The following is a 144,179-nucleotide window of genomic DNA, read 5'->3' as shown; positions in this document are numbered from 1 at the left end:
CAGTGCCGACAATCAGTGCCACCTATCAGTGCTGCCTATTAGTGCTGCCTTAGCAGGGATGGTGGAAACTCCTCTACAGATAAATGCAATACAAATTACCTTCTAGTGCAATAACTTTTTAGTTGGGGAATTCACATCATTATATCACTTTGGAATTTTTTTTTTTTAGATTGTTACACTTAATTGTATATGTTTTAGTAACGATTATAATGTGAGTTATTGCACTTGAAGTTAATTTTCCACCAACCTTGCTAAGTCCATGTCTTTATGGACCTTGCTTTGTGCACTGGTGTGCAGTCATGTTGGAACTAAGGGGCCAGGCCCAACCCCTGAAAAACAACCCCAAACCATAATCCCCCCTCCACCAAATGATTTGGACCAGTGCACAAAGCAAGTTCCATAAAGACATGGATGAGCAAGTTTAGGGTGGAGGAACTTGACTGGCCTGCACAGAGTCCTGACCCCAACCCGATAGAACACCTTTGGATGAATTAGAGCAGAGACTGCGAGACAGGCCTTCTCATCCAACATCAGTGCCTGGCCTCACAAATGCTCTTCTGGAAGAATGGTCAAACATTCCCATAGACACACTCCTAAACCTTGTGGACGGCTTTCCCAGAAAAGTTGAAGCTGTTATAGCTGCAAAGGGCGGGGCCAACTCAATATTGAACCCTACAGACTAAGACTGGGATGTCATTAAAGTTCATGTGTGTGTAATGACAGGTGTCCCAATATTTTTGACTATATATAGAGTGCTTGAGCTTTCAGGTGCACACCCTAATGCTATAGGCTGCGCACACCTATGACTACATCTATGTGGCCTCAGAATCTTCAAGGTACGTTTTGGCAAAGCTCGGCTGTGACTGCATGTGACCTTTCTTGAGGAGTGGCTTTTTTTCTTGCAACCCTTCCATAAGGCCCTGTACACACGACCTGTTCATCCGATGAGAATGGTCCGACGGACCGTTTTCATCGGTCCACCGCTGAAGTGGCCTGATGGTCTGATGTGTGTACACACCATCAGTTCAAAAACCGATCAGGTCAGAACGCGGTGACGTAAAACACACGACGTGCTGAAAAAAACGAAGTTCAATGCTTCCAAGCATGCGTCGACTTGATTCTGAGCATGCGCAGGTTTTGAACCGATGCTTTTGTGTACTAACCATCGGACAAAAGACCGATGGGCCGTACACACGGTCGGTTTGGACCGATGAAACTGAACCTCGGTCCATTCTCATCGGTTTTGACCAGTCGTGTGTAAGCGGCCTAAAAGCCACATTTATGGAAAATTTGTAATATTGTTGTCACATGCACACAATGACCGCTTTATGTCATAAATCTTGCAACTGTAGGTCTCTGTAGTTGCTGTAGGCCTCTTGGTAGCCTCTCTAACCAGTTTCCTCCTAGCTCTTTCATCTAGTTTGGCGCGACGTCCTGATCCAGGGAGGGTCTTTATTGTACCAAATACCTTTCACTTCTTAATATTAGACTTCACTTTGCTTCTAGGTAGGGTTGTCCCGATACCGATACTAGTATCGGTATCGGGACCGATATCGAGCATTTGCACAAGTACTCGTGCAAATGCTCCCGATGCTTCACCCGATACCTCGGGTTGAAAGAGAGAGGCGGCGTACAACAGGAAGTCAGCGGGCGGGGACAAATCCCTCACTGTACAGAGATGGCTGCGGTGTGTGCGGTGGAATGAGATCCCCCCGACAGATGCCTTCTAGTGCCGGCCCCGCCGTGACATCAATCAGCGGTTCAGGAGGCGAGATAGGAAAGCAGAAGAAAGTGCTGCTGGAGCTATAGGGGAACAGTGTGCATGTGAGTAATACCTTGCCAATCTGTTCTCACACACACACTGTCTGCATGTGCGAGGAGCCCAAGAGCAGCTCTGTCCCCCCCCCCCCCAACTCATCTCTCACACTTCCCTCCTTGCAGTCACGGTCACGCTTGTGAGACATGAACGATGTCTTATAGAGGACAGGGCCCGCTGATCTCTGGAAGTCTCTAAGGAGGGGGGGGGGGGGCTTTGAGCTAATGGAGGTCTCTAAGAGGGGGTACTGACTGCTGATATAATGTGTGGTAACCAACCATTAGATCAGCAGCACCCCCCTTGGCGACCCCCATTAGCTCACAGCCCACCTTATATCAATGCCCACCCTTATTAGTGCCACCTATCTCTGTCCATCATTGCCACCTATTTGTCACACATCAGTGCAGCCCTATAAGTGCCACTTCATCTGTGCCCATCATTACCACCTATCTGTGCCATCTTTCAGTGTGTGCCACCTATCAGTGCCATCCTTCAGTGTGTGCCAGCTATCCGTGCCACCTATCATCTTGCAGTGCCAGCCATCAGTGCATACCACCTATCAGTGTTCATCCGTGCTGCATAATCAGTGCTACCTATCAGTGCCCATCCATCAGTGCCACTGCCAGCCATCAGTCAGTGCCACCTTTTAGTTCCCATCAGCCAGTGCCATCTATCAGTGCGTCACATGACATTAAAAATAAGTATCGGTAATCGGTAACGGCGAGTACTTGAAAAAAGTATCGGTACTTGTACTCGGTCTTAAAAAAGTGGTATCGGGACAACCCTACTTCTAGGCATTGATAAAGCCTTTGAAATTTTTTTTTGTATCTATCACCTGACTTTCCACAACTTTATCCCAGAGATCTTTTGACAGGGCCTTACCACCCATAGTTGTTTGGTTGCTTCAGTTGCACTACCAGGGACTGAAAGAGAGAAACTATTTTCATGGTGAGCTAATCAAAATGACCACAGCTAATCACAGTTGAAAGTCAATTGACTTTGTGTGCCCTTCCCTGAAGAAGGTGATTAGCTACAACTGATTGTGTTTACAAGGAGGGGTGATACTTTTTCCAACTCAGTGATTCTGTTTTTGAATTTTTATTTTTTTTCTGACATGGTGTTATATCTTTCACTTGGATGTTATAAGTTGAACTAAATAAATACAGCGGGATAAAACAAAAACTGTGTCTGTCTTCATTTCAGGCTGCAAAGCAACACAATTATAATTATTTTAAAAGGGGGTGATTCTTTCCTATACCCACTGTATAAGGCCCCGTACACACCATAGAATCCATCCGCAGATAAATCCCAGCAAATGGGTTTCAGCGGATAGATCCTATGGTGTGTACACGCCAGCGGATCTGTTTCCGCGGATATATCTCCCCTGGGATGGATTCCAGCAGATCGAATATTTGCTGACATGCACAACATATCCATCTGCTGGAGTCCATCCCAACGGATGGATCCGCTGGTCTGTATAGACCCACCGGATCCATCCGTCCGAAGGGATCCCCCGCATGCGTCGTAATGATTCGACGCATGCGTGGAATTCCTTATATGACAGCGTCACGCACGTCCCCGCGTCATAATCGCGGCGACGGCGCGACACGTCATCGCCAGAGGATTTCGGCGCGGATTTCAATGCGATGGTGTGTACACTCCATCGCATGAAAATCTGCCGAAATCCTCGAGAGGATTTATCCGCGGAAACGGTCCGCTGGACCGTATTCGCGGATAAATTCTATCGTGTGTATGGGGCCTTAGGCTTGATCTTAGGTGACATACTTGGTTATCTGTGTCTGTTGTAAAATTGTATGTATATGATTAATACAAACTTATTGCTAAAGCAGTTTGGCTGTGTGGTGTGCTTATGCTATATATTAAAAACTGGAAAGGTGAACTTAGCCTTTAAAGTGCATGTCCAACAAAAAAACATTTAACTTTTGGATACACTAGGGATTGGTTAAAACTTCTCTTGGATTTTTACTACAAACAAGTAGCTGGATTCAGATAGCTTTACGCCGGCGTATCAGTAGATACGCCGACGTAACTCTGAATCTACGCCGTCTTAAATTTAAGCATATTCTGGAAACCAGATACGCTTAAATTAGGCTAAGATACGAGCGGCGTAAGTCTCCTACGCCGTCGTATCTTAGGGTGCAATATTTACTCTGGCCGCTAGGTGGCGCTTCCGTTGAGTTCAGCGTAGAATATGCAAATGACTAGATATGCCGATTCAGAAACGTACGTGCGCCCAGCGCATTTTTTTTTATGTTGTTTACGTAAGGCTTTTTCCGGCGTAAAGTTAGTCGAACAAATAGCTGGCCTAGTCAATGTTAAGTATGGCCGTCGTTCCCGCGTCAAAATTTGAAAATTTTACGTTGTTTGCGTAAGTCGTCCGTGAATGGGGCTGGATGTAATTTACGTTCACGTCGAAACCAATACGTCCTTGCGGCGTACTTTGGAGCAATGCACACTGGGATATGTACACGGACGGCGCATGCGCCGTTCGTAAAAAACATCAATCACGTCGGGTCACCAATCATTTACATAAAACATGCCCCCCTCATCCTCATTTGAATTAGGCGCGCTTACGCCAGCCCCATTTACGCTATGCCGCCGTAACTTAGGAGGCAAGTGCTTTGTGAATACAGCACTTGCCTCTCTGACTTACGGCGGCGTCAGGGCTGTCTTAATGAGAGGGCACACCTGGGCACTGCCCAGGGGCCCCAGCTGCATGGGGGGCCCCTGCACTTTCCCCAAAGCAGCTGGTCCTTGAGCCCATACTGCCCCATGATGGCACTGAGAGTGATAGATGCAAAGGGTCTTCCTTCTACCTACTTAATGTCTGTTTACCTTCACTGTCATCATTATAGGGGCCCCAGAGCATTACTTTGCCCAGGGGCCCATGATGCTATTAAGACAGCCCTGGGCGGTGTAGCGTAAATACGATATGCTACGCCGCCTCAAAGATACGCGCGGCTACCTGAATCTACCTAAAGGACTCTATTACAGGCATTTCCTCTCACTTCTGATCATTCTGACAACAGTTTACAAGACAGGAAATGAGGGGAACCCTCCAGTAGCAAAACAGACATAAATAAAAACACATTTTTAGCAGGGTAGTGAAAATATAGAACCCCTGTCTGATTTTATTGCTGTCTGTGTCTCAGTTGTAGATTTTTCTCCACTTCCTATTGTGAAACCAATGTCACTGAGATGGAAATGAAGAAACTATCCCAAACAAGGCCCCAGAGAGATGTTAAAACCAGACGAGGATTCGAATCATTACACACTCTATCCAAAACTTGAAGGAGGATTTGACTTGACATAGTACAGCACCGCAGAGAGTTTATTTTAACCACAATTTATTCACAAAAATATCTCGGTTTTTAAACCCTCACCATTAATTAAAAAAAAAACATGCAACAAGCTTTTTTATGATTAACAAATAGATGCTGTGTGTCCGTTGCTTTTGAATCACTGATGATTGTCAAATCATGAGTGAAGAATGACAAGGTACAAATAATGAGTGATGAATGATGGACACTTGACCAGCAACAGTTAATGTATGACTGACAATGAGCAGTGTGACACGTTCCAGTAGTTTTAATACATTTGACACTAGTCAGTGTTAAGAAAGTACTACAGTGTAAAATTCCTTTCTAGTAATACATATTTATAAATATTTTTTGTTCATCTTTAACTGCATAAGCTGTGGAGGGTAACTTATGATATATACTGTAATTCAAACCATTACGTATTGTGAGATGTATTTTTAAATATCAGTATCCCCCAATAACCCCCCCCCTCCCATTTACTTAACTGATCCCTCATTTGAACCAGCGCTGTGCCCATATTCAGCGCTTCTTTCCCCTCTCTTCCTAATTTCACAGGTTTTGCTGAGGAAGCAGAAGCCATTGGCTCCCACTGCTATCAATCAAAGTCAGTGATCATAAAGCAGGGGGGGGAGGGGGTCAGATCCTGATGCCTGTGTCTATAGAAGCAGACAGCAAGGCTCAGAAGTGAGCCCACATGCCCCCATAGAAAGTAGCTTTCTATGGGGGCACTCGCTATTTAGGAGCCAGAAGCACTGGAGGGGACCCAAGAAGAGGTAGTTTGAGGTAAGTATTAACCTGTTTGTTATTAAAAAGGGCATTTTCAATCACTTTAATAATTTTTTTATCCAAATTACATTTTTTTATAAAGGGTATACACAACAAATACTGTATTTATTAGCGTATGACACTCACTTTTTTACCCTGAAAATAGAGGGTAAACTGTGCCTGTGTGTTATACGCAGGGGGCTGTGTAAAGTATTTTTCCTGAAACTTCCCTCTTAAAGTTAGGGTGCGTGTTATATGCCTATACGTGTTATACACCAGTAAATATGGTAACTTGTTCTAAAGGCGGTCATACATGGATCAAAATTTGTCCAGTTCAGCAGGGACTGGCTGAATTTCAATCCATGTATGGGCAGGTTAGATGTCCACAAGTCAGTCTACCAATTGACTTGTGTACAACCAGCCTGTCAACTTTTTCTTGAATGCTCAGTGTCAGTCGCTATACCTGGGAGAACTCATCAGTGTGTTTTGACAATGGGGAAGGCTCTCAGCGTCAGGACACAATGGCACAGTGTTAGTGATTCTCAATGTGGATGGAGAAATCAGGTAATTTTTTTCATTTAACCTGCTGGTTGAAAAAAAAAAGATTAATGTATGGGCAGCTTAAGAATGCTATTTGATTAATTAAATGAACTAGCTTGAAATTTGACAGTTGCAGTTCATGAAAAGGTAAATGTATGCAGAAATTTTCTTATGAAATATATAAAGAACTAAACAATTGAATTAAATTCAAATGGGTTTCAGCCTGAGTTTTGAGGTTTGTTTTGCTAAGTTTGCTATTTATAAAACTGGTTTAAGTAACATATTGTTTCTTAGGTCTTTAGTCACCATATGACTTCAATACTTACATTTAACTTTGGTCATTTGCATTTGAGCACACAAAACAAAAGTATATCTTTGATTTCTTTGCCTATATATACTTTATTTGTGATAACTAGTACACAAGTATTGTCTGAATTGCAGAAGGAACTCAAATTACATTTTCTTTTATTCAGATTTTTTGGTGTATTTAACTGTTATACTGTATGTTAAGAAAAATCTAATACCAGTGAAATAAACCTCCAAAAAATATTTTGTTTACTGTTGCTTAATTTTCTTGAAGATTCTATTTTCATACCTCTTTCATGTCTATTGTCTAAAACTTCTACAGCAACAACAAACTACAACCCCAAAAAAGAAAAAGTCTTTCTATGCCAAGAGGTTCGTATAAGTCCATTTCTATAATACTGAAATACAATGAGTACCCGACTTGGCCCTCCATAAAAGCATAACACAAACAGTCAGAAAGAGAGAAAGACTGGTAGATAAACAGTTTAAATAGTCTTTCGAAGTGAACAGACAAACAAATGGTAAAATTGCATTTACATGCCTATTTATGCTTGCATTTGTGGCTTCACATATTTTCAAATATCAGGCCAAGCAGTCAGCCCACATTACATTTACAGCACTTAACATTGACAGTTTGGAGGAGTATGGCATTTCACAAATTCTGCAACTAGTGCAGGTAAATTGAAATTCTGGGAAGAAATTGGAGACAAATAATTAGTATGTTCCATGTGCCCTTTTCAGAAAATAAAAGTTTATTAAGAAAAGTAAAGGTGGAGAGTTTAAAATTCATGTTGACTTTATTATTATTATTTTTTTTTTACAGAAAATGTATTTAGCAATTTGGCCAAAAATAGTGTCCTTTTTTAAAGCCAGCACTTGGTAAAAAAAAAAAAAAAAAACTATAATAATTAAGAAGCCTAAAGAATTGCATACTGTTGCAAATGTAATTATATGTTATGAGGATTCTTGTTGCTTCCGACAAACAAGTTATTAGCTTGAGTTTGTAAATTGTAAATCCTGTTGGAAGAAGTACTCAACTGAGTGTTTGGAGCACTTTCATAAGTGATCCAGTGCTCATAGTGAAATCACATTTGACATCTGTCGTGTATGAATTTTTTTTGATGCCACCTCCTCCCCTTTATGCTATTTGAACCTCCTTGCTTAATAGCCCAGGACATGGACATTTTTAAGTTTGTGTTTGAAATTCAAACTTTTTTGAAGTTCTACAAACCCTGCTCGAACCAAACCCAGGCCTGTTTGGCTTTTCCCTATTCTATAGGATATATTATCTTTAGTAATTCTCATGAACTGAAACAAATTATACACACCAGAGTGCCCTCTTACATTGGAGGTAAGTGGTGAAGGTTCTTCATACATTGAGGATCATTGGTGAAGTACCCTATTATAAGAGCAACTAGTTGAGAAGTATCTTCAACAAATGCTAAGTAAACTGTTACAAGGTTAGGTTTAGTAGACACTAAAGCTCTTTCAGAATCACCTAGCTGCTGATAGTTCATAATACAAATGGGGCCGATATGAAGTACTAGTTTAACCACTTGCTTCCCGCCGGACGACTATAGATGTTCTGTCTTTGAAGAGGAATACCGTTGTTATGGTAGTAGCTAGCTAACCGGTATCCTCTTCAAGAGCCAGTGGTTCTCTTTCAGATAAAAGTGGTCTCTGCGGCAGATTCGCCGCAAGATCACTATTATCACAGGTAAGCGGCAGAGGGCCCTCCTCCCGCCGTGCTCTGGTGCCCTCTGCCGCTTACCGTGGCTGTCGGTAGCGGCGGAGGCGATCTGGATCTGTCCCTAGCCTGACATGGAGATGAGTGAGGGGAAGAGTGCCCCCACTCATCTCCAAGCCAATGCAGAATGGAAGTGCCGTCAAAATGTCACTTCCACTTATAGCTCTTAACCACTTAAGGACCCCTTTGCGCCGATATACATCGGCAGAATGGCCGTGCACACGACCCGGTCCGAAGCTACGTGACCGCGGACGCGGGACTCACGGACCCGATCGCCGCTGGAGTCCCGCGATCGGTCCCCGGAGCTGAAGAACGGGGGGAGGGCTGAGTGTAAACACAGCTTCCCCGTTCTTCATTGTGGCGCCGTGATTGATGGTGTGTTCCCTTTTATAGGGAAACACAATCAATGATGTCACACCTACAGCCACACCCCCTACAGTTAGAAACACAAATGAGGTCACACTTAACCCCTTCAGCACCCCCTTGTGGTTAACTCCCAAACTGCAATTGTTATTTTCACAGTAAACAATGCATTTTTTTGCTGTGAAAATGACAATGGTCCCAAAAATGTGTCAAAATTGTCCGAAGTGTCCGCCATAATGTCGCAGTCACGGAACAATTTGTTGATCACTGCCATTAGTAGTAAAAAATTATTTTTTTATAAAAATGCAATAAAACTATCCCCTTTTTTGTAAACGCTATAAATTGTGCGCAAACCAATCGACAAACGCTTATTGTGATTTTTTTACCAAAAATAGGTAGAAGAATATGTATCGGCCTAAACTGAGGAAAAATAAATGTTTTATATATTTTTGGGGGATATTTATTATCGAAAAAAGTAAAACATATTGCATTTTTTTCAAAATTGTCGCTCTATTTTTGTTTATAGCACAAAAAATAAAAACCGCAGAGGTGATAAAATACCACCAAAAGAAAGCTCTATTTGTGGGAAAAAAAGGACGCCAATTTTGTTTGGAAGCCACGTCGCACGACGCAATTGTCAGTTAAAACGACGCAGTGCCGAATCGCAAAAAATTGGCCGGGTCCGTTAGCTGCCTAAAGGTCCGGGTCTTAAGTGGTTAAATGGCCATTGTATTATTTTATTTTTTTCAAATGACAATTTTTTTTATTATTATTGCATTTTAGTGTAAATATGAGATCTGAGGTCTTTTTGACCACAGATCTTGTATTTAAGAGGACCTGTCATGCTTTTTTCATTACAAGGATGCTTACATTCCTTATAAGAGCAATAAAAGTGACCCATTTTTTTTTAAAAGAACAGTGAAACAGTGAAAAAAACTAAAGTTTTTTAAGAATTTTTTTTTTTTCTTATTTAAACGCGCCCCTTTCTGTCGAGCTTGTGTGTAGAAGCGAAAGCATATTTGAGTAGCGCCCGCATGTGAAAGCGGTGTTCAAACTACACATGTGAGGTATCGCCACATACTGTAGAGCAAGAGCAATAATTCTAGCCCTAGACCTCTTCTGTCACTCAAAACATGCAACCTGTAGAATTAAACATTGCCTATGGAGATTTTGAAGGGTAAAAATTTGTCGCCATTCCACGAGTGGGTGCAATTTTGAAGGGTGACATGTTGGGAATCAATTTACTCGGCTTAACATTATCTTTCAGAATATAAAAAAAATTGGGCTAACTTTACTGTTTTATTTTTTAATAAAAAAAAAGTGTATTTCTTCCAAAAAAAGTGCGCTTGTAAGACCGCTGCGCAAATACGGTGTGACAAAAAGTATTGCAACGACCGCTATTTTATTCTATAGGCTTTTAAATATATATATACTGTATATATATATATATATATATATATATATATATATATATTAGTGCTGTCAAGCGATTAAAATTTTTAATCGCGATTAATCGCATTAATGTCATAGTTAATTCACGATTAATCGTGCCAAAAATTTTTTTTTTGTTTTCTTATTTATTTTTAATTTTTTTATAATATTAAATTGTGTTTTTTTAATTTTTTTACATTTTGATCACTTTTATTGCTGTCACAAGGAATGTAAACATCCCTTGTGACAGTAATAGGTGGTGACAGGTACTCTTTATGGAGGGATCGGGGGTCTAAAAGACCCCCGATCCCTCCCTTGCACTTCAAAGTATTCAGATCGCCGAAAACGGCGATTCTGAATACTGTGTACTTTTTTGAATCCGGCGCCATTGGCAGCCGAGAAACCCGGAAGTGACGTCATGACGTCGCTTCCGTGGTTTCAATGCGGAGACTGAATCAAAGCCACTTACGGCTTAGTGTCAGTCTCCGCCTGGACACAGAAGGCGCCGGATGGAGGATCGGGTCTCCCGGTGGGACGGGAGGCCCGGTCAGAGCGGCGAAAGGCGGCGGGAGGGGGGGGATGTCCCCTCCCGCTCCTCCGGCATAACAACCGAGCGGCTTTTAGCCGCATTGGTTGTTATGTTTGGATAGCCGATCGCCCGCTCTAAACAACGGTACCGGGATGATGCCTGCGGCTGCAGGCATCATCCCGGTATAACCCCCGAACGCCGCCTCATTAATCGCGCGATAAAAAAATTGACGGCGTTAACGTGGGTTTGCGTTAACGCCGTTAATAGCGCGTTTAATTGACAGCACTAATATATATATAATTTTTTGGTGATCTTTCTTTCAGGACTAGCTTATTATATGCTAATTTTAGGGTTTAGCACACCCCATGCTCTCTTTGAATAGTCAATCAGTTTGAAGGTATGTAAGGTATTTGTATTTGTTCTGCTGGGTTTTGTAAAACACCTATTTATTGTGTGGCAGGACATGTTTGAGAGATTACTTTATTATTATTTTTTAATTATATGATCTTATCAGCATATCTGTACATATCAATATTTGTTGCATGTATTAAACTAAAATAATAACAAAACAATCTGCCAAGATGGAACTACAAGGAAACAGCTAAATATACGTTTTAGACACATCAATTTCTTACTACTTGCCTGCCAAGGGATTTATCATGCTGGTAATGTGTTCTTGTGACATACACACACAAAAACACAAAAATCTTCTAATCAATAAGATCACTATTTTCTACTAGTTTAACATTGCTGCTTCCTGGGTTCATTTTATTGCTTCTTTTGTCTGTTCCCTGATCATTGTACAGAGGTGATGATGCTAATTCATTATCCCTTGAGCATGCTGGAGCTGATAAGGTAACTTAGAACACTGGATTGCTCAACCAGGAAGGTACAATTTTAAATCAGAAAATGAATGTGTCACCTATCCGTCTTAGAGGTATACCACAGGTAAAACTATAAACATATACTGTATACTTGGAAACAGTGTATCTATCTGTTTTCCCAGCGTTCTGCTCCAAGTAAAAAGGAATAAAAACATATGTTATAGATATTTGTGGAACAATAAGATCATTAAGAAGTCGCAAGACGTTTTTCTTTTAATTATAAAAAAAAAAAAATTGGGGGCGTGCCCGGCCAGTGCTGAGGCTCTGCAATTCCCTAACTACAAAAGCGTCACCACACCGGCAATCATGACGCTTTACAGCCCTAATGCTAAGGCTTTCTCCCCGACACGTTCCCGCGATCATGACTCACCGAAGGAAAAATTACAGGCGACCACAGAAACTCACATACTTCTTCCCAGCCCGAGGCTCAGGATCCGGCTAAAATGACAAGTGACACGTGACATGGAACACGCCTCTTTCACCACAGCAGCAAGGCAAACAATCATGGGACCATAGACTGGCATTCCCTCTCTACGAAGGCTACCTTAGTGAGTCATCTCCTCCCTGTTGGTGAGTCCTCTCCTTCCTTTTGCCCCACATCCCGCAACCCAATAAAAAAACAGGTCCTGGATGGATGTAAGACAAAACCAGAGAAAATTCCCAATTCAACTCACCAACCAGTCTGCTTACCAATCAAATTAACCTGTCCAACACTATGCATTAAAAACAGGGGTTTAGATAGCACACATTTGCACAAGCATCCTTAAGCTGCAAGGCCTCTTCATGGCACCATGTATCACTTGCAGTCCTAACCCTTCTAAATTTATGAGAGTCTCCACATTGGGAGCACATGCATTCTAATGGATAGATAAGGGGCAGATGGGCCTGGGGGTAGCCCGATCCTCCTTAAAGGAACAGGGGCAAATTGGATACAATGGCAGCAAAGGGGTTGTCACATACCAGGTTAAAGGCTGAGGTGATGAGAGGACTCCCCTTGCGGCTGAGTGCAGGGTACGCCTGGAGTTGGAGATAGAGGGTGCTATGCCCAGAGATGCACGGGTTGCCTGCTGGTGAAGATGTCTGATGGTTCTAGATGCCGTTTTTTTCAATGACTTTTATTTGTATTGCGGGACCCGACAATTAATTATAGCCGCAAGCAGTTTTAAATGACTTTTTTCCTTGAGAAATGCCATTTTATTGCAGGGACTGTTCTAAACACAGGAAAAATTTGCCACTTTACAGTCATACTATAGATACCCCCCAGGTACAAAAGTTAAAACATATTTCACTTTTATTGTTTCACTTTAAGCATTATTAAAATCACTGCTCCCGAAAAAAACTTCAGTTTTTAAAAAAATAATTTGCATCGATACATGTCCCCTGGGGCAGAACCCAGGTCCCCAAACATTTTTTATGACAATACCATGCATGTAAGCCTAAATTAGCACTTTTGATTTCTCCCATGGGTGCTCTGCTGCTTTTGAATTTGCTGCGAAGGCGACAAAAATTGTTTGCTATTCGGCATATGTTCGACTCATATTGGGCTCATCCCTATTCAGCAACTAATGAAGCATCTTGTCCCAGCACTTACAAATCTTGAAATGGCCATAGACCTTGCCCATAGAATACCCAAATCTGTCTTCTTGCCTATTTCAGTCCCCAGGGATGTTTTAGCACACATTCATTTTTACAAGGCCTAAGAAAAGCTTATGTATGCAGCTAGAAACAATTCTGCACTCCCCACACCCTACACTGGAATCAAAATGTATGTGGACCTATCCAAAGCAACACTCCTTAACAGGAAAAAACTGACCACCATCACTAAAGCTCTCCGCAATAACAACATTGGATATCAATGGGGCATCCCTACCAAACTCACGATCAAAAGACAAGGAAACTCTCACACGATCAGAAAACCTGGAGGCAGGCCTAGCCCTTCTTAAAGAATAGGGAATCATACCTGAGGAAGACCATCCTCCCCCAACTCTTCAGTTTCAACAATGCTTTTCCATGTCAATCTGTTGTTGATATGGATAATTTTCTCCCCTGTGTTGTTAGTAGCAATGTTTGCTACCCATCACACTTGCTTTTTTTGCAAGTCTTTTTTAAATCTATCCCTTCCTCATTCCCATTCCTATGCATCACACCAGTTTTTGTTGATCCTATACGTTCGATTATTTCTCTGGAACACTAACCATTAGACCTACTTCTCATGAGCCCACCAAACAATCCGGAGACCACATTGCCTTTAATTTTACAATACTTAATTGTCCTGTGGCTGAAACTGAGGTGTCACCAACAACATGTAGAATATGCACCAGATCCAAGAATATCCACACACCAACCTGGTCCTCACAAATTCCTGCAACATTCAATTTATCTCTCCGAATGTGCAGTGATTTAGTGATGCCTAAAGTGAAACAATAAAATTAAAAATTAATTAAAATATAGTGCCTTGGGGGTCGCCTTAGTTTGCCTGTATGTTGCACATCTGTACCTTGTATAGAACCTGCTGCAGCAAAAATGAAATTTAAAAAGAAAGAAAATTAAATTTTCCCTGCAAGTTATTTTATTTTGTAAATAATGGCTTGGGGTGCCGGTATGTATGATGAGGCCACTATTTAGTACACTCGAAACACAATTCGAGATTTTTTGGATTCATTGTGGTGTCTGTTTTGCATACTTTGGATAGTGTGAAAAAAATGGACTGCAAACCATAATCCTATAGAGCAGTGGTCATCAACCCTACTCTCAGGGCCCACTAACAGGCCAGGTTTGCTAGATAACTGAAATACATCACAGGTGATATAATTTGCTGCTCAGTGATTTGAGTATTCTAGTCTGCATCTCACCAAGGTAATACATAAAATCTGGCCTGTTAGTGGGCCCTGAGGGCATGGTTGATAACCACTGTTACAGAGGTTCTGTTGCTAAAAGCAAGAATTGGCCTTGCTGTAAAAAAATAATAATGATATGTCCGGTCAAAAGGCGGCGTAAAATTGGGCTTTGGATGTTGGTTGGCCCTTCACACCATAACCCTATAGAGGTACTCTTGATGAAAGCAAGAATTGGCTTTGCTGTAAAAAAATATAAATTATATGCACCTGTCAAACAGGTGTTGAAAATGTGTCCCTGGGTGTCCCTTTTTTGTGCCCAAAAAATGTCTTCCCGTTAAAATAACACCCACAAAGCTAGGTAGCCTAATCAGTCTTAAACAGATTTCACATCCCAAAAACACTTAGGCCCGGATTCACAAAGGAGTTACAACGGCGTATCTCCAGATACGCCGTCGTAACTCCGAATACGGGCTGTCGCAACTTGGTGCCTGATTCATAGAATCAGATACACCACACAGTTGCCTAGATACGAGAGGCGTAAGTCTCCTACACCGTCGTATCTTAGGGTGCATATTTACGCTGGCCGATAGGTGGCGCTTCCGTAGATTTCCACATAGAATATGCAAATTAGCTAGATACGCCGATTCACAAATGTACGTGCGTCCGGCGTATCAAGATACGTCGTTTACGTAAGACATACACCAGCGTAAAGTTACCCCTCATAAAGCAGGGGTAAGTCATGTTAGGTATGGACGTCGGAAATGTATGAACAGCGTCGTATTTTACGTCGTTTGCGTAAGTCGTCATCTAAGCATTGAGCAAGCGCAATTTACTTTGAAAATTCAACGTGATACTGAGCATGTGCGCGCATGCGCTGTTCGTAAAAAGCATCATTTATGCGGGGTCGTGATTAGTTTACATAAAACACGCCCACCTCTTCCTCATTTGATTTAGCCGCGCTTACGCTGGCACATTTACGCTACGCCGCCGTAACTTAGGACGCAAGTGCTTTGTGAATACTGCACTTGCCTCTCTAAGTTGCCGCGGCGTAGCGTAAATACGATACGCTACGCCCGCTTAAAGTTACGCAGCCCTACGTGAATCTGGGCCACTATCTGCAACATCAGCTAATCCAGAAATTATTCAATTTAATAAATGTCAGCCAGTCATCGAAGTCTGTGGACAGACGTGCACTTTTATCTGTCAGAAAAACCTATGACAGCACTGAATTGCTCGTTGAGAAAGCATGCTGGATGCAGGGCAGTTCAACATCTTAAAGCGGAGGTCCACCTGAAAAAAAAAATATTAAAAGCCAGCAGCTACAAATACTGCAACTGCTGACTTTTAATAAATGGACACTTATCTGTCCAGGGTGCCCACAATGTCAGCAGCCGAAGCTGAGCAATCACTCATGTCTCGGCTGCCCCGCCGCCATCCTCAGTGAGGGAATCAGGAAGTGAAGCGTTGTGGCTTCACTGCCCGGTTCCCTACTGCGCATTCGCGGCACATCCTCACTGGTCCCCGCTGTCTCCTGGGACCAGTGTGTTTCCCAGAAGTCAGCGGGGGGACGAGAAGGGGCGTGAATCATGCAGGAGTGGGTGCAAATACCTGTATTATACAGGTATCTGCACCCCCCTCCCCCCTGAAAGGTGCCAAATGTGACACTGAAGGGGGAGGGTTCTGAAAAGCGGAGGTTCACTTTTTGTGTGGACCTTCACTGTAATTGCATACCCATAACCACAGTAACCCAGTGGATCATTGATCTAAAAGCTCTTCATGTCGGTTTTCACCCCTAGAAAATCTTCCACGTGATGCAGATGTTGCCAATGAGATGGGGAAGCTGACAGCCCTGGGCACCAAGGACTAAACCACTAAAACCTTTTTAAAGGCTTCACTGAGGTGGCCCAGTGGAAAGGCATTACATACTGAACTGTAAATTCCTCTTTAATGTGTCTTGTGGCATTGCAAGAATGGTGTCTGCATAAAGCGGGCTTTGAGAGGAAAGGAAGTCCTTCTCTTCCTCCCGCTGCTCTGCCTTGAGTGCCTTGTCACACAGAATCTGCTCCAGCAGAAACACAACACGGATTGTGTCACTGATTCATGCATTGTCACGGCTCACCATCCTTGTCGCCTCCTCAAATGATGACAGTACATCAGCATGTGGTTAAAAGCTGAGAGCCTGTCGTTGTGCCAAACTCATACAGGTACTCATGGTGGCCCTCTGCTGCATGTGCAGCTGATTCAGCATTGCCAAACGTGGGTTTCAACTGGTAAGCATGTCACGAATCAGGCAGTTTATGGGCAGGTGGAATTCCCCATGATGGCTTGAAATGGCACGTCTGTCAACTTTCATTGTCGAGGGGTGGACAGAAGGTTAGTGCCATTATCGCACACCACCATTACTGGCTCAAGCTGGCAAAACAAGCTCCAGGACTGAGCCCTGTTCTTCATCTTTCCTAGTTGCAAGCAGAGATTAGGGATGAGCCGAACATACCTGCGTTCGGTTCGCACCAGAACGTTAGAACAGACCGATCGTTCGCGCGTACATTTAGAACCCCATTGAAGTCTATGGGACTCGAGCCTTTCGAATTCAAAAGTGCTAATTTTAAAGCCCAATATTCAAGTTATTGTTGGAAAACGTCTTTGAGAACCCGGGTCTTGTCCCAGGGAACATGTATCAATGGAAAAAAAAGTTTTAAAAACTGTAGTTTTTTCTTGAGCAGCGATTTTAATGATGCTTAAAGTGAAAAAAAAAATTCCTTTAAATATGATACCTGCTGGGTGTCTATAGTAGTGGCACATGTTTAGAAATGTCCCTGCACAACATGAGATTACTCTCAGAAAAAAGTAATTTAATACTGCTTGCGGCTTTAATTTAATGTTTGGTCCCTGCAATATGGATAAAAATCATTGAAAAAAATAGCATGAGTTTCCCCGCCACCACTCCCCCCAGGTCATTACAAGACCCAGTGCCGATCCTGACCTCCCTGGGGCCCTAAGCAAAATGACATGGCACATTAAAAATGAGAATCGGGGGGGCGCTGACGACAGTGACATGTCACATTAAAGAAAGTTGAGAAGCGGGGTGAGGGGGTGTTCTGCTGTCTGAAATGACTCAGCCAGCAAGTTTAGAAGCGGGGTGAGGGGGCGAAAATGGCTTCTCACCAGGCGGGGCCTCTAGTAATTTGGGGGGCCCTTTGCAGCTTTGCGGGGCCCTAAGCAGCTTGCATAGTGAGCCTATAGCGAGGATCGGCCCTGACAAGACCGTTTGGCCCTATATACTTTGAACAGCAGTATACAGGCGGTGCAAACAAGATAAGGACTGTAGGTTTCTTAAGTAGAATCAGAACCATGTCATACTTTGCTCCTGCATATTGCAAAATTTCCTAAAGAGACCCTCAACAAACTACATGACACTTGTGCCTGATGAGGCCACTGATGTTCCAGTGGTGGTGGCCCGTGACACTGTCCATACAGGCTTGGCCCCCCAAAATGCACGTGCTGTGTGGCAATAATATGTCGATTATTTTAGGGGTGGGGGGGGCCATTACAATGCCAGATCTTGGCTCAATAAATTATTTTTTAGGGACAGAAAAATTCTAGAAAAAAGGGGGGTTGCCATCCGGGGCCCCCTTTGAACAAATTCTGTGAAGAACTGTTCTCTGAAGGCCTCCATTATTTCTGCAAGTCAAAATGTATAAAAAAAACTAATGTCAGTCAAGCCTTAGCTTTCTCCCCATATCAAACCCACAAACTCATCCACTGATCATAAAGTCCAAAAATCAAGTTTGTTGATGTACAGCATGTTTTTATATTGTGGGAGGAAACCCACACAGGCACAGGGAGAACATGCAAACTCCATGCAGATGCTGTCACGGGTGGGATTCGAACCAATGACTCTTTTGCTGCTAGGTCAAAGTGCTATACACTACACCACTGTGCTGAACGAACATGATTGCAGCTGAAAGCATGAGATCTTTTTTTTTTCCAATACCATGCTTTCCAGCCTTATTGACCCCGCCTCTCTCCATAAAGAGGACCTGTCACACACTAGTCCTATTACAAGGGATGTTTAAATTCCTTGTAATAGGAAGAAAAGTGATCCGAAATCAAATAAAGTGACAAAAAAGTGAAAGAAGAAAAATATGAGCTAAAAAACACAAAAAAATAAACGGCCCTGTCCCTAGAAGCTCGCACTCAGAAGCGAATATGCATGTAAGTCCCCACATATGTAAACACCATTCGAACCTATTGACGCATGCGTTAGAGCGAGAGCAATAATTCTAGCCCTAGACCTCCTCTGTAACTCTGAACTGGTCACCTGTAAAAAAAAAATAACAAGCATCGCCTATGGATATTTTTATGTCCCGAAGTTTGGCACCATTCCATGATTGTGTGACAAGTCTGTATCTATTTACTCGGTGTAACATCATCTTTCACATTATCCATAAAAATTGGGCTAACTTTACTGTTTGGTTATTTTTAAATTCATAGACCGTGGTTTTTTTTGGGCAAAAAAAAAAAGGCGTTAGAATAATTATTGCAAAGAAGAAAAAATTGCGCTAACCAAACAATAAATTAAGTGAATAAATGGGAAGGCTGCAATAGCGTGACCTAACACAGAATAAATAGAAAAAAAGGAAAAAATTGCGCCAACCAAAATAAAAATCAGTCCTTTGTGTTTTGGATCATCAAAAACAGAAAAATATGTATATAAGTCCTTATTAAATATCCATATGCAGTATTAAAGTCCAAAGAACGGTGAAATCCAGGACAAACAACACCCAGTGTAGAGATGATAATGCAAATGTGAGCCGCCACCACATGGAATGAGGCTTACCAAAAGGAAAATAAATAACAGCGTTATTTAAATCACAGCGGGATACTCCAGAGTATGGGGTTCACAGCTTTAGATGAAACCAGGATTACACCAGACCACAGCTCATAGGAAATCCTCGGCGGGATACAATGGGATCTAGTGTATAGTACTCCTCCTCGTAACGTCTCATGCAGCCCAGTTGAAATCAGACATGCAGGAAAGGAGACCGCACATAGGGTAGTAGGTACAAACAATTTATTTAAAAGAACAAAAAACTACTTACAAATAAGTAGAATAAACGAGCATTTAAACAGGTGCCGGCCGGCATGTAACAGAAGCCCTTCCTGAACGCGGTGACGTCAAGAATAATTATTGCGCAAATGCCGTTGGAAATCAAATAAAAAATGTCCGCCACTTTATTCCCTAGGGTGTCTGCTAAAAAATTATATATAATGTTTGGGGGTCCTGAGTAATTTCCCAGGAACAAAATATAATTTTTACATGAAGGAGAGAAGTGCCAGAATAGGCGCGGTATGGAAGTGGTTAAAGTGAAATAATAAAAGTGAAATATTCCTTTAAATTTCATACAGGGGGGAGGGGGTTTACACGCATGTTTCCCGTGCTTAGAACTGTCCCTGTACAAGATGTCATTTCTGAAGTGAAAAAAAAGTAAGTTTAAAGTACTCATGGCTATAAAGAATACAGTCATTGCTCATTAAAACTAAAAAAAAAAAAAAAAATGTATGGGGGTCCCCCCAAATTAAATTACCAGGCCCTTCAAGTCTGGAATGGATATTAAGGGGAACCCCGCCGTAAAAACCAAAAAAAAAATGGCGTGGGGTCCCCCCAAATATCCATACCAGGCCCTTCAGGTCTGGTGTGGATTTTAAGGGGAACTCCACCCCAAATAAAAAAAAAATGGCGTGGAGTCCCCCTAAAAATCCACACCAGACCCTTATCCGAGCACGTTAACCTGGCCGGCCGCAGAAAAGAGGGGGGGACAGAGTGCGGCCCCCCCCCTCTCCTGAACCATACCAGGCCACATGCCCTCAACATGGGGAGGGTGTCCCCATGTTGATGGGGACAAGGGCCTCATCCCCACAACCCTTGCCCGGTGGTTGTGGGGGTCTGCGGGCGGGGGGCTTATCAGACTCTGGAAGACCCCTTTAACAAAGGGGACCCCCAGATCCTGCCCCCCCCCTGTGTGAAATGGTAATGGGGTACATTGTACCCCTACCATTTTACAAAAAAAAAAGTGACAAAAGTGTGAAAAATTACAGTAGCTGGTTTTTGACAATTCCTTTAATAAAATCTTCTTTCCGCGGTTCCTTCTTCTTCTTTCATTCGGGTTTCTTCCTCTGCTTCTTTCTTGGGTCTTCTCGTCCACATCTTGCCGTCTTGCCGTCTTCTCCCATCTTCTTCTCTGTCCGTCGACCTTCTCGTCCCGCATCTTCTGGGCGCTGCGCTTGAAATTGTAGATCCCGCCGTGTTCCCGCTCCTGGGACCCGCCCCCCTCTGACGCCACAGGTTAACTCATCTGAAAGTCCGCGTGTGGCATATGTGCGTCAGAGGGGGGCGGGATCTCATGAGTGCGGGAACTTCAATTGGCTTTACATATTACTTTCAATGCGCCGGCTGCTACGCTAGTTCATGCGCCTAATTAAGGCTTCATCCGGAGTACTAATTAACGCATGAACCAGCGCAGCGCACAGAGCATAGTAAATCAGCCCCTATGTGTCCTTGCTGCTGACTGCCTTGCCCCATGATGTCACAACATTGCCTTCCACGTAATGCTACAGAGCTGAAATGGCCTTGCGTGCAAAGAAATAATAACTGGGAACCTGCCATTGTGGCACAGCATATGCTGCAAATTCACAATAGGGGGCAGAATCCACCAGATGGAAAGGCAAGAGTTGTAAAGTCAGCAATTTGGACAAGCTGGAATTTAGATGCTGGGCATATGAGTGGAAATGGAAGTATTTTTATTTCTGAGGCAACAGCTGGGGCAGAGAAATATGCCTGGTTTGGCTTGCCCCTAGACCTGTCCTCTGCCTTGACCCCAGCTTGTTCATTTTAAAGGCTAATATGCAAGTTATTGTCGTAAAACAGGTTTGAGAACCCGGTCTTGTCCCAGGGAACATGTATCAATGGAAAAAAAAGTTTTAAAAATGGTTGTTTTTTCTGGAGCAGTGATTTTAATGATGCTTAAAGTGAAAAACATTGAAAAATTCCTTTAAATATCGTACCTGCTGGGTGTCTTTAGTATGCCTGTAAAGTACCACGTGTTTCCCGTGTTTAGAACTGTCCCTGCACAAAATGATATCACTATAAGAAAACAGTCATTTAAAACTGCTTGCGGCTTTAATGTAATGTCTAGTCCCTGCAATATGGATGAAAATCATTGAGAAAAATAGCATGGGCCCCCCCTCCCCCCAGGTCATTACCAGCCCCTTTGGCCCTATATACTTTGAACAGCAGTATACAGGTGGTGCAAACAAGACAGGGACTGTAGGTTTGTTGTTAAGTAGAATCTGTTTGTAACTTTGTACTGGTACTTTTTGGAAAACATAGAAAAGGGTTATCACCCCTGTAACGTTTGTTTTGATGCCTGTGCGCATCTGTTCAGAAGATTGCACCTCACTTTCTGTCCCAATGATAAATCATTTTTTTTTTTTTTTTTTTTAGTAGTGAAACATGGATTGGTGATAAAGCATCAGTGGACAGGAGACATCTCTTACAGAAGAGAATTTCCCTTCCTAGGGGTAGATTTCATCTCACTTCTAGTTGTCTCGTTCCGTTTGTAAGTTGGATGTTTGAAAGTAGGGGCCTGCCGTATATACTCTGCAGAAATTTGGGCCCTAGGTGTTGGTGTTGCCACAACACTGTAAGCCCTCACAGTTACTATTGGTGGGCGCAGAAATGGGCGTAGTGAAAATACTTGCTGATCAGCCACTGCCTGTGATATTAATATGACAACAACAGCAATTGTATTCACGTGGCTTTAGGTGCACACTGTGCAGAGGACACAGCACACCACATGAAAATACTTGCAGAATGATCCCCTGCCTGCGGTATTAATTTGAGAAGATCGCTGCCTGTAGGTATGAGCTTTGTGTTCCAGTCGAATTCACGTTCGACTCGAACATCGTACAACGTTACGGGCCGTTCGCGCCAAATTCGAGTGGTGTGTCAAGGCCCATAATTCACTGCGGCATCAAAGTGCATTGCTGGCTGATGATTGGCCAAGCATGCACTATGACCCGCATGCTTGGCCAATCACAGCCTTTTAAAAAACGGAGAGCCATAATTGGCCAAAGCCAGGTTGGCTTTGGCCAATTATGGCTATGGGGGTTTAGTAAACGCCCCACACTATAAAAGGCCGCCTGCAGGTCCGCCTTGTGTAGTGTGTTGCGGTGGTTAAAAGAGAACAGAGAGAGACAGAGAGAGAGTGTCATTTTTTGCAGGTAGATAGAGCAGGCAGGCAGGCTAGTCAGTTAGAATTACAGTGTGTAGAGGATATATATGCATCCCAGGTGTTGTATATATATATTTATACACTGTATAGTTTAGCTATATCCGCTCTTCCTAATTTACTGACAGGCAGGTGATTGTGCTAGCTGCAGTTTTCTCACGTGGTGTGCTGTCTGTGTCCTCTGCAGTGTGCGCCTAAAGCTACGTGGTGTGTGTACTGTCCGTGTCCTCTGCACATTGTGCACCTAACGTAAAGCTGGTGTTTCTCATATTTACTCCTAGAAGCAGAGATCTTCTCATATTAATACTACAGGCAGGGTATATTGCTGCAAGTACTTTCACACGGTGTACTATCTGTGTCCTCTGCAGTGTGCACCTAAAGCTACGTGGTGTGTGTACTGTCTGTGTCCTTTGCAGTGTGCACCTAAAGCTATGTGGTGTGTGTACTGTCTGTGTCCTCTGCAGTGTGCACCTAAAGCTATGTGGTGTGTGTAATGTCCGTGTCCTCTGCACATTGTGAACCTAACGTAAAGCTGGTGTTTCTCATATTTTCTCCTAGAAGTAGGGATCTGCTCATATTATTACTATAGGCAGGGTATATTGCTGCAAGTACTTTCACGTGGTGTACTGTCTGTGTCCTCTGCACATTGTGCACCTAACGTAAAGCTGGTGTTTCTCATATTTACTCCTAGAAGCAGAGATCTTCTCATATTAATACTACAGGCAGGGTATATTTCTGCAAGTACTTTCACGTGGTGTACTATCTATGTCCTCTGCAGTGTGCACCTAAAGCTACATGGTGTGTGTACTGTCTGTGTCCTCTGCAGTGTGCACCTAAAGCTATGTGGTGTGTGTACTGTCTGTTTCTGTTGGGACAGAAAGTGAGGTGCAATCTTCTGAACAGATGCACACAGACAGAAAAACAAATGTTACAGGGGTGATAACCCTTCTCTATGTTTTCAGAAATGCTTAAAAATAGATTTTATGGCTGGAGCTACACTTTAAAGAAGTACCAGTTCAAAATTACAAACAGATTCTACTTAACAACAAACCTACAGTCCCTGTCTTGTTTGAACCGCCTGTATACTGCTGTTCAAAGTATATAGGACCAAAGGGGCTGGTAATGACCTGGGGGGAGGGGGCGGGGAAACCCATGCTATTTTTCTCAATGATTTTCATCCATATTGCAGGAACCAGACATTACATTAAAGCCGCAAGCAGTTTTAAATTACTTTTTTCTTATAGTAATCTCATTTTGTGCAGGGACAGTTATAAACATGTGCTACTTCACAGGCATACTATAGACACCCAGCAGGTATGATATTTGAAGGAAATTTCAATTATTTTTTCACTTTAAGCATCATTAAAATCATTGCTCCAGAAAAAACTACCGTTTTTAAAACTTTTTTTTACATTGATACATGTTCCCTGGGGCAAGACCCGGAATCTCAAACCCGTTTTACGACAATAACTTGCATATTAGGCTTTAAAATTAGCACTTTTGAATTCGAAAGTTCGAGTCCCCTTAGACTTCAATGGGGTTCTTAATGTTCGCGCAAACGTTCGGTCCGTTCGAAGGTTCTGGTGCGAACCGAACGGGGGGGTGTTTGGCTCATCCCTAGCTGCCTGTAGGAATTAATATGACAAACACCAGCAAATCTATTGACGTAGCTTTAGGTGCACACTGTGCAGAGGACACACCATGTGAAAATACTGCAGGTAGCACAATCACCTGCCTGCCTGTCAGTATATTAGGAAGAGCGGATCTAGCTAAACTCAATACAGTGTATAAATATATATAAAACAACTGGGATGCATATATATCCTCAACATACTGTAACTCTAACTGACTAGCCTGCCTGCCTGCCTGCCTGCTCTATCTAACTCCAAAAAATTACACTCTCTCTCTCTCTGTCTCTCTCTGTAAACCACCAACACACTACACAAGGCCAACATTCAGGCGGCCTTATATAGTGTGGGGCGTGTACTAAACCCCCTGAGCCATAATTGGCCAAAGCCACCCTGGCTTTGGCCAATTATGGCTCTCCGTTTTTTGCACGCTGTGATTGGCCAAGCATGCGGGTCATAGTGCATGCTTGGCCAATCATCAGCCAGCAATTCACTGCGATGACGCAGTGAATTATGGGCCGTGACACGCCACCAAATTTGGCGCGAGTGGCCCAAAACGTTCTTAATTCGATGAACGATCGAACATACGATGTTTGAGTCGAGCATAAGTTCGACTCAAACACAAAGCTCATCCCTACTCCTGACTATGCTTACTTATGTCTACATCTGTTACCTGATCTTGGCTTTGAACTGGCTACTCTTCTGACTTGTTCTGCTTAAGACCTGCTACTTACCGTGGTTGTCACCTGTCAGCAGTCACTGCCTCTGTACCTCAGCCGAATACCTGGACATCTCAGTTGACAGCCCTCAAGTCAAAAAATCCCTGCAAACAGTTCTAGCAGGTGACCCATGCTTTTTTGAGCCTGGCACCTCCTGTTATCACCTTTAGGGGTGCCTGGACCCTAGCCACAAGGGAAGCCTTCTCGCCTTCAGCCTCCAACACCAGATACATGATAGTATCAACCAGTTATCATGTCAGAAGGCGAGAGGTGCTTCTCTGTTGGAGGCTCTTTGTCAATAGATCATAGCTCTCACCCAAGCTGTGAAATATCTGCAGGATGGCTATTTCCAGCTGAAAGGTCATCTTCACACACTAACCACTTCTGTGACCTCAGCAGACCAGAATCCTTCAGCTGACCCTTCTACCTTAGCTGCAACCACCAGTGCACCTCTAGCTGCTGCATCAATCTCATTGTATGAATCTGAACTACGGCCTGCTACAGCCACGGCAGGGTCCGATGGCTCTGCTTTATCTGGTAGCCTTTTGTTCCTGGAAATTAAACCAAGCTCAGAGGCACTATGATGTGGGAACTATGATGTGGACCACTAAAAACATTACTAAATGAACCATCACCACCAAAATTGCTGCTTGCAGTAGTTTTCTATCAGATATTCATAAATATTGTTTTAATTGGTTATTTGCATATCATATTTAGTGGGTTAACAGTAACAATGGCAGATTGCTGTAGCAAAGGCATACAGATGAGTATTTAACTTTCTCTTACCTAGCCCCCCTTCATCTATAGTTCCCCTTTAAAGCTTGGCTTGAGGTGCTCTTTAAAACAGAAGCTAAGATAAACATTGTTGTTGAATTAAATAGCTGCCCTTGTTCACACTGTTGGTAAGGACAAATATGATGTGAATAGGAAAATATTGCACTTCTGAGTTTCTGAAACACAAAAAGTAATCAACCCCTTTATTTATTTTAACAGAATTGCATTTGTGCTATTAGAGATGTGTATTTACTGTGCTTTGTGCAAATTAATTTTACCTAAATATCTTATCATGTTTGCATTTATTCCTCTATTTGATTTAGCAAATACGTTTTTTCTCTATAAGACTAAACCAAAGGAACAAAGTGAACATGAAAGATTTACGGTAACTGGTTATTCCAAGTTATACATTTTATAGTGAAATGCCAAAAAAATGCACCATTTCAAGCTCTTAAAATAACCTCTTGGGAACTCAAATGAGCACATCTAGCTCAATACATATAACAAGATCGAAGAACAATGCTGCATTTCATGGAAATCGCACTGGTACATTTTATGTGTATAGGTGGTTGTAGACACTGCCCTTAAGCCATGCACCTCTGACATGTTTTGCCCCTCCTAGAGCTTAATCATTGAGGTCATGTGATGATTAAGCCTAAGGCCCCGTACACACGACCGAACATGTCCGCTAAAACTGGTCCGACGGACCAGTTTCAGCAGACATGTTCAGTCGTGTGTACGGCCGACCGGACAATTGTCCGGCGGACCGCACAGTTTCCAGCGGACAAATGTTTCTTAGCATGCTAAGAAACATGTCCGCTGGAAGCCTGTCCGTCGGACATGTTCGGTCGTCTGTACAGACTCACCGGACATGTCCGATCGCCCGAAAGCCCTCGCATGCGTCAAAGTGATTCGACGCATAAGTGGAAGCATTGACCTTCCAGGGCCGCGCACGTCGCCACGTCATTGTCGATGCGACGGCGTCGCCGCGTATCGTGTCCTCGTGGATTTCTGTCTGATGGTGTGTACAACCATCAGACAGAAATCCAGCAGCGGACGCAGCGGACATGTCCGCTGAAAACGGTCCGGCAGATCGTTTTCAGCGGACAGATCCGCTGGTGTGTACAAGGCCTTAGGAAGGGTGAAACATGTTAGTGGGGTGTGTCCTAAGGGCAGGGATTGTGCCTACAACCAACTATATACAATTAACTTGTTCTTTGATTATACATTTAATAGATTTAACTTTCTCTGAAATATTCAATTTTCATTCTATTAAAGTTGTAAGGACTAGAACAAGCTAAATCTATGATTGCATTACAAATTAAGCAATCCCTAACCTTTGCTACACTGTTGGCAAATGTTAAGTATAGCCTCATATAGAAAATTATATTAATAATTAAGCAACTTGTACCATCATCCAGATTTAGATAATATAGTGGACCAAATTAGCATATGGTGGCAGTTGCTGATGCTGCCTAGCCGGTCTGCAAACACTTGGAGAGGGGGGGGGAGTTTTGTTGCACAATCTCGGTACTGATAACATGGACACAATGAGTATCCTACTAGATGCTTAATTACATGTAAAAATTAATACATTTCTAAAAACCACATACAATACCCCACCCAAAATTCAACACATTGGGCCAAATCCTCAAAAGGGATACGCAGGCGGATCTGCTGTTCCGCCTGCGTATCCCTGTGCCTATCTTTGGAACTGATCCTCAGAAGCAGTTTTCCAAAGATAGGCAGAAGATCTGACATCTGTAAGAGACTTACACTGGAAAAAAGAAGGGGTTAAAACTGCGCCATAGCACCCAGACTCGTGAGTTATAAAGTCAGTTTGGTAAAATAAACATCAGGGCTTAAAAGAAAAAGGAAAGTCTATAGAATTTTCCAGGGATTCCACGATATTGATGTATGGAATAGTGGATCCCACACAGATGGTCCACAATTATTCCGTGTGTAACTAAGTTACCAAAGTCATGAGCTGCTTACCAGATCATAGACTTAAATCAGCGGTCGACTGTGACCCAGCCGCGGCCTTTGATGAAAGCAGGGGGGGAGGGGGGGGGGGAGCCCACTTCCTAGATGTATCGATCTCTCCCTCAGGACATAGAGTTATGAGCGACAGTCCACCGTGATAAACAGCACACAAAGTGTGAAATCCCACCACCGGTAATAGGAGCAGCTTACCAGAATGTCAATCATAAACCACAGTCGGCTGTGACCCAGCCGCGGCCTTTGGGGAGATCCCACTCCCTTGATGGAAGCATCACTTGCACCCTCGATAATGTACAATGGTGTCACCGCACAAGAAAGGAAACAGCAAACATAGCGTAATTCCGTGGGATAGGTTATTTATTAAAACGATAAAACGATAAAAGGTTTACTCACATATGAAGAAACACAAGGAGCATTTAAATTTGCCGGCCGGCATGTATCGGAGCAATGCCCATATACCAAACGTAATGACGTCACCGCACGTCCTCCCAGACGCGTTTCGTCATTCGACGTTATCAATGGGATCTTAGAGACTTACACTGTCGGATCTTAGGATGCAGTACCGCATCCGCCGCTGGGGGCATTTCGCGTCGAAATGCCGCTTTGCGTATGCAAATGAGGACTTACGGAGATCCACAAAGCTTTTCAGCTTTGTTTTTTCTCCGTAAGTTTACGTTTGCATGCGTAAAATTAGGGCTGCTTTTACAAGGTGTAAACTGTTTACACCTTGTAAAAACAGACCTTTTTTTCAATCGCCGCAATTTTTTTTTAAATTTGATTTTATTTTTTTCCGCCATATCTTTTTTTTAACCCGCCGCAATTTTTTAACCCGGCGCGATCCTCAAAACTCGGCGTATCGTAAAAACACGCGATGCACGTCGGAAAAAATTACGTCACGGGCATGCGCAGTACGCTTGGCGTGGGAGCGCGCCTAATTTAAATGGGAATCGCCCATTTGTATTAGGAACGCCTTGCGCCGGACGGAGTTAAGTTGCACTGCCGAAAATTTCCAGGTAAGTGCTTTGAGGATCGGCACCTAACTTGGGAGATTTGCGGCAGTGTAACTTAACTCGGAAAAGTTAAGTTAGGGCCGTTTTTTGAGGATTTGGCCCATTGTTCCTGACAGGTGACCCTGTAAGGTTGCGGTTGAGGTGAAGTATATTGTGGCAGGTCCTCTACCAGTTTTGCGGATTCCACAGCTTCCTCAGGAGGAATTGGTCTATATGACACATAATGTAATAGACCAAAAAAAACATAGTAAACAGCATGCAAAACCAATTAATACATAGGATACAAAACTAATGTACAGTCGTTATTTAGGAATATGAAGATCTGCTCACCCAGGACAGCTCAACAAAACCCCCTGTGGTGAACGAGGGGAATGTAGGTGCCACTCTCTAATAAAATAATATAGCCAGATCTGCCTTAGTAATCATAAAGCGAGACAATTTGACCACCACGTGAGATGTGAAGGGAAGAAAGGAACGGGGGAAGGTGGGGGGGAGAGGGGGGAGGGAGGGAGAAGAAAAAATGGGGGGAACCGGGTTGGGAAAGCGCGGCAGGGAAGTAGGGAGGGGGAGGGAAAGGGAAGTTCGGAAGAAAAGGGGGGAGGGAAATGTGGAGGGGGGAAGAAAGGAGGGAGAAAAAGAGGGGAAGGGAAGTTAGGGAGAGGGGGAACCAATTGTCTCGCTTTATGATTACTAAGGTAGATCTGCCTATATTATTATAATAGTGGCACCTACATCCCCCTCGTTCAGCACAGGGGGTTATGTTGAGATGTCATGGTCTATGGTCCTACTACTGGGTGAGCAGATCTTCATATTCCTAAATAACGACTGTACATTAGTTTTGTATCCTATGTATTAATTGGTTTTGCATGCTGTTTACTATGTTTTTTTTGGTCTATTACATTATGTGTCATATAGATCAATTCCTCCTGAAGAAGCAGTGGAATCCACGAAACTGATAGAGGAACTGCCACAATATACTTCACCTCAACCGCAACCTTTCAGGGTCACCCGTCAGGAACAATGTGTTGAATTTTGGGTCGGGTATTGTATGTGGTTTTTAAAAATGTATTAATTTTTACATGTAATAAAGCATCGTTTAAGATACTGATTGTGTCCATGTTATCGGTACCGAGATAGTCCAACAAACCTATCCCCCCTCTCCAAGTGTTTGCAGACCGGCTAGGTAGCATCAGCAACTGCCAACATATGCTCATTTGGTCCACTCTCTTATCTAAATGTGGATGATGGTTGCCATAATCATTGGGTGGATAATACACCCATTTCTTCAGTGCATTTGGTTCGACAAACGCACACCATCAAGTCCCCCTATTTTTTATTATAATTTCTTTATTTAAAAAAAGTTTTTATCAACTTTGTAATTACCCCTCAATAGCTGAAAATTTAGTGATTATTCCCCCCCCCCCCCCTGACAATGGACATTCTCGGCACTGACCAGGCAGGGTTCATGACAAATATTCAGACGGCCTGTCTGAATGATCATAAGATTGAAGATGATATTAAGACATACTTTGCTAAAATATCTAATTTGTTGAAACGCGAGTCACACCTCCATTGGCGTATCAAATATTTTAAACGCTACTTAACTGAAAATATGTGCCCAATTGGCTTCAGAGTCCAAATCTTCCCTACCATTAAGGATCCATCCGTGGATTTAATAAAATCATGGGAAAGTACACTCTCTAGTTGTAGTTTTGAACTGATGAGGTCTCTTATTAAACATTACTCCCAAGACATGATTGTACTGGATCAAGAGATCGATCGTTTAAACACGGAATACCTTCATTTGGCTGGTAACACTACGTTTACAGCAAAATGGAAGGAACTAAAGGAACGTTTAGAGGCTATGAATAAAGAGATCATTATTAAATAACAAAATACATTCAGTAAGGATAAATCAGCTGAAGGGTATGCCTATAGGTGGTCAGGTGGCTTTGTTGGTAGAAGGGGTGTGCCTCGTACTAACCACCCAAGAAACCCCACCATAGAAGCTGAATCTGATTCATCTCTTTCATCAGCATTTTCCCAACAAAGCAATGTACAATGACTACAATGAAATTGGCAGCTAATTCATCTTGTAAGAGATCGAGATATGGTGGTGGTACTCCAACAACTAACTCCAAGAAAGATGAAAAGGGCCCAAAACTTCTAAAAATACACTTGGGCCCCCCATACGCACTACCACAGATTCCATTACCCCTACGGAAGGGGCAGTTGGGTACTCTACATTACCTGACACTATCCCAAAAGTTCTCAACTCAGCACTTATGACCAGCAAATATTGTAAAGTGAACGAAGATCAAGTTTTTTTTAGATCTCAAGAAACAGCAAGGAAATCTAGACACATTTGTCCTAAAACCAACCCGGCCCCCACCACCAAAATCAACTCAACCCCCACCTCCATCACATACTCCCAGCACGATGCCCATTTGAACATTATCAATCTTACTTCTTATCAATTGACTGAGGATGAATCCTCTGTACTACAGTTGGGTTTAGGCTTCTGTCACTTAGATGAATTGAAAGTCACAGAGACGATCAAGGATCTTTATCTCTTTGCTTGTAACCTCACATTAAAATTTATTTTTGACAAAGACCATGCTAAATTCAATTTGGAGCGTGAGCTTGCGGAACGCACAAAACATTTTAGCATGAAGGAGTTTCTGGCGGTCTGCGACCTCATGCTCCTGTACGATGAGGGAGCTGTTGAGGATGCTGGGTCCTCTCAGTTAATTCCCTGCACTGCACCCCAGTCTAATACCACCCCCACACCAAGACAAGTGTCTAGACCAGTGGTTCTCAACCTGGGGGTCGGGACCCCCTCGGGGGTCAAATGATGATTTGCCAGGCGTCCCCACATCCTGGGCTGTTCCTGAAGCCCACACCGCTCTCCCAGCCTTTTTGACTGATCAGAACTCTCCCCAGCATTGCCACTCATCCCATTTCCCCGCCATCACTGCCACTCATCCCATCCCCCCCCCCCACCAAGGAGCAAGAGAAGTAATAAAAATAGAGAATACATGGAATATAGAGGAAAAGAGCGGAACGAAAGAAAGAAAAAGGAAGAAAAAGAACAAGAAAGACGGCTGGAGAGGGATGGGAATTTTTTTTTCAAATAAAGAGAGATAAAAGAGAAAGAAAGGAGAACAAAGAGAAAGAGTTGTACATCCTAAAATGTACCATAGGTGTTTTAATACTGTATGAGTGGAAGGGATTCAGGGAGTGCAAAATGGCCGTGGGTTTGGGCATGCAAATTACTTGTCTTGCCTTGGGTGCTGACAACCCACGCTACGAAAATAATTTTACTGTTAGGGGTCCCCACAACATGGGACATTTTATCAAGGGGTCACGGCACTAGAAGGTTGAGAACTGCTGGTCTAGACCCTTTCGACTACGCTCACGAAAATTTACGGATTTAATGACCTGCCCGGCTATATGGGCCTTTGTACAGGCTACCATCCGGGACCTCAAATAGCAACAGTGGCATGACATATCCCCAAATTTAAACAGTGGTCAAACAAAAGCATTAAAATCCTCACAAAGATGTTCTGAAAACGGCGTACTGGACACCTTCTCACATGAATTCCGGTCACGTCAGGGCGCGCGAGGCTGACGCAAACCGGAAGTGACCAGAATTCATGTGAGAAGGCGTCCAGTACGCCGTTTTCATTGTTTGCATTTACTCTTTTTATAACATCCAGTTTATTGGAAAAGTAGACAGAAAAATCAGAGTTGGGAGTCGCAGCTCCCATAATTGCATATAACAAAATATAGGTAAGCAATCAAAAGGTGTGACAACACATGTCGCGATTATGCAAAGTTCAGTAAGTCATCTGCGGTACTGACATGACATGGACGTGTGAAAAAAAAATGGCAAAGGAAAACATCTACATGTTAAACGTAGCTTTGTAGTGCAAAAGGAGTGGTTTACATTCTATATATACCTGTATCAAGGCATTTTCTCAGCATCCGTGAGAGAGGAAAGTGGATAGAGGAACTAGAAGAGAAAGAGAATTAGGGAGGTGTGAGAGGGGTAGGGGGGAAAGGACTTGGGTACATAGGGGAAGGGATGGGTGGGGGGTCCAGCAGAGTGTCCAATGGACACTATGTACAAGGCAAAGCCACATCGGTACATTCTGGGTGGTCTAGGCCAGAGACAACGCCTGTTCGTAGGCAGGTGAGAGTTTAAATTGTACCCAGGGAGACCAGGTTTGAAAGAATTTCTCAGCATTGTCCGAGGCCTGGGCCACAGTCTCCTCCATGTTGTATGTTTCCGTTATTCTGGATAGCCAGTCACGGATCGATGGGACCCGAGTGGATCTCCAAAACAAGGGCACCAAGGCATTGGCTGCATTTAGGAGGTGCCTAGTCAGAGAGTTTTTATAAGAACGATAGGATACACTTGAGATGTGCAGAAGGCAACAAGCGGCATCAAGCTTCATCTTAGTCTCCGTGATCGTTCGGGTTACCTTACATATTGCCTGCCAGAAGGAGGCAATCAGAGGGCACTGCCACCATATATGGAGGAGAGTGCCCCTGTCCTCGTTGCACCTCCAGCATACATCAGACGTCTGCGGAAACCAAGAGTGTAGTTTTACCGGTGTAGCGTACCAGTGAGTGAGCAGCTTGTATGCAGTTTCCTGCGCTCTGGTGCTAAGCGAGCATTTATGAGCGAAAATACAGGATCTCTTCCATTGGGATTCAGAGATCGGGACATCTAAAGCTTGTGACCATCTCTCTCTGAACCTGTCATCTCCACTGACCGGTTGATCTCGCAGCCATGTATAGGAAAGTGAGGTTGCCCCCTTCACAGGTTCGCCTGCCAGGCACACTGACTCCAGCTCCGTGGGCTCCCTGTTGAAATTATGTCTTCTAACGTCACGGTTTAAGTAGCTCCGCAATTGAAAGTAAGTCCAAAGGGGCATGTCCGGTGTGTCAAGATCGGTCTTCAGGACACAAAAGTCCTTGAACGCGGCCTCGTGGAAGCAGTCTGTGGCTAGTAAAGGTCTGGGGGCGTTAGGGGGGCGAAGAGAACGGTTCTCTTGTCCAGGGGGAAAGTCGGGATTATTGAAGAGGGGCGATAATGGGCTCAAGGTTGTGGATAGGACAGATATTTTAAGCAGCGAGTGGAACACTCCTAGTGAGGCACCTAGAAGTGGGTGTATTTTTAAGGAGGTGGGGTATTTGGTCCAAGGGATCCACGGGGCAAATCGTAGAGGGATGGGGCATAAGGCCTCCTCCACCTGTATCCAGTCTTTGAGTTTGTAGTGGCAATGCCAGTCGATGATTCGGGTGACATGTGCCGCATAGTAGTAATTCTTAAAATCTGGAACGCCCATACCACCTTTGTGTTTGGCCAGTGCCAGTAGTTTAGCTTTAATTCTTGGGGGTTTGTGGGCCCAGATAAATCTCTGTTGGAGTGAGGTAATGGTTTTTAAAAAAGATTGGGGGATTCTGATCGGTAAATTACGGAGTAAATATAAAAGCTTTGGCAGTATGGTCATTTTGCAAATGGCCGCCCTGCCAAACCAGGAGAAATTGCGTGTGTGCCAATTCTCCAGGTCCCTAGCTATAGTTTTAAGAATGGGTGGAAAGTTACGGTCATATATATGTGCTATGTCTGGAGTTAACCACACTCCCAGATACTTAAGGGCATTTGGTTCCCATCTGAAGGGGCAAATGGATTTAAGTGTGATTAATGCGTGAGTTGGTATAGTAATGTTCATTGCCTCTGATTTCGTGAGGTTTATCTTCAGATTCGATATATAACCAAACATGGAGAATTCATTCATGAGGGATGGCAGGGAGACCTGGGGTTGTGAAAGAAAAAAAAGTAGGTCATCCGCATACGCTGCGATTTTATACTCCCTGTCTGCCAGGGAAAATCCCTGTATCAGTCTATTGGCTATGATCCTCCTGATGAATGGCTCAAGGGACAAGATGAAAAGGAGGGGGGAGAGGGGACAGCCTTGTCTGGTGCCATTATTTATTTGGAACGCCTCGGAGAGGGAGCCATTAACCTTAATTCGGGCTGATGGATTATTGTAAAGGGCTGATACCCAGGACATCATGTGTGACCCCAGTCCTATATGTCGGCACGTGCTCATCATGTAATCCCACGACACTCGATCGAAGGCCTTCTCCGCGTCCGTCGACAGGAGAAGGCCCTCGATCTTCCGGGTGCGTGCTGCGTATATCAAGTTGAGTGTTTTAATGACATTGTCCCTCGACTCCCGGCCAGGCATAAAGCCCGCCTGGTCGGGACCAATGATGTCATGCAGGAACGGTCTGAGCCTATTTGCCAATATTTTTGCCAGCAACTTAACGTCAAGGTTAAGGAGTGATATCGGTCTGTAGCTGGCACAGTTTTGGGGGTCTTTGTTCGGTTTTGGCAGGACTGCGACATGTGCCGCGAGAAACTCGGCCGGCATGTCTCTGGGGGAAGCTAGGGAGTTCAGGGCCTTCTGTAGTGGGTCAATAATTATCTCTGTGAAGGTCTTATAATAGATGGAGGTGAATCCGTCTGGGCCTGGGCTCTTACCAGCTTTAAGATCTCCAATGACAGATTGTAATTCAGTGTTGACTATCGGGGACTCTAGTTGCTGAATCGCCTCTGCCGACAAGGTGGGCAGTTTGGAATTCATTATGTAGTCTCGTATTATCTGATTTCTGTTCCCAGAAGAATCAGGGGGGTCATTTTGCAGAGGGAGGTTGTACAGGTTGGAATAATATTCATGGAAGTGTTGGGCTATTTTATCTGTGGTGACATCTACTGACCCTAGTTTATTGCGTATGCCCATGATGTTGTGTGCATGGTTCGCGTCCTTCAGAGCCCTGGCTAGAAAACCTCCGGTTTTGTCGCCATGTTCATAATATATTTTCTTCTTGAAAAAAAGAAATCGTTTGGTTTTAAGGTTTAAGAGTTGTTGGAGTTCCCTTCTGGCGTCTAAAAGTGAGCAGGCTGAGTTTTCAGAGAGGGATTTTTTATGGAGCGTTTCGAGTTTGTGGATTTTATCGGCAAGAAGTCTAATGGTTCTTTCCCTCTCCCTCTTACGATGCGTCCCCAATCTGATCAGTTCCCCCTCACAGTACACTTGTGAGCTTCCCAAATTGTTAATGGGTCCATGCCTTCAGTGGTGTTTAGCTGGAAAAATTCTTTGATGGATGAAGAAATGCCTGGTAGCAGTTGTGGGTCAGTTAGCAAGGATGGATTCAGTCTCCAAGAATTGGGTTTGGGGGGGGGTCTATGCAAGTCAAGTGTCAGTGAGGTCGGGGCGTGGTCGGAAATAGATTGTATTCCTATGTGTGCATCTGTTATTAAATGAAGATCTCTTTGAGTGGTAAAAATATAATCAATTCTGGAATGTCGGTTGTGAGGGATCGAATGATGAGTGTAGTCCTTATCTTCTGGGTGTACAAAGCGCCATGAATCTATCAGTTGCATAGAACCTAGTAGGGATTTGATTCTCTTGAGAATCTTGTATGTGATGGAGGATTTCCCTGTAGAGGTATCTACCAAAGGGTTCAGTGGTATGTTGAAGTCCCCGCCTAGGAGTACGCAACCAGAGCTAAAGCCTTTAAGCATGGACACCATGTGTCTACAAAATGTAAGGTGCGATGTGTTTGGGAAGTATACATTGGCCAGTGTGAGGGGTCTCCCATTGCACGTCCCTTTTAGAAAGATGAATCTTCCCTCTGGGTCTAGGAGTTTGTCTGTTACCTCAAAGGAGGCGTGCTTGCTCAACAGGATGGAGACACCTTTGGATTTAGCAAGGTTGTTTGTGGAGTGGAAAGCTTCAGGGAAATAGGAGTCAGTGAGCCCGGGTACCTGGGCAGTTTTGAAATGAGTTTCCTGGAGGAAAACAAATCTCGGCCTACCTTTTTTAAGTTCCCTCAGGAGGGTGGAGCGTTTTTCAGGTATGTTTAACCCTCTGGCATTATGCGAGATCACCGTAGGGTTCCGGCCAAGAGACGAGTACGCCATTGCGGGGTTGCAGAGAGAGATGGAGTGCTGCTGCCGAGGAGTCTAACTACTCTGAGAAAAAATGGAGATAAAAACACAGTTATTATCGGGTTGGATACTGAGTCAATAATTCTCGTGTCTCTGAGGGAGCAACCAGGTGGCTCCAGGCGTATGTTGGAGGTTGTCAGCTGGGTCAGAGGGTATGGGGAGGGTAGTGGGGGAGAGGGAGGATAGGAGGGAGATGGAGGAGGGGATGAGGGTAGTAGACAGAAACAGAGGAGGAAAGAGTTAGTGAGTTTAGAAAATTAGAGGAGTCAAGGTGATCTTCCTTTAAACCTAATACGGTCTCAAGGATCTATAGGCAGTGTGTCGCGGGGAACCAAAAAGGGGTCCCGGTGACACACTATGTGGGGGGTGGTATGACTGCGGTGAATTGGGTTGCAATCACCGACACAAATAAAATAAAACCAAAAAAAAAAGAGAAAACAAGTATAGCAGTTATGCAATCCGGGTCGGTCGACCCGCAGCCCTAAAACATATGCATAGAAATTAAAATGAAAGTGCATCATATAGGTCTTCGTGGCACTAATAGGATTAGCATGAATAACATATTGTGAGCAGGAGTAAGTACAAACTTCAAATATTCAAGAAAATATTCCCTGGCGACTGGGGCACATATAAACAACTATAACAAAATATGTCCAGCGCCAGGGAAAATGCAGGACACACATGTAGTGTGCCAGGCATTCAAGGACCGTGCCCCAGCCTCCCCCAGTCCTCCAGTGGCTTTTTAAGGAGAGCATGCATCTAGGCCATAGAACAGCGGACCCGAGCCCGGGTCCAGGAATCAGAGCGATCAGAAGCCTTGGGAAAAAATAGAACGTAAGAAGAGCATATCAAGTCAAAAATCAAAATTGAGAGTCAAAAAATCAATAATCAAAAAGCCAAAAAGAAAAAGCCCCCTTCCCTCCCCATCACCACAAGTAAATGGACGCTGCGTGACGGCAAGCAAGACCGTAGCACTGTTCTCTTTAGGGTGAGATTCGACGCAACCATCATTCAGCATAGTCCGGTATGATGACCCGTGCAGGTCCAGCCCCGTTGTTCACTACCGTGAAGTCCTCGTTGGTATAGAGGGTCTGTCTATATGACTCGTCGCGATTCGTTTGGTCGCAGTGTGGGGTCTCACGTGTCTTACGGTGGATCGGGGTGCACAGGGCTCGTGTTGGGGTGAAAAGGAAAAGAAAAAAAAAAAAAAAAAAGAAAGGGGGGTGCAGACCGGAACCTCCAGTTCAGGGGCACAGTGTTCCATGTCGTAGGTCAGGAGCGCAGGGGTGTACAGAGCCCGTGTTGAGGTGAAAGGGGGGGGAGAAAACAAGAACCACAAGGCCTAGTGGTACAGTGTTCCATGTCGTAGGCTAGGAGTACTAAGAGGGCCGGTATGGGCAAGGTCAGCTATCCGCCTAGATGTCATCCAGGGCCCTGGATGCGTGGGGCTTGTTATTGGGGGTGCCCGCAAGTGAGCCTGCCGAGGATCCTCCTCGGCGGGAAGCTTTCATTCGTTTGGAGGCTCTGCTGTCCGGAGAGGTTAATGGGGACTCTGGTGGGCTCCGAACCGCTGGAGGCAAGCGGAACTCTTGGTACCATTCAGGGAGGTCCACCGGGTCCATCTGCAAAGCCGCGCAGAAGTCCGGGAGATCAACTGGGGAGCGCAACACTTGCTGTTTGCCGTTATGGTTCACCAGGAGGGCAAAAGGGAACCTCCAGGTGTAGCGTATGTCCTTTTCCCTAAGTTTGTCCAGGAGAGGGCGTAGGGCTCTACGGTTTTTCAACGTGATCTGAGAAAGATCTTGAAATAGCATGATCGTTGCACCGTTGTAAATTATTCTCTCATTTCTGCGGGCTTTTCTCATAATATCCTCCTTTAGGGTGAAGCTCTGGAGGCAACATATTATGTCACGTGGCGGCTGGGAGTCAGGTCCTTTAGCTCTGAGGGCTCTGTGAGCTCTCACAAAGTCTATGGCTGTGTCCTCTGGTCTATCTAATAGGCTGTTGAACACTCCTTGCAGGGCTAGTGTGACCTGGTCTGCTTCCACTGACTCCGGGATCCCCCGCACCCTTATGTTACACCTTCTCCCCCTGTTGTCCAGGTCCTCTAGGTGTCTGTTGATTTCAATAAAGTGCTCCGCGTGAGAGTAGGAGATTCTGTCCAACCTACGAATCTCTTTGGCCCTGTGTCTCCCCTCCTGTTCTGCCGCCTCCATTTTGCCATTGAGAACCATGAGGTTCGATTTTAAGTCTGTTATGGCCGCTGAAAATGTGGATTTTATGTCAGCGGCTATGTCAGTCATGTCCTCATATGTGAGGGGCCTGTGGGTTCTGAGTTGGCTCTTACCGGTCTCCTCTGTGGCCGACTGGGAGTCCTCACTGTAGTCTTCCTCCACGTGCGGCGGCGCCATCTTGGTTCTCGTCGTGCCGTTGCGGGAGGCTGACTGATTTTTGAAGATATCAGCGATATCTCTCCCCTTGCAAGCGCCCAGGTTGCAGCGGGATCTTGTGTGTGGGGTGCCGAAAGATTTTCTGTGCATCCTGCGCTGTATTAGTGCCAGAAGACGGGTCTCAGGCTGCGGGTGCGACGGAGCTCTTAGCTTAAGCTGCCGTCTCCATTGCGTGCCAAGCCACGCCCCCTGCATTTACTCTTTTTATCCCATGTAACAGACCACTTAGTAATTTTAATAACACACTTGTTTTTAAACAATATCACACTATCGGAGGCCTCTGTTCTCTCTCTTTCTTCCTATGATTGTGGCTCTATCTGAGGTCTGTATAATCACTCCAGAGAGATAGATTTAGCCCCACACCCAGGAGAGATGAATCGGCTGGAGCTATAACTGCACACAGTTGGGGAAGACGTAGAGAAGAAGGCTGATCTGTAAGAGACCCTTTCAGGCCTATTACCATCTTAAAGGGTTTGTAAAGGATTTTTTTTATTTTTTTTAAATAACAAACATGTTATCCTTACCTCCACTGTGCAGTTTGTTTTGCACAGAGTACCCCCTGATCCATGTCTTCTGGAGTCCCTCAACGGCTGTCTCGGTCCTCCCCACAATTAGTCACCACAGTCATGCGAGAGCTCGCATGGTGGTCACTAATTGCGGGTGCGCTCCCGTGATACAGCGAGTGGGTATGACTCGGCCCTGCCCCACGGCACGTCACGTCACTGGATGTGATTGACAGCAGCGCCAGCCAATGGCTGCGCTGCTCTCAATCCATCCACTCTAGCCAATCAGCGGCCAGGCTGAGCGGCGGAGAGAATATCAGGACCGCGCGGGACTTTCAAGGGGTCAGGTAAGTATAACGGCTCGGGGGGGGGGGGGGCCAACATCAGATGTTTTTTCACCTTAATGCATAGATTGCATTAAGGTGAAAAAATATTTTCCTTTACAACTTCTTTAATGAGGTGAGAGTTCTGGGAGACCAGTGGGAGAACTGGTACCGCCTTCATTAAATATACATATATATATATATATATATATATATATATATATATATATATATATATTTTTTTTAAATGTATGTTTTAACATATTGATGCTAGTTTAATAGAAAATACTTGTTTTATACCTCTGTGTATCTTAAATTGTTATGATACCATTAAAGTACATTAACCTCAACCACAAATTTCTACAAATTATTGGAGGGGATGATAAATGACTATATGCAAGAATTTGCTGAAGATAACAGTATTATTAATAGTAATGAGCATGGGTTTACGAAGGGTTGTTCTTGCTCAGACCAATCTGTTAACATTCTACAAGGAAGTGAGCCGACATCTAGATAGAGGGAGGCCTGTAGATGTGGTGTATCTCTATTTTCCAAAAGCATTTGATACAGTTCCCCATAAATGCTTAATCTACAAGTTGAGGTCTGTTGGCATGGGCCATAGGTTTATTTTTGGATAGTAAACTGGTTACAGGGGTGCATACAAAGGGTAGTGATAAATAATGTAAGTGGAAGGAAAAAAACTACATGCTTTAGATCCACCACCACGGGAATAGAATTCCCAATGAAACATTTTTTCACATGTGCCACCAAGCATATTGTTTACCTCCTCACCTGCCCTTGTGGAAAACAGTACGTTGGTCGTACCATACGGACCTTTTCCACAAGGGTAGGTGAACACATTCCTGTGAGACCGATCTCGCTATTAATATTTTCTCCCTGCCAGTCCTTTGAACATAGGTGGATATGCAGTCCGCTGAGCGGATCCATTCCACTGAAGGTGGTCTTGTGCAGTGATTTGTTGCTTTTCCCATGTTTAAAGTACATTTATAGCCCTGTAGGGGGTGATCTGCTTGGCAGGCCTCATGTATTTGGAGCCTCCTGGGTCATGTGATGACCAGTGAACCTCTATAGAGCGCACGCCGATATTGGGTGGAGCGCATGACACCATCACGCTCCCGCACCACGCTTCCACACGCGTTGCGCAGGCCGAGCGCAGTTTTAGGTGTAGGCGTGGCGTGCGACGTCATTGCGTTCTCACGCTGGCTGACGCAGACTCTGCAGAATTGAGGAAGTGGCGCGTTGTGTAGGACGATGCGCTGTGTTCCAGCTCTTCCTCTTTCACCTGTAAGGGGTGGGGAATTTGGGGGGAAGCATCAGATATCCAGTTTAGGGATTGGACCTACAGTGACTCAACGGGACACATTGGCTATCATCAGCTGGAAGTATTCCACCCATCTACTTCCTGCGTTTGAAGCGCACGCTTCGGCGCATTGGCGGAAGTAATGTTGATTTGGAACGCACGCCGTTGTAACCCGGCGGAGCAGAACGGGGTCTCACGTGAGTAGGCTTGTGGCTTATTTAAGCGCAGGGGAGATGTCGGGTCCAGTTGTACACCCCTGTAGAAGTCTATTTCAGACGAAACCGGTCGGGTACGCTGGTCCTTACCATTTCTCCACTGCGCACTGCTGGACAACACTTTTTACCTTTACCTATTGTGGGTGATTGCTGTGATTTTATATTCTATGTGTACTGCTTTGGATTTAGATTTGAACTTTGCAGGAATCCAGTGTGATTTTTTTGGAATTTTATTACATTTTACATTTTTACGCTATGAGGAGCTTTTTTCCCCTGATTGGAACACATTGGTTTACTATTACAGTGCACGAGATCCGGATTGGAGTGAAATATCTGGCCACGGGTATATCCTGAACATAACGGATACAGACCACGTCCGGGGTAACCAGCTAAAGGGGTTGAAACCTAGACGGTGACCAGAGAGGGCAATCGGCCCATAAGAGCCCTTGAGACCCCCCACCGTACGGTGAGTTGTGGGTCCACACCATCTGGTAAGAGTACCTAACCTTTTTATGTTCCGGGGATTGCATCTTGAAAGATTTACTCTGCCCACGTCCACCTGAGGGGAAATTGCATTCGTACCACCTTTGCGGTGTATGGACTATTCTCTCTATTGGATTGGGACTATATGTATCACTATTTTGAGATTCACACGTTTAATCACATGTTTATTCATTATTACAATTAATGGGTTGTTACAATAGTTTACAGATACTGTTGTAAGTGCACTATTTATATATTTTTATACCTACTCACGTTTGTAGTGGTTTATCATTGGAGGAGTAGGATTGCTCTTACCCAATCACATTCTTTGACTACCACTTGTTATTTATTTGGCTGTCATCTAAGTTCCGCCATACAGGTGGTTCTCTAATTGGCGCTGCACTTGTTTTCTATAAATAATGTGTACTTAGACTGGTCTGGAGTGGTAAGTGGGGTATGCCTTGGAACCAATTCTGTTCATTTTATTCATAATTCATATAGAGAATGGGATACATTGCTCAATGTCAGTTTTTGCGGAAGACACAAAGATAGCAGGGCAATAACTTCACATCAGGATATAGGAATTTTACAGAAAGACCTGAACAAAATAATGGAGATGGCAACTACATGGCTAATGTTGGCAGGCCAGCAGAGGGAGAATGAAATAGTAATGGTGGATGGTCAGCAGTGGTGGCATGAGATGGTTATAGTAGCAGGCCAGCAGCAGTGGCAGGAGATGGTAATGGAGGAAGGCTAGCAGCAGAGGAAGGCGCTGGTAATGGTGGCAGGCCAGCATCAGTAGAAGGAGATGGCAATTATGACAAGACAGAAGCAGTGGGAGGAGCTGGTAATCATTGCAAAAGATTGTAGTGGTGGAATGCTAGCAGAAGTGACAGGAGTGGTAATAGTCAGCTATGACTAAGCATCTATCCATGATGTGAAACATGTTAGCTTTTTTTGTCCCCTATGTCCACTTTTTACCATTGATTGCAGTGTTGCATGAATTTTAGGATGTTACACAGCTTTGGATTTTATCCTTTGTTTATTTTGTTTCAATAAATCGCCTATCAGAGTGCGGCAGTCCAGGAACATTTATTTTTTCCAAGGAGTGGTAATAGTGGCAGGCCAGGGACAATGGCAGATGTTACCAGATTCAAAGCAAAAATTCATTATTTGTAATTTAGTAATTAATGCTGATCCAAGACTGATTCATTTTTATAAAAGTGACTCAGATTTGTTTCTCTGTCACAAAACTGCCCCCTGTATTGACTGCCCCCTATGATCTCACACTGGCCTCATGGAAAGCCAAAAGCTCCATTGTGTACTGTGAAAGCTCTAGCAGTGGTCCAGTCTTGAAACCCAAAAGTCCATAGAGTCTATAGTTAGTAAGGTTGTCCACATACAGCCCTGGATCTCAGATTTCGTTTAGCTTTGATTTTCATAACTCTGCAGATCTGACAATACAAATAAAACAAGATCTCATTACCAGAACCTTTGTTAGACATAACAAATTAATTCTCTAGCAGCTACCAAAAACCTGAAATCTCAGTGTTTGGTAGACTGACCATTCAAAATAAATGTAACATATTTATTTCATAACTTGGATGGCTCAATCAACCTTCTAATACATTGCTGTGGACTTTCAGAGTAACTGTTCATTAACTAAACGTCCTGTACTGTGCAAGAAGAGTTATATGGTGATTATATTCAGTACTTCAAAAGATAAACACTAATAGTTAGACCGTTTTTCAATCAAATAAGCTGTACTTGCGAGCAATGTTCCAAAGCCATTTTACAATTGTCATTAAAATAGAGGCACTCTGTTTCAACTGGATTTTCTTGATTTGATCAAGAGAGATTAAATAAATCAGTGAACAATAATATGAAGCCATTACCACAACTTTTCTGCTCAAGTGGTTTGGCAGCCTTTATCTGCTTCTTCAAACTTCAACAATTACTGACTTCAAAATTAATTATAGAGTTTAATATTTCAGAGTGCATAATAGTTGGCATCTATCACTAAAAACAGAAATTGTTCAAGAGTATCCATTATATAAATTACTTGTATACAGAATGAAACTGTTCATCTAGCCTATAAAACAACACAAAAAGTCTGTACATATCAACATATTTTAGGATGTTGAATGTGTGTGCTTAGATTGGAAATTCGAAATGATAAAAATCTATTGTCCTTCAAATTATTATAGAAATTAGGTTCAGAAATCGTTGCTATATCATGTTTAGGTATTCCTTTAAGTTACTTAAGATGATATCAATACAAACAGAAAAAGTGTTTCTTTTTTTCTTTGTTTTTTTAGCACAGACATAACACATTTTTATTTGTAATCAGGTAATCATGTAATATTGGAAATGTAAATGTTATTTTAACCACCTGCATCCTCTATGCAATTGGCCAGTTCAGGAGAACTGTGAAAAATGTTTTGCAACTTTTATGCTTATGACCCAATTAGGAATGACCTAAGGTTTGGTCAAAACACAGTCTGTCACATGACAGCAAGCCACCATCCCAATCAGCTGTGACAGCGGATTTCCCCACCAGGCAGCCACATGTACCAAAGGGGCAGGGATGTGTGTGACATCATTGACCTAATATGGCAGGAAATTCTATATTTTGACAGTGTTCATTGACACTGAACCTTAGCTCATACTGTACATAGACCTAGGTAGCAGGCACTATCTATCCCACCCCTAGAAGAGATGGCAATGTCTTGGCTAGTTTATTTACACAATCTAACCTAATTGAACTGATATAGGGTTTTACTGTTTTTAATCAGAAAATCTTTTTATTTATTTTTATTTGTAGATAAGCAATAGCAGAAACCATAGGAGAAATGTTTTTATATCCAGCTGACGTTTCTTTGACATAGGCCAGGCTACCCTTATTAGAGTAGAACTTCATGTTTAATTTAAGGATTGTGAGGGAGGGGGGTGGAAAATAAGTCAGTCCAATCAATTTATATAAAATATTAATTCATTTGATTCTATACACAAATTCTAGTAATGCACATTACAACTGTATATTGTTTTAGAATAAACCTAAACCAGAGCCACCAGCCTCTTGTAACTATCAGTAATGATCCGCCCCGTGAACCTCCTCTTGCTCAGCGGGGATCGCTCCGTTAATCCCCGCTGAGCCGGCGGATGACAGGGCGGTCCCCGCACACTGTGCAGGGACCGCCCTGTCTTTTCTCCGCTCTCCCCTATGGGGGGATCGGATGAACATGGACCGTCTGTCCGTGTTCACCCGATCCGCCAGACTGATGGAAAAGTAGGTTTTTCTTCCGTCACACTTTGGCGGGTCGGATGTCAGCGGGCATGTCACCCGCGGCTCCATAGAGGAACACAGAGCGCCTGTTCAGGTCCGCCTAAAAAACTGGCAGGCGGACCTGAATTGGCGCTCCGTGTGAAAGAGCCCTTACTCTGGTGTTAACTGCACATCATTGCTCAGGACTTGATAGCAACAGCAGTGGAACATAATTTGTCAGTGTGGCTGTTACTAAACTTAATTAGGTGGACATTGTGAGAGTTGATACCCCATAACAGGAAGTGGGTTTAGGTCTACTTTAACCACTTAAGCCCCGGACCATTAAGCTGGTCAAAGACCAGACCACTTTTTGCGATTCGGCACTACGTCGCTTTAATTGACAATTGCGCGGTCATGCGAAGTGGCTCCCAAACAAAATTGGCGTCCTTTTTTTCTCACAAGTAGAGCTTTCTTTTGGTGGTATTTGATTACCTCTGTGGTTTTTATTTTGTGTGCTATAAACAAAAATAGAGCGTCAATTTTGAAAAAAAAACAATATTTTTTACATTTTGCTATAATAAATATCCCCAAAAAATATATATAACTTTTTTTTTCTCAGTTTAGGCCGATATGTATTCTTCTACATATTTTTGGTAAACAAAATCGCAATAAGCGTTTATTGATCGGTTTGCACAAAAGTTATGGGGCCAAATCCACAGCCAGCGGCGGAAATTACGTTTTTCTAAACTTATGTCATTTAAGTTACGGCGCCCTAAGTTGGTCTCGTAAGTGCCGTATCCACAGCGCATTTGCGCACAAAATTGCGCTTACGTAACTTAAATTCCGAGGCGTAAGGCGGGGTTATTGCAAGTGGGAAGGAAGTGGGCGTGCTTCATTGTAATGAGCCGTGACCCCATGCAAATGAAGGGCCGGCCGTACTGCGCATGCGCGCACAAATCTGCTTCTTACTGGGCATGTGCAGAACTTTGCTCGGCGCAATCAGTGAGATAGGTAAAAGGCCAAGCATACTTAGTTTGAGGATCGCCCTGTGTGTAAATAGCCCCAGTCAAACACACTTCCCTTGCAAAAGTATTTCCCTGTGTTTCCCTTCCTAGAGCAAGTTGCTTCTGCTCTGAACGTTTGTCAGTGTTTGTTGGTGAGTTGTGTGTGATAGAGAAGTTTTGGAGGAGTATTAGATAGTAGTTGTTGTTTGTTTCTGCTAAGTGTTATTTTTTTTTCTGCTTGGATTTTGTGTTTGTTTTTTTCTGCTTGTATTTTGTGTTTGTTTTTTTCTGCTTGGATTTTGTGTTTGTTTTTTGTGTGTTTGTTTTTGACTTTGTAGTAGCTGTCTGCTTGTGTGTTTTGATTTTTGTTTCTTTGTTGTGTGTGATTTTTTGTTTGTTTGTCCTGTGAGTTTCTTGTTGCTGAGTGGTGTCTGTGATGGCACCCAAGCGCAGGAAGCTTAATTTTACCCATGTGGAGAAGCAAATCCTTGCCAGGTCCATCGTCTGATATGGGCGCTTTTTACATGGGCCTGAGAGCCGGAACACCTCCCCGGCCCAAAGGAAGAAGATATACCAAAAAATTACAGATCAGATAAATGCGGCGGGGGGGAGACAAGGACCCCCGCTGGCATACAGAAAAAGATCAATGATCTGAGGAGCGTGGTCCGCGATAAGGTGGCCAAGCTCACTGCCCATAGGAGGGGCACTGGAGGAGGGGGACCATGCCCCATCCGGCTGACTGAGGAGGAATGGGCAGTGGCCCGGTGTTTCCAGCCAGAGCAGGTGGTGGGCCTGCGTGGCTTTGACTCTGATGTTCCTGTGGGGCCAGGTAAGTTTTGTTTTTTCTATCTGGTGATTAGCATGTGTGGGTGGGGGAAGGGAAGATGTGCCAAGTGTGTGGATCCTCAAACCTGTGATTGTTTGGTGTCCTCCACAGATGACCAGGAGATTGCTGGCCCATCAGGCCAGGAGGTTGCCGGCCCATCAGCCCAGGAGGATGCTGGGCCATCAGGCCAGGCTGCTGCACCACCCCAAGGACAGGAGGCTGCTGAGGATTCCCCAGGGGAGGGGAGTGGCCAAACCTCCCCTCATGAGGAGGATGAGGGGGAGGGGGAGGAGGATGAGGGGGAGGAAGAAGAAAACCTGCAGCTTGGCAGGGAAATCCTTCTGGCCTCAGAGCTAATGACATTTGAGGATACCCTTGAGGCTACCCCAGAGGCTACCCCAGAGGCTGGCAGCAGTCAGGCCACCATCAGGGGTAGCCCCTCCCACTCCTCCCCCAACAGGCTGCAACCCACAAGGGTCACTCTCTCCCCTCCTCCAGAGCCACAAGCCTCAGGGGCAGGCAGGATGGCGACCCAGGAGACCAGGGGGGTGTTTGAGCATCTGCCGGCCAGTCTGCAGAAGGACAATGCCCGGAAGACCCGCAGTCTGGGTGAGATACAAAAAAGTATCAACAAGATGGAGCACAGCCTGGGTGCAATGAGGGAGTCACTTGGTGATGTGGCCACAAACACTTTGGGGGTCATCACCTGTTTGTGGGACCTGAAGACCGCCACAACAGGCGTGGCCCAGGAGGTGACTGCCCTGACCCAGGCTGTGCAGGACAATACCCGGGCTGTGCATGACAATACCCGGGCTGGCCAGGCCAATACGGCTGCCATCACTGGCTGTCTGAACAGAATAGCAGTGGCCTTGGAGGGCAGGTCAGCAGGAGGACAGACACCAGGGGAGGCTCCTTCTTCCCCTGCTCACTCACCCCCCCATGAAGATACTCCCTCCCCTGCTCACACCCCCCCTGTGAAGATCCTCCAGTTGGCCGTGCCCGTGGCTGTGGCCGTGCCCATGCCCGTGCCCTTGGGCAGCCCAGACGGAGCACTCGCCGCAGGAATTAATTAGCAGGGGTACATTTTATTTTTTTTGTTTTATTTTTTTATGATTTAGTTTATTATACTGTACTTATGATTTGGTTTATGTGTGTGAATGATGTGTGAATGTGGGGGGGTGGCATTCCTGATAAAATAAGGGTGTCACCCTCAGTTTTGGTGGAGAAGGGATCCCCAGGACCAGGGAGAAGTGATCCCAGGTTCCTGAATGGTGTATGAATGCACAGTGACATAATTGGAGCCGTGGCGTGGCGTTACTGCTCCCAAGTGCCAAGGGGGGGGTACTTGGATCTAATCCAATTTGATGTGCATGTGATGTGTCTGTGCTAGGGACCACAGTGGTGTGCATTCATGCATTCTCATTGTGACATAATTAATCTGCGTTTACTAGGAATAAAAAACATTCTCATTGTGACATTATTCATGTGCGTTTACTGTGAAAAGAAACATTCTCATTGTGACATAATTAATGTGTGTTTACTGTGAAAACAAATATTATCATTGTGACATTATTCATGTGCGTTTACTGTGAAAAAATGCCTTCTGCGAGGCATCTCTTGGCTGCCCTCAGCAGACCGGGTAGAGTGGGTTAGGGGGGGAATGCCTGGGTGGGGGGTCAGGTCAGCACGTATGTCAATCTGCAGTCCCCTTCTCATGGCAAAGTTGTGCAGCACGCAACATGCACCGATGATCTGGCACACAAAGTCTGGGGAATACAACAATGTACCCCCAGACTTATCCAGGCATCTGAAGCGGGACTTCAGCAGCCCAAATGTGCGTTCCACAACTGCCCGGGTGCGAATATGAGCCTCGTTGTAGCGTTGCTCTCCTGGGGTTTGGGGGTTCCTGAATGGGGTCATCATATGTGGTCCCAGGGCATATCCAGAGTCACCTGGAAGGGAAAAGACAGAAGGATATTAGTCATGCATGTGCCCCTTGTGATGTCTGCATCATGGGGGGGGGCATACCTGACACCCATGTCACTCACCAATCAGCCAGCTGTCTCCATACATGTTCTGTTCCAAATCTCGGGAGATTTTGGTCTGCCGGAATATATAGCTGTCATGGCAGGATCCCGGGAATTTGGCACAGACATGCCAGATGATGCCATGGGCATTCACAATTACCTGGACATATATGGAATGACAGTTTTTCAGATTCCGGAACAGGTGCTCTGTCTCATGGGGGGGCTGGAGAGCCACATGGGTACAATCAATGGCCCCGATGGTCCGTGGGAATCGGGCAATGTTGTAAAAGTCCGTCATGGTTTGCAATCGCTGGTCCTCCTGGGTGGGTTTTTGAAATTGATTGGCCATGCGTCTCAGTATTGCAGGGACTACTTGATGGACACACCTGCTCATGGAGGATTGTGCCATCCCAGCCAGACCTCCACTTGTGCATTGGAAAGACCCAGTGGCAAGAAACTGCAGTGTTGCCATTACTTTGACGAGAGGTGGCAGGGCATGGGATCGTTGGGTTGGGGTGGTGAGATCATCCTGCAGGATTCTGGTTAATTCCAGGATGGCTTCCCGGTTAAAACAGAAGTTGCCATAGACCTCATAAGCAGGCATGCCAAAGAGATCTCGGCGTGGGCGGTATACCCTCTCCTGTGCCCTCCTCCTCTGTGCCCTCCTCCTTCTTTGTGCCTCTAAAGTAGCGAGTGCTGCTAGGATCATGGATGGCCCGGGCATGTTGGCAGACAGTTTAAAGTCCAGCAAATAAGTGTTCTCAGCTTTTCCTCAATGCTGTTGCTTCAGCAGACCTTTACACAGCATGTGTAAAATTAGGGCTGCTTTTATAACGTGTAAATTTGCGCAGGGAAACTAACAGGTGCGCACAGGGCGTAATCTACGGCGCACACACTTAATTATGTGGATCGCCCTATCTCCCTCATTTGCATCTTTGCCTATCAAAAACAGCGGCGTGACTAGCGTAATTTGCGTCCGAGGATGCGCCGGTGTAATCATTTTAGATAGGACGGAAAATCCGGATTTTAATGCGTAACTCGTTTTGAGGATCGGGCGCAAAGATACGCGCGGAGTAAAATTAGAAATCTCGAGTTAAGTCGGCGCATCTGCTTTGTGGATTTGGCCCATAGTGCCTACAAAATAGGGGATAGTTTTATGGCATTTTTATTAATTTTTTTTTTTTACTAGTAATGGCGGCGATCAGCGATTTTTATCGTGACTGCGACATTATGGTAGACACATCGGACACTTTTGACACATTTTTTGACCATTGTAATTTTTACAGCGATCAGTGCTATAAAAATGCATTGATTATTGTGAAAATTACACTGGCAGTGAAGGGGTTAACCACTAGGTGGCGCTGTAGGGGTTAAGTTTCCCTAGGGAGTGATTCTTACTCTTAGGGGGGCGTTGTTTACAAACGCATTCCCCTGTTCTGCCTTTGCCGACCGCAATCGCGGGCAGCCTGGGAACATCGAGTTCCTGGGACCCGCGAACACGCTCACGAGGCATGCTCGCCCACCGGGAGGCAAATTTAAAGGGACGTACCTGTACACCAATCTGCCTGCCCGTGCCATTCTGTTGACGTACATCTGCGTGCGGTGGTCGGCAATAGGTTAATAGGAATGTATGTTTTAATATATGTTTTAATTCATCAAAAGGATTAATTTTTAGTAGGGATAGGCCAAGCACCCCCCGATTCAGTTTGCACCAGAACACCTCGAACAGGTAAAAAGTTCTAGCGAACATGCAAACCCTATTAAAGTCTATGAGACACGGATATGAAAAATCAAAAGTCCTAATTTTAAAGGCTTATATGCAAGTTATTGCCATAAAAAGTGTATGGGGACCTGGGTACTGCCCTAGGGGACATGTATCAATGCTAGGGTTGTCCCGATACCACTTTTTTAGGACCGAGTACAAGTACCGATACTTTTTTTCAAGTACTCGCCGATACCGAATACCGATACTTTTTTTAAAATGTGTCCCCAAATGCAGCCATGTCCCCCACGAATGCAGCCATGTCCCCCACATATGCAGCCATGTCCCCTACAGATGCAGCCATGTCCCCCACAGATGCAGCCATGTCCCCCACAGATGCAGCCATGTCCCCCACAGATGCAACCATGTCCCCCACATATGCAGCCATTTCCCCCACATATGAAGCCATGTCCCCCACATATGCAGCCATGTCCCCCACATATGCAGCCATGTCCCCCACATATGCAGCCATGCCCCCCCCACATATGCAGAGATGTCTCCCATATATGCAGCCATGTCCCCCACATATGCAGCCATGTCCCCCACATATGCAGCCATGTCCCCACATATGCAGCCATGTCCCCCACATATGCAGCCATGTCCCCCATATATGCAGCCATGTCCCCCATATATGCAGCCATGTCCCTCACATATGCAGCCATGTCCCCCCACATATGCAGCCATGTCTCCCTATACCTAGATACCGCCGCTGCCTAGCTAATCAGCGTGCGGGGAACATTACAGCTTTCATTTGAATAGCTGTGTGTGCCGCGCCGCATATAGACACTCCCCCTTGCTCGGGATTGGACAGGTGATCTGCACTTTGATAGACAGATCACCCATCCAATCCCGAGCAAGGGGGGGTGTCTATACGCGGCGCGGCGGGTAACAGACAGCTATTCAAATGAAAGATGTAATGTTCCCCGCACGCTGATTAACTAGGCGGCAGCGTTGCGTTATTCGGCCGCGGCGGAGGCGGCGGCAGCGACGGGTAGTATCGGATCTGGCATCGGGGGCATTTGCGGGAGTACAAGTACAACTCCTGCAAATGCTCAGTATTGGTCACGATACCGATACTGGTATCGGTATCGGGACAACCCTAATCAATGCAAAAAAATGTTTTTAAAATTATCGTTTTTTCAGGAGCAGTGATTTTAATGATGCTTAAAGTGAAACAATAAACATTTTATATTCCTTTAAATATCTTGCCTGGAGGGTCCCCTTAGTTTGCCTGTAAAGTGCACATCTCTGCGATGTGTAGAACATGCCGCAGCAACAATGACATTTGCTTGCGGCTGTAATGTATTGCCAGCTCCTGGCAATATAGATGAAAAAAATTGGCACGGGGTCCCCCCCAAAATCCATACCAGACGCTTATACAAGCATGCAGCCTGAACCATACCAGGCCACATGCCCTCAACATAGGGGGGTGGGTGCTTTGCACTCCCCATACCCCAAAGCACCTTGTCCCCATGTTGATGGGGACAAGGGCCTCTTTTTGACAACCCTGGCCAGTAGTTGTCAGGGTCTTTGGGTGGGGGGTTTATATGAATATGGAAACCCCCTTTAACAAGGGGGCCCCAGATCATGGCCCCCGTGTGAATGGGTATCTGGTACATTGTACCTTTACCCATTCACTAAAAAAGTGTCAAAAAGTGAAAACCGCACGAGACAGTTTTTGACAATTCCTTTATTAAAAATAAAAAAGTGTCCCGCGATGTATATCCATCATCAATAACACTGCCCGATGGACCCAAAAAATAGAAAAAACACAAAAGCTCTGCCTATATGTGAGGCCTCGCGGTGACTGCTCTCTCTTGGCTTTGACAGCTGTTATATAGGCTAGGGTGGGCCACCCGCTGACGTAACTGATTGTCCCTGCCCCCTTTGACATCACATGACATCACATGATGTCAGAAGGGGGTGGGCTCACTCGGTTACATCACCGGGTGTTCCGCCCTTGCCATATAACAGCTGTCAAAGCAAACAGACAGCAGGCGTCGGGAGACCTCCCATGGAGGTGGAGATTTTTTTTCTTCTATTTTTCGGGTCTGTGGGGTGGCATGATTGAAGATGGATGTACATGGACACTTTTTTATTTTTTAATAAAGGAATTTTAAAAACTATCTCTTGTGGTTTTTACTTTTTGACACTTTTTTTGGTGAATGGGTAGATGTACAATGTACACAATATCCATTTACATAGGGGGGAGGGATCTGGGGGCCCCCTTATTAAAGGGGGCTTCCAGATTCCGATAAGACCCCTGCCCACAGAGCCCGACAAAAACCGGCCAGGGTCGTCGGGAAAGCACCCTCCTCATGTTAAGGGCAAGCAGCCTGGTATTGTTCAGGAGGGGGGTGCTCGCATGTCCCCTCCCTTTCCTGGCCTGCCAGGCTGCATGATCAGATAAGGGTCTGGTATGAATTTAAGGGGGGACCCCACGCCATTGTTTTTTACATTTTGGCATGGAACTCCCTTTAAAATCTATACCAGACCCGAAGGGCCTGGTATGGATTTTGGGGTGGACCCCAAGTTAATATTTTTCTTAATTCTGACATAGGGTTCCCATTAACCACTTCAATACACTGTATTATATACTCACCACTGCACTATATACTCTTCACTGTATTATATATAGTACACTGATGCCACTATATACAGTAGGTGACCGCGATATTGTGTCAATCTCGCTCCCTTTCTCGGCGAGATTGACCACCTACGAGCCCTGTCGCGGGAGCCAGCACCGAGCCGGCTCGCCGCGATGGGAAAAAGCCGTCATAGAAGCGACGGGGATCCGACTTGGATTCCCGCCAATTCTAGCCCCGGCGTTGGGTATGAATCATGAGGGGGAACTCCACGCCAAATTTTAAATAAAAAATCGGCATGGGTCCCCCCCCAGGGGCATACCAGGCCCTTAGGTCTGGTATGGATTGTAAGGAGAACCCCCTACACCGAAAAAACAGCATGGGGTTCCCCCACAATCCATATCAGACACGTATCCAAGCACGCCGCCCGGCCGGTCAGGAAAGGAGTGGGGACGAGAGAGTGTCCCCCCTCCTGAGCCGTACCAGGCTGCATGCCCTCAACATGTGGGGGTTAGGTGCTCTGGGGCAGGGGGGCGCCCTGCGGTTCCCCCCACCCCAAAGCACCCTGTCCCCATGTTGATAAGGACAGGGCCTCTTCCCGACAACCCTGGCCGTTGGTTGTCGGGGTCTGTGGGAGGGGGGCTTATCGGAATCTGGGAGCCCCCTTTAATAAGGGGGCCCCCAGATACCGGCCCCCCACCCTGGTGAATATGGGGTACATTGTACCCCTACCCATTCACCTGGAAGAAAAATGTCAATAAAATAAACACACAATACAGGGTTGATGGGACTGTGAGGTCATAAGAGGCCTATATAAATCGGTGTGAGCCGCGTACCCGGCATTACAGCGGGAGGAAGCGACACGTCAACATATGAAGAAAAGAATAAGGCGGAAGATGGCAAAGAAGAGCGGGCTGCGCCGCTGCTAGTAAGAGAGCTAAAAAGAAGATAGCAGCGGCCAGCCCCGAAGAAGGCATCGGAGAGCGAGCGGGAGAAGAACCAGGGAGCACCGAGGCACAGCGGAGAGCGGAGAAGATGGAAGAAGACCCCCCGGAGAGTGGAGAAGACCCCCTGGAGAGTGGAGAAGACCCCCCGGAGAGTGGAGAAGACCCCCCGGAGAGCGGAGAAGACCCCCGGGGCTGACTAATAAATTATTTTAAAACCCTGTGTTGTGTGTTAATTTTATTGACATTTTTCTTCCAGGTGAATAAAAGGGGGCTCCCAGATTCCGATAAGCCCCCCTCCCGCAGACCCCAACAACCAACGTCCAGGGTTGACGGGAACAGGCCCTGTCCTTATCAACATGGGGACAGGGTGCTTTGGGGTGGGGGGCCGCAGAGTACCCAACCCCCCCATGTTGAGGGCATGCGGCCTGGTACAGCTCAGGAGGGGGGGTGTTCGCTCGTCCCCACTCCTTTCCTGACCAGCCGGGCGGCGTGCTTGGATACGGGTCTGGTATGGATTGTGGGGGAACCCCCACGCCGTTTTATCGGCATAGGGGGTTCTCCTTACAATCCATACCAGACCTAAGGGCCTGGTATGCCCCAGGGGGGGAACCCATGCCGGTTTTTTATTTAAAATTTGGTGTGGAGTTCCCCCTCATGATTCATACCAAACGCCGCGGCTAGAATTGGCGGGAATCCAAGTCGGATCCCCGTCGCTTCTATGACGCGCTCGCTGGAATGTGCTTTTCCTATTCCAGCAAGTGCGAGATGTTGGCACCATTTCAGCGTTATGCCGTCTTGCTGGAAACACATTCTCGGAGACAGGTACTGTACTCTGTACTGAATTAGATATACCACATTGACTGCACTATATACTCTGAACTGTATTATATATACTACACTGACTGCACTATATACTCTCCACTGTATTACATAAACTACACTGACTGCACTATAAACTCTCCACTGTATTATATATACTACACTGACTGCACTATATACTCTGAACTATATTATATATACAACACTGACTGCAATATATACTCTGAGCTGTATTATATATATATTACACTGACTGCACTATATACTCTTAATTGTATTATATAGTCTACACTGACTGGCTGCACACTACACTAACTACCCTGCCTAATCTCCATTCATTCCCTATATACGGCCGCTGTGAATGCCACAACCTTATATTGTGTGGGGCGTGGACTTGACCCCTGAGCCATGATTGGCACCCTGCCTTTGGCCAATCATGGCTCTCAAAGCACATTGCGCTGTGATTGGCCAGAGCATACAGGTCAGGAGCATGCTTTGGCCAATCAGCAGCTGTCAATGCACTGCGATCTCGCAGTGCATTATGAGGCGCTCTGTGGCGGGCGAACGTCCCGCGAGCACCACGTATGTTTGTTTGTTCTACACTTCCGTTCCATTCAAACATCGGGACCATCCCTAACTTTTAGTAAATTAAATGAAAATATATTCAATATGAATATTTCATATGTATTGTTTTTAGCCAGCAAGCATTTAAGTCACATTTTATGTGTTTACAAGGCTAGTCGCATTTACTCTTCTGAGAAAAATCACTTGTTTACTGTGCTCAATGGATTAAACTTAAACTACCCACAGAGCTGAATGGTTTCAATGATCAGCACAGCTCCCTACTTGGATGTTTTTGTCTTTTATTGGTCTAGAATTTAATCACAGGGGATTTATTTATTTGTTTTACACTGACCAATGAAAATAGAAACTATAATGACAAAGTGAAAACAGATCTCTGCAAAGTGACTTAAATTAATTACAATGAAAAGACACAAAAAAAAAAAAAACGAATTGAAAAATTAAATATCTACTGTACGTTGGTATGCTGCATTCTCAGATTTTTAACGCGTATACACGATCGGTCAATCTGATGAGAACGGTCCGATGGACCGTTTTCATCAGACCAAACCGAACGTGTGTAGGCCCCATCAGTTATTTATCCATCAGTTAAAAAATTTGAAACTTGTTTTAACCACTTAATCACCACCTCATAGCCGAAATACGGCTACAAGGCGGTCGCTTAACTCTGGGAGGACGTCCATGGACGTCCTCCCAGAATCGTGCTCCCGCGCGCCCCTTGGGGCGCGCACACGGGAGTGTCTGTGACCAGAGGACCCGGCGCATCACGGATCGCGGTAAATTGCTGCTGATAGCGGCCGTTTACCACGTGATCGCTCCATCCAATGACGGAGCGACCACATGTAAACAAACCGGCATCATTTGATGATGCCGGTTCCTCCCTCCTCTCTCTGTACCGATCGGTACAGTGTGAGAGGGGGGAGCGCCGGTGTCAGCAGCGCTGTGGATGGATCTGTGACTATTGCAGTCACAGATCCATCCATCCCTGCTCAGCCATCCCTGCAAACCCTGCCCCAATACTGTGCAATACCCCCTACAATACTGTGAAATACCCCCTGCAATACTCTGCAATACCCCCTGCAATACTCTGCAATACCCCCTGCAATACTCTGCAATACCCCCTGCACTAATACTCTGCAATACCCCCTGCAATACTCTGCAATACCCCCTGCAATACTCTGCAATACCCCCTGCAATACCCCCTGCAATACTCTGCAATACCCCCTGCGCTAATACTCTGCAATACCCCCTGCGCTAATACTCTGCAATACCCCCTGCGCTAATACTCTGCAATACCCCCTGCGCCAGTACTCTGCAATACTCCCGCACAATACTCAGCAATACCCCCGCTCAATACTCAGCAATACCCCCCGCACAATACTCTGCAATACCCCCGCACAATACTCTGCAATACCCCCGCACCAATACTCTGCAATACCCCCACACAATACTCTGCAATACCCCCCGCACAATACTCTGCAATACCCCCGCACAATACTCTGCAGTACCCCCGCACCAATACTCTGCAATACCCCCGCACCAATACTCTGCAATACCCTCGCACCAATATTCTGCAGTTCCCTCGCACCAATACTCTGCAATACCCTCGCACCAATACTCTGCAATACCCCCGCACCAATACTCTGCAATACCCTGCACCAATACTCTGCAATACCCCCACACCAATACTCTGCAATACCACGCACCAATACTCTGCAATACAATGCAGTCACAGATCCATCCATCCCTGCTCAGCCATCCCTGCAACTCCTGCCCCAATACTGTGCAATACCCCCTACAATACTGTGAAATACCCCCTGCAATACTCTGCAATACCCCCTGCAATACTTTGCAATACCCCCTGCAATACTCTGCAATACCCCCTGCAATACTCTGCAATACACCCTGCGCTAATACTCTACAATACCCCCTGTGCTAATACTCTGCAATACCCCCTGCGCTAATACTCTGCAATACCCCCTGCGCTAATACTCTGCAATACCCCCTGCACCAGTACTCTGCAATACCCTCTGCACAATACTCTGCAATACCCCCGCACAATACTCTGCAGTACCCCCGCACCAATACTCTGCAATACCCCCGCACCAATACTCTGCAATAACCCCACACAATACTCTGCAATACCCCCCGCACAATACTCTGCAATACCCCCGCACAATACTCTGCGGTACCCCCGCACCAATACTCTGCAATACCCCCGCACCAATACTCTGCAATACCCTCGCACCAATACTCTGCAATACCCTCGCACCAATACTCTGCAATACCCCCGCACCAATACTCTGCAATACCCCCGCACCAATACTCTGCAATACCCCGCACCAATACTCTGCAATACCCCCGCACCAATACTCTGCAATACCCACGCACCAATACTCTGCAATACCCCCCGCACAATACTCTGCAGTACCCCCGCACCAATACTTTGCAATACCCCCGCACCAATACTCTGCAATACCCCCACACCATACTCTGCAGTACTCCCGCACCAATACTCTGCAGTACTCCCGCACCAATACTCTGCAGTTCCCCCGCACCAATACTCTGCAATACCCCCCGCACAATACTCTGCAATACCCCCCGCACAATACTCTGCAATACCCCCGCACAATACTCTGCAATACCCGGACATCATATGACGTCCTTGACTTTGTGCAGGGATATCTGAATGATGCCTGCAGCTACAGGCATCATTCATATATCCTCTTTTTCAGACGGCGATTCTCTACACCATAAGAATAATCATGTCGGCTGTTCCGCCTCTTGATTGTTCTTATGGGAGGTGAAAGGGGACGTCACCCCTCCCTTCTCCCTCCGGTGCTTCTTCCGACTCACCGCTAGGATCGAAGCCAGGATCTTTTTTTTTTTTTTTTTTTTTTTTCAGGCTTCCCAGCCTAGAGGTGAGATGTGGGGTCTTATTGACCCCATATCTCACTGTAAAGGACCTATCATGCTATATTCCTATTACAAGGGATGTTTACATTCCTTGTAATAGGAATAAAAGTGATCAAAACATTTATTTTTGGGGAAAAACATGTCAAACTAAAATAAATAAAGTAAAATTAACAATAAAAAAAAGAAAAATGTTTTAAAGCGCCCCTGTTCCTGTGTGCTCGTATACAGAAGCGACTGCACTCGTAAGTCCCACCCACATATAAAAACGGTGTTCAAACCACACATGTGAGGTATCGCTGTGAACGTTAGAGCGAGAGCAGTAATTTTGGCCCTAGACCTCTTCTCCAACTAAAAAGATGTAACCAGTAAAAATATTTAAAGATTCACCTATGGGGATTTTTAAGTAGCGAAGTTTGGCGCCATTCCACAAGCGTGTGCAATTTTGAAGGGTGACATGTTGGGTATCTATTGACTCGGCGTAACTTCATCTTTCATATTATGCAAAAACATTGGGCTAACTTTAATGTTTTTTTTTTTTTTTAAAGCACAAAACCGTTTTATTTCCAAAAAAAAAACGCATTCGAAAAATTGCTGCGAAAATAACGTGCGCGATAAAAAGTTGCAACAACCACCATTGTATTCTTTAGGGTTTTTGCTAAAAAAGCATATATAATGTTTTGGGGTTCTATGTAATTTTCTAGCAAATAAATGATGATTTTTCCATGTAGGAGAGGAATGTCAGAATTGGCCTGGGTGCTCCAGAACGCCTCAAGGTGCGAATTTTGCAAAGAATTGTGGGGAAAAATGACAACTTCAAAAAACTCACCATGCCTCTTTCTAAATACCTTGGAATGTCTTCTTTCCAAAAAGGGGTCATTTGGGGGGTATTTGTACTTTTCTGGAATGTTAGGGTCTCAAGAAACGAGAGAGGCCGTCAGTACTTCAGGTGTGATCAAATTGATCAATTTTCAGTAATTGGTACCATAGCTTGTAGACCCTATAACTTTCACCCAGACTAAATAATAACCATTCATTTGGTTACAGTGTTGTATGACTGAGTTATTGTCATTCAAAATGTGAGAGCACCGAAAGCTGAAAATTGGTCTGGTGATTAAGGGGGATTTCGTGCCTGGTGGTCAAGTGGTTAAAATTAACCGATGGATACCTAACCGAAAAAAAATGATCGTTTGTAGGCACGTCCATCGGTTAAAAATCCATGCATGCTCAAACTAAATTAGGGGACGGGAGCGCTTGTTCTGTTAAAACTAGCATTCGTTATGGAGATAGCACATTCATCACGCTATAACAGACAGAAAAGCGCGAATCATCTTTTACTAACACAAAATCAGCTAAAGCAGCCCCAAGGGTGGCGCCATTGAATTTGAACTTCCCCTTTATAGTGCTGTTGTACGTTGTTTACGTGACCGCGTTCTGACACGATTGACCATCAGTCAGCTTCATCGGTTAACTGATGGAAAAATCCATCAGACCGTTCTCATCGGATTGACCGATTGTGTGTACAGGGCAGGGCATAAGGGTCTAGTATGGATTTTCAGGGGAACTGATTGCAATTTTCTTTTTGTCTTTTTGCATGGATTCCACTAAAACGTGTACCAGACCTTTTCTGGGGTACCTTATGCTTTAAAAAAATTGGTTGAGGTAGCCCCTTAAAATTCGTACTCTACTCAAAGGATCTGGTATGCGTTTTGGGGGAAACTATTTTTCTCATGCTGTAGGATGGGATGCGCTACAGCAAAAATTATACTTACAAAGAAAAAAATAAAACATTTTAAATTGCCAGCAAAGTAAACTGTATAGACAGCTTCTTATTAGGAGTCTGATAAGTATGTTGGGGGCCCTTTGAGGTCTGTATGTTGTTTTTTTCTTTAAAGTGGGAGATGTAATTTGGCAGCAGTTTAAAACTTTTTTTTTTTCAATTTAAATGTCAGTGCATAAAAACCTTTGCTACCGGTCACGTGGATGTACCGTATTTATCTGCGTATAACGCACACTTTTTTCCTATGAAAACAGAGGGTAAACAGTGCCTGCGCATTATACGCCGATATCATGTTCTACCAGCAGGGGGCGGGGATCGGGACCTGGCCCTGGAACAGCGCTCTCTGCATAGTCTAAAGTTAAAAAAAAAGTCACTTGCCAGCCCCTTGTACACGGCTCTTCCTCTGTCAGCCTCATTGTAAAACAAAGCTTGTAAATGTCTATATAGCTCCGTTTTTTCAGGCTGCTCTCCTCCTCCTAGTGTAGCTTTGATTGGAGGAGAAGAGCAGTCACATGCCCATCAGAGGAGAGAAGTCATGTGACCAGATCAGTGAAAAAAAAGGAGCTATTGAGGTAAATGGAAGCTTTGTTTTTGCAATAGGGGACACAGGAGGAGCAGTGTGGAAGGGGCTGACAGTGATTTTTTTTACTTAACTGTAGAGAATGTTGGCTGCACTGTCCTAGGAGACTGGGGGTCTCCTGGGAGTGCAGGGGGGCTGTGTACTGGATGGGGGGATTGTATAATGGATGGGGGCTGTATACTGGGGAGGGGGGAATGTATACTGGGGAGAGGGGCTGTATAATGGATGGGGGGCTGTGTACTGGATGGGGGGGATGTACAATGGATGGGGGCTGTATACTGGGGAGGGGGGCTGTATAATGTGTGGGGGGATGTATAATGTATGGGGGGGGCTGTGTACTGGATGGGGGGATGTATAATGGAGGGGGGCTGTATACTGGATGGGGGGGATGTATCATGTATGGGGGGGCTTTGTACTGGATGGGGGGATGTATAATGGAGGGGGGCTGTATACTGGATGGGGGGGATGTATAATGGATGGGTGAGGCTTGTACTGTAAAGGGTGCTGAGAAAACATTTTTTCCTTAAACTCCCCTCTTAAAATTGGGGTGCGTGTTATACGCCGATAAATACGGTAGTTCCCCCTTCCCCCATGCTATGTTTTGACACCCTTTACCTATAGTCCAGAAAATGGGCACTTTTAATTTGAAAGATTCAGCTTTTATTGATTTCATCTTTGAATTTTGGATGACAAAGCATACCCAGGGCAGTCATTAATAATTAATAATCCAACTATCAAATATAAAAAAGAACTTGAAAAAATAGTCCATTTAGGGACTAAAAAGGTAATATTAAATAAAAAAGAAGCAAAGTATCTTATCCCCGAGTCATGCAGAATTCCAGTGATCTATACCATCCCCGAAATTCAGAAGGACAAAGAAATCCGGGAAGACCCATTGTAAATGGGATAGACTTCTTAACAGCAAGGATGGGGCAATATCTTGATAATTTTATCTAACCAGCCGTACAACAAACAAAAGCTTATCTCAAGGATACAAAGCATGTGCTTCAATTATTAGACACTATACCAGTATCAGAGGGAGGGACTCTACTGGCAACTGCCAATGTATCTTCCATTTACACTATAGTGCAGCACCATCAAGCCTCCTGTGCATCAACTAAATGGCTGTTAAGAGAATACAGTTCATTGATATGTAAACAAAGAAAATATCTCATTAATATCTGTATTGAATTCTGTCTTAAATATAATTATTTCTGGCATGATTAATTTTATTAAAAGCAAGTTACCGGTATAGCCATGGGTGCAAAAATTTGCGCCCAGTGTGGCCAATGTCTTTATAGCACAATGGGAAGAGGAAGAGGTTTATAAAGATTCACCAGCAGAATTGACCTTATAAAAAAGGTTTATTGACAACCTTATTATTGTATGGAATGGAAGTAGAGATACATTAGAAAGTTTTCTGTTGAAGTTTAATAACAATGATAAGAACATAAACCTTACATGAAATATTGATTGTTGGGCTATGGTAGCTCCCCCTGCTGCAAATACAGTGAAGTGCAGGGACCTTGGTGGGGTACTCATTCTGAGATTCCTAACGATTATTAGTCAGTGGAATGTAGCTCGGGCCATGTACCCATGGTGATTAGTGGCATTTCTCACAATGTGAAAGGCTTCAACTCCCCTGTCAAGATAAGAAAAGCCTTTTCTTTCTATAAATGGCTGGATGCCAAGATTCTCTTGATTCAGGAGACACATTTTTCCTAAGCCTCTCACCCCAAATTCTTTCATAGGCACTTCCCTCAATCCTTTTACACACTTCACTCCTTGAAGAGCAGGGGTGCTGCCATATTCCTGCACTCCTCCTTTCCTATGGAGGTTAAAAAAGTATATAGGGATAGGGAGAGCAGATATGTCATCATAAAAGAGATTATACATAACAGGGAGCTCACTATTGAGAAGAATCTAAGCCCAAAATGACTCCCCTGCCTAATTTTTTACATCCTTTTTTGACCACCTGGCTACATATCAATCCCCACACATGATTGTTGGGGGGGATTTTAATATGGTAGCTAACGTCACACTGGATAGATGCACAGTGGCTACCTCTGCTAAGGCCTTCCATAAAAATCCCTCTCCTGTGGGCTACAAGATTATCAACTAGTGGATACCTGGAGGGCACACAATATTGGAGCTAAGGAATACACATTATATTCCCATCCACACAACTGTTACGCTAGATTGGATTACATTTTTTCCTCCCCGATTAACCTAGCACAGCATCTATACATTCCTGTGTTTGGTCGGACCACCAGGTAACTCCCTTTAAGATGGAATTTATTGGGCTGACCCCCACTCCTTTTACGTGGAGACTTAGACCCCATTCACACCTGAGCGTTTTGTAGCTTGAAGCCTCAAGCTACAAAATGCTGGAGGGGAAAAAATCTATTATTCTCTATGGAGATGATTCACATCTCCACTACAAAACGCCTGAAGCTCAAACAATTCCGGGACTTTTTTTTAGGCAGATTTGGGCGTTTTTCTGCTTTTAACATTGGTGACCCTAGACCTGTCCAAAATCATGGTAAAAAACGCCACAAAAATTGCTGCAAAACGCGGTAAAAAATTCTGCAAAAATCACGATAAAAAACGCAGCAAAAAACGCGGAAAACGCTACGCTCAGGTGTGAATGCAGCCTAAATGAGGCAGCCTAAATGAGGCAGATTTGGCAATTGAGTCTGTGAAAACGTCTTTGAGAACCCGGGTCCTGCCCGAGGGAACATGTATCAATGAAAAAAACAACTGTTCCCTCGGGCAAGACCCGGGTTCTCAAAGACGTTTTCACAGGCATACTATAGACACCCAGCAGGTACAATATTTAAAAGGAATTTTATTTTATTTATTTTTTATTTAAGCATCATTAAAATCACTGCTCCTGAATCTTTAGGTGCAAACTACAGAGCACACGGCCAGTACACACCAAGTAGCTTTAGGTGCAAACTACAGAGCACATGGCCAGTACACACCAAGTAGCTTTAGGTGCAAACTACAGAGGACACAGGCAATAAACCACGTAAGAATACTGCAGCTAGCACAATCACCTGCCTGCCAGTAAATTAGGAAGAACTGATCTAGCTAAACTATACAGTGTATAAATATATGTACAACACCTGGGATGTATATATATCCTCTACACACTGTAACATTAACTGACTAGCCTGCCTGCCTGCCTGCTCTATCTACCTGCAAAATATGACACTCTCTCTGTCCTCTCTTAACCACTGCAACACACTACAGAAGGCCGACCTGCAGGCGGCCTTTTATATTGTGGGGCGTGTACTAAACCCCCTGAGCCATAATTGGCCAAAGCCACCCTGGCTTTGGCCAATTATGGCTCTCCGTTTTTTGCGCGCTGTGATTGGCCAAGCATGCGGGTCATAGTGCATGCTTGGCCAATCATCAGCCAGCGATGCCGCAGTGAATTATGGTCTGTGAAACGTAACTTGAATTTGGCGTGAACGACCCGTTTTGTTCGTATTTCGACGAACGATCGAACATACGATGTTCGAGTCGAACATGAGTTCGACTCGAATACAAAGCTCATCCCTATTTGGGACATGTCCTTTATTAAAAAGAAAAAAAGAAAAAAAAAGGTTCCAATGATGTTATCCACTCTCGAGCGATACAGAAGAAAAAAAAAACGCTGCTACAAACGATACCGCCTCATAGGAGGCACCCGGAAAAAGGCGCTCTGCCGAGTTGACAGCTCTTTTATAGATGAGGGTGGGGTCACGTGTCACGTGCATGAGTGACCCCACCCCCTCTCTGACGCCAGGAGAAAGATCGGTGTTAGCCAATGACGTGTACGGGTAACTCTGCCCCCTCTGATGTGTCACAGGAAACCCGCGTTGCGCAAGAGGGGGCGGGGTCACCCATACATGTGACATGTGGCCCCGCCCTGAATGAATGAATGAATGAATGAATGAATGAATGAATGAAAAACGTATAAAGCGCGGCGCATGCGAACTGAATCGCTTCTGGGCGCTAGTTGTTCGTGTCTCATGACATCAAAAGAGCAGAGTTTTGATCTGTCTTCTGAAAGTCAGATGGTTTTCCTCCAACCGAATGCTGGTTGGTAAAGCGTTCCATAGTCTAGGACCCTGAAAAGCAAACCTTCTTTCTCCTTTGGACTTGTATTTGGTTTTTGGTACCCTGACCAGATTTTGGTCGGTGGATCGCAGAACGCGATTTGAATTGTGAGGTTCTATCTTGTCGCAAAGATATTGCGGAGCCTTCCCATGGATGCACTTATGTGTCAGGCAGAGTGCTTTAAATGCAATTCTGTCTTTTACTGGCAGCCAGTGAAGGGTTCTCAACGAAGGTGAGATTGATTCCCATTTTTTTTCCCAGTCACCAGTCTGGCGGCCGTATTCTGAACGACTTGCAGACGGGAGATTTGGTACTTTGGGAGTCCGAGGTACAGGGCGTTAGCATAGTCCAGTCTGGAATTCACGATTGTTCCCACCACGACTGCTACGTCTTCTTTGGGGATAAATGGAATAAGTCTGCGTAGTAGGCGCAACAGATGGTGCGCTCCGCTGACTACTGACCCTATTTGTGCGTCCATTGTCATGAAGGTGTCGAAGATGACCCCGAGACTTTTGACTTTGGAGCTAGGGGTGATGATTTGGCCCAGAATGGGCGGGGGTGTCCAGGTTGTTGCCAGTTGACTCTTTCGGCTGGCGTGAAACATAAGGAGTTCTGTTTTTGAACTGTTGAGTTTAAGATAACTCTTAGTCATCCAGTTTTCTATCAAAGAGAGACATTTCTCTAAACTGAGATGATGATCCTTTTTGTTGCAGATGCGAAAATACAGTTGCGTATCGTCTGCATAAGAGTGATAGAGTAGTTCTTGGCTACTGATAATATCAAAGAGAGGGCGAAGATAGATGTTGAAAAGCACCGGTGACAGGGGGGATCCTTGGGGGACTCCACATGACACCGTGCGCTTTTCCGACGTGAAACAACCCAATTTAACTGTTTGTGATCGGTTTTCAAGAAAGGAAGAAAACCATGGTAAATCACCTTCTGCGACTTCTGCTACCTTGGCTAGTCGCATCAGTAACAGTTTGTGGTCTACCGTGTCAAAGGCTGCGCTTAGGTCCAGCAGAACCAGGAGACAAGATTCTCCTTCGTCTGCGGCCTCGAGGGCATCGTCCCATATTTTGAGTAAGGCCGTTTCTGTCCCGTGTCCGGGACGGAAGCCTGATTGTAATGGATCCAGTAGATTGTGGGTATCTAGATGCTGTTGCAGCTGTTGTACCACTACTTTCTCCATTATCTTGGAGAGAACATTTAGGCCTGTTATGGGACGGCGGTGAGTTGGGTCCTTGGGATCCAGGTTAGGTTTTTTCAAGATGGGCTGGATTGTGCCCTCTTTCAACAGGGATGGCACTGTGCCTTCCTTAAATGACTGGTTTATAAGCTGTGTGATGGGTGGTGCCAGGATGTCGGCACATTCCTTCAGCAGTTTGGTGGGGATGATATCATTGGGCGATGTGCTGTTCCGCAAAGCACCAATGATATTTTTTGTGGTATCGATGGAGATCGGTTCCAGAGTGAACTTTGTTGATTTGACTCATCTACAAAAGAGCTGGCAACCCGGCAGAGCACCATTCATCTGGGTGCCTCCTATGAGGCGGTATCGTTCGTAGCGATGGGTTTTTTTCTTCCGTATTATTCGAGAGTGGATTACATTGTTGGAACCTATTTTTATTTTTTATTTTTAATAAAGGAGTTGTCCCAAACTGTCTCCTGCGTTTTTTAACATTTTGTTTTTTGTGAAATGGTAGGGGTACAATGTAGGGGGGGTGGAATCTGGGGGTTTTTGTTAAAGGGGGCTTCCAGATCTTGGTAAGCCCCCCACCCGCAGACCCTCACAACCACCGGGCAAGGGTTGTGGGGATGAGTCCCTTGTCCCCATCAACATGGGGACATCCTCCCCATGTTGAGGGCATGGTACGGTTCTGGAGGGGGGGCCACTCTCTCGTCCCCCCTCTTTTCCTGTGGCCTGCCAGGTTGCGTGCTCAGATAAGGGTCTGGTATGGATTTTTGGGGGACCCCACGCCAATTTTTTTTATTTTGGTGCGGGGTTCCCCTTAATATCCATACCAGACATGAAGGGCCTGAAATGGAATTGGGGGGGACCCCACGCTTTTTTTTTGGTTCGGGGTTCCCCTTAATATTCATACCAGACCCAAAGGGCCTGGTAATGGACTAAGGGGGGAACCCATGTCGTTTTTTTTTTTTTCAATTACTTTTATCTGTATTGCCGGGACCCGACAATTCATTATAGCCCTGATCAGTTTTGAATTACTTTTTTTAATTACTTTTTTCCTTTAGAAATGGCATCTTGTGCAGGGACTTTTATAAGCATGGGAAACATAGGCTACTTTACAGGCATACTATAGACACCCCTCAGGTACGAAATTTAAAGGAATATTTCACTTTTATTGTTTCACTTTAAGCATTATTAAAATCACTGCTCCCGAAAAAACTGACATTTTTAAAACTTTTTTTTGCATTTTTACATATCTCCTTGGGCAGGACCCAGGTACCCAAACACTTTCTATGACAATAACTTGCATCTTAACCTTTAAAATTATCACTTTTGATTTCTCCCATAGACTTTTAAAGGGTGTTCCGCAGCTTTTTGAATTTGCCGCGAACACCCCAAATTGTTCGTTGTTCGGCGAACAGGCAATGTTCTAGTCGAACTCATGTTCGACTCGAAAAGATAACCCATCCCTACTTATTGCACAGTAACTCTTCCTCCACCATGTTTGCTAGGAAAGCTACTCGCCCCCCTCATGTATACAAATTGGCGTCTCACTCGGGTCTGACTACGTCTTGGGAAGTGCTCCAAATTTTTCAACAATTCTACTCTGCCCTACTAGCACCAATGCAGTCAGAACCCTCTAATGAAGATGCGACCTGGTTTAATGACATCCCAGTTCCCACTCTCTCACCTTCCCAAATACAGAAACTTAACTCACCCATCACACAGGCAGAGGTTCTAAATTTAATCAAAGCATTAAAGATGGGCTCGGCTCCTGGCCCAGATGGCTTTTCTTCTATGTCTTCTATTTACTATAAAAAAATCCTCACCCTTATCCACCAGACTGGTTCAGCTTTTTAAGTTCTACATGGAGGTAGCTTCCCAGAGGAGATGTTATTGGCAAACATGTCTCTCATCCCTAAGCCAAACATAAATCACACACTTTTCCAGAATTATAGGCCTATATCAGTCATCAGTCATGACTTGAACATTTTCAGCAGAATCTTGGCTGATAGGTTGGCAGGGATAATCTCCACGCTTATATCTCCCTATCAAGCTGGTTTCATTCCCCACAGACTCATTACTGGCAACATACGTCTTGCTACGGATATCATTCAGGATGCTAACCTGTTTCCCAGGAAATTGTTTCTGATGAGCCTAGACATTCATAAGGCTTTTGACAGTGTGTCCACTCTGTTACAACGCATGGGCTTTCAGGGGGAATTCCTGTATGCATTCCAGGCTCTGTATAAGAACCCAAAACACGGGTCAAAATCCCAGGGTGTAGTTTGGACTTCTTAAGGCTAGGTAGGGGCATGAGGCAAGGGTGCCCACTCTCTCCACTTATTTTTTGGTCTGGCATTAGAACCCCTAGCCATCACAATACTAAAAAATTCAGACATTTTAGGATATTGTAAGGGTCCCTCAAATTATAAGTTTTGCATGTACGCTGATGACGTGCTAATGTTTCTCACCAACTCCGTAATTATGTTACCGAATCTTTTACACACATTGTCGAGGTTCGCTAATGTCTCTGGCCTTTTGGCAAATGTTTCAAAATCACTGGCCCTTCCAGTGGGGTACTCACCAACAGAGCTGGAACAACTTAAAAACGAATTCTCGTTCACCTGGGCTGGTCCGTCCCTCCCATATTTGAGGATTAACCTGATGGGTGATTTCCATAAATTATATGATGCCAACTACCCCCGATGGTTTCCAAACTAAAGCAACTGCTCAAACTTTAGGCCCCACTCCACATTTCATCGCTGCACTCAAGATGACTAGCCTTCCCTAGTTGCTCTATTTGTTCCGCCCTACCAGTTAGATTAACTAAATACTACCTACTCATGGTTCAAGCCCTTTTTAATAAATTTATATGGAAGGATAAGCCCCCCAGATTCGCTAAGGATATTTTGTGCCACTCCTCTAAACGAGGTGGGCTAGGTGTTCCCCATCTATGGCTTTACTATTTAGCCAGTAGATTTACTCAACAAGCCCAATGGAATATTAAGAACTCCAAAGTCCCGTGGGTCATATTTAAACAGGACTCGATCACGCCGATTTACCTCCCGGGGCTTTTATGGTCCTCTAACCCAGGGGTCTCCAAACATTCTAAACAAAGGGCCGGTTTATTGTCCTTCAGACTCTTGGAGGGCCGGGCTTTGGCCAGCGGGGTGGACATTTTCCTGGCATCAGTGGGACTAAACATCTGGTATTAGGGGGAGAAATAGTGCCCCAACGTTGGTATCATAGGGAGGAATAGTGCCCTATTAGTGGTGTTAGTGGGAGAAAAGGTGCTTCACTGTCGGTGTCAGATGACAGAATAGTGTCTCGTATCAGTGGGATAGATAGTGCCCCAAGGGCCGGATAAAGGCAAGCAAAGGGCCGCATCCGCCCCTCAGGCCACAATTTGGAGACCACTGCTCTAGCCCATCAAAATGAGTATTAGTCTCTAAGAACCTACTGGTGCCAGCTGGCCTGAGGCTCTGAGATCTCTACAAGGTAAAGTATTACCTTGTCTCACAGACCCCCTTAAGGGCCTTGTATCTAGGGGATTTGAGATTTGCCCCAGCCTTTGATCACCCGGAATCTTTCCAAGTCTGGGTGGACCAAGGCTTGACCAGACTTGAGGACTTCTTACAAGACTTAAAGTTTGTGACATTCTCCAACCTACAGGCAAGTAATCACATCCCAGCCAGAGAGTTTTACCATTATCTTCAAATCCGTCACTTCTTTCGACAACACTATAATAGTCCCTCCTCAGATTCCGATGCCTTTTTTTAAGGCATATGTCATACAGCCCCTCGACAAAAAGGTCTAATCTCTGGAATCTGCAAATCATTAGAATCGGTTAAGGAAAGTCCCATACTGAAATACAGGTCCCAATGGGAACGGGAGCTCCACCTTAATAGGGATGGCTTGGATTGGGTGACGGGCTGGCAAAACAGGCGAAAATGCACCAAATCCCTGACAGTCAGAGAAACTACTATTAAAACTGTTAACTCACTGGTATTACACCCCTCTGCGCCTCAGTAAGATATACCCGCAGACTTCCCCCTTTTGTTTTAGAGGTTGCGCCATCCAGGGCTCCTTCTTACACCTATTTTGGGAGTGTGAAAATTTACAACCAACCTGGAAGGAGGCCCTGAGGCGGATAGGTAGTTTGGTAAGTAAGTTTACCAAAACCCCTCATGAAATTGATTCACTCGGTTTACAGTGGGCAATCGCACTGCACTGGAAGACGGATTCTGTTCCATTCCCACAAATTGTCTCAAGAGTGGATCAAATAATGCTGTCTGAAAAAATATTCTACACTTTACATGACTCAATCCCCTTGTTTAATGCAGAATGGAACCCTTGGTTCCTGTTTAGACTCCAAGACTTACCTGCATTTTAGTTTTTAGTTTTATTTTAGTTCTTTTCTATTAGGTTTGTGATTTACCTTGGTTTAATGGTTCATTCAAGTTACTGTTATCGCATGGAAAATCTTTTATTTTGTTCCTAATAAAAACGTTTCGAAAACAAAAAGAAAGCCATATAAACCAGAAGCCCCATGTCTGATATTGGACTTTAATATTAAACATAAGTAGGTGGAGAGGCTGGTGAAATGACATTGACACATCCTAAAAAGAAACAGTTAAATAGCATTCGTCCAGACAAACCAAATAATATCTATAAATAAGCTCCAACACTGAAAGATATTATTGTAAAAACATTAGTGGAGCCTCCCCCCAAAGTGGTCTACACATTTTTTACAGGAAAAAGATTTTATCCCTACAAAAACTTAGAAGAAAAGAATAGATTTTACAGCCACTGCAACAGGACAAACCTATCCAATTAAGGATTTTATTTGTTGCCACTAGGATTGAGCCAAACGCCCCCTGGTTCAGTTCGCAGCAGAATATGCGAACATGCAAATAATTTGTGTGAACACCGTTAAAGTCTATAGGACATGAATGTGAAAAATCTAAAGTTCTCATTTTAAAGGCTTATATGCAAGTTATTGCCATAAAAAGTGTTTGGAACCCGGGTTCTGCCCCAGGGGACATGTATCAATGCAAAAAAAAAGTTTTAAGTTTTAAAAAAGGTGTTTTTTTCGGGAGCAGTGATTTTAATAATAATAAAGTGAAACAATAAAAATTTAATATTTCTTTAAATATCGTGCCGGGGGGGTTTCCTTAACCACTTAAGGACCGGACCAATATGCTGCTAAATCACCCAAGGGGTTTTTACAATTCGGCACTGCATCACTTTAACAGACAATTGCGCGGTCGTGCGAAGTGGCTCCAAAACAAAATTGGCGTCCTTTTTTCCCCACAAATAGAGCTTTCTTTTGGTGGTATTTGATAACCTCTGCGGTTTTTATTTTTTGCGCTATAAACAAAAATAGAGCGACAATTTTGAAAAAAATTCAATATTTTTTACTTTTTGCTATAATAAATATCCCCCAAAAACATATATAACAATTTTTTTCCTCAGTTTAGGCCGATATGTATTATTCTACCTATTTTTGGTAAAAAAAATCGCAATAACCGTTTATCGATTGGTTTGCGCAAAATTTATAGCGTTTACAAAATAGGGAATAGTTTTATTGCATTTTTATTAATTTTATTTTTTTTACTACTAATGGCGGCGATCAGCGTTTTTTTCCGGACAATTTTGACACATTTTTGGGACTATTGTGATTTTCACAGCAAAAAATGCATTTAAATTGCATTGTTTATTGTGAAAATTACAGTTGCAGTTTGGGAGTTAACCACAGGGGGCGCTGTAGGAGTTAGGGTTCACCTAGTGTGTGTTTACAACTGTAGGGGGGTGTGGCTGTAGGACTGATGTCATCGATCGAGTCTCCCTATAAAAGGGATCACTCGATCGATGCGCCGCCACAGTAAAGCACGGGGAAGCCGTGTTTACATACGGCTCTCCCCGTTCTTCAGCTCCGGGGATCGATCGCGACGGAGCGGCTATAAACGAATAGCTGCGCCGTCGTCCCGAATCGCTCCCCGCGGGAATCCGATCTCCGCATGTAGCGGGGGGGTCCCGATCGCCCCCCCCGACCCATGTCTAGGCAGGGACATATAGGTACGCCAATGTGCTTGTACGTGCCATTCTGCCAACGTATATGTACATGCAGCGGTCTGGAAGCGGTTAATATGCCTGTAAAGTACCACATCTTTCCCATGTTTACAACAGTGCCACAGCAAACTTAAATTTCTAAAGAAAAACATTTCATTTAAAACTGCTTGCGGCTATAATGTATTATCGGATCCTGGCAATACAGATATAAAATACCAAGAATACCTCAAACATATGGCGTGGATGACACCCCCAAAATCCATACCAGGCCCATCAGATCTGGTATGGATATTAAGGGAAACCCTGCACCCCAAAAAAATTGCGCGGGGTCCCCCAGGCCCCCAGGCACTATATACTCTGAACAGCAGTATATATACTATAGGGCCTGCCCTATATACGCTGCATAAAATTGGGCTTTAGGTATTGGTGGAACCAGAACATTGTAAGCCCTCACAGTTACTCTTGTTGGGAGCAGGAACTGGCCCTGCCGTGAAATATTATATCAAGAGTTGTAATTACTTGCCCCTGTTAAACAGGGGCAGAAAAATTGGGCCTTGGGTGGTGGTGCCACAACACTGCATGCCCTCACAGTTACTCTTGCTGGGCACAGGAACGGGCCCTGCATTTAAATATTGTATCAATAATTGTAATTACATGCAACTGTTAAACACGGGTAGAAAATTGGGCTTTGAGTGGTGGTGGTGCCCTAAACCAAAAATATTGTTGGAAACTAGCATCATCACAATTGAGGTGGAATACGATAGTCAGTATTAGGGATGAGCTTCGAGTTCGAGTCGAACTCATGTTCGACTCGAACATTCCCCGTTCAGCGAACAGCGAACAATTTGGGGTGTTTGCGACAAATTTGAAAAGCCGCGGAACACCCTGTAAAAGTCTATGGGAGACATCTAAAGTGCTAATTTTAAAGGCTTATATGCAAGTTATTGTCATAAAAAGTGTTTGGGGATCTGGGTCCTGCCCCACGGGACATGTACCAATGCAAAAAAAGTTTTAAAAACTGACGTTTTTTCGGGAGCAGTGATTTTAATAATGCTTAATGTGAAACAATAAAAGTGAAATATTTAAATTTCGTACCTAGGGGGGTGTATAGCATGCCTGTAAAGCAGCGCTTGTTTCCCGTGTTTAGAACTGTCCCTGCACAAAGTGTAATTTCTGAAGGAAAAAAAGTTATTTAAAATCACTTGCGGCTATAATGAATTGTCAGCTCCCGGCAATTCAGAGAGAAGTCATTCATAAAAAAATAAAAAAATGTGTGGGGGTCCCCCAAATTTAATTATCAGGCCCTTCAGGTCTGGTATGGATATTAAGGGGAACCCTGTGTCAAATAAAAACAAATTCTGTGGGGTTCCCTCCAAATATCCATTCCAGACCCTTCAGGTCTGGTATGGATTTTAAGGGGAACTCCACCCCAAATAAAAAAAGAATGGTGTGGAGTTCCCCCCAAAAATCCACACCAGGCCCTTTATCCAAGCATGCAACCTGGCAGGCCACAGGAAAAGAGGGGGGACGAGAGAGCGCCCCCCTCCTGAACCGTACCAGGCCACATGCCCTCAACATTGGGAGGATGCTTTGGGGGTCTATGACAAAGTCCTCATCCCCACATCCCTTGCCAGGTGGTTGTGGGGGTCTGCGGGCAGGGGGCTTATCGGAATCTGGAAGATCCCTTTAACAAAGGGGACCCCCAGATCCCACCCCCCCTATGTGAATTGGTAATGGGGTACATTGTACCCCTACCATTTCACAAAGAAAGTGTAACAATTGTAAAAAAAACACAGACACCTTTAGAAAAGTCCTTTATTAAAAAAAAAAAAAAATCAGCAGTGGTAATTCACTCTCGGTCTCCGCTCCAACACTGTCGGTATCCTGCGATGGGTTATTTCCTCTCCTCTCCATCCAGTGACTTTTCTCTGTATTGCTGGGAGTCGACAATTCATTATAACTGCGAGTAGTTTTAAATGACTTTTTTTCCTTCAGAAATCACATTTTGTGCAGGGACAGTTCTAAGCATGGGAAAAAATGCGCTACTTCACATGCTTACTTTAGACACCCCCTAGGTACAAAATTTTAAGGAATATTTCACTTTTATTGTTTCAATTTAAGCATTATTACAATCACAGAAATCCCCAAAAAATGCCATTTAAAAAAAAATTGCATTGATAAATGTCCCCTGGGGCAGGACCCGGGTCCCCAAACACTTTTTAGGACAATAACTTGCATATCAGCCTTTAAAATGAGCACTTTAGATTTCAAACGTTTGAGTCCCATAGACTTTAACAGGGTTCTAAAGTTTACACAAACTTTTGGTCTGTTTGCAGGTTCTGGTGCAAACCAAATGGGGGGGGGGGGGTGTTCGGTGTTAGTCAGTCTTCAAGGGATCACAGATCCATAGCAAATTCAATCAGTTACATCAGCATCAGGTGCTTGATAGCTGCTGAACCCACACTGATTCATTTTTATGAATGTGAGCCTATCAATGGAGTCTGTGGACAGGCACACTCTTTGATCCTCTACAAACCCTCCAGCAGCACTTAATAAGTGTTCAGAAAGCACACTGGATGCAGCACAGGCCAGTATCACAATTGCATATTGAGCAAGTTCTGGCCATTGGTCCATCCTCAAGACCCAGTATCCCAGTGGTGCAATGTTGGAGAGGTCTCCAAGTCTGCCCTTGCCCCTTGATATTCCTGCACCATATAATGCAGATGCTGGCGATGGTTGCTTGAACCGATCAGACCTTGGCACTGAGGACTGAAAAATTGTTTAAAGGCATCAGACAGATGGCCACCTTCTCCATCGCTCTTCCTCTGACTGAACGAAGCCTCAGCAACACGTTGTCCAGCACCAGGCAATGGTAACCTACCAGGGTCTGGAAATGCGTTACACAAACCTTGCTTCAAGGCCTTTCTGAAGATGCTTCATCCTCTGTTCCCTCTGTAAAGTCAGGATGAGTTCTGAAAACTTACCCTTGTAACGTGGACCAAGAAGAGTTGCCAGCCAGTAATAATCCCTCTGTATGATACCACAAATCCTAGGGTCCTTTCGCAGGATTTGCAGAATCAGGGAGGCCATGCATCGTAAGTTTTCAGAGGCATTTGATTCTGAGTCCTCTGGGTCATTAAGGATCACATGATCCGTAACAACCTCCTCCCAGCCACATACAACCCCTTGTGTTTCTGGAGACTAAAAACCATCCCTTGAAAACTGCTGCTGAGTGTTATTCTCTACATCCATGCTGACACAATCCTCCTCCTTCTCCTCCTCCTCTTCTTCCTGTCTGTTTGGCGGGCCCGCAGGAATGCTATCTGGATAAAGGGGGACTTAAGAGGAAAGAAAGTCCTCCTCTTCCTCCCGCTGTTCTGCCTTCAGTGCGTTGTCCATGATTTCTACAAAGTTTGTGCTCCAGTAAGAAGTCTAGGGGGACTGTGTCAATGATGCATGCATTGCTCACCATCCGTGTGGCCCCCTTAAATGGTGACAGGACAGTGCATGCATCCTTGATGAGTAGCCACTGGCGTGATGAAAAGAAGGCAAGCTCCCCAGACCATGTCCTGGTGCCATACACGCTCATTGATGGCCCTCTGATGTGTGTGCAGCCACTGCAGCACTGTCAACGTTGAGTTCCACCTGGTGGGCATGACACAAATGAGGCAGTTGGTGGGGAGGTTGCATTCTCTTTGAATGTCAGCCAGCTGAGCACTGCCATTGTATGACCAGCGGAAATTACCAAAGACTTTTCTGGCCTGCTTCAGGAGATCCTGTAAGCCTGGGAACCTGCGCAAGAACTGCTGCACCACCAAATTCAGGACATGTGCCAAACATGGAACATGTGTCAAGTGTCCCTGTCGGAGGGCGGAGATAAGGTTGGTGCCATTGTCGCATACAACCATTCCTGGCTGACGCTGGCATGGCGTCAGCCACCTCTGGGCCTGCCACTGCAGAGCTGACAGAATCTCTGCCCCAGTGTGACTCCTGTCCCCTGGGCAGACCAACTCAAGCACCGCATTACATCTTTTAGCCTGGCTGCTTAGACCCTTGAATTCTTACAGAGCACCGCTGGTTCAGAGGGCAAATCTGCAGAAGAGGCCATAGAGGAAGAAGAAGAGGGTGGAGAAGAGAGATGTGGCAGAATCACCACTAGCATTTTGGAAGCGTGGAACCTGCTACTGAGAAATTCATGAAAGGGGGCAGAGTTTACCAGCTGAAAAGGCAGCAGTGCTAGCAATTTGGCAAAGCTAGCATTTAGACGCTGAGCATGTGGATGGCTGGGACCAAATTTCTTTTTATGGTTCAGCCACTGGGATAGGGAAATTTGTCTGCTAAAATCAATTGGTGGTGTACTGTTAACAGATTGGCTGCAAGTACTTGGGACATTTATTGCAATACCTTCAATCCTCTCTGCAGGTTTTTGAGAGGACTGGAGGTATAGTGGGGTTGGTGATCCCAGATAATCTCCAACCCCACAAACATTATTAAATGTTTGTTAATAAATTGTTTACAATTTTTTTTACAAATTTGAGGTGTTACTCTTTAAAAGTCCCATGGGCAATTCTGTTTTTTTTTAATCTGTATGTGGTTCATTATCATGGATGTTTGAAAATTTATCAGCAGCATGATATGTCCCAGAATCTCTACTGAAGTAAATATAAACAATACGTCACAAAATGCTTGGCAGGTAACAAATATCTTTAAATCTATACTCTAGCACAACTAAATCAATGTATTTTTTTTCCATTTGGTAAATAAATTTCACTTTTCATTATTTGTTTCTGAACGTGTCTTGAAACAACTTAAACATATTTGTAGTAGTGTTTTGTGTGTCACTGAGCAGTGTGGACTTTTTTTTATCCACAGACTAATAAAGTCAGTAATGAATATATGCCATTTATAGTTATCAAACAAATAAATAAAAAAACAAGAGTAAAAGATCTGCCAAACACTTTTCTTGCATCGCCTTCTCAGTCTGCACTCTCCCTGAAGGCCGTACACATTCAAATAAATTATGAATGACAAGTATTTGAACCAAAAAAGAGGGCACCATATTTTATATGCAGTAAATTTAATTCCAGATTGTGTTTCACCTCAGCAGGGTGACATGTTTATTGCCAGTGAAAGATGAAAGCTTCAGGAGTTGAAGACAAGCGTCAGCAGTTCTAGTGGGCACTAGTAAAATGAGGATTTGACAGACTGGATGTTGAGCCCTTGAAATTAAATGCCAAATCTAATTTTACCCATAAGAGGTCATGTGTACTGTCAAGCTACCCCCATACATACACGCACGCCCGCGCAGCACACACTTACACACACACACACACCTTACTTCCACCTTCAAATATCAATAGGACTTGCATAAACAACTGTAAGTTATAAGAAAAAATTAATAGTTTAAAAATATGTTTTATAAGGTTTAATAAGGGTTTTAAAAACAAGCAAGGGGTTTTAAGACTTTATTAAGTGTGAAATGTATAGCACAGCTAAATGTTGCAAAAAAAAGCTTTTTGAATAGCAAATTAAAAATCATAACTAAACTTTTTTCCAAATCATTTAGAGGAGCTCCAGACAACATTTAGTTTGTTTTTGGCACTTTTACATTTCTCTTTTTTAGACTAACATAATTAATGTTTGTAAGATATATTAAATATAATAACATATACCGTAGTATAACATTAAATATAGAATAAAATATAAGAGATATATAGTGCAATTATTATGCATTTGTACAACATCTGCTTCATTTAACATTTTATTGTTTAAAAATTATTTATTTATTCTTTTTATAATACCCTTTCAAGGAACTTAAAAAAAATAAAAATACAGACCACGCGGTTGTTATTTTTTTCTAATAATCAGTTAGTCAAGTGTAATGCTAATCAAATGATTGAGAAGAGCATGCATTTCACTGGTTTTATACAGACATAAAGATACATCCATTTTCTGTAAAACACAGCTTTTTAAGACAGATACCTGGGAATGATTGTTATCATCAGGGACTCTCAGGACAGCACAAGAATGGCGTGATGATCAATGCCAAGCACTGTTTGATTACTAAGATGCATTTAGAAGACAATCTCCACAACGGTGCATGGACTTTCAGCATAACCAGTAATTTTTATAGACAATCACTGTCAAACAGATTGTTTGACAAGTCAGGTTCCCATCATCATAGTTAATATTCAGACGCAAACACATTCTGTTTTTTTTTCCTTTATTACATGACAGGGTATTCAATGAATACATTTTAAATTGCTCAGTCAATTCTATCATATCTATCTATCTATCTATCTATCTATCTATCTATCTATCTATCTATCTATCTATCTATCTATCTATCTATCTATCTATCTATCTATTGGCCTGATCTACTAAAGGCTAATAGGCTGTTCACTTTGCTCAGGAATTTTTCCTTTGCTCAGTGAATGTGGTGAATATTCACTTTGCAAAAAATCATGTTTTTTGCATGCAAAATATTGGATTATGGAAGTCAGCAGACTTTCACCTCATTCACTAAAATAAGGTATATTTCCCTTGCAAAGTAAAAACTCAATTGAAAAATGAAAGCCCATTTTCCTTATAGTAAATCTATCTATCTATCTATCTATCTATCTATCTATCTATCTATATATCTATCTATCTATCTATCTATCTATCTATCTATCTATCTATCTATCTATCTATCTATCTATCGCTGTAATTTCTGTAGAACACTACAGTATAGCCTTATTAAATTTCACTTTGTGTGTGTCTCAACCATCGTGCATGAGTAATGAATAATGTCCTTAGTGTTTTTAATAGCTGGGTGGGGGGCTTCTAGATTCCAATAAGCCTCTGTTCACATCCCACTACAACCACTGACTAGTGTTGTAGGAAAGAGGCCCTTGTCCTCATCCACATGCAAACAAGGTGCTTTGTCACAGGGTCATCCCTGACAAGACATGTTATGGGCATGAGGCCTGGCATGGTTGACGGTAGTGGGAGCACTCATCTCCCTCTTTCCTGGCCACCTGAGCTGCATTCTTGGCTAAGGGTCTGGTATGGATTTTTGGGGGTGAACTTCACAATATTTTTCTTGTTATTTGCACGAGGTTCCCCCTTAAAATCCCTTCCAGACTCAAAGTATTGAATGGAATGGTTATGGAATTTGAGGGGACCACGTGCCATTTTGGTAATTTTTTTTTTATGAGTGTCCCCCTAAAGTCCATACCAGACCTAAATGTCCTGATAGAAACATTTTGGGGACCCCATGGCTATCCACGCTGGTTGGTTACATTTCACTTTCAGTCAGGACTTGGAGAATTGTATTATTGACTTGAGGCAATGTATGATACTGAAGTTAGCAGTTCTTAACAGTATAGGAAACCAAAATGGTTAATTGTAGTTGGGGAAAAAAATAATATTTCCTATATCTCAGTAAGTACCTTTCTGATAACTTTTAGTGTGTGTGATATATGTAGAAACACTTAAAGATTACCAAATAACTTAACAATGAACATGCACTGTGAGAAATATTAGCTAAGCAACTCTGAGATTTGTTTACTGAGGTAGCGTCACCATCTTGAGCTCCTGTTAGAGATTCAGCCCCAACTGATGCACCATTCATCATGAAATGCTGCATTTAAATACAGCTAAGAAGCTTGGTTTAAACCAAGCACAGTTTTTTCTTTTTAACTCCTTCCTTATATGCATACAATAATAGATATTTAGGGATGATGGTACGTTTTATTTTGATTTAATTAATTCAATCTGAGGCTATACTCAAAATTTATGCATAGATATGGGATCTAAAGGACCACATTGAACCACATAAGTTTTCCCAACAGAGAGAAGTGACTACCTACATGCCCTCAGTGACCAAGTCCATGAGTTTCAGGTCTGCTACTTTGGCAGGATTATCAATCCTGTAGGTTTAGAATCTGTACTTCAGGTGATTGACAATACCTGTCTGCAGTTTGCATGTTCTCCCTATGTCAGTGTGGGGTCCCTCCGGGGACTCTGGTTTCCTCCCACACTCCAAAAACATGCTGGTAGGTTAATTGGATGAATCCTGTCTAAAGTGGCCCTAGTATATGAAAGAGGTGGCTTAGAGCCCCTTTAATATATATTTATTGTTTTGGGTTATTACTTCTTTAAATATATTATTGCTCTAAAGTTAGAAGTAAGAGAGATGTTTCTATGGAGAAGGTGGAAGTATTGGTTTAGTTTTGTTCTTTTTTTTTTGAAAAATATTTTTATTTGGATTTTCACAGTACAGCCAAATAGGGTAAAAACAACCCCAGAGCAGTTGTAAAAATGCATTATAACAAAACAATGGGATTTAACAGATCGAAAGTGATGACTTGTACTCTAGTAACAAAAATAGTAATACACTCAGGAGCAGAAACATGGTACAAAAAGTAAAGATTGGTTGTCTCATACAGTGGCCTAGCTGTAACCATAACCAGTATAACAACGGGGTTCATTAGCTGTAAGTATAGTAGAGTCACGGAAGTTAAAGAGCTCCAGGGACCTATGGTCGTTCTACGGTGGCTGAAAGGTAGAGGGGTCGGATAGATCAAAAACCTTGAGGTGGCCCAGCGAGTTGGTGAGATCCCCTTTCAAATACCAGTCGGTATAACAAAATGGTTGCATGACTCTTGCAGGACTTTCTTGGTTAATGTGGCCTCAATATAAGTACGCCATCTCGTGAAAAAACATGAGGTAGAGCGAAAGTTCAGCGTAATCGTGTCCAGCCTCTCCAAATAGAAGAGAGATAGCACCAGGGGCATTGCGCTTGAGTTAGGTCTGCTTTATTGAAGCAAAATGGATAGTTGGCTCTGTGCATGATCTTAAATTGTGTTACACGCCATGTTTCTGAAACAATAAGTTTGCGGATGTTTCTGTACCCCTCAAGGATTTTTTTCAGGCAGATCATTGTCATCCAATAATGCAGACCATTTTCGGAAAAGTGCGAGGTGGTATTTTTCTGATTGTTTTTTCACAAGGTAAGAGTAAAGACTGGAGATGGAATAATCGTCTCTCTTTAGCACAGTATCAATGAAGGACTGCCGGAAGGGATCGGAGGTAGATCCATAACAAGATCTCAGATAGTCAGTTAATTGACGATAATAGAAAGAGTGTGATGGTGGCAAGGAGAATTCGCTCGACAGGGCCCGGAAAGGCCTAAACTTAGCAGGTTCGTCATGGTAAACTGAAGTGACTTTCGTGAGGCCCTTGGTTCGCCATTGATCAAATGCTTTGCGGAGAGTGGAAGGGAGAAACATAGGGTTGCCCTGAATTGGAAAATAGCGCAAGATACTTGGTGGTAATCCCAATAGTTTCCATACCTCCCTCCAAGCGATTACCGTATCTCTGATGAGTACACTCGATTTGAGGTGAGATGGTAGAGCATTAGGGTTGGAGTGAAGGATGGCCGAAAGGGTGTGTGGGGCAGCTAAGGCACTCTAGAGTAAGATATTGCAATATTTTGACTTTCCGGTCAACCAGTCCAGGCCCTGTCTAAGTAGGCATGAGAGATTATAGAACCTAATATTGGTTAAACCTGCCCCACCCTCAGACTTCGGGAGGCATAGTTTTTGCAATGCAATGCAAGGCTTTTTGTGGGACCATATAAAAGTGGTTAATGCTCTATGGATTTTTTGCACATCAGAATGCTTTAATAAAAGAGGTATGGTCTGCATCGGATAGAGTAGACGTGCAAATGACACCATTTTAAAAAGGTGACATCTCCCAAAGAGTGAGAGGGGGAGGGCCGCCCACGCCTCCAGCTCCTTGACAATTTTTGCTATTAATGGAGGATAATTAACTACATACAAAGAGGGGTCACGTCATATGCGGATGCCTAGGTATGTGATTTGTTGAGTTGCCATAGCGAACGGGGATAGAAGTCTCCACCTATCAGACAGTCGTGGGTTGAGTGCCAGAATTTTGCTTTTATCAAAATTTATACGAAAGCCCGAGCAAAGTCGAAAGGCCACAAAGAGTTTTTGGAGTCTGTCAAAGTCCGTGAGGGAGTCAGTGGAAAATCAAAGTATATCGTCTGCAAATAGGGCAGAGCAGAGAACTTGGTTACCCACGGTGACGCCACTGATCCCTTCATGTGAGTTGAGTAATCTGGATAGGGGCTCAATGCAAAATTGAAGAGTAGGGGGGATAGGGGGCATCCTTGCCTTGTTCCCTTTGTTAGGGGTATCGAGTCTGAGACTAAATCAGGAGTAACAAGACGCGCAGTTGGCGATGCGTACATTTGTTGCAGGAATCGCATGATTGAGCCCGAAAAACCAAATCGTTCCATTACTTTGAACAGCCAAGACAAACTGACATTGTCAAAGGCTTTTTCAGCATCTAAAGAAATAATAGCGACGTCTTGATTGGGGTGCGTTTTAGCGTGTTCCAGTGCCATCAGAACCTTACGTATGTTTAGAGTCGCTGAGCGTCCCAGGACAAAGCCAGATTGGGCCGAGTGTAGCATAGAAGGGAGCAGTGGGGCCAAGCGTGATGCAATGATTTTAGAAAGGATTTTGACGTCCACGTTAATTAGGGAAATTGCGTGGTATGAGCCTGGTAGTAGAGGATCCCTCCATTTCTTGGATAGCAGTTTAATGTGAGCCTGCGTGCCAGTAGGAAGGTAAGGGCCCCAATTCCACATGGCTGCATAGACACGTTGTAGGGTGTCAGGAATAAAGTCATTAGTCAATTTATAGAATTCAGCTGTGTAACCGTCCGGGCCTGGGGACTTGGCAGATGCTAGGTGTTTGATTGTGTGCTGGATATCGTCGGAGGTGATAGGGGCGTTAAGCTCCTCTAGTTGTGCAAGTTGAAGTTTGGGCAGACAGATCTTAGCCAGGAGAGCTTCCGAAGTGACATGGTCTGGTCAGCTGCATACAATTTTATGTAGTATTCCGCAAGCAGGTTGCTAATTTTGGCAGGTGAGGTGACCAGAGAGCCAGTCGCATTTCTCAGGGAAGAAATATGAGTGAGTCGTCTTGGTCCCGAGCACAATTTGGCCAATAGCTTGCCTGCCTTGTTACCGAATCTGTGGTAATGTAAATTAGCGTATGACATTTTAGCTGCTTCCTGTTGTTCTGAATGAATGAATGACTTGTATAGCGCAACTCATGCGAACTGAATCGCCTCTGGGCGCTTTTTCCAGCCAGAGTCTGCTTGGCTGGTGCGGTCATTTTACCCCGTAGGATCGTGACACGCATTGCCCAAAGGTCAAATGTACGTTTAGCCTGACGCCATACTCGTATATTTTCAGGGGTGCGGTTTAGAGTTAGGTGTTCGTGTGCCAAACATAGAGCTTCACTTGCTTGTTCGTATTGCTGCCTGGCATGTTTTTTAAATTGGGTGGTATATAAGATGATCTTCCCCCTCAGGAAAGCTTTACCAGCTTCCCAGAAGAGATTTGGATCAGTGATGTGTTCTCCATTAGTTGAAGTGTATTCATTCCATGCTTCACACAGCATGTGACTGAAGTCAGCACTGTCCGCTAGATATGAAGGAAAGCGCAATGTGGGTGAGGGGGAGGATGGTTTAGTATGTGCCATGTGTATAACGATAGGACTGTGGTCTGATATTCTGGCATCTGTGATTTCCGAGTCGCATAATGTAGTCATCAATGCAGGGGAGGCAAAAAAGTAGTTGATGCGTGAGAAAGAGTTGTGCGGGGGCGAGAAGAAGGTATATTCCTGATCCGTCGGGTGCATCAGATGCCACATATCTACATAGCGCATGGAGGCGATGGATCGCGCAAGAGGAGTCGAGTCAGATGTTGGGGGGGTAGAAGTATGCGCTCCATGTCTTGTATCGCTTGTACAATCTGCTAGTATGGACATGACAGAGTTGAAGTCCCCACCCACTAAGTGAAGGGTTTCAGGGGCAGTAAGAATCCACTGTACTATGTCTAAGAAAAAGGAGGTGTCCGGGGCGTTAGGGGCATAAACATTGGTAATAGCAACTTGTTTGGTTCCTAAAGTCAAATGTAAAGTCAGTTTGCGGCCTGTCGAATCCGCCCTAACCTCTCTAACAGTGTGTCTTAGGTTCTTGTGTAGCAAGATAGCCACTCCAGCCTTACGGCCTATTGCCGGTGAGGCGTACACCGAGCCCACCCATAGTTTACGAAGACGTGTTAGATCGTCTGCGGACAGGTGCTCCTCTTGTAAGAGAGCCACATCCACCCGGAGACGCTTCAAATGTCTGAGGATTGACATACGCTTGAATGGAGAACGAAGCCCCTTAACATTCCAGGAGATGAACCTCAGGTGACTCCCACCAGCCGACGAAGCCATGTCTGAGGTAAAGCGATACATTGAGGCGGGGGCTTGCCATGGAGCACCCCTGTAGGCAGAGCGTCTGCAACATGAGAGTCACCAAAGTGTCCCTGGTGTCCTGAGGGTATGAGTACAAAACAGGCAAGTACGGACAGTAAACAGTCATCACTGGTACATAAAAAAAAATAGCAAAGCAACATTCAGGTGAGAAAAACACCCGATCCACTTCAATACTTTTTTCCACATGAGGTTCCACTACCTAGTTTGGCTCCCGCTACTCGTCAGCTCCTCGTTTGATGCCCGTGAATAGGCTATGGGGAGAAGGAAGGGGGGGGTAAGAGAGGTGGGCGACATGAAAACCAGCTATACAGGGGTTTACGGAGCGAGCAAAGCGACTCCAGACAGAGGGGCAGGTGTTAGTGGGTGCACTTGAGTGCAGTGGAGAATGGACCGATTAGTAGCTGGAGCCCCTATGGCGTGCATGTGTAGTGATAGCCCTAGAACAGCGTGACGGTAGCAAGAACAAAAACATTTAACCATCAAACAGAAACAGGCATATATTAAGAACAGCAAGCTAGCTCAATTCAATTAAGTTAATAATATAAATATAAATAAATAGAAAACAACATCACTCATGAATGAATATTCTGTCTAATGATAACACACAGTGAGTTCATAATGGGTTAATGAACTACTCCCATCTGCAGCACTCAAGCCACTCAGGTGATGTCTCCTTCCCACTGCTTTTCATTAGACAATGACCTTCTTGAACAATTCAGTCAGAAGCACTCCAATCGAGATATGTAAAAGAAAAGAAAAGAGAGGACAAGCCTCATAGCACAATACTGTTTAAGCCAGAGGGGTGGACAAGATACTACACCGACGGTGTAACAACTCACACATCCGCCGATAAACACAGGCTCAGAGTTACAAGCTGTCGCAGTTTTATTTGGTAGCGCAGTAGTACCACTCTTTTTATATTAAAGCTAGCTCAATTACCGCAACATAATGTTCAGCCGGATATAAAAGAAAAAAAATATATAAAAAAAATAAGAGCAAACATCATGAACAAGGGGAAGAGAAAAAAGAAAAGGGGGGCAATACTACCCGTTTCCAATGCGAGTCTGATAAAAGAGTTTCTCTGCGGATTTTCAGCGATTACCAGAACGGTCCTCCTCCTAGGTGACGCGGCTTCGTTTATAAGGAGGCTTAGTCGGGCTACGTTGTTTAGGTAGTGCAGATGGAGAAGGCGCTGATGGAGAGGATGAATTCTCTGTAGAGTTCGCGTGATCCATGTCCGTTCCCAGGGTGTTAATGTAGCTTTCCGCTTCGTCTGGCGTGGCGAAGGTAAGTTGTTCTCCGTCATGCATTTGTACACGGAAGATACCTGGGTAAGCTAATGAGAACCAGACTTGGGCGTTATGTAGAGTGGTACATATTGCTGAGAAGGCTTTACGCTGTTTCATAACCTCCATTGAGTAGTCCGTAAAAAGTAGTAATCGCGCGCCATCTACAGCGTGCGTGTGCGGCAAAATGTCTGCATAATAGCCGTCTTGTCAGCATAGTTGAGGTTCTTAACTATGACGTGGCGAGGCTTGACGCGACTCTCTGAGTATTGCCCAACGCGATGCGCCCTTTCAATGGTGCGGGGTATGCGGAGACCCAGTTGCTCAGGAATGATTGTTGAACAGATATTCGTGAGCTGAGTAGTGGAAACTGATTCAGGGAGTCCAATAATGCGCAAATTGTTCCTTCTCGATCGATTTTCCAAATCGTCGAGTTTACTCCAGATATCCCTATTTGCGGCAGTAATACGAGCCAACATAGCTGAGGCGGCCGTGGATTCATCCTCCAGTGATGAGATCCTGTTTTCAACATGCTCAAGTCTCTGTGCCTGTCCCTTCACTTCTAGGTGCAGCTGTTCCAGCCCTCTGTGAACTGCGGCATCCACAGTGGCAGTGAGTGTGGGGCCCAGCAAAGCTACAACTGCCTGTGCTAATCCAGCAGGGGAGGCAGGGAGGCTGTGGGAGGCTGCGGCTGTGTCAGCGCCTGTGTCAGTGCCTGCACGGGTGACTGCATAAGCTCTGCCTGTGACAGAGCGGCGGCCATCTTAGCTCCATCAGCCGTCGGCTCTCCCAAGGGAGGTATCGCGACGGCTACTCGTGCGTACGATCGCTCTACAAAGCGATCCATCCATGCCCAGGATGTTTATTGTTATAAAAGCTGTCATAAAACTGTTTGAACAATGACAGGTGAGAAATGCTGTATGAATAAAATGTATGTACATGGGGGAGGTGTTTGCCATGGCTTAGATTGGTAATATCTTATTAGTGGGCTATATCTTGAATGTACAGTATACTATAAATACGCTGTACCAGGACCAATAAATCGAACAGTGTGTAATCAATCAGTGTTGGGTCACATTTGTATACACTATTACTTGTGCAGAATCTGGGTGTGGTGAACGGAGAAGTGCTGGAAATAATAATAAGGTAAGATTAATAATAATAATAATAAGGTGATAGACAGGATTAGAGTTTATAGGATCCAGAAGCATCCTATCGGTTTGCTGGCAGCGTTTAAATACTCAGGTTTGGTAGGGACCACTAGGACAGACACCTCCTAAGAAGTTGCATACTGTTTGGTGTGGCAGCCTGGGACGTGTATGTTGTCGTGCCCAGGTTGGCCTTAAGCATTAGGGTAATGCTGTGAAAAGTGTACATGCCCATTTTTAGCATTGGTGCATGTGGGTAAGTTGAAGCCTGGGCAGGTAGAGATTTAGTCAGAAATAGGGACACAAGTAGGTTAGGAATCTCCCTTCCATACATCCAGATATCGTGAGAATGGTAAGTGTTTCTGCATGTGTTTCTGTAGTTTTTTCTGTATGTACATTCACATAATAAGACGAGTTTTCCTTTCAGGATGCAAGAAGTCTCCACTTTTACTTTAATATATTTGTATACAGGGGTGGACTGACAACTCATGGGGCCCCCGGGCAATAGTGTTTGTATATAGAGTATAATGCTCATAATACTTGCAAATAATAACTGTGTAATTGTTAAGTAGATGTGTCAGGGACTTACCTTACAATCCCGCCAGTCCACCTTTGGTTTGAGACAGCAGCACGCATCTGCGTGCCGTCGCGCGTCTATTGCGCGCGCATGCGCCAATTGGGCGCGTGTGTGCGCCAATGGCACGCGCATACACAGCGTGCGCGCATGCACGTTAATTCGGCTTGGTGCCAAAACGCCTTAAAAGGTCACTTATCTTTCCAGCACATTGCTGTCTGATCTGCATCTGAAAACCTGATTGTTTGTTTGAACCTTTTGACCCGGCTTGTTTGACCACCCGTACCTCTCCGATCCCTGACCTCGGCTACCATTGACCTTGCTTCTCTGATTGATCCACCGCTGCCAGACCCTCCTGCCTGTACCACGATTACTCTCCTGCCTTCCGTACCCGATAACCTGATTACCCGTTGTGACCCGGCTTGTCTGACTCTGCTACCATCTGCTGTCCACTAACCAGCTTACCTCACTAGCTTGTTGCCGTGAACCAGCACCTTCCGTTAGGGTCGCTGACCCACGTTCTCCGCTTCAGTGGTTCCAGTCCACCGTTCCAGAGGGAATCAGCACCCTGCAACAACTGCACGCAACGCCGGCACTCCTACCCCGCCGTGCTCCTGAGCTTGCTGTTCCCAATCCGGCGGCTCGCGAGCCGGAGCCGTAAGAGAGGCCTCTTCCTGCAACCAGGCTCTGGCTACCAGGTACGTGGTACATAACAAGATGTATTAATGTGTTTTTTTACAATGAGTAAGAACAGGAGTGTTTTTGGGTGTGCAACATATAAATTCAGGCTGCAGTTGGTAATTTTTTGTACTGAGCTATTTTAGTGCCAGTTTTTCTGCGCATAATATAGTTGCACAGTCAAAGATATACGTGTAGCACTACCCACGGAGGAGCTGCTGGTTGTTTTGGGTCTACGCTCTGTAATTACCCCTTAGGCCGCGTACACACGGTCGATCCACCCGATGAGAATGGTCCGCCACACCGTTTTCATCGGTTCACCGCTGAAGCAGACTGATGGTCTGATGTGTGTACACACCATCGTTCCAAAAACTGATCGGGTCAGAACGCAGTGACGTAAAACACACGACGTGCTGAAAAAAAACAAAGTTCAATGCTTTCAAGCATGCGTCGACTTGATTCTGAGCATGCACAGGTTTTTAACCAATGCTTTTGTGTACTAACTATTGGTTTGGATCTATCAGTCAGCGGTCCATCGGTTCGATTTTAAAGCAAGTTCTCAAACTTTTGTCCGAAGGACAAAAGACCGATGGGGCGTACACACAGACGGTTTGGACCGATGAAACTGAACTTTGGTCCGTTTTCATCAATTTGGACTGATGGTGTGTACGCGGCCTTAAAGTGGCTCAAAACCCTCCCTTGACACACCTGGTAATATGGGAGTTGTGGACCCCAGTAGCTTGTGGGGAAGCACAATATCCCGTTACGCTACAACAGATTATGCAAACAAAAGGGGTTACCTTGAATGGAAAGGATCTTGCAATATGAAAGATAGGCTGCACACAAACTTCAAGATAACCAAAATTATGCTTTACTTAAAGGAGGAACAACAGAACATGGATAAAACAATGTTACTCTATTTGCAGGTCCCTGCAATATCAATAACAATATTAAGGCTTAAGTGTGAGCAAGGCTTCAATATCAGATAGACCTGTGTGAGCACACAGCAAGAGGAACCCCTTCAACAAAACACATACACTGAAACGCCCTCTTGCCAAACCTCACCCAGCTCTTTGCCTTTCTACTATAAAATAGTAGAACTGATTAAAGTAGTAGAACTGATTACTCGGTCAACGAGCAATGCAATGAATATAGTGAATATACAACTCTAAATAGATAACCCTTGGGTACTATAGCTATAGCTAATTAGGATGGCTTGGTGTCCCAGGCCAAACTTCAATGCAGTCTCCTGCTAACAGTTTGTGCACTTGTACTTTGGCATGCAAAGAACAATTTATAATCCAAAGAGGGTAATAATAAATTGTTAAAAGTTTTCCTGAATAGTCAAACCGCAAAGATGGATATCAAAGATCCGCCCTTCCGCCCTTCCGCAAGACAATCAGTACTTTGAGGCAAGTGTCTGTCTCACCCAACCAGTTTAGGCCTTGTCCCTCTACGGCACACCGTTCGGTCGGTCAGCAGTATCCGGTCCATCAGACAAGTCGCAGGGTTACTGGGATCTCGTCCGATGATTCCGGCAGAAACTCCGTCCTTCCTTCTCAAAGCCACTCCGCCCAGGAGTATGTAGGCCTCAACTGCGGCCTACTCCCCGTGGAGACACTCCTGACAGTGTCCTCCTGGGTTGAAGAGGCGGTCTCAAGAGAGCGCACCAAACATGTCCTCCCCCTTAAATCACCTCCCCCAGCAGGCGGTGTGGAAGGCACTGGGTAATGTAGTTCATTACAGGCCAGGGCAAATGGAGTCTCTTCTCCTTCTGAACTCAATCCCCCAACATTCACTGTGATACCAGGATGAATTGTAAACAACAGGTGGCTCTAACTCAACTCGGCCACAGGAGGGAGCTGGGATCCTTCACGATCAGCAATGGTAGTCTTTTGTATCACATCAGAAAGGGCGATACCCCGCTACATACGTTTGCTCGTTTTCTCGCATATTTGATTTCTGCTTAAAGTGTGAACAAGAGGAAGGTTTTTTTAGCAAAGAAAACACCCTACATTGTAGTAGTTAAAGGAATTTTGTTTAAGAAAGGACGATTCTTAATAAAGTAGTACAGTAAAGTGATATAAATCATTCTAGATTAATGTTAAGCCCTTTTTATTTGTCTCTTACATCATTTTAGTGTTCTAAAAATGTCCTGTCTGTGATAAGACAGTGTTACTTCTATCTTATATGCATGCATACAGTAGTTCCCAACTAAGTTTTTGTTTGTGACCATTACTATAGCAACCATGTCCGGTATAATGAGAATAAAATAGGGAAATACCCTTATTTCAATGTGCAGAATGCTTTATATACTCAACCCTATTGCATTTACAAATTTACTCCATGCTACTACACTCATTATAGGGATTTATGTAAACCCCCTTATTAAATTTAGATGTCTTTGAGTAAGGAATACTGCATATTTCCCATTTTTAACTTAGAATGCTAGAAGCTGTTTAAGATAATAGTTTTATCCTACTTAGTAGAGTGTCGTCCCAAATGTCAGCGCTCCGGGGTATCATAGAACAGTCAGGGCCACACCTTGAGTGTTCTATGTTCCTTGATAAAGTGACACATCCTGAACCCTAAACCGTAGAGGATTTGGGTTATGTAAAAGTACAAGAGGAGGTAGCCAGTACCAGATACCTGGACCTCCCTTTCCTAAAGGGAGGCAGGAAATCTTTTTAGAGCAAGGCAGCATCTCTTAATCTTAATAAGGAAAAAAGGACTGAAGCATTTTTTTTTTTTTATGTGTTCTGTAATTGCCTTAAGGAGGGACACCCATGTTAGGATATGTTGTTGTTAAAGATATATTTTGTTCCCAGGCAAAAAGGGGAAATAAATGGTTTGGTTTAAATAATAGAGCTTATGGTTAGGGAAATGTTATATACATATATTAGAGGGAAAAAAACTTCTTTAACCACTTCAGCCCCGAACCATTTCGCTAGCCAAAGACCAGAGCATTTTTTGAGATTCGGCACTGCGTCGATTTAACTGACAATTGCGCAGTCGTGCGATGTAGCTCCCAAACAAAATTTACTTCCTTTTTTTCCCAGAAATAGAGCTTTCTTTTGGTGGTATTTAATCACCTCTACAGTTTTTATTTTTTCCGCTATAAACAAAAATAGAGCATCAATTTTGAAAAAAAAAGCAATATTTTTAACTTTTTGCTAAAATAAATATCCCCCAAAAATATATAAAAAATTTTTTTTTGCTCAGTATAACTACGATACGTATTCAGTATAACTACGATACGTATTCTTTTACATATTTTTGGTAAAAAAAATCGCAATAAGCGAGAACGCTTAAATGAGGGATGTTTACTCTTTTTAACCGACAACAGAGTAGACTTGCCTCCGGTAATCTTTTTGATGTATTTATCCAAATCATCCCCAAACAGCCATCCTCCATCAAAGGGGAATGCCGCCAAGTATCTTTTGCAAGAAATCTCAGCTTCCCAATGTTTCAACCAAAGGGACATGCGCATGTGAACCAGCAGGAGATTCAAGCGGGATGCTTGCTGAACAGAGTCCATAATCGCATCAATTGTAAAACATAGGGCCTTAGGAAGGTCCTCATAAACCTCAATCTCCTCTGTAGGGAGGAGGTCAACCATCTTCTTCATGTGTTCCTTGAGGAACTGACATATGCCAATCGCTGCAACTGCAGGTTGTACTACAGCACCGGCCATAGAGGAGGAGGCTTTCAATAAAGATTCCAACTTTTTATCAGTTGGATCTTTAAAGTCCTGAGCATTGTCTATAGGACAGGCCCGGCTTTTGTTTGCACAAGAAATAGCTGCATCTATAGCAGGTACCCCCCATTTCTTAGTGAAACCTTCCTCCATAGGATACAGGGTGCTTAGGAGGAGAAACTGTTTATCTGGGTGAACCCAGTCATCATACATCAGTTTATCCAGCAAGGGATGAACTGGAAAGGAGCATGCAGCCTGTGGGGATTTCCGAGATCCCAAACAGGAAACAGAGGCACGCACCATCTAATATTGCACCTGAATCTTTAGCGAATGAGAGGTAGAAGGAATCTTCTCATCCTCCTGAGACTGCACCTGATCCTTATCTCCAGAAAGGGATTTTTCACCCTCAGAATGCTCATCTGATGAGAGAGCCAAAGCAGATGAAGGGAATCTACCCCATTTCCTGCCACCTTTTAAGGAGGTTGTGATTATAGTAGCAACCCTTCCTTCTAAGCCATCCAAAGCAACCTTCAAAGCATCCTCAGTGATGTATGCAGGAGCTGCCATAGGAGAAGCTGCAAAACCAGACAGGGGCACATGATTACCCTGTGAGGCTACTACCAGACTGACAGAGGGGATGGTAGACTGCAGGCATGCTCAGAATCCTTAGCCATAAGCAGGGATTTCCTAGTGCCTCTTTTACTAGCCCTCGTACCTCTTCTGGAGGACGTACAGTAGGTGACCACGATATTGTGTCAATCTTGCTCCCTTTCTCGGCGAGATTGACCACCTACGAGCCCCATCGTGGGAGCCAGCGCCGAGCTGGCTCGCCGCGATAGGAAAAAGCCGTCATAAAAGCGACAGGAATCCGACTTGGATTCCCGCTAATTCTAGCTGTGCCGTTTGGTATGAATCATGAGGGGGAACTCCACGCCAAATTTTAAATAAAAAAACGACATGGGTTCCCCCCCAGGGGCATACTAGGCCATTAGGTCTGGTATGGATTGTAAGGAGAACCCCCTATGCTGAAAAAATGGCATGGGGGTTCCTCCACAATCCATACCAGACCCGTATCCAAGCACGCTGCCCGGCCGGTCAGCAAAGGAGTGGGGACGAGCGAGCGCCCTACCCCCTCCTGAGCCATACCAGGTTGAATGCCCTCAACATGGGGGGGTTGGTGCTCTGGGGCAGGGGGGCGCCCTGCGGCCCCCCACTCCAAAGTACCCTGTCCTCATGTTGATAAGGACAGGGCCTCTTTCCAACAACCCTGGCCGTTCGTTGTTGGGGTCTGCGGGCGGGGGGCTTATCGGAATCTGGGGGCCCCTTTAATAAGGGGGCCCCCAGATACCGGCCCCCCACCCTAGGTGAATGAGTATGGGGTGCATCCTACCCCATACCCATTCACCTGGAGGCAAAGTGTCAATAAAATAAACACACAACACAGGGTTTTAAAATCATTTATTAGTCAGCTCCGGGGGTCTTCTCCACCTCCGGGGGTCTACTCCGCTCTCCGGGTGTCTACTCCGCTCTCCGGGGGTCTTCTCCGCTCTCCGGGGGGGGGGTCTTCTTCAGTCTTCTCCGCTCTCCGGTTCTTCTCCGGCTCACTCTCCGTTTTTTCTCCCGCTCGCTCTCCGGTGCCTTCTTCGGGGCTGGCCGCCGCTATCTTCTTTGTAGCTTTCTTACTAGCGGCAGCTCAGCCCGCTCTTCTTTGCCGCCTTCCGCCTTCTTCTTTTCTTCAGATGTTGACTCAACGCTTCCTCCCGCTGTAATGCCGAGTGCGCGGCTCGCACCGATTTATATAGGCATCTTATGGCGTCACAGTCCCATCATGCTCCAGGACCCAGGGCCTGGTATGCCACTGGGGGGAACCCATGCCGTTTTTTATTTAAAATTTGGCGTGGAGTTCCCCCGCATGCTGGGCTTTTAAATAAACCTCTTGGCGCCTGCACACAGGTGTACCATGCATGCGCACAGGCACGAGAAACCATGGCCATCCCCCTCTCCACCTGCCTATGGACAGTCACAAGCGTGCTCTCGGCATCATGGCGGCGCCCTATGGCAAAAGAGGAAGGAGAGCAGACCACTGGGGGGCTTTGGGGGATCCCTGTATGTGTTTTGTGGCAGAGCCTGCAGTGGAGAAGGTGAGTGGTGTTTAAACTGACCAACTTCACTGAGCGTGTTTCCTGGATGGCTTTGTAAGAATACACCAGGTATGTAACTTACTCCCTCTAGTGGTGAAAACCAGGTAATACATCCTACTCACAGAAGATAACATTTTTTTATTATCTTCTCTTACCTTTATTCCTGCCGAAGGAAAACTACTAAAATTAGTAGATCCAACCTTCACCCATCACGGCTGGTAATGTTGTGCCAACCTTCAGGTTTTTATGGGTTCCTACTTAGAGGAACCTCATACCTGGACCTGTAGAAGACTCTGCCATTAACTTGTCGTGCCACATTTGCATTAGTACACCAAAGCCTGGATCCCAGAGCCAAGACCTCTGCAGAGAGACATTACAGGCAAACCTTGTCTCTTCTTTACACAAAAATGTTATTGTGTCAAGGGATAAGAATCAGGACAGAATAATAATACATCAGCGTTGGGTTATGCTTAATGGATGCACACATTTTACAATTTAATCATTGAGATATTAAAGCAAGGTTATTTTGTGTATGTCTTAAAATGGGTACAAGGTAAAGAGGTGTTTCTACACCTAAGAGTAGGAAGGAGGGGTGAAATTATAAATGTTTAAGAGTTTGAGAAATTAAGCAATCAGGACCAAGATAAAGTGTTACATATATTGAATCCATGAAATCCTAAAGTTTGGTGGGAAAGTTTGTTTGAATAACAGTCAGAGGTCCAGATTCTCAAAAGAGTTACGCCGGTGTATCTACTGATACACCGGCGTAATTCGAAATTCCTGCCGGCGTATCATTGTTTTGTATTCACAAAACAAGATACGCCGGAATTAGGCTAGGATCCGACTGGTGTAAGTCACTTACACCGTCGGAACCTAAATGCAATACAACGCTGACCGCTAGGTGGCGTTTACGTTCAGGTCTCATTTGACTATGCAAATGAGCCTGATATGCCGATTCCCGAACGAATTTGCGCCGCGTAGTCGTCGCGTACGTCGTTTCCGTAAGCGTAAGGTTACCCCTGCTATATGAGGGGTAACCTTACGCCAGTCCGCTGTATGCCATGTTAAGTATGGTGTCGGGTCCGCGTTGGCTTTTTCCGTCGGTTACGTCGTTTTCCTAAGTCGTTCTTGAATACGACTTTACGTCAATGCCGCTCACGTCGGCGTCATTGACGTTTTCCGTCGTGATCTGGAGCATGCGCAATGGGCTATTTTTCAGCTCGGCGCATGCACAGTTCAATCGGCACGGGGGCGCGCTTAATTTGAATACAAGCCGCCCCCTTTGAATTACGCGGCCATACACCGGGCCATTTACACTACGCCGCCGCAAATTACGGAGCAAGTGCTTGGAGAATACGGCACTTGCTCCAGTAAGTTGCGGTGGCGTAGTGTAAATGGCTTACACTACGCCAACGCAGGATCTTGGAGAATCTGGCCCATAGTGACTATTTTTTAGATATATTACTGTCAAACTGTATGGGAAGAAATTAGAGCATTTAGGTAACTGTAATTGTAATTTAATTATGATTGCTATCTACTGTATATGGGCAATTAACATCTTTACTACCTCAATTTTTTTGAAGTCAGAAGTAACTTTTGGGATGTAAAATTTATTTCAGTCATATTTTAAGGTTCTTATTTATTTTGAATGTGTAATTACGTTTTTATTCTATGATGCTACTGCTGTAGTAAGGAATTTGGGTGTTGGCTAAGGGCTGGTTCACACTTGAATATAAAATGCAGATACAAACTCATATAGAAGCACTTGAGTTTACCTGCATCTTTTATGTGCATTTTTAAATCCCATTGTGTTTAGCTGCTCTTTTTGTATGTGAATTTTCTGACTATTTTCAGTGCCATCATTTCCTTTTCAGAAAAGAAAAACGATAGAATCAATAATAGTGGAGTGAACACAACATAACTTACATAACTTTGACATTTCTGCTTAATCTAAAAGATAAAACTGTATTGAGTTAATAAATAAGGCTATGTATGTGAATAAGGTCTTGGGGCTCATTCACATGGGTGCTGTAGCCTGTACAGTGTGAACCATATTTTTTTTTCTTTGTGGCATAGGCATGTGCATGCTTGTGTATGGCTCCAAACACAGACAGTGTTCATTCAGGGGCACTCACCCACAACTGCACATCTGTCAAATTAGGACCTGCAGCTGTGCTTTTATGGCTGCTGCATCCCCTTTTTTTTCCGGGGGGGGGGGGTTAGTGGATAGTGTCAGTAGGGCAGTGGATAGTGTCAGCAGAGCAGCGAATGGTGTCAGTTTATTTATTTATTTATTTTTAATAATTTTTTACAATTTTATTTTTTATTATTCTTTACAGTTTTATTTTATATTCTTTTTTAAAAAAATACAAATTTGAATCATTTTTACAGCCCTGTTGGGGAGCTTTGGTAAAATACAACAGACCCCTGATGTCTCACGTTTAAATAGAGTGTGCACTCTGCAAGAGCAGTTGCTCCAGAGCTTAGTAAGTGAGGGAAAGCATTGCTCACTTCCAATCACATGCAAGCAAAACAGTTCTGGAGCAACTGCACTTGTAGAGTGCAACTGTAAAGTGCACAGCCTAGTTGCTCCACAGATTCTAGAGTGTAGAGTGCAACTGTACGTTGCAAAGTGCACAGCCTACTTGCTCCACAGATTCGTGTGCGTTCACAAATGGAAGCATAGCACAAACAGTTTACTATGCTTCAATTATGAAAGAATTGGTACCGATCACCCACTCTGTTCATTCAGACAAGGAAGAGGCCAGTAAATAACTGCAGCTTATCACTGAATTGTCTCCGTTTGTTGACGTTCAGGACTTTTTTTATTGTAATCTTTCTTACTTATACAGTTAACCAACTGTTGTGTCCAGTAGTGTGGGATTATTATAGTGTACATATTTAATTGACTAGTCTTTTAGTTTTGTGTAAATCAAAAATAAAACATAAAACTGTTTTCTTCAAGTAATTTACTGTATTTGAAAGCAAAAGCTAAATTCAAGAATCAAAGACTTAATCAGTAAAATATAAAATCTTGGTCTACATAATTTTAACACGGAAAACATATAACAGGCAATCTTGTATTTTACATTGTACAAAAAAAGAAAATAATTAGAGCATTTTTTTTATTTAAAGTGTAGTATTCAATTTATTATTACTACTGGTACCTAATAGGACTGTTGGTGATAATTATGAAAATGTATGGGTACTTATTAGGCAATTTACTGAAGTTTTTTTATTCAAAAAATGTTCAGAACCCCTTTACCTGAATATGATGATTACCATCTCATAAGCAGATAAGTTATGTTAACTTTTTGGAATTAAAAAGAACTACAATCAGGACCCAAATTATTTCATACCATTGTAGTGTAAGATTTTGTAGGCTTTGTTTTTATGGTAAGCTGACAATGCACCTGAGTTGTTTACATGCCAGTTATTGAAAAGTATCAAGTATTTTCATACTTTTGTCAAATTTAATTGCTTGCAGTGATTAATCATGGTCACAAAATAGTTTGTCATGGGTAGGCTGTCATTTCTGTAAATCTCCTGATACAGTTTTGCAGTTTTGTTTTTTCTAAAATATTCATTATAAGAAAACCAGACACAGCTAATTACCTCTTTAGTTCTGTATAATTTGTTCATTGGATTCTACTTTTAAGTGTGAATATAACACTAAATACCATAGAGTTACGTTTACCCATAAAATGTACAGTATAAACATATACTGCAGTATACACCCCCATCTCTCCACTTAATAAAACTTTGCTAAAACCATTTAAGTTCCGTGTTTCAAATCACCTTCAGAAGACATTGGAAGGAATAATGTTTAGCGTTCTGCTATAAACCCCCTGTCGGTTATGTTTTTAATAACTTTAACCTTTTAGGCCATGCAATCTATCTATCTTCTCTTTGTAATTAACAGTAAAAAGCATGCAGAAAGCTTTACTATAAAATGACGTGATGTCTTGTATGCATTGCTTATTTTTACACATGAAGGCTAGAAGGTGTTGAAAGATAAATTCCATGTATATCAATATTCGTGCTTTGCAGTTATTAAAATGCCGCAGGAGCATTAACTTTAATCACAACATAATGTAGATATGATGTAGTGAAATTCCTTCACCTGTGAGAAGGATTTCCTCTAAATATATTAGTGTGCATTTACAGAATAGAACATCTCAGGGCTGAATGTAATATATGCAAGGGTATGATGTTTGTAATGCATGCAGTTCTGTAGGTCCCATTAGTGAGCCTTTCCCCTCCAGTGAAAGCAGAATGAACCACAGACCCTTCTAGTTTGCATAAAACAAACAAAATTAGATTTGCTTTGCTGAATCACACGGGATTGAGAGTCTCTCTTGGGGACAAATTATTTCAAACAATCCCTGTGTACCAAAAATACTAAATAAAAAAATCCGATCAGTTGACAGAAGAATTAATACTACAACATGAGTTGTTTCATGCATCTGTGCTTAGATCCTTTCTTGAAGTCATTATATTTATTGGTTAGCCACATGTACATGATGTGTAGTTTGTAGTTGTTTTTAAGTCTGTCAAATTAAGGCAGGTCTATCCTAAAGATGAAGTTAAACAACAATTATGTTTGATAACATACTTCCAAATTAGGAAAGAATGAAATACAACATAAAATAGTATGAAGTAAGTCATTTATGAATCACTTAAAATAATGCATACATTTTTAGACATACCTTGTTTATGCTTAAAGCCGAACTTCAAGTTTCACCGATTTTTTTTAAATTCTAAAACCTAGCAATACTAAAAATAAAAAAAATGAAGCTTTTCCTTCTCATCTTCAGACTAGTGCTGTCTTTTGCAGAAATTCCACTTCATCCTGCTTCTTCTGCTCTCATTGTCACACCCCCTGGGGGTGAGTCATCATGCCAACTTGGTCTCACAGAACTTCTGGGCTCGATCAAGGAGGAAGGATCACCCACTGTGGAAGAAGAAGGACCTGTGACATCACCAGAGTGGCCTGAAAAGCCTTAGAAAAAAGGATGCCTTAGGACAAGGTGTATGAGGAAAGCTCTGGTGGACCTCTCTTGGTAATCTAAGAATTTTCTTCTGGCCCATATCCTTCCCATTGACCAAGAAAATGGTATTAGTTCTTAAATCCCATGAAATCAAGAATTTTCTTGCCCTCAAATGTTTCACTTTGCACCTCAACAGGTGAAGGTAGTGGGTAAATTCCCCCAGAGAAAAGCTTTCCATTAAATTGTTTGACACTTCACAAACTTTTGACCCAGCTTTGCAGATAAAACAAGTACATTAACATTTTTGGTAGATAACTAAACATTAAAGGTAGCAAGGTATATGTAATGTATTTCAGCAGCCTCTTTGTAACATTCCTGTACCTCCTTCAAAGTCTCAATGAAATCCTCCTGAATCACTTGTAATGGTTTTAATCTGTTGGTAAGAGCAGAAATTGGAGTGCAGGAATCGGAGATCAGGAATAAAAGTAAGAGGATACCAAATGTTTAGGAAGAAAAGAACTTTAAGAAGTGGAGCTATGTTTAGAATTGTTATAAGAAAATTATGTCATTGGAAGATAGTCCACCCAGTTATACTGAAAATAACTGGAAAATTAAGTAGTACATCAAATGTACTACTCCAAAGTTTGATTGGTCCTCTCTGTCTGACTATTAGACTGAGGATTAAAACCAGAGGACAGATCAATTGTTACACCTAAACCTGAGCAAAAGCTTTTCCAGAATTTTGAAGCAATTTGTAGCAATTTTTGAAGCAAACTGTACTCCTCTGACAAACACTACATTGTCAGAAATTCAATGTCCTGATATTCTGAACCATCCGTTTTTCAGTTTGTCATGGAGATGAACCGCATCCTTGATGATTCTTGATGATTCTGAGACTTATCAAGTATTGCCCAACAATCCTACCAATTCCTATAAACGAGATTTGGTCAAATTAGTTTCTAAAGGCTTTGATTCCTGTATTTTGAATACTAAAGAAAGGGCCTATCTGGTACCCACCGCTCCCAGAATTCCAACTATATATCATCTTCCAAAGATCCATAAAGACCCATTGAATCCACCAGGGAGACCGATTGTAAGTGGAATCGACTCGATCACATCGAGGATCGGTCGATACATCGATTTCTACTTACAACCTTTAGTCAAAACCACTCCTTCATACCTTAAGGACACCACCTCCACCATTAAACTATTGGAGAGTATTAAGGTTGAAGGTGACTACCTTCTTGCTACCGCTGATGTGGCGTCCCTGTACACCTGTATGCCCCTAGCCTCGCCAACCTCTTCATGGCCAAGTGGGAGGAGGACGTCGTCTATTATGAGAGACCACCATCTCTTATACTTTGGGCAAGATATATAGATGACGTCCTCCTCCTATGGGATGGTCCACATGAAACATTGGAGGAGTATTTTCTCGTTCTGGATACTAATGACCGAGGGATTTCCTTCACTCATGAGTGCAGTTCTATTAAGATCACCTTTTTAGACCTAGAAATCGCACTCGAATCAAGGCAGTTCAAATTTAAAACCCACTTTAAAACCACTGACAGGAACAGCTTTATCCCCACAGATAGTTGCCATCACAGGTCATGGTTAAACTCGGTTCCACGCAGCCAGTTTCTGCATTTACGGAGGAACTGCACGGACGATGATATCTACTTCTCACAGGCCTCCATGCTCAGGGAGAGGTTTATTGAGAAGGGATATGACGCATCTTCTGTGGACTTGGAGTTACAAAAAGTGGCACTAATTGAACGAAATTCCCTGCTGAGTGATAGAGCACCACGTGAACCAGACCAGTCCTACAAATTTTCCATGATGACCTCTTATTCCAATCAACATAGGGATGTCAAAACTATTATTGACAAACATTGGGATATACTTAAGAACGATAAAGTCTTGGGCCCCAACTTACCTGAACGTGCCAAAGTCATTTTTAAAGGGGCACCGACGCTGAGAAATAGTATTGCCCCCAACGTGGTTGACCCCCCTGGCCGCCCATCATTCTTTCAGGATATGAAGGGCTATTTCCCATGCAATAAATGTAGCGTTTGTCTCTACAACACTAATGGGAGGTCCAAGACTTTGGAATTTGGGTCTCGCAGTACAGGTCGTCAATATCCGATGTAAGGTGACACTGGTCTGGTGAGACCATACTAGTGTATTAGGGGCACTTTCAGTTCCTTTGTAGTCTTCACTCTAATTCAGTAGCACCTGTCATCCACCCATTTACAAATGAATGGGCAAAACTTTCTGGATGGTCAGGCTGAGGGCAATTATATATGGGATCATCTTGGATTAACTTTTCATGACCTCCTTTTTTGTGGGTTGACTTTGGTTGCCATGGTAAGATATTATCCTCGCTTGCACTGTAACCACAATCTTGATTAATATTTTTGACCTATACCAAATCTATGATTATTGAACCTGTACTTATAATATGATTTATTATTTTGAATCATGTATTTTCTTCATACAAACTAACTTGCTGTCCATCCATTTTTTTTTTCTTTTTTACAATCTGTAGCATAACCTGCTGTAACACCATAAACTCCTGAAGAAGCTCATCTGAGAAAAACTGGTAGAGTGGTCTTGATGCAGCCATTTTATGCGTATGGCCTATTGTCATATACCCAACATGAATGGTTTCTTACAAATGCTTGTTGTTTGTTTTTTACTCTTTAAATAAACATGTTAAAATTGTAATATTTGTGTATCAGTACATTAATGAATTCCCATGGTCTAGTTACCCACCGTACTTTTCTTGTTATTGATTTCTATTAAACGGGATGAGGTGTTCTGATTTGAGTGTTTATGTCCCGTATCAATTAACACAGATTTACCGACTTACAAAGTATTACATTTCTATATTTTCTCAGAATTATTCAATTTAATTGTGGACCAGTGTAACCTTACAATTCATTGCCAGCAATCAGAATTTCTTTTATACTGATAAATTTAAGTGGCAGCCTATGACTGTTTCATAATTTAAAGCATTTGTTGGTTGGACTCTAAACATGGGAATCACAAAAAATGAAAGAAAAGACAAACTAACTGTAATCATAATAGTCCACACATCTAATCAACCCATGCCCATATATTCTTCACTCATGTCTAGGACACCATATAAAATGATATTAGATTTTTGAATTTCAGTTACAATTCTTTGTGTCTACTCATAAGTGACCCCCATATATTATAGGCTTCACAACATTAGGCCACTCATTTCATTTTTTTCAGAAAAGTATACACCCTCCAGGAAATATATTTATCAATGACCTCTCTCATCCAATTCAAAAGCAGACTTGAAAATAGACATGCGCAATTTGTTTCATTACGAATTAAAATTCTGACAACATTTTCATTATTCAGAGATTCAGATATAACTAAATGTGCGAATTACAATAGTAACAAATTTCAACTAATTAAAATAAATTTTAACTGCAACAACAAATTGATTCACATTTCATTCGTATGACATGATGTGATAGTTTGCAAAATAATGTAACAACATAACGAATGATCTGAATTGGATCCATTTTTTTTTCTGGTGAGCGTAGTGTGAATATTCTCCTAAGAATCTTTTTGTATCGTGGTTGAACTTGAGAGACTATTCATTTAATTAGGATGTGCGCGACCCAACAAACAAAGTCAATTGGGAATAAGGAAATTAATTCAACTTCAATAACATAACAAATTAATATTTATGTTTAGGATGAGAGTGTCATGGTGATCTTTGACTTTTGATAATCAACCAATTATTTTTGCAGTAACATTTTTCATTATTATAAAAAATGAACTACATATGAAATAGAAACATATTGGAATAAATACAGTAAGGTATACAAGTGAAATAAGATGATTCCTACTTATGTTTGGGTTGGCTGCAGGTGGATCCATCAGAATCCCTGAACCATGACATAACGAGTGAATCCAAAATATTTTTTTTCCATTCATTGCTTTCGGATGCATGCAATTCCAGTCAATATCTTCCAATCAGGTCATTGCATTTTACTTTGTGGGCTGGACTAGCATAAGTAATCTCCCAAAATAATGAATTAACACACTAAAATGAATATAGCCAATCTTCTGAAATAACTTCAGAAAATACAAATCAATTTGAAACAACAAATATATGAAACAAATCTGAACATAAAAAATGTATTTAAAAAAATAGGTCATTCAAACATAACAATTATAATGAAACAAAACAATTTTCTTAAGGAATTATTTAAAAAAAAACACATTGTTCTATTTTTGCACAGCTTTACCTGAAAATTCAGGGGTCAGCAAGTCTGCACTTTTGGCACCTAAACTGGCACCTAAACTTTTAGCATGGGATGTTTATGTCCTTTCATCTATTCACTAAGCTAAATCAGTGCAAATTCAGGGAATTGCTGTCTGGTCCAAAAACCAAATTTTCCAAAGAGGCAGTTCATTGTACAGATGAAGAAGATCTCTCCAGACAATCTAATATTTTAGAGAAACGATTTCTCAAGAATGGTTATGACCAATCTGCTATTAGATATGATATAGAAAAGCTTAAAAATATTGATAGAAGTACTCTCATCAAAGATAAATAAAGAGTAGGAGTGGTCAGTAAACCAGAGGACCAATTTAGAATCATCTTAGATTACAATGCCCAGAGTAAAAAAGTGTAGAATATCATTAATAGTATTGGGTATTTTATAAAAAGACAGGGTTTGGGTCAAGTTTTACCTCCCAGACCATGCTCTGTTTATAGAAAAGCTCCGACACTTAGAAATATATTAGCCCCAGGAGTGGTGGATGCCCCCAAGACTAATAAATGTATGCATGTCTTCCCTTGGTAGGTTTCTATGTGTGTGGAAAATGCAAATTGTGTAAAACCTCTAAGTGTAATCTAAGAAAGAGAAAATAATTTATAGCTTCAGCTACAGGTAAGACATACACAATTAGAGACTTTATCACTTGCTCCACCAAGGGTGTCATCTACATGTTACAATGCGATTGCAGAAAACAATATGTAGGACGTACCTCCAGGGAGCTGCAGGTGAGAGTAAGAGAGCATATGGCTAACATTAAAAAGTGTAAAAAACAACAGTGTTCCCGAAACATTTCAGGATGGCACACAACAAAGATCCAGCTAGAGTTAGATTTTGGGGGATCAAAAAGTTCACCAAACATTGGAGAGGTGGTAATTTCATTAGACAGTTAAGTCAACGTGATTTTTTTTGGATCTACCAGACTAAGGTTCTGGCCCCTTTTGGTATCAATACAGAATTTGATTTACATTTTTTCATCAGCACTAAATAAAGAATAACTGGTTAGAACCTATTAGATAATAGTACTGTTTGAGTTTGCAGTGGTCCTTAAATAGAAGTGATATGGTGATAGTCATTTTATTTATTTTTTTACTTTTTTTTTACATTCTATGTGTTATTTTATATGAATATTTTACATATTGTATATTATATATTGATTCAGATCTTTATGTATTTTATGAGGTACTCCTGGGCATGTGAACACTCTAGATACTGGGCTCAGTGGAGAGTGGGTTGGCACCAGCAAGAAATAATGTCCCTGCGGGTCCAGGGTGTCCTTTAGCCAATACGGAGGGGACCACAATAGGTATCTTGTAGTGCCGTGATCTGTATGTTTTTATTTATTTTATTGGTGTCCTAGGATCAGGGCATCCATTAAGGGTGGAAGTACACATAGCTGTGTATTAGAGCCAGGTCAGGAACTTCATTTCCGGTGATGTTACTTTGGCTCCTTTCTAGTCCCGGATGACAGGTCCATCTACCGATACATCACTTCTGGTCTTCGGGACACAGAGCAGGGAGGAAGAGGAAATGAGACATGGTGACACAGATTCTAGAGTAACCTGTAGTGAATGCTACCCACCTAGCCTAGTGCACAGGTATCCAAAATTTTAGCAAGATTGCTGATCAGAATGACACCTATAGACGGGGGGGGGAGGGAGGAGGGGGGGAGGGGGGGTGGATGTCAGGAAGAGGGGGGGGGGAGGACAGGGAGGGGAGGGGGGCTTGTAGAAGGGAAGGGAGGGGGGACTCCAGAATTCCGTGAAATGTCAAGAAGAATATTCCTTGAAAAAAGATGGAGATAAATATAATTTCTTATAATGTCAGGGGCCTAAATGCACCCATTAAGCGCGCAAATATAATGAAGGAGCTTAGTTTACTGAAAGGGGATGTGATCATGCTACAGGAGACCCACCTCACCATAGGAGCAAACCGTAAAAATATGACACAATTCTACCCGGTATGGTATTTTGGAGATTCTCCAATTAGTCGAGCGAAAGGGGTAGCGATAGGCTTTGCCAAAGAGATGAGGTTCATAATAGAGGAGAGAAGGGCAGATACTTATTTTTGAGAGGAAAATTGAACGGAGTAGAAATCTCTCTGGCAAACATATACTGCCCAAATAAAAATCCTATCCGCTATGTAATGAATACGATAACTGAGTTCATGGAGTTTAAACGGGGAATAGCTATAATAGCAGGGGATTTTAATTTTCATATGGATCCAGATTTAGATAGTACGTCTCGGGCACAGGGGACCGGAATGGCATGGAGAAACAAACTGAAAAAAAAACTCCATCAGTCTCAATTAGTAGATGTTTGGAGGATACAACATAATAAGCAACAGGATTTTACATTCCGCTCCCCTGTACACGAGACTTACTCGAGGATAGATTTTTTTTTGGTTGAGCATAGGGTTCAAAAAATATAAGGGACTCCAGCATAGGTATTACAACTTTCTCTGATCATGCGCCAGTATCATTACGTATGGAAATAGGGGAGAAACGAGTAAACAATACGAAGTGGAGGCTTAACGAAGAATTACTTCAGGATAAAAATATAGAAACCAGAATAAAAAGGGAACTGGAGGAATTCTTTGAAATAAACTTAACAGATGATGTCTCAGAGGCCATAGTATGGGAGACCCATAAGGCTTTTGTGCGCGGAGTTTTAATTAAGATCGGTGCGGAAAAAAACAAAATAAATAAGAAGAATAGAATAACACTCATAAAATAAATCTATAACTTAGAACAACAACATAAACAAGATAGAAACAAAGAAACTTTATTAAAATTAAATATCAAGAGAGAAGAGTTAAGAGAGCAAATAGAGCAAGAAACTAGAAGTACATTTAATCAAGTAAAGAAAGAGAGGTACTTATGGGATAATAAACCAGGGAAACATCTAGCAAACTTATTTAAAAAAAAAAAAATCTAAATTTTATTGAGAAAATACAAACAAGTCGGGGAGAAGTCGTACATAAAACTAGTGAAATAGTGGATAGTTTTAAAGAATACTATGAAAAACTTTATTCAATCAATAGACAGGAGACTAAAGAAGAGATAAGTTTAAAAGGGAAAAAAAAAACATATGAATTCCTAAAGGAAATAGAGTGGGAAGCAATACCTGAAGATGATCTCAAGAATCTTGAAGCTCCGATCTCAGAAAAGGAAATTAGAGAAATTATTAAAAACGCGCCAAATGGAAAGAGCCCAGGACCAGATGGTTTAACGGTTCTTTATTATAAAAAATTTATTGACATTCTAGCCAAAAAATGTGTTCATACATGAATGGTCTAGGTGAAAAGTGGGACATCGGGAAAGAAGCTATAGAAGCTACTATCACTCTAATTCTGAAAGATGGGAAGGATAGCACACTTTGCTCGAGTTATAGGCCGATCTCCCTTCTGAATTGTGATACCAAGATTTTCTCTAAAATACTAGCAGAGAGAATGAAAGGAATAATGAAGCATCTGATCCACACTGACCAGGTTGGTTTTGTATCAGGACGGGAGGGGAGAGATAATGGCATTAGAACATTGTTAGCCATTCAGAAAATTAGTGATAGTGGAGCCCCAGGTCTACTCTTATCAGTAGATGCGGAAAAAGCGTTTGATAGAGTAGACTGGGGTTTCTTATATAAGACATTAGAGAGAATAGGAATAGGTCCAAAAATGTTAAACCAAATTAAGGTACTGTATAATAAACCAGGTGCAAGAGTAAAAATTAATGGGACCCTGTCTGGGGCTTTTGAACTCCACAACGGCACTAGACAGGGATGTCCCTTATCCCCCTTACTGTTCGTCCTAGCATTAGAACCACTGTTAAGGAAAATAAGGAAGGATCCAGATATAAAGGGTATAGAAGTTGGACAAGAGGAACATAAACTCGCGGCATACGCGGATGACATCCTGTTTTTCTTAACATGCCCGAGAATAACGTTACCAAACTTACTGGCCCAGATTCAAGAAGCACTTGCGCCCGCGCAACCATAGGTTGCGCGGCGCAAGTGCTTACTTGCTCCGGTGTAACGAGTGCTCCTGATTCAGGAACCTCGTTACACCGAATGCAGCCTAGGATCTGACAGACATAAGCCTCCTTATGCCTTCACATCCCAGGCTGCATTCTTGCGTTGGCCGCTAGGGGGCGCGGCCATTGTGATCGGCGTATAGTATAGTATGCCCTGGGCACGCAAGGTACGGAGTTTCCGTACGGCAACTTTAGCGCAAGGTTGCTCCTGCTATAGCAGGGGCAACCTATGCTAAAGTATAGCTGCGCTTCCCGCTCGTGAAATTTAAATTTCACGTCGGTTACGTAAGTGATTCGTGAATGGCGCTGGACGCCATTCACGTTCACTTAGAAGCAAATGACGTCCTTGCGACGTCATTTGCCGCAATGCACGTCGGGAAAGTTTCCCGACGGAGCATGCGCTGTTAGCTCGGCGCGGGAGCGCGCCTAATTTAAATGATTCCCGCCCCCGGCGGGATCATTTACATTAGGCGCCCTTACGCAGGGCTAATTAGCATAGCGCCCGCGCAATTTACGGAGCTACTGCTCCGTGAATCACTGGGCAAATGGAAATATTTGCGTGGGCGCAGAGAAAAATCTTTGCTCTTTGCCCACGCAAATATTGCTCCATTCTACCTGGATCTGGGCCACTAAAATTAATGAAACAATATGGAGAGCTGTCCAATTTTAAAATGAATCCAACTAAATCCGAAACCCTAAGTATTAATATAGCTAAGAAAGATCAAAATATATATCAAAAAGAGTTTCCTTTTGTGTGGGGGAAAAGGGAAATAAAATATCTAGGAGTAAAAATAGCTATCTCAAAAGAGAGGATTTATAAAGAAAACTTTGTATCCATGCTGGATGAAATTAAGACAGAACTTAGCAGACTCACGGTAGGACGAATATCATGGGGAGGGAGAATGAATATTTTTAAGATGGTAATCTTGCCAAAAATCATGTATAAGATACAGATGCTCCCGATAGCTCTATCTCAGAAGTACTTCAAGACACTACAAACAATTTTATTAAAGTTTGTGTGGCAGGGCAAAAAAGCTTGTATCAGCTGGGCAACTTTAAAAAAAATAAGACACAAGGGGGATGGGGAGCACCAGACATTAGAAGTTATTATGAAGCAGTAATTCTCACAAGAGTGATAGACTGGATTAGGGACACTCAGCAAAAAAGTTGGGTAAGGATGGAATACCAGATGAGTAATGTTTCACTCGGGAGTATTATCTGGATTCCAGATAAATACAGGGAGTTGGGTAAACAATCACACAGTATTACACGTTTAGCTATTAAAATATGGGATAGGGTTCACAAGAGGGAAAATTGGGACTTTAACTCACCATTAATGCCATTAAAAGACTCGAAACACTTTGTACCAGGGATAGAGAAGATATCAGGGAAATGGATTAGGAAAGAAAATGCTCAGTTGAAAGACGTCAGGACACGAGATAAATTAAGTACTTATGAGGAACTAAAGGGTAGAGGGGAAATAATAGATATAAATGAATGGCGCTATGGCCAGTTAAAACATTTCTTTGAGGCTCTACCACAGCCGTGTAGATCTGCGGATAACTTGCGCCCTCTCGAGAGAATTAGTGGAGGAGGAGTTGGGAGAGAAGTGATCTCTAAGATCTACAAAAACTTAATAGAAGTAGAGCAATTGGACATCCCACCATATATTAAAAAGTGGGAGGAAGAACTGGGGATACCTGTGAGTATCCCAGAATTAAAACAAATTTGGAGAAGAGTGCATACCTCGTCGGCAAACAATAATATAATTGAATTAAACTATAAATGTCTGACGCGGTGGTATATAACCCCAGACAAAGCTCATAAATACAAGAAAGAAGCTTCCGAATTTTGCTGGCGTGGATGCAGACAGATCGGAGATATGGCTCATATATGGTGGCGATGCCCAAAAATTAGACGGTACTGGAGCAGGATTAGATCTTTAATAACAGAAATAACGGACATAGAGATTTCAGATGACCCTTGGGGATGCTTGCACCAGAGGATCAGAGTACCAAATAAAATATATCAGAAAAGTCTACTACCACATTTGTTAACAGCTGCTAAAAGCCTGATTGCCAGTCATTGGCAAGACAGGGAAAGCCCCTCCATTAGTGAATGGTGCAACAAAATAAACCTCATCCAAAATCTAGAATTATTAAGGTTTTTAGATACAGATGGCCTAGAGGAATATGAAGAGACCTGGTCCAAATGGATAGAGTTTAAACAGTCAATGACGTTTGCGGATCTGATGGGTGCATAGGACCTTATAACACTTTGTTCCATCCCCTTAAGGATTGACACAATTTAAAAAAAAAAAAAAAAAAGAAATTAAATATAATGAGAGAAAATAAATTAACCATAGAAAATTAATTTATCGGATAAGACAGAAAGGTAACTGGAGTCCCGGGGGGGGGGGGGGGAGGGGTAGGATGGGGATGGGAAGGGGACGGGGGGAGGAGATATAATAATTAAGGAAGAAATGTTTAAAGCCCAGTATAAACAAACAAAATACATATTGGCTCTTTGTTATATATGGAGCTTTATAAAGTAAAAATTATGTATTTAATAAAAAAAAAAAATATATATATATATATATAAAGTACCCGTAAATGATGCGAAGCCTAGATGGAGACATAACAAGCAATTCGATTGTGAGCAAGTCTCTTGGTTGGTGAAGTCTGAAATGGGGAAGGAAAACAAACAAAAAAAAATGACACCTATATAACCCTTAAATTACTGACGGCTCCCCACCAGCTGAAGAAGCTTAACAGAGAGCGTAAGGCAAACATGTGTGAAGTGCTGTTATTTAGGATGTTTTTTCATTTGTATGTAAGCATGGAGAGTTGATAAAATATTCATAGTAGAGAGCACTATGGTTTCCCCTTGTTATTTTATGGCCACACATGATTGATCGAGATCCTAAGAGGAGGTTAGCGTAGTCCAGGGATGCCCTGAGGAGGAGTACCCCTGTGGTATCCTGAGAGACATTCTAACAGGGACTCTGTAGTGGTTATTATTTAGAGGTGAGCAGGCATTCCAGCTAGAGGTGGTGGTCACTAAAGTCACTTGATTATATACATTTTAGATTTTTTTATTTATTTTTTAACTATTACCTAGAGTCGCACAACAGTGGACTTTTCACACAAAATTGGGACTTTTTTGGATTATATATCGATTGCATTTTATATTGGTTGCGCTACACTGGTTATGTTATACTGATTTTAGTTTGAGAGTCACATGTGGACACACTTTGATAGGTGTTGGCAGCAATCACAACAAGCTGTGTTGAAGGTCACTGATAAATAGTCTTTACAGTATTTTTGAGTTTCTCCAATAGTGTGCTGATTATATAATGTTTTAAAAACACATTTGTTGCTGGATATACTGCATTCTGTACTGAATTATAAAATAATGGTCATTAAAAAGGTTTGTAACGGTAAGAAGTGTCAACATATGTAACCAAATAGGTGTGAATCATATCTAATACAATACATAATCCCCTGTTTGTGGAATGATGTCCACATAAAGAAAGAAGGAAGAGAAGATTAGAACAATTAAAAAAAAAATTGGGGTGGGAGGGATGGTAAAAGGGGCAGGGAGGTACCTTTCGAAGATAACGGCTCAAAGGTATTCTGGATTAAGCACCAATCCCCTGCAAGTTCAAGAAAGATGAATGTAAAACATCCTACACTAGATATTGAGAGAATGTGGCAGAGGTATGAAAATATATTCCCATTGCAGCCAGGCTACTGGGGACCTTTCTGAGGGTTTCTCTTCAGCATGTATCATATTTTCCATGGATTGAATTTTGTTCATTTCACAAACCCAGTCTATCATGGAAGGACAGACCAGCTTACGCCAATTATGAGCTATTTTGGTTTTGGCTTGCAGTAAGCAAGTGACACAGTAAATCCTTCTGTATGGATTTGAAAGATCCCAGAATATCAACAGGAGTCTAATATGTATATCAGGTTGGAGAAATGTATCCATGATCTTATTATTACAAGAATGGGACAGAGTGAGCATAGGGTGAGGGTTGCTAGTGCTGTCTAACCCATAGATGGTCACCGGTCATGGGAATGTTGACTAGGACTTTTCTGGGCACTGATAACACAACAAAAAATTTACATAAAAATATTTATTAACATCAAAAATTATACAATATTAAAAACATTTGAGCCAAACCCCACAATAGAAAAACCATCACATGTCTGTTAAAGTGGAGAGGGCCTCGACCGGTTTTGCGGTGATACCGCTTCTTCAGGAGGATCTGTATAATATACAATATAGTTTACATAACTAGCAACAATATACAAAGACAAGATAGATATACAATTACAGCATTTTAACGTCATGAATGCAGTCAAATGTCAAAGAAAGATGTCTATCTGCTCACCAAAAAGGGTTCGTGGACCAGGCATCGGCTCAGATAAGTACCCCCCGCGGCGAACGAGGGGGAATTATGTGACACACTTCTAATAAAATAAATACATTTATTTAATAATGCTGAACAGCATAAACAACCAAATTGTGACCACCACGTAAAGATATAGGCAGATTGAAGAAGAAAGGGGGGAAAAGGGAGATATAAACCCTTCTTATAATTAATATTTCTCTTTTCCCTCTTTTCCTTTCCCCTCTTTCCCTGCTGTATGCCACATCCCTGTGGCTGGGATCCCCCTTTTGGATGTCCTGTACTTACCTGTATGCAGTTCTACAGTGCACTTTTGGACTTCCTGTCTTTCTGTCCCCCTTCTGTATATGCCCCCTCTCCCTACATTTTTAATCTGTTTACGGTGATGTTTTAGAGGTTATTCCTCGAATGATATTAATAGTTAAAACTATAATGCCGCATACACATCATCACTCTATGTGATGAAAAAAAACGACGTTTTTAAAAACGTCACTTTAAATGACCGTGTGTGGGGGAAAACGTTGTTTTATGTCTTGTGAACAACGACAAAAAAAATGAAGCATGCTTCAATTTTATGTGTCATTTTTCAAAACGTTGTTTTTTACTTCACAGAAATTGACCGTGTGTAGCAAAAAACTACGTTTAAAACAACGTTTTTACACCCGCGCATGCCCAGAAGCTAGTTATGAAGCGAGCTTCAATGGAAAAAAGTGGTGAACGTAACCTCGCTTTGCTAGAGCATTGTGAAAAAACGATGGTGTGTAGGCAACTTCGTCTTTGAAAATTAAAGTTTCAAAAGCGTTGTTTTTTACTTCACAGAAAATGTCGTTTTTTTTCATCACATAAAGTGATGGTGTGTATGCGGCATAAGTTTCTTTTTATTTTTGTAATTTTGCATATATGTCATTATATGCTTGTTTGCAGTATTTTTTATTGTTTACGTGCTCCCCTTATATCATGTGACCAGGCTGTGGCTCTGTGTTTCACCCCATTGGTGAACGAGTGTCCATCCTGGTTATGTTGCTCCCAACTTGCAGCAGCTGACCTGGCATTGGTGCCAATGGGTTTCGCTGCTGTGCACTGTGGTCTCTACACTGCTCAGTATGGGTGGCTGACCCCACCGACGTCACGTGACGCACATTTGAGCGGTGTGATGCGGCTGACCTCGCCGATGTCACGTGACGCACATTCGAGTGGCGTGACGCACGGCGCGGTCGGGGATTTTACATTTAAACGGCTCCTCCGAGCCGTTCATGTGAGTGACAGTCTCTCTCCTTGGGGCTTTGTACCGCGGGAGCTCATCTGAGGTAAGCCTTATTCTGCTCACCCTTTTATCTGAGTTTTATATATGGCACCACAACCATGTGTCTTTGTTTCTCTCATCACCAGTACTTGAATTTGCCTGTGCCTCATTCCGGCACTTGCGGTGACAGCCTCTTCCAAGCCTAATGCTGTACTATTAACCCTGTCAGTACCTCTACTCCTGCAACTGCCCCAGCAATTTTAGTTTTCAATTTGAATCTTTTTTGGTAAAAATTAATCCTACTATTGCTATTATTTTTATTATGGTGCAGGTTCCATCTCTTTCCCTTTCTTTTTCATTCCAATTTCCCTTACCCCTCCTCCTTTCTTTTTATCCCCCTTTCCACACTCTCTCTTTCTTCTCCTTACCCCTTCCCCCTTTTTCTTCCATTCACTGTGCCCTTTTTTCCCCTCCTTCTTCCCTTTTTTTCCTTTTCCTCATCTTCATTTCTTCCCCTCCTTTCCTTTCCCCCATTTTTTTCTTCCTTTTTTTCGGTTTCTCTCCTCCTCCTTTGCAGTTCTACACTTTCTTTGTATTTTCTCTCCTCCCCTTCTCTCCTTCCCCTTTTTCCTTTCCTATCCTCTTATTCTTCTTTTCCCTTCTTTTTTCCCCATCCCTCCCTTTCCTTGCTATTTTTCCCTCCCTCCTTTCCTCTTCTCTTTCCCCCTCCCCCTTCCCTTTGTTTTTCTTTTCACTTTTCCCTTTACCTCCTTTCATTTCAAAACACCTTCCTCTCACTCTCCCTTTCCCCCCTTTACCTCCCTTTACCCACCTTTCTTTCTCCTTCCTCCCTCCCATTCCTCCCTCCTCCTCCTTTTTTCCCCTTTCTTCTTCAATCTGCCTATATCTTCACGTGGTGGTCCCAATTTGGTTGTTTATGTTGCTCAGCATTATTAAATACATTTATTTATTTTATTAGAAGTGTGTCACATAATTCCCCCTTGTTCGCCATGGGGGGTACTTATCTGAGCCGATGCCTGGTCCATGAACCCTTTTTAGTGAGAAGATAGACATCTTTCTTTGACATTTGACTGCATTCATGACGTTAAATGCTGTAATTTTATATCTATCTTGTCTTTGTATACAGTATTGTTGCCAGTTATGTAAACTATATTGTATATTATACAGATCCTCCTGAAGTAGCGGTATCACCGCGAAACCGGTCGAGGTCTTGGCCCTCTCCACTTTAACAGACATGTGACGGTTTTCCGTTATTTACAACGCTGTTTTTCTATTGTGGGGTTTGGCTCAAATGTTTTTAATATTGTATAATTTTTTATGTTAATAAATATTTTTATGTTAATTTTTTGTTGTGTTATCAGTGCCCAGAAAAGTCCTAGTCAACATTCCCATGACGGGTGACCATCTATGGGTTAGACGGCACTAGCAGCCCTCACCCTATGCTCACTCAGTCCCATTCTTGTATCAATTATTCTGGATGATGGCACTTATTGTATCTTTACTTTATTAGTTCTAATTAAGGCCATACTCAAAAATGTTGCAATGATCTTATACAATACTGTGCAAAAGTTTTAAGCAGGCGTAAAAAAAATGCTGTACATAAGAATGCTTTCAGAAATAGAAGTGTTAATAGTTAACTTTTAGAAATTAACAAAATGGAAGGTAAAATGGAAGAGAACTCCAAATCAAATCAATATTTGGTGTTATCACCCTTTGCCTTCAAAACAGTATCAATTCTTCTAGGCACACTTGCACAATTTTTAAAGGAATTAAGCAGGTAGGTTGTCCCAAACATCTTGGAGAACAAACCACTTATCTTCTGTGGATGTAGGTTGCCTCAAATCCTTCTGTCTCTTCATGTAATCCCAGACAGACTAGGCGGTTAAGATCAGGGCCCTGTGGGGACTAAATCATCTCTTCCAGTACTCCTTGTTCTTCTTAACGCTGAAGATAGTTCCTAATGACATTGGTTGTATGTTTGGGGTCATTGTTCTGCTGCAGAATCAATTTGGGGCCAATCACATGCCTCCCTGATGGTATGGCATGATGGATAGGTATCTGCCTGTATTTCTTAGCATTGAGGACATCATGGATCCTGGCCAAACCCCCAGTTTTATTTGCAGAAATGCAATGGATCCTCCACCATGCTTCACTGACTGTTGCCTGCAGAGACCACTGTACCACTCTCCAGCCCACCCGCAAGCAAACTACCTTCTGCTAAAGCCAAATATTTCAGATTTTGATTCATCGGTCCATAGCACCTGCTGACATTTTTCTGCACCCCAGTTACTATATTTTTGTGCATAGTTGAGTCGCTTAACCGGTTAACGCCCGCCCACTGTATATATACGTCCTGTTTTTAAAGATGAATATCTCGGTAACGGCAGCAGCTGCTGCCACAACCGAGATATCCATCTTTTCAGTGGGCGGGCCTGTAAACGATAACGGCAGTCTCCGCGGCGGATTCGCCGTGAGATCACCGTTATCTGTGGCGGGAGAGGGCCCCCCCCTCCCGCCGCTCTCCCGCGCCCTCCGCCGCTTACCGGAGCCGTCGGCAGCGGCGGAGGCGATCACGTGCTGCTGGCTGTTGTGTGAGGATGCAAGTGAGGGCAAGATGGCCCCCACCCGTCCTCATAGATTTGCTGGGCGGAAGTGACGTCAAAACGTCAGTCCCGCCCAGCGTCTTAGGCCCCGTACACACGACCGAACATGTCTGCTGAAACTGGTCCGCGGACCAGTTTCAGCGTACATGCCTGCCAGAGGGCTTCTGTACGATGGTTGTACTAACCATCGTACAGAAGTCCGCGCGTAAACACTACGCGGGGCGTGTCCGCGTCGTCGCCGCGGCGATGATGCAGCGACGTGGGTGGGCCTGCCATTTAAAGGCTTCCACGGCGGGCGCTCGGACATGTACAGTAGGTCTGTACTGACGACCGTACATGTCCGAGCGGGCAGGATTCCAGCGGACGGTTTTAAAACACGTCCAGGAATATTTGCTTTTTTCTATTACAAGGGATGTTTACATTCCTTGTAATAGGAATAAAAGTGATACATTTTTTTTATTTTTTTATTTCAGTGTAAAAAATTATAAAATCAATAAAAATAAATAAGAAAACAATTTTTTTTTTTTTAAAGCGCCCCGTCCCGACGAGCTCGCGCGCAGAAGCGAACGCATACGCGAGTAGAGCCCACAAATGAAAACGGTGTTCAAACCACACAAGTGAGGTATCGCCGCAAACGTTAGAGCGAGATTAATAATTCTAGCCATAGACCTACTCTTTAGCTCAAAAAATGCAACCTATAGAATTTTTTAAACATTGCCTATCGAGATTTTTAAAGGAAAAGGTTTGACGCCATGCCACGAGCGGGCGCAATTTTTAAGCGTGACATGTTGGGTATCATTTTACTCGGCGTAACATTATCTTTCACAATATATAAAAAAATTGGGCCAAATTTATTGTTGTCTTATTTTTTAATTCAAAAAAGTGATTTTTTTCCAAAAAAAGTGCGCTTGTAAGACCGCTGCGCAAATACGGTGTGACAAAAAGTATTGCAATGACTGTCATTTTATTCTCTAGGGTGTTAGAAAAAAAATATATAATGTTTGGGGGTTTTAAGTAATTTTCTAGCAAAAAAAACAGTTTTAGTCTTGTAAACGCCAAATCTGAAAAACAGGCTTGGGGCTTAAGTGGTTAACCTTGTTTCCACATTGGAGATATGGCTTTTTGGTTGCAATTCCTCCATGAAAACCACTTCTGGCCAGACTTCTCCAGACAGTAGATAGATGTACCTGGGTCCCACTGGTTTCCACCAGTTGTGTGCTGATGGCACTGCTGGAAATCTTCTGATGTCAAAGGGAAGTAAGTATGATTTGTCTTTCATCTGCTGCATTAGGTTTCCTTGGTAAACCACTGCGTCTACGGTCCTTAGCATTCCCCGATCAATGGAGTCTTCAAAACTTGCCTGCTGAGTTCCTTCCAAAACTGTGTGTAAGCATACGTAGAAGAATGTATGCTGTTTTCAAGGCAAAGGGTGGTCACACCAAATATTTATTTGATTTGGATTTCTCATCTGTTCATTTACTTAAAATTTTCTTAATTGATAAAAATAAACTATTAATATTTATATTTCTATTTTAGGAGGAGAAGAGTCCTGGGAGTAATAGTCTGCAGGAGTCAATGCAGAGGAGGAGTGACAGCCTGCAGGAGTTGATGCAGGGGAAGTGACTGTGAATGCTAGAGTCCATCAGTTCTTCAAAACTCAGTTCATTCGGTAATTCTTTAAACTATGATGGCAACGCGATCTGTCCTATGGGCATCCCATAACCCCTTTCCCCAACCAAGTTATATCTCCCAAATAAATAAAAACAAAACAAAGCAAAATGACTGTTCATTGTCTCTGAGAGTGATATATGGCAGCAGGGTGATTTGGTGGATGTTAGTAACTAGTAGCAACCATCCGCTACACAATAATAATCACACTTCTCCAGTATGCGCACCATCTCCACCATCTCACCCTTGCTCATTGGTGTGGCTTTTCCCCTCCTATGAGCTCCACCACCACGGGGCTGGCTGCAAATCAGCAAATCCGCCATGTCCCGCACAAAAGTTCTGGCGTGTGTGTCGCATGCAGGATAGAAGAGGTGTTAACGCCCCAGCATTAAGACGCACGTGAGAGAGGAGTTGGAAGCATGCGCAGTGTATATTAAGCCAGAACGCACATTCGATGGAACGGCCATAGGAACGATCTGTGAGTGGAGGACATAAGAAAAATGGTGATCAGAGCGACTACCTAAAATGAACGTCTGGCTCTAAAGGTAAAACCAATAAAGTGTGTGTAACATGTGCAAATTACATAAGTGCATATGTGAAAAAGTCTACACTAGAACTAGATCCAAAAGAAAGGTCTTCACAATCCCAGGAACCCAATTGGGCAATGAAAGTTCTTCTAAATAATATGTAGTGGGTGTCACTATTCACATATCTCTGGATGTAGTAAGGATATCCAAAATTCCCAATGCCAGTAGATCTCACACCAGAGTATATAGAGTCTTTAAGATATCCCAGACATCCGAGGCAACAATGGCTGACAGTCTCCACTCATAGCCCGCGTCTCTGACGGTGTATTTAGGACTCTCTGGATGTAGTACGGATATCCCAAATTCCCGATGTCAGTAGATCTCCTTCTCGTCGGTGACATGGTTCTCCAACCTCACATCACTACTGAAAGTTTTGTTTTGTGAGTGGAGGACGATCATTCGGCAATGCATGAAAGGAGGCAGAAAACAAAGGTACAATTGGAATTTCGGGCATTGGTGGTTAGAGCAATATAAAAACCAAGGGTGCAATCAGCGCAAAAAAGAATTCAAAAATACCCTCCCCCCCCCCCAATAATGCATGCTGAACACTGACAGGATAATCACAAAATCCAAAAAAGTGCAAATGTAAAAAAAATGAGTGCAGCGCAAAAAAATAAATAAATATAGCCAGATTCAGATAGACTGGCTTAATTTTGAGGCGGCCGTAAGTCAGAGAGGCAAGTGCTGTATTTACAAAGCACTTGCCTCCTAAGTTACGGCGGCGTATAGTAAATGGGCCGACGTAAGCGCCTAATTCAATTGATGAACAGGGGTGTGTGTTTTATGTTAATGACTAGTGACCCGACGAGATTGACGTTTTTAACGAACGGCGTTTCGACGTGAACGTAAAATACGTCCAGCCCCATTCACGGACGACTTACGCAAACGACGTAAAAATTTCAAAATGTGAAACGCAAGCACACCAATACAACCACTAAGCCGGGACTTCGATCCACCTAAATAGACACGCGAGCAAGCCTCAGTGCCGGGTTTGGGGCACTTTTAAAGTAAGCAGCCATTTGGCTATTTTATGTTACCCCCTTTTCTTAATAAACAGTACTATACTATGTTGGTATCATTTCCTATTTTCACATATTCGCTTGGGAGATATCTGCTACTAAGGAATTACGTGCAAGGATCCATTTAACCATACAGGATTACACCTGTTAAAGCGCTTTTTGACTCCTTTTTTGATAACAAATAAGGGTCAACTCCATTCGGTAAGAGGCCATCTAATTACTGAACACATACATACAGAAATTATTGGTGAAGGTGAAACACTACTTCATTCATCTAACTTTGATGACACAGGAGAATTTATGGACTTTATCTGATGAATTGCATTTTGCATGCAGCACTTTATTTTTCCCTTTTTTTAACACAGATTTTGCATAGTTTCCCACACCTAGTGGTTCACACGCCTATGGTATATGGAGTGAATCACTTACTGTTTCTTTGTACAATGCTAATTTCTGATATTCATTATCACTTATCTAGGCATGTTATATTGAATAGGAGCTGGTAATCTTGTTTGTATGCTTTATTAGCACTATATATATTAATTCAGCAATATATATTTATCTAGCACTGACTCCTAGCGCCCCCACCTATTTATACATCACTCATTATAATCTATTTGATTATTTGGGGAGCAGCTTATATTTAGTTACTTTAACACATACACACAATTGGCGCAAGATATTGTTTTCTTTTCATTAACTATAGGCCGCCCAGGTGGCTGTGTGGCATTTTTATTGACTGTGGGCAAAAAATAGATAATCGGCGTTCTGCAGGCACTAGGATCCAGATAATCTGCTTCCTTTTTTAGTAAAATCTTCCGTTTCACACCCTTCTTAAACAAATTGGTAAGATCATCTTTAAACTCAAAAATAGGGTAATTTTTCAATAACTTATAAGTGTTAGTATCTCCCAAAAGACAACTTATTTCTTCTTTATAAAATTGTTTACTCATCACAACTAAACCTCCCCTTGTCTGATGGACAAATTACTACCTCTTTTTAAGATTCTAATGAAGTAATGCCTTTTTTCACAGAAAAAAGGGTCTTTGACTTTTCTCACCTTCATTTGGTCCAGATCACTCAGGACCATATTTTTAAAGACATCAATATGCTTGGTGTCTGTATTGGAAGGGTTAAACACACTTTTGTTTCTAAGACTAAAGTGCGTATTAACTGGAATCAAAGAAGACCTTTCAGCTGGTTTAGATAAAAAGTATTTTTTAATATTCAGTGTCTTCACAAATTTCGAAATATTGACATGTCTGAAATTTGCTAAAATTCCTAACAGGAGCGAATTTTAAACCTTTATTAACCACTTCCCGACCGCCTCATGTAGATATACGTCGGCAGAATGGCACGGACAGGCACATCAACGTACCTGTACGTGCCTGCCTAGACGTGGGTCGGGGGTCCGATCGGGACCCCCCCCCGCTACACGCGGCGGTCGGGTTCCCTCGGGGAGCGATTCGGGACGACGGCGCGGCAATTTGTTTATAGCCGCTCCGTCGCAATCGCTCCCCGGAGCTGAAGAACGGGGAGAGGCGTATGTAAACACGGCTTCCCCGTGCTTCACTATGGCGCTGCATCGATCGAGTGATCCCCTTTATAGGGGAGACTCGATCGATGACGTCATTCCTACAGCCACACCCCCCTACAGTTGTAAACACACACTAAGTGTACACTAAATCCTACAGCGCCACCTGTGGTTAACTCCCAAACTGCAACTGTCATTTTCACAATAAAGAATGCAATTTAAATGCATTTTTTGCTGTGAAAATGACAATGGTCCCAAAAATGTGTCAAAATTGTCCGAAGTGTCCGCCATAATGTCGCAGTCACGAAAAAAATTGCTGATCGCCGCCATTAGTAGTAAAAAAAAAAAATATTAAAAATGCAATAAAACTATCCCCTTTTTTGTAAACGCTATAAATTTTGCGCAAACCAATCGATAAACACTTATTGCGATTTTTTTCCCCAAAAATAGGTAGAAGAATACGTACCGGCCTAAACTGAGGAAAAAAAAAATTTATATATGTTTTTGGGGGATATTTATTATAGCAAAAAGTAAAAAATATTGCATTTTTTTCAAAATTGTCGCTCTATTTTTGTTTATAGCGCAAAAAATTAAAACCGCAGAGGTGATCAAATACCACCAAAAGAAAGCTCTATTTGTGGGGGAAAAAAGGATGCCAATTTTGTTTGGGAGCCATGCCGCACGACCACGCAATTGTCTGTTAAAGCGACGCAGTCCCGAACTGTAAAAACACCTTGTGTCTTTAGGCAGCATATTGGTCCGGGGCTTAAGTGGTTAAGGACTCGTAGTTCATCTTCCGATAAGTTAGTCCCACTGATATTGAAAATTCCAGTACCTAATGGGATTTTATCCTTTTTAGATGTTCTTCTTCCTGCTCGTTTTTTCCCCTCCTGGTGTTTCCAGTTGGAGTTTGGGACGTAGGACCCCACCATTGGGGAGGGTTCCCTAAAAAAAACTCTGATGTATCTCTATTTGCCAAAGGGGCAAAACGATTATTGGTGAGTACAGGGTTTCCATAATATTTATAATCTTCCCTCCATCCATTCATGTTGCCATTATTGTGAGGATGGCCTCCTCTGAATGGAGGTGGGAAATTAGGTCTACCTCTATAAACTGATTAAATGGGATAACGATGCCCAAAACAAAAAAGAAAGGGAAATTTATTAGGGACTCTGGTGAGTTTGCACGGAAGGAAGTCTTTAAATGGCAGGCTAATATTGGGTCATGTGACCAGACACAAAAGCCTCTTTCCACTGAGAAAACACCCTTGAACCTAATACCCCTATTAACAATTCCAGACCATGTGCTCCCTACCGAGACCATCAGCCTGATCGTCCATCCTATCCACAAAGGGGACGTGGGGGTAATGGCAGAGGTGGAAGAGGCAAGGGTAATACACAATATCCCATGCCTTCCTATACAACCTAACCACATGGGAATTTTCAACCTAACACCAATTATAGAGGTAGACCTAATTTCCCACCCCCATTCAGAGGAGGCCATCCTCACAATAATGGCAACATGAATGGGTGGAGGGAAGATTATAATTATTATGGAAGCCCTGTACCCACCAATAATCGTTTTGCCCCTTTGGCAAATAGATATCAGAGGGTTTTTTTTAGGGATGGTGGGGTCCTACATCCCAAACTCCAACTGGAAACACCAGGAGGGGAAAAAGAAGAGAACAAGAGGAAAACGAGCAGGAAGAAGAAAATCTAAAAAGAATAAAATCCCATTAGGTACTGGAATTTTCAATATCAGTGGGACTACCTTATCGGAAGATGAACTACGAGTCCTTGACAAAGGTTTAAAATTCGCTCCTGTTAGGGATTTTAACAAATTTCAGACATGTCAATATTTTGAAATTTGTGAAGACACTGAATATTAAAAAATACTTTTTATCTAAACCAGCTGAAAGGTCTTCTTTGATTCCAGTTAATACGCACTCTAGTCTTAGAAACAAAAGTGTGTTTAACCCTTCCAATACAGACACCAAGCATATTGATGTCTTTAAAAATATGGTCCTGAGTGATCTGGACCAAATGAAGGTGAGAAAAGTCAAAGACCCTTTTTCTGTGAAAAAAAGGCATTACTTAATTAGAATCTAAAAAAGAGGTAGTAATTCGTCCATCAGACATAGGGGGAAGGTTTAGTTGTGATGAGTAAACAATTTTATAACAAAGAAATTAGTCATCTTTTGGGAGACACTTAGGCCCCATACACACGAGAGGATCCATCCGCTGAAAAATCTCAGCGGATCGTTTTAAGCGTATGGATCCCCTGGTGTGTATGCTCCAGCGGATCTTTATCCGCGGATATTTCCGAATTCCAGCAGATAAAAATTTGTTGACATGCCAACAAATCTATCCGCTGGAATCGGATCCCACGGATCGATCCGCTGGTCTGTACAGACTCACCGGATCGATCTGTCCGAGGGGATCCCCCGCATGCGTCGTAATGGTTCGACGCATGCGTGGAATTCCTTATATGACTGCGTCGCGCACGTCGCCACGTCATCATCGCGGCGACGGCGCGACACGTCATCGCCAGAGGATTTCGGCACGGATTTCGATTCGATGGTGAGTACACTCCATCGGATGGAAATCCGCGCAAATCCTCGAGAGGATTTATCCGCGGATACGGTCCGCTGGACCGTATCCGCGGATAAATCCTCTCGTGTGTATGGGGCCTAACACTTACAAGTTATTGAAAAATTACCCAATTTTTGAGTTTAAAGATGATCTTACCAATTTGGTTAAGAAGAGTGTGAAACAGAAGATTTTACTAAAAAAGGAAGCAGATTATCTGGATCCTAGTGCCTGCGGAACACTGATCATCAATTTTTTGCCCAAAGTCCATAAAAATGCCACACAGCCACCTGGGCGGCCTATAGTTAATGGCATAGATTCCATTTCATCAAGATTGGGTCAATATATTGACTTTTTTCTTAAGCCTGTTGTGTCTAAGACCAAATCATTTTTGCAAGACACAAAACTATTTATTCAAATATTAGAGGGCGTCCCTTGTATGCCCAATAGCCTGCTCATTACTGCTGATGTTAGCTCCTTGTATACAATCATCAGCCATGTGGATGCTATTGCGGCAGTAAAATGGGCCTTGATTTAGTCAGATCTATCAGCCAAACACAGGAAATTTTTACTCCAACGCTTGGAATTTTGTTTGACTAAAAATTATTTTTGGTATAATAGGAATTTTTATTTGCAAGTAATGGGCGTTGCAATGGGGGCAAAGTTTGCCCCCAGCGTCGCCAATTTATTTATGGCTTTATGGGAGGAGGAGAGTATCTATACTGACCCTCCACAGCAGTTAAAATGCTACAAACGTTATATCGATGATTTGATCATGATATGGGAGGGTGATGTATTTAGTCTTGAGGCATTTATGCTCAGATTAAATAACAACTCAAATAACATCTCTCTCACATGGAATATAGATTCCCAAAAAATTCTGTTCCTTGATCTAGAGATTTTTAAAGAAGGAGATTGTTTTAAAACACGTAATCATTTCAAACCCTCAGATAGAAATGGATATGTCCCGTTGGACAGCTGTCACCACAGAAGTTGGCTGTGCAATATACCTAGAGGACAATTTATACGCCTTAGGCGTAATTGTACCTCAGATATGGACTATTTTGCACAGTCGAAAATTCTGGCTGACAGGTTCCAACAAAAGGGATAAGCACGTAAGGATTTCACTTCCTTTTCTACAAATAAATCCTATTCCATTAGGAACTTGATTACTTGCAATACGGTGGGTGTGGTCTATATGCTGGAGTGCGATTGTGGACTCCAGTATATAGGCCGCACCTCACGAGCCCTAGGAGTTAGAGTTGGTGAACATGTTAACATTAAGCGGGGTTTACGTACCCATAGTGTCTCCAGACACTTCAGACAATGTCACAACAGAGACCCGAGATGTCTGAAGTTCTGGGGTTTAGAGAGAGTAGATCGACACTGGAGGGGGGTAATTATATTCAACATATTAGCCAAAGGGAATCTTATTGGATCATAGAGGCCAAAGTCCTCACCCCCGACGGACTTAATGTCGACTTTGACCTTAATTGTTTTATTTCTGACAAATAGATGGTTTATGTAGAATATTTATATATTTTTATAATATATAAGTTCTGAGAAGATATATATATAACTTTTAATAAATATATTTATTATATATATTTTTTATATTTTTTTTATTTTTATTAATTGATCAGGGTAGATTTTATTTACATTATATTTACTTATGTATTGTTAATTAAAACTGTTATTTTATATTTAAATCTAACTTCATTTGTAATTCTAATATTTTGTTTATTTTTATTGTTTTCTGAGGATGGCACCGAGCGAATCAGTCATATTTGAATAGGTAGTATTTTTTTTTAATTTGACCACTAGATGGCGATATCCATTATACGTCTAAATGAGAACGTTTTAATTACTATCAATTTTAATTATTATCAATTTTTCGGGAGAAATATGTAGAAATACATTACAATATTTAGGGATGAACATTTGTAATCCTTAGTAGTAGTTCTTTGCTCCTGTCAGCCGCCGATTGTGCTAACCATCCGGCGAGAACAATAAAGTTGTCTGCATTTGACTGACACTGGACGTCCTGCCGGCGAGACCGCATCAGTCTGTAGTTCTTTTCCTAGATGACGGCAGCCTATTTATGGATAGGTCAGCGACGTACGAGGCTCCACCCCGCTAAGGAAGTTGTTACAACGTAACGCGTACGGGGGAAGGAGTCTGACGTCGCTCGCTGCCATCCTTCTGAAAGCACACGCTATGTGTATACATTTACTGCCGTTTTTTCTATTGGCTAATGTGAGTAGCCTGAAACTTGTTTTTAATTTTAGCTTGTCTATCAGTGAGCACTTAGATCTATGTTTCTTGTATTCATGATCCTAATGCTGCTGAGTCTGAGGAACCTGTCCTAAACACATCGTATCAACTTGGTGTTTTTGATTTCTGCTGATATGACTGCCTGGTAAAAGAGGGGTCCATACCTTAAGGTGAGAGTAGCCATTCTTAATGGTGAAGTGATCACTTTATTTTGAAACAAAAGTCACCGTTGAAGATCTTTGGAAGTTGTTGTCACACAAATCTTTCGATTTTTTTCACTCATAGGACTTTACACATTCATATATTATATATTATTCTTCAATTTTAATAGTTGCTTTTTTTGACATTTGCACTTATTTTGTATATAATTTATTTATTTTTTTGCACTACACTAATTTCTTTTTACATAGGTGGTTAGTGGTCTATACTGGTTAGATTGGGACCGACATGGAGGATTAATGGGCTTAGCTTGCCTATATTGGGACCAGATTATGGGTTAAGCCAGACATTATGATTTGTCTTGTGTTCTGTCTTGCAGGCATCATGTCACTAATGACAAGTTCATATCACTGGACTTTCTGCCCCATTTTATTGATATGTCCTGGCAGCTGCCCTGTCTATTGAGGGTTAAGAGCAAAGTCTACTTTAATAAAAAACTAAGGTAAGCAGCATTAGAGAAATTGTCCCAATTGTGAAAACCAATTTACCCCAAGGCAGACTTCAGCTATGTCCGCCAAAAGATTTGTAACCTCCATATCACCTTTAAAAGGAATCATAACAAAATCCAGGAATTGGAGAGGTCAGGAGCAGCAGCAGATGACATCTATGTACCGAGGCTCTGGTACTATGACAGGCTGCAGTTCCTGACAGACCAGACTGAACCCAGGCCATCACTGTCAATCCTGTCTTCCACCTCTGCTGAGGGCACATCTCCTGATGCACAAGATGAAGATGTGGAGGAGCCCATCTTGACACAGGTATAGCATTGTTGAACATATTTAGATCCAAAAATACAATGAGGATAACTATACGTTATTGGAAGAATATTTATGCCTTAACATGGTTTCCATAGCAATACACAGTAGTGACCAAAAATGATTTGAACAAGAATGAAAAATGCTGGGTTCAGAATTATAGTCTTTTCTATTTCTCCTCATTCAATTTGCAACAGTGAGGAGATCAAAATTGTGTGTGATTGATGACCAAATCCCAAAAAAGATTCTAATTATGTCCCATTTTCATACACAGGAAAGTGTCAGTCAGGAGGAACCAGCGGCCAGTAGTCAGACGGAGTCGCAGATCCCTCCCCTACCTCCTGCTGCAAAAAGAGCCATGGAGACCAGAGATCAGGAGGAGGCCAGAGCTTTATTTCTCAGCCAGGCCTCAACTGTGCTCCATACTAACCCAGATGAGGATGAAGGATTTGGGTGTGTGACAGCCAATGAATTAAGGCAGATGGCCAGTGAGCAAATGAGCAGGTGTGAGGAACTCATCCTGCAGCTCCTCAACAAGGGGGCGAGGGGCAAAATTTCAGAAAGCACCCACATTTCTGATTTTGTGGCCCCACCTCCAGCACCCCCACAACCACTTCACCCACCACAGCCACCCCACCCATCACAGCAGCATGCCGGTCAGTGGCAATACCATCCACATGAACCCCAACAACCACGCTGTTCTGGGGATTATCACCCCTACCACCCTTTCTAAATTTCTATTATTTTGTGGGGGGGGGGGGGTTGTAATGTTTTGTTTTGTTATATCTTCTTAGTTTCTTCCTGCATGGAATGCACTTTTTTGTTATTTGAATGGCAGATAGCATCTCTAATTTTTAATAAATACATTGTGTAGAATAATACTTGCTATGTGTTTTTCTTCAAACTATAGTTTTGGAGTAGGCAGTAAGGCTACTTTCACACTGGGGCGTCGTGGGCGTTGGCGGTAAGTGACCGCTTTACTGTCGTTTTGTGGCACTTTTCGTGAGCATTTAACCCTCGCTAGCAGCCGTAAAAGGGTTAAAACTGTCCGCAAAGCGGCGCTGCATTTGTGATCTGCATTTGGAGTGTCGTTAGGTTTATATTGACACCCAGAGCATTTTGAACATGGCACAAAAAACGCACACGGAACACAGATTTCCCAAACCACATTCCGATGTAAACGAGTCCTTAAAATATACATGTAAATATTCATAGTTAACATCCAATAATGGAACAAAAAAAGCAGTAATATGCATTTAGAAATGCCATACTATTCCAATTCTCCCTCTTGCACATTCCTTTTTTTCAAAAACAAACATATTTAATAAATATACATAGCACTGTAAGGGTTTTTCTGTTTAAGACATGCAATTGAGGCTGCATTGACTTGTTTCTAATTGAAACATCTCCTTATATGATTTTACAGACGGTATATATCAAAATGCACTTTCAGAATGACAATGTGACATTGTAAGAACAGCTGCAAATGGCTGTTTCTACTGTTAGGAAGAATTGCGCTTCCAGAAGACTCATAAACCATCTGCAGAAATTACAAACTGTAAGTCACTGAGAGTCTGCATAGCTACACTGGTGACACATTTCCAGAAAAAGGAACATTTTATGCTTTTATGGTCTTTCCTGCTTGACAACATTTAGTGCAAAACTATGTAAGAGAAATATTTCAAATAGTGTTGCCAGCTTTTCAGTGAGGCAACCATGCATCAATCAGCAGCATTTCTTTTTATCTTTTTACTAATGCTCCCAAATTGTAAGAGAGCATTGAAATTAGCACAATAGAACATCACTGTTAAACAGTGATTTACATTAATACAACATTTTATAAAAAAGTTTTGGAAAATTCTAATGCAAATGCATTATCTATTTATTGCCCAATGCTATTTGTTTATTTCTTTTTCTTTATATATATCATTATTTACAACGATGTACATGCAAATGTTATACAGGCAGGTAAATAAAGGCTTAGTCAGTGGACATTAAATACATTGTAGCCATATTGTGCCACTACCTGCTTCTATGATAAAGCTAAATCTAGATGGGCAATCTTACAACTCTCCATTTGCCAGGACAGATCACTGTAACCCAGTGGTTACCAACCCTACGGCCCACTGCCACTAAATGTCCGGCACATCGGTGCATGTGATGAATGCACTGGTTAATGTTGCTCATAATCAGCAATCAAATGAGGTTCTCATGACTATTGTACAATGGCTCCTGCTGCTTTGAGTTTGTGAGGAGAAAGAGCAGCAGCCCTCAGAGCTGTATTAACATCAGGCTCAGGTTAGTATTTAGGGCGGCTGGGAGGGAGCTGAGCTGAACATGGAAGGTTTTTTCCCTAATGCATTAAGGCAAAAAAATAAACATTTAGGCCCGGATTCACAAAGCACTTACGCTGACGTATCTTGAGATACACCGCGTAAGTGTAAGTATGCGCCGTCGTATCTATGCGCCGTGCCCATAAACTGAGATACGCCTGAAAATAGTCTTCATCCGACTGACGTAACTTTCCTACGCCAGCGTATCGTGGGTACATATTTACGCTGGGCGCATTTGCCGCTCCCATTGATTTTCTATGCACATATGCAAATGAGGGAGATACGCCGATTCACAAACGTACTTGCGCCCGGCGCATAATATACGTGGTTTGCGTAAGTCTTACGTCCAGCGTAAAGTTATTCCCCATATAGGAGGCGCAACTCATGCAAAGGTATGGACCAGGGAACACAAGCCGTCTTATCTTTTGTCGTTTACGTTGTACATGAATAGGGCTGGGCGTAGGTTACGTTCACGTCGTAGGCAATGATCCATCGTATCTTAGGGAGTAGTTCCGACGTGATTCTGAGCATGCGCACAGGGATGCGGCCACGGTCATTTTAAGTACTTCTATGGCGCTTGCCCCATCATTTGCATGGGGTCACGCCTCATTAGCATGGCTCACGCCCACTTCCACATACGCTGGCTTACGCCGAGGAAACCCAGTGTATCTTTAAGAGCGAGTGGGAGCAAGTGCTTGGTGAATCCAGTGCTTGCCTCTGTGCACTGCGTTGGCGTAGCGTATATTAGATACGCTACTCCCGCATAAATATGCGCCGATGTATGTAAATCTGGGGCCAATGCCTTTACAATCAATTTAAGCTTCAACTTTACCATGATGTCATACCTAACCCTCTAGCCAGGAGGCATGCAATTAAGAAACCACTACTGCGTTATTACGGTATGAATTCATTATAGATGAAGTTTCTCTTTTAAGCTGATCGTACCTCATAATTACTCTACTTATACAGAAACCTAAGTCCAAGAAGGGAAAGATATTAAACTGGGTTTCCTAGAACTTGGTGCAAATTCCATATTGCAGACAAACACCCCATCCAACCCCCAGTTTGGGTAACCTCTTCACCATGCCAAGACAACAGAAGAATCCATCAGGACTTTAGAGAATTATGCAAGAAAGATATGATCTGACACAACCACAGTGACGGGCCTCCATCTTTAATATACGTTTGTATGTAAAGGACTATGGTCATGGGACTTTGTGTGAGGCCAGTCACTAATAAAATAATGGTATAAAAAATATATGAAATACAAATTGATTTATTATACAAACAGAATAAAACATATTCTCCAAATACATGATGCAATTATTGAAAAAAAATCATAAAAAGCTGACATTCATATAATAATTAAATAATTTCAGAAATGATAGATACATAATAACATTTGTGAGCAGATACATGATAAATATAAGTTTCAATTTTTTTTTTTACTGTTTTGACATGAAAGAACTCTTCGCATTTCGAGGATCCATCCTCTCGTCTGGAGTGTAATGTCAAAAATATCTATGAGTGTAGATGGTAAAAGATGGTGTGTTAATGAGGATTCCCTATGTAGAACAAAGAAGGGAAGATGTTGAGAGAAAAAAAACAAAAAACAAAAACAAAGGGTCTAACACTTACATGTCAGCTCATGCTGTGACATTATTTTGGATACTAGACATATGCACACTGAAATATTTTGTTTCGGAATTTCGTTTTCATCCGAAAAATACATTTATTTAGTTACTCCCGAAATTCGTTTCTATTTATTTTGTTTTGTTAAAAAATGCATTCGTCCGAAAATCTGAATTAATTAAGGTTGAATCTGTCATTGAAGGCTTATGGGGGGTGATTTACTAAAGGAAAATACACTTTGCACTACAAGTGCACTTTCAAACGCAGTCACTGTAGATCTGAGGGGGACATGCAAGGAAAATAAAAAACAGCATTTTTGCTTGCACATGATTGGATGAAAAAATCAGCAGAGGTTTGCCTAATTTATAAGCTTCCCCTCAGAGCTACAGCGATCTACAGCGACTGCACTTACAAGTGAACTTTCAAGTGCACTTGCAGTGCACTTGTAGTGCAGAGTGGATTTCCCATTAGTAAATCAACCCCATGGTGTCTGTCGTTCTAAGAACATTCGACGAAGCAGCTAAACTGTACGACGCCGTAATTGTACATTTCTGGTCGAATATTCCGCCTACAAGCTATAGAAGAATTCTACTGTTGTATGACCAACATTCAAATTCTTCTATAGCCTATGGACCGAGCATTTGACCAGAAATGTACAATTGCAGTGTCGTACAGTTTAGCTGCTTGTCGAATCTTCTTAGAACTTTCGAAGACAACATAAGCCTTCAAGGACAGATTCAACGCTTGTATGTTTTTTGCAGCTTCGTCGAATCTTCGTCATTCATGTCGAATGGTCTACCCCAACACTATCTCTATAATGTTGAATCTTTTCTCTCTATGTTGAATGTTTTCTCTCTTTGTAGAATAATCTTGGATTAATAGAGTTAAGGTTAGGCACATTCAACCACAGGCTTGATAGACACAGATTGCTATTGTCAGCGTCATGTCAAATCTCCTATCTATATCGAACTGTTGTAGCAACAAATTGAAAATAAAGCATTTTTTTATGTCGGATCTTTTGGATTTTTGATTCTGCGCATTAATTTTCGTTTGTTAAAATGATAACAAAAATACCTGCAATTCGGACGAAAATGCATTCAGATGAAAACAAATGCACATGTCTATTGGATACCCCCATCTTTCTTTTAGCAGCTGGGCCATCATATATTCCATGAGCTGACATGTAAGTGTTAGACCCTTTGTTTTTGTTTTTTTGTTTTTTCTCTCAACATCTCTCAACATCTTCCCTTCTTTGTTCTACATAGGGAATCCTCATTAACACACCATCTTTTACCATCCTTGAAATTCGTTCTTTTATGTCAATACAGTCAGATTTTTTGTACCTCATATTTGTCATGTACTTGCTCACAAATGTTATTATGTATCCATAGTTTATGAAAGTATTTTATTATTATACGAATGTCAGATTTTTATGGAATTTGTTTTAATAATTGTATCATGTATTTGGAGAATATTTTTTATTCTGTTAGTATAATAAATCAATTTCTATTTCATATGTTTTTTGTACCATTACTTCATTAGTAACTGGCCTCACACAAAGTCCCATGACCATAGTTCTTTGCATACAGACTTTAGAGAATTGGCAGCATAATAGAGTTTTTTTCCCCATGAAAGATTGACTCTTAAGCTAAACCTTATTGAGACCTGATTTTAATAGGAATTCCATAGACAAAACCTTTGACTGTCTTGGTACTGTTCCTACAATTGAAGATAATGCTTGAGGTTCAGCACTTGAAGACTTCTGTGTACTGGTCCTTAAGTGATCTTACCCTAGTATGATTTCTCCAGATTCCCTTCTCTTATTGACTCCCTAGAGCAGTGATTCTCAAACTGTGTGCCGTGGCACACTAGTGTGCCGCGTGCGATTTGCAGGTGTGCTGTGGGACTTTTGAAAATTGCTAGCATTTTGAAACCTTGAACATATTTACATGGTAAAAGTTAAAAAAGTAACATATATAAAAATGCAATCTCTATCAGTCTGTCATTCATTGGTAACTTTTGTAACACATGACTTGTGCAAGATCTCAGGAGAAACTGAAAGAGAAACTGTTAAATGAAAAGCAAGGAAGCAAGCGAAAGTACAAAGAAGATTACAATCGCTTTAATCTGATTTGCTCTCGAAAGCAGGCACATCTTTCACAATAAATTTTAAATTAAATATATATGTAAAAATAAATAAGTTCTACACCACAAAAATTGTTAAATCTTTTCAGGTGTGCTGTAAAAAAGACAAAAAAGTTTGAGAAACACTGCTAAGCCGGACCATGGTTCTGTTTTGCTTATAATCTCCCAATTACAGAAAGTTTTAAATATGCTAAAATATTTTTTTTTTACTAACACCATCATTCATTCATATCTAAAAGACCATCCACCCATTTTGAATGACTTAGCTTTTCTATTCCCAAGAGCAACGAGAAACTAACTCTGAGATGCTTCCCCCCAGAACTGATGAAGAATTCCACTATGCTCAAATAAAGTATTTTTTACAAACACCATCATTCACTCATAACTACAAGGCCAGCCACTCATATTGAATGACTATGCCTTTCCAACCCCAGAGGTAGTAGAATAACATCCTCCTTATTCCAATACATCCTACTGAAAAGAACAACCTGGCATTAGGAAACCGACCCTGGGATAATATTTTCTCTCCAAGAATAGACATTTTAACTAATCTCCACATCTTTCCAGAGGTGTCTACATCTTGTTTTCAAAGCTGTTCAGATACTGGAACTTTCTTACACATATTTTGAGTTATGAGGTTCTCCATTCTCTATGGTAATAAATGGAAACTTAAGGGGCCAGATCCACATAGATCGGCACTGGCGCAGCGTATCTAAAATACGCTACGCTGCCGTAACTTACTTAGCTTTGTTTCAAATCCACAACGAATTTGTTACGGCGGCGTAGTGTATCTCTGGCGGCGGAATTCAAATTGGCGATTAGGGGGCGTGATTTATTTAAATGAAGCGCGTCCCCGTGCCGAATGAACTGCGCATGCTCCGTTTCAAAATTTCCCGCCGTGCATTGCGCGAAATGACGTCGCAAGGACGTCATTTTTTAAACTTAGACGTGACTTACGTCCATCCCGATTCACGGACGACTTCCGAAAAAAAAAAAAATTCTAATTTCGACGCGGGAACGACGGCCATACTTAACATGGCAAGTCTAACTATACGCCGCAAAATACTAGCTTTAACTATACGCCGGAAAAAGCCGACTAGAGACGACGTAAGAGAATGCGACGGCCGCGCGTATGTTCGTGGATCGTCGCAAATAGCTAATTTGCATACCCGACACGGAAAACGACGCAAACTCCACCCAGCGGACGCCAAAGTATTGCATCTACGATCCGAAGGCGTACAAAGCCGTACGCCTGTCGGATCAAACCCAGATGCCGTCGTATCTTGGTTTGAGGATTCAAACTAAAGATACGACGCAGGAAATTTGAAAGTACGCCGGCGTATCAGTAGATACGCCGGCGTACTCTCACTGTGGATCTGGCCCAAGCTGTTCAAATTATGGGCCTAACTTTTCCTTAAGGCCCCATTCACACCTGAGCGTAGCCTTTTTGATTGTTTTTTCCGGCGTTTTCGCACATATTTGCACGTTTGCATACCGCATTGTCCAACGTTTTTGAACTTCGTCGTTTTTTATTTTAGCCAATAGGAAAAATGATCATCTCTTTCATCATTTGTTGCTTTGTTTGTAGATTTTTTTTATCTTCCTGGGTGAATATTCTATTTCACAGAACAGATTTAACCACTAGCCGACCAGCCACCATCATTATACGGCGGCAGGTCGGCTCTCCTGGGCGAGAGCCCGTAGCTATACGTCCTATCGTATAGCCGCCACTAGGGGGCGCGTGCGCGCCGCCGGAGGCGCGCGCGCGCGCCCTCCGCTCGCCCCCGACTCCCGTGCGTGTGCCCGGCGGGCGCGATCGCCGCCGGGCACACGCGATCGCTCGTTACAGAGCGGGGACCGGGAGCTGTGTGTGTAAACACACAGCTCTCGGTCCTGTCAGCGGGGGAAATGCTGATTTTCTGATACAATGTATGAACAGAAGATCAGTGTTTCCCCTAGTGAGGCCACCCCCCCCCCACAGTAAGAACACACCCAGGCATACTTAACCCCTTCCCCGCCCCCTAGTGTTAACCCCTTCACTGCCAGTGGCATTTTTATAGTAATCTAATGCATTTTTATAGCACTGATCGCTATAAAAATGCCAATGGTCCCAAAAATTTGTCAAAAGTGTCCGAAGTGTCCGCCATAATGTCACAGTAACGAAAAAAAATCGCTGATCACCGCCATTACTAGTAAAAAAAATATATTAATAAAATGCCATAAAAATACCCCCTATTTTGTAAACGCTATAACTTTTGCGCAAACCAATCAATAAACGCTTATTGCGATTTTTTTTACGAAAAATATGTAGAAGAATACGTATCGGCCAAAACTAAGGAAAAAAAAAATTTTTTTATATATTTTTGGGGGATATTTATTACAGCAAAATGTAAAAAATATTATTTTTTTTCAAAATTGTCGCTCTATTTTTGTTTATGGCGCAAAAAATAAAAACCGCAGAGGTGATCAAATACCACCAAAAGAAAGCTCTATTTGTGGGAAAAAAAGGACGCCAATTTTGTTTGGGAGCCACGTCGCACGACCGCGCAATTGTCAGTTAAAGCGTCGCAGTCCCGAATCGCAAAAAGTGCTCTGGTCTTTGACCAGCATTATGGTCCGGGGGTTAAGTAGTTAAGCGTCAAAACGCCCGTAGAAACGCTCGTTGTCGCGCTAGACGCTTGAATCGAGCGTTTCCATTAGTTTGGGAATGGGAATACAAACATTCAAAAATGCCCAAATCAACCTAATTTGACCCGACAAAAAAGGGTCCAGAACTTGTTTGAGCTTCAGGCGTTCGGCTTCGGGCATTTTGGAGTGGAGATGTGAACCATCTCCATTGAGAATAATGGATTTTTTCCCCTCTAGCGTTTTATAGCTTCAGGCTTCAGGCTAAAAAACGCTCAGGTGTGAATGGGCCCTTAACATTGCCAATTTGCCTATTGTTTACTGAATACTAGTACAGTAGCTGCAGTACATGAAAACTATTTCCTAAAAGAATGTTGTTAATCTCTAAATTATTTTTCTCTTTTTACATATATTTTATTTTGCAGCAGTTCTCGAAAATATGTGTTAAATTGTATTTTTTTCTCTACATTATGGAGCACACATGAACAATCATTTAAAAATATGCAAACATTCACAGGCATAGTGAAGTGTGCTTATTTCTTGAAAATTGCAACTTAGACTCTATACACTGGATTTGTCTGAATGGGGCTGGACACCATTTACCTTAACGTCGAAACCAATGACGTCCTTGTGACGTCATTTAGCGCAATGCACGTCAGGAAATTTTAGGGACGGAGCATGCGCAGTACGTTCGGCGCGGGAACGCGCCTAATTTAAATGGTCCCCACCCCATTTGAATTTGCCGCCGCAAGTTTACAGGCAAGTGCTTTGTGAATCAAGCACTTACGCTGAAAACTTGCGGCGGTGTAACGTAAATGTAATATGTTACGCCGCCGCAGCGTAGGGCGATTCTACCTGAATCTGGCCCTCTGTGTTTATGAAGTCATACTTATCAAATTAATTGCATATGAATATAAATATGAATTCTGTCTTTAAACATAGAGCATAAATGTGAATATATCTTACCACTCTTACCCCAATGCAAGTCAACAGACATGGTTAAAATAATTGATTTTCATTTCACCAGGAAAATTTGCCAGTTAGTTCAGCTATTTAAAAAAATTAAATTGTAATGATAATATGACTCCAGCAAATCGTTTATTGAAGATATTTTCCTGAGGGAAAAATGTATTATAAAATGTTTGGAAAAAAAATTATTATGTAAATTTTTAATATGTTTAATACCACTGATCAAATAATAATAATAAAAAAATAATAAACCTATAAAAATATTATTTATTATGAAAGCAATGTTAAAAGATAACTTTGACCTTTTATAATAAGCCACAGTTTTTCACTGAAAATAAAATATGGAACTGCATATTTAACCACTTCAATACCCGCCCATTGTCATTTGACGTCCACAGATGGGATCTCCCATCCTGGGTGGACGTCAAATGACGTCCTGGGCTGTGCGGGTGGATATCTGAATGATGCCTGCAGCTAGAGGCATCATCCAGATATCCTTTTGTTCTGCCGGCGATTCTGCGCAACATAAGAACGATCATAGTGGCGGTTCCGCCGCTTGATCGTTCTTACAGGTGGCGGGAGGGGACATCACCCCCTCCCGCCGCCATCCGGTGCTTCTCCAGGCTCTCCCGTGCCATCGGGGGCCCGGAGAAAGAATCGTCCGGCGTAGGCAGGAAGCATAGAGATGACTGGTGACCAGATGGTCACCAGTCATCTCTATGAACGTCGGAGGACCCAGGCGCGATGTGATGATGTCACGCCGGGTCCCCGTAAGTAAACAAAGCCGCGGTTGCGGCTAGTAAGCAACAGTATTCATGAGATCAGTGATTTTTTTTTCACCGATCTCATGGTTTCCAGCCTGGAGGAGAGATGCAGGGTCTTATTGACCCCACATCTCTCCATAAAGAGGACCTGTCACACACCATTCCTATTACAAGGGATGCTTACATTCCTTGTAATAGGAATACAAGTGAAAAAAAAAATTAGAAAAGAAGTGTAAAAAAAGAAAAAAATAAGTAAAAAAATAAATAAAAGAATAAAAAATTAAATTAAAACGCCCCTGTCCCTGGTTGCTCACGTGCAGAAGCGAACGCACACGCAAGTCCCGCCGACATATGTGAACGTCGTTTAAACCACATATGTGAGGTATCGCCGAGTGCCAGCAACAAATCTAGAACTAGATCTCCTCTGTAAATCTAAACTGGTAACCTGTAAAAAAATTAAAGCGTTGCCTATGGAGATTTTTAAGTACCGAAGTTTGGCGCCATTCCATGAGTATGCGCAATTTTAAAGCGTGACATGTTAGGTATCTATTTACTCGGTGTAACATAATCTTTCACATTATACAAAAAAAATGGGCTAACTTTACTGTTTTGTTATTTTTTTTTTCATGAAACAATTTTTTTCCAAAAAAAGGGTGTTTGAAAAATTATTGCGCGAATACCGTGCAAGATAAAACGTTGCAATGACCGTCGTTTTATTCCCTAGGGTGTCTGCTAAAAAAACATATATAATATTTGGGGGTTCTGCGTAATTTTCTAGCAAAAGAATGATGATTTTTACATGTAGGAGAGAAGTGCCAGAATAGGCCCGGTAATGAGGTGTGTATAAAAGCCCGGTATTGAAGTGGTTAAATGTGTGTACACTTTTGTATCTAAAATGCATCTTAGGCTCCATTCACACTTGGCCACTCTGAAAATGTGGGCAGAATAGTGTGTTACTGCCTGCATTTTCATAAACACATAAAAACGTGTTTTTTTTTTGTTTTTTTTGGGTAGGGTTGAGGGGTAATTTTACTTGCTGTTTTATACATGTGCCGGGGGGTGGCTATGCTCTCTCCTGACTTGTCGGACTCTTCCCATTGGTTACCTTTGGTGGAGACTCCTACATTTCCAGAACTTGAGTTCTGGACTATTTGGTTACATTTTTGGTGTTTTATATTGTCTAAGAATCACTTTATGCTACACCTCTTGATACTGGGCGTTCCTAAGCCCTTGTGTCATTTTTCTTTCTTTCTTTATTTACTTTTTCTACTTTTAACCTTTTTTTCCTTTTATCCTCTGAGGGTCAGCCGGAATCTCGCCTGGACTTTCGTGTTGTCTGTGCATTGGTGGGTGAGTCTGATGTTTACAGTTGTTCTTTTCCTTGACCATGTCCAAGTTCGCTGACTCCATTGGAACGATACGACTGCTTTCACATAACGTTCAAGGACTGGGTTCACCGTCTAAACGTATCAAATTGTTTAATTATTATAGGTCCATAGGAACAGATATTGTAGCCCTTCAGGAAACACATTTTCTTTCTTCCTTTAGTCCCCGGTATATACATAAAAATTATCCTGTTTGTTATTTTGCTAATGCTACAGAGAAAAAACGAGGGGTAGCGCTCTGTTTGTCCAGTAGGCTTTCATTTACCAAATCTAAAATACTACGGGACAAAGAGGGGAGGTATTTGTTGGTGAAAGGGCACTTGGGGGAGAATTTAGTGACGATCTTAGTATATTACGCTCCTAACACGAACCAGGTCGCCTTTTTCAATTCTTTATTTCATTCTTTGGCTTCTGAATTTGAGGGTGATGTCATTATAGCTGGTGATTCTAACTTGGCGCTGGATCACATATTGGATAAGTCACATCACCCTCAACTTCAATCCCCTTCTAAACAAAGCCGTAAATTTGCTCAGTTGCTACACCATTATGATTTTATTGATGCCTGGAGGGAGGCCAATCCTACCACTCGAGACTACTCCCACTTCTCCAGGGCCCATAACCGTTATTCACGTATCGATCATGTTTTTCTCCCCTCGGGTTTACTGCCTAAACTGGTCTCGGCTAAAATAATTGCGACGCCTTTGTCTGATCACGACCCGATTGTATTGGTGTTCACTAATTTATCTGTCAGATTAGCTAAATCCCATTGGAGATTGAATGAATCAATACTTAGTGATGAGTCTTATTGTTTAGATATCCTCTCTCATTTGAAAATGTACTTTGATATCAATCGGGCGGGGGATACCACTCCTGCCATTAATTGGGTGGCCCATAAGGCCTCCATACGGGGTTTTTTGATTCAGCTATCATCTAGACTTAAAAAAGCTTGTGATGAGGTAATCCGTGTTAAGACTGCGGAATACGAAAAATTAGCGACTCAACACAAACGCTCCCCACACCCTGACCTATTGGTTAGACTTGAACAGGCACGTACGGAACTTAATGTTTGTCGCACCACTAAGGCAGAAAAACAGTTGCGATGGACTAATCATAAGTTTTTTACTTGGCGGGATCGACAGGGTTCATTGTTGGCGCGTATACTTTCCCCTAAACATTCCCACGTAGCTCTTCCAAAAATTAGACTCTCAAATGGCGATCTCTCCTAACATCCCCATAAAGTTCTTCAGGAATTTCAAGAGTTTTATATTAAATTATACAACCCATACCAGGACCACACTCCTGTCTCCTGCCATTTTTTGCACACCTTATCACTGCCATCCCTCACTGAATCCCATAGAGAGCTTATGGACCAACCCATTACCTGCGAGGAAATACAGAATACTATTAGTATTGTCATTACATAAATCTCCGGGCCCTGACGGCCTCTCTAATATTTATTATAAGAAATTCTCTGAGCAGTTGGTTCGCTCTACTTAAATTTTTTGCGGGATGGCGGAAAAGTTCCTTTAGATGACAATAGGGCGTACATTCGTGTTATCCCCAAACCACATCAAGATTCCACAGACATTCTTAATTATCGGTCTATTTCTTTAATTAATTGCGATCTTAAAATCCTGACGAAACTTTTAGCCATACGGCTTGGTTCTTTTTTAGAGCAATATATTCACAAGGATCAATCTGTATTTATAACCGGACGTCAGACGCTGGATCAGATTCGTCGTTCCATAGCATTGATCTCTGCAGTGCGCTCTAAATGGGATGCCCCTGTGTCGAGGGAATTATTACTTCTATCTTTGGATCTTCACAAGGCCTTTGATAGCTTACATTGGGATTACTTATTTACTACTCTGGAGGCATTTGGATTTGGCTCCACCTTTATTTTATTGCTTAAACAACTCTATAGTAATCCATCGGCCCAGGTTTCTGTTCGGGGATATATATAAATCGGCATCATTTCCTATCCGACGTGGGACGAGACAGGGCTGCCCGCTCTCCCCTTTGTTATTTGCCTTAGCGATTGAACCCCTAGCTGTATCAATCTGATCTCATCCTGATATACGTGGCATTTGTTGTGGGCAGCGGGAGCATAAATGTTCCCTGTTTGCCGATGACATTCTTATGTATGTCACAAATCCTCAATTGACCTTACCTAATCTTTTGACCCTGTTCCATCGGTTCTCTCGGATCTCAGGACTCTCTTTAAATACCCAAAAGACTACGGCCCTCAACATTTCTTTACCCACCTCGACGGTCTCAACCTTACGGACTCTATATAAATTCCAATGGACACAAAAATCGCTGCCATACTTAGGTGTTCAACTGACACCCTCGATCGATACTCTTTATCGAGCTAATTATCCCCCACTTTTCAGTCGACTTCGGGAGGATCTTCGGCGATGGGCAGATTATCCCTTGTCCTGGTTCGGTAGAATCAACTCTATTAGGATGACGTTTTTACCCAAGTTACTTTATTATTTTAGGACTTTGCCAATTGCGGTTCCGAGGGGAGATTTACAGCGATTGCAATCAGAGGTTTCCCGTTTTGTTTGGATCAATAAGAAACCGCGAATGAATAAATTGACTCTATGTGTCTCGAAACAATCTGGTGGGCTTGGCCTCCCTAATTTACAGGCTTACTATCAGGCGGCTCAAATAACCCAGCTTTCCTACACAACGGCTAAAGGATCTACACCCCTTTGGGTCTCTATTGAGGCTCTTTCATGTCACCCCTTTGCTATAGGCTCTTTAATGTGGCTTCCTGGTCGTCTTCGCCCTCCGATCTTGTGCCCTACCCTGTCCCATTCACTGGCGGTCTGGGACGGAGTACGACATCGCAAACCTTTGTCCTCCCCACATACTCCATTAGCCCCCATTTTCTTTAACCCTGAATTTTCTCCTGGAATGACTCCAATGCTGTTTCTGTGGTGGCTAAACAAGGGGCTCCTTAGGATAGGAGATTATCTTGCTGGAGATCAACCTCACTCATTGCAATATCTTACAGATACATTTCAGATGCCTTCTAGCAAACTATTTAGATATAATCAGATTATTTCTTTTATACGATCTAAACTTAATCAGTTGGCTGGACCCATGGTTCTTACAAATTTTGAATTATCTTGCCAAACAAAGGGCCTTCTACGGGGAAGGATATCTACAGTATACACTATCCTCACTGACCCGAATGCCAAGCTCCCTTACATGAAACAATGGGAACGGGATTTGAATACCACGTTGGAATTATCAGATTGGCAAGATGTTGCCTTCGCCTTATCCAAAATTTCTATTAATACTACATTAATTGAAGCAAATTATAAGACACTTCTACGTTGGTATTTGGTCCCGACCAGAGTCGCTAAGATGCACCCGTCCGCATCGCCCAATTGCTTCAGGTGTTGTGGACAGATGGGTACAATGCTTCATGTTTGGTGGCAGTGCCCCGTGGTCACTAGATTTTGGATTCGTATATTTAATTTAATTTACTCGGTAACGGGTGTTAATATACGTCGATCCCCGCAATCAGCGCTTTTTCATAAGTTACCCGGTGAGGTTCCCAAAAAATCAATGACGTTAATCACATATATGTTTTTGGCGGCAAGAATAACTATTGCTAGATATTGGAAGCAGTCGGTGGTTCCTCTTGATTACGTGAAGAATAAACTTAATTGGATCATGGTTAACGACAGACTCACCTGTATCCTTTGCGATTCTACTAAGAAATTCGATACAACGTGGGATCCGTGGATACGTTACCTATCTCCGTCATAAAATGTTTCCGGCTGGCCCTCTTCTCCTCTTCTTCTCTTCCTCTCTTTTTTTTCTCTTTTCTTTTCTTTTTCTCTTTTCTTTTAAAAACATTTAATGTTGAATTGGCTATTGTTGTTATTGTTGCCAACTGTGGGATGCTTTAACGGAACTTCTATCTCTACGTTAACATGATGTTGGTGGAAGTATATGGAGGGGTTCCCTTCTCTTTCCCCTTCCCTACCTTTCCTTGTCCTTCCCTATCTTTCCCTACCCTTCCCAATCCCTCCCCTCCTTTTTCTTCCCTCTTCTCTTCCTCCTCTGTTCTTTATATACATCTTGCTCCTGGTGTGAATCATTTTTGCGATTATGGGGTAGTGTGGCTTCCTGGGACAACCACTAGTTGGACCCTAGGGAGTCGAGAATATAGCTCATTAGCTTTATTCTTATTTTCTTTTTTGTTTTTTCTATTTTTATTACCATTCAATGAATGATTTAACAGCGGAAGAGGGGAAGGATACGGTTCAAAGGGAACATTGTGCTTTTTTCCTTGGTTATCCTTATGTCATATGGATATATTAACGGGCTTTCCCGCTAACTGCATTTTATGTTGAGTCTCTTTTTTGTCTATAGGTTTTATGTTTATGACTCTTTGTATGAGTAATATAATCTGACAGAGCTCGTGATGTGTGTGATGCAACATTGTTCATTTTCATTTTCAAATAAAAAAATATTGGAAGTCAAAAAGAAGGGATTTCACTGTAATCGAGAAAAACACAATTAGGTGACAGTTTGTGGAATTACTGTTGAGCTTCTGGGAATTTAGTTGAAATGATTACTGAACCTTTGCGTCACTACTGAACCCCTGCACTCTGTGTCCCTTTAAGCCACAGCCAGTATTTAGCGCAATGAAAATCACACCCAAATTTTGCTGTGGCGCCACACTTTTTCTCAGCTGCAGGGGCCCAACTTATGATCCTGCACACAGGCCTATTCCTTTAAAAAATACCCTTGACCTGAGCCCATTATTGCACATTTATTCCAGATGCTTGTATGTGACATCACATGTAGTTTTATGTCGTATTCACCAAGCGTTTTTACTTTTTGAGGTTAATACAGAATGTCAGCTAGGGATAGTGAATTGACATTTTCAGTATTGTGTGCAATATTTGGGAAAACTGTGTCACATTACCCGAATACCGCATATTATATTTTTCCGGCCATTGTGATTGACGTTGGAGTTACCACAGGGGGATATTATTCATTTTAAGGACTTGTCAAAAACTGCCTCCTGTTTTTCTTACACTACACTATGTACACTATACTCATTTAGATAGGGGTCAAAATCTTGGGACCCCCTTTCTTAAAGAGAGCTTCCAGATTTCAATAAGCCCCCTGCCTCCACACCCCCACAACTAGAACCCAGGGTTGTGGGGAAGAGGCTCCTTGCGATATCACGGACAGGTGCATGCTTGGTCGGTGATGTCACAGGGGGGCGGTAAAACCAGTGACATCATCAGGTGGCCCAGTCCTTTCCTAAAAAATAATTGTCAAATAGAGGAGCCTGCAGTAGACAGATGGCATCTGTGTTGGCGGGAGCAATTTTTTTGTTCTTTTTCAGGTGCGATGGGCAGCGTGATTGATGATGGATTTAATTGGGG

General features: G+C 42.9%; 1 long non-coding RNA gene across 1 annotated transcript; it reads left to right on the top strand.

Moving 5' to 3' along the window:
- The first annotated feature begins 42,128 nt into the window (after window positions 1-42,128).
- LOC120935374 lies at window positions 42,129-102,346 on the top strand. The gene is made up of 3 exons (XR_005748439.1): window positions 42,129-42,314; window positions 99,473-99,698; window positions 102,172-102,346. It is a non-coding gene; the product is annotated as an uncharacterized LOC120935374 (long non-coding RNA).
- The last annotated feature ends 41,833 nt before the right edge of the window (window positions 102,347-144,179 follow it).

The sequence above is a fragment of the Rana temporaria genome, chromosome 4 (assembly GCF_905171775.1).
Source record: "Rana temporaria chromosome 4, aRanTem1.1, whole genome shotgun sequence".
Taxonomy (NCBI): domain Eukaryota; kingdom Metazoa; phylum Chordata; class Amphibia; order Anura; family Ranidae; genus Rana; species Rana temporaria.
This window is presented reverse-complemented; position numbering and strand designations above follow the sequence as displayed.